A 121,896-nucleotide genomic window follows, 5' to 3' on the forward strand; every position below is an offset into this window, starting at 1 on the left:
CACCATCCTGGGTTCTGATCTTTAAATCAGTGGATTTCAACCATCATTCTGCAACACCATCGTACTTGTGATCAATAAGAAAAGAAAAGGTAAATTACTATAGCAACTGTACCCAGAATTAAGAATAACTTACCTTCTACTTTATTTTGTGCCATAGCCTGGAAAGAAACTAAAAATATCCAAGTGAATATTTTGCTCCTATGAATATACATGGTAGATTAGAACCATAGCCGTAAATATACCCCAGTTTGTCCACATTCTTTGAAAAGTATAGTAGCCAGAACTGAATACAAAAACCAAGAGGTGGATTAGCCAGGGCAAGGCAGAACTGTTCATTAAATCAAAATTTTCTCCTTTCCTTACTCCTACCTTCTCTTCAGGACTCAGCTGAAGTCCTGTCTTCTATATGAAATGCTTCAATTAGAAGAGATAAGTTTTGAATTCCCCAAGTGCTTCCTTTGGACGCAAGCCTAAGTTGGACTTTAAGATCCTTCACTTCCAACCATGTGTTCTTAGGCATTCCTGACCCCTACTAAACTCAATTTCATAAGGTAGAAAAGAGGGGTTTTTCTACTTCAGTAAGTAGGGCAGAACTTGGCAAAGTTAATTCACTGTCTTTCTTGTATTCTGCTCTAATCTGTGCTCAGTATATTGAACTGTTAAGCTCAAAATACAAGGTACACCCAAATTATGAGACCAGGAAAGAAGATACTGCTTTAAGAAACTGAAATTAGTAAAAGTCAACATAGGGGCACCTGGGTGGCTCAGTCGGTTAAGCGTCTACTTTCAGCTCAGGTCATGATCTTGGGATCCTGGGATCGAGCCCCAAGTCAGGCTCCCTGTATCTGCTTCTCCCTTTCCCTCTGCTGTTCCCCCTGCTTGTGTGCTCTATCTCTGTCAGACAAAAAAAAAAAAAAATCTTAAACAAATAAATGTCAACATAAATTTCGTGCACTGACCACTGATATAAGTCATCCTAGAATGTAACCCATAGCCAGAGATGACTTGTAACATAAAACTAAAGTGCATCCCCAAAATGTTCTTTGCAATGCATCAGTCCAATAACTATTGTCAGATGATCTACAAACTACAACATATGATCTAGGAGAGCATATCCTAAAAGCTCTCATCACAAGAAAAACAAAATTTATAATTATGTGTAGTGACAGATGTTAACTAGGCATATTGTGATCTTTTTGCAATATATACAAATATCGAATCATTATGTTGTACACCTAAACTAATACAAAGTTACCTCAATTATATCTCAATGAAAAGAAGAAGTAAAATAATAAAAGCTTCTAGTTTACAGTAAAATTACTGTCCACAAGACTGTCCTCTATGTCTAGATAACCAGTATTGACTCCTATGACAGACATATCCTTAGACTGGAGAAGGACAATTCATCAAGTTATTGCGCAAGATGATTCAATTCTTCTTCTCAAACTTGGGACTCATCTAGCAACTTTGTAACCATAATATAATCTCCTGAGTGTACAAACATAATGGAGAGTGTGCCTGGTGTGGAAAGCTAACGCCAGTCACACTCTCCCACTGTCAATTATTACCTTATCACTCCAGTTTGAGCATCAATCTCCTGTGGGATTTGTGCATGTGAACTGATTTCTCAGCTTCATCCTCTCTAAGAAAACGAATTGAATTCTGTTCTTGAAAAGCTGAGCAACACAATCTGCACTATGAAGAATCTCACACTGGTGCTAACTCTAACATACCTTCGATCCTATAATGACAACATACATGTTGGTGCCTCCTCAAACCCATCAGAGGCAGGGACTCTGCAGCCCTTTTTTCCCACCAGACCCTCCTCTGCCCAACTTACCAGCCCTGATCCCTCTAAGGGAGGAGGAGTTGCTGCTCTGGTTAGATTCAGAAACATTTGTCAGGCCCATAAAAAGAAAGGACAGCATGACTGTCCTTAGTAGCCCAACTGATGCTCTCTTTACTTTTTTCCCCCATGACCTGAGTCCCAGCTATCGCCTTCTTCTCTTTACCTCTTTTGAGATAAGAATGTAGCTGGGACTACAGACCCAATCACCTTCCACTCTACTCCCACATGCTCAACAGACATACTGGTATCAACATTCAATTTGGTCATGAGGTAGGTAGTGGGTTTTGAATGGAATAGAATGTATCATGTGTCCTCAAGACTAAGCCATTTTTTTTCTTTCTAAAGAAACTGTTTAAATTCTTTCATTCTAAATCTCTGCTGGTGGGGTAAGATATCTTTCTTCTTGCCCTACCTCCCTTAAATAATTCTGTTCATTTTTGTTTCCTGTGTACTCCAGCATTGGATATGGTCATGGGAAAGGAATGTGTTCACTAAGGCACACTTAACAAGAAAGCATATGAACTTTTTTCTTTTTGCATTCACAACAGCTAGAGCTTTAATGGGTATTTAGTAAATACTTCTCAGCGGAAGACAGTTTTCTATCTTTTTCCAAGGGGTTCAAGCTAATAGCATTTGCCAACCCACTGGATAATGAGAGGCAAGAATGAACAGGGTAAGGAATGGTTGTAGTGCCTTGACTCTCCAGCTCCCCAATATGGGCAAGGAATCAACACTGTTGTGTGGTGATAATGGGCCATTCGTGCTGAGGCAGAACATTCTGTTTGAGAAAATTAGACTAAAAAAAGAATTTTTTTCTTCATATTTTTGCCACATTTTTACCTCACCCACTTTAGCCCTAAATACATATCAAATGTTTTCATTTATGATAGTCTAATTTTCTCAAATAGAATATAATCTCCCTGAAAGCATGACTGATATTCTAGATTCTTCCTGTATCTGTTTTCTCCATAGCACCAAGTACAAAATATTTGCTAAGTGAGGCCATTTGCCTTTCACTTGATATGTCTATATTATTTACATCTTAAGTTTCTGATCTTTCCCCATGAGCCCAAATCAATAAACATACTTGGATTCTTGGTGCCAACACAAATATAAATACAAATGCAATATGGGTTCTGAAGTTGTAGGACAAGAGCTAATTACAAAATGATCACCTCAGCGACTAAAAGTATAGTTATGTCAATATTTTCTTTTCTTAAAAACAAAGTATAAATTCCTATAGAAAAAGCACAGAACCCCTAAAATTTATATGAAAATTCTAGTTGGAAAAACACTGACTACTACACAACATCACTCTGAGATGATGAATATAGACAGTGGATGAAAAGAGGTCAAATATTGACACCTTCAAAATATAGACATTATTTGACCTCTAAGGACCATAGTGAATTTTCATTGAGTAGAAAGAGATAAGACAGCTTGGGGAGGGACAAACCAGGGCAACAAAGGAAACCCAAGTCAGACCTACTGACACCACTTCCTGAAGCTTGCTTTTTTTTTGCTTCCTAATTTTTGCCTGAGTCACTAGCCCTGCCTCCTTGTATAGCATAACATGTAGTCAGAGGGCAGGCTCTGGAGCTATACTGCCTGTAAATCCCAGGTGTGTATACCAGCTATGGCTTTGGGACACTAAATGGACTTCTTTGAGCCTCTATTCCCCACCTATAGAATGGGGATTACAACAGTTCCTTTATGTATATGAATGGCACAGTGCTGGCACATGGTTAGCACTCAGAAAAATTATCCTGGGTCTTGATTCCTTCTATCCACCGTAGTCTTGAGCCATTCTTCAGTCCTTCCTGTGAAAAGGGAAGAGGATTCCTTCTCTTGCTTAGGCTAATCCATTTCCACCCTGGACTCCACCACCCTTCCCCGACCTTGGAGACTTGCTCAACTGGTTGCCTCCTCCTTAATGCCTAACACACAAAATCAGCATCCTAATGCCCTCTTCAACCTTAAAATCTCCTCCCTCAACACTGCATCCCTCTCCAGCTACTCTCCTAATCTTCAGAGAAACCAGTAGAAAAATTACTCTACCACTGTTCAAAGGCCAACTCATAAAAGGTGATCTCCAATCCTACCCTTCTATTCACTCCTCTACTCCTACAGTTGAGAGTCTGACACACACACACACACACACACACACACACACCACTGAAACTGCTCTCAGAAAGGCTAACAGTGCTTCTCTGATGCCAAATCCAATGGAATGTGTCATCGAAAACAATATGCCTGCCACCAATGTTAGACTGTATTAAACCCTCCCTCTTCTTGAAATGCTCTGTTGTTCCCTAGGGTTTTGTGACACCACACTCCCTTTATTTTCTTCCTTCCTCTTTGGGGAGTCCTTCTTAGTCTCCTTTGAGGGAATTTCTCTCTGCTTATCCTTTAACCACTGATATTTTTCAGGATTCATATTTTGGCCTTCTCACCTGTCTGCCTGCATCTTCCGGAAGGTTGACAATTCCTAAGTTTACATCCCAATCTGGTTTCTTTCTTGAACTGAGATGACCACTCCTCAGCCAAATGCTTGTGTACCTTCACCTGAACTTCCAAAAACATCTCTATTCAACACATCCAAAAACTAAACTCAAGAATTTCCTCTCCAAACCTGCTATTCCTGCTGTCTTCCCTATATCCACATCTTACAAAACAAGACTGCATTTTTACATTTGGGAATGTGGCTTTTTGAATCCCAATAACATATGTACATACATACATCAAACTTTCTGGGGGGCTTACTCGAAAGTATTTGAAGTGTTTTAACAGGGCCTAGAAAAGAAAGGTATATCTTCCCCCTCCCCTCTAGCTAAAAGCAGCTCTCACCTTTTTTTGTTTGTTTGTTTCCCCTTGGGCAGACCTGAGGACAGGGGTGCTCTGCATCTAAAAGAAGTTGTTGGGTCTCTTGGTGGTGAAGCGTAGCTTGTACTGGTGAGGTAAGACCTGGTAGAGCAGTGGGAACTTAATCTTGGAATCATCAAACTGTTAGACTGCCAGTCAGCAGCACTGACTGGCTGAAATCTCCTCCACCTTCATGATCTGGATCAAGTGGGCCTGGGCATGGTGCCAGCTGCCCATGTCTTGGTAACACCAGGTGACAGCACCTGGAGTTGTCAGGTCCAGGTACTTCTGGTATGTGCGGTGGGTGCTGCTGGGGCGGGGAGGGGGGGGTGTCATAGTGCAGTTAGGTGTCAAAGTTATTCACCTGCAAGGAGGATTTCTTGAACATCTGTCCACAGTAGATAATTTCCCCCGAAGACTTCTTTAGCTTATTCAGCTAAGACACAAAGTACCAGCAATGGGACTTGGCATGAACATGATTAGGTGCAAAGATTTGCATAAAATAGAGGGGAGGACTATGGCATTTGAGGATGGGCAGGAAGGGCCCCACCACCTTGTATTCTCACAGTGTGCCCAAGGGCTTCACGGCACACTCTCTGTTCTCACCACCACCCAATAAAGGTCAGCTCTTTTTTATGAGACCTGCCTTTTTACCTCACACTCATTCCCACTTCCTCCAAGAAGGCTTCCCTGAGGCCCTGAGAACAAGCTGAAACAGCTCTCCTCCATGCCCTCAGAGTTCCCTATTTCAACCACTGCACTGTTAAATATCTCAGTAATTTAGTATCCCTTACTACCAGTTAACTGAGCTTTCTCCCTCACCAGAATTTGAGCTCCTAAGAACTCTGCTTTAGTTATCTTAGTAATCCCTAGTGCCTGACATAAACAAATGTTCAACAATGTTGGCAGAATGAATGAATGGCAAATATTACCAATAAACATGAAGCAGGCAGAAGAGTAGAGGGTTTGAAGTAGAGGCCCTGCACTTTAGTTCTGCTTCTAACCATGCCTATCATGTAGCTTTGAGCAAGTCCCTGCACTCCTAAGGCAAGGTGTCTGAATCTTTCAAGGAAATCAGAACAGCAATATCACCTTCCTCACAAGGCTATTGAGACATGAAGGGAGTCCATATCATTTCTTAGTATGTAATAGGTTCTATAAACACTCTTTGGTGAATCTACTGGGGGTGGATAGAAGGTAATGGAGCTGGGGAGGAAATTTATAAAGTTTTACTCGTGTGATATAAATTCAAGTTCACCCATCTCCATTTCGAAAATGAAAACACTGTCAAGACAACATGAATAATCTAAAACATGGCTGGCTAATTATATTATGTATGTACACATATATATTATTAATATATACATATAATAACAGGGATTAGTGGGGCACCACTGGGAGAGGGAACCTTAGTTGAGATATGGATTGAATACTGTGTCTCTTCAGACATTTGTGGAGCCTAATCTTTCTCAGCAAGTAGGGAGAAGGGTCAGAGACCTTGGGCACTATAATCTGTTCTCCTCCTGAAAAAGATCATGATGCTATAATAATCCAAATGGAACTAAAATAGTTAATGTCACAAAGCATCTCAGCATTCATTAGGGATTCAGGCTAAGGCAATGCACAAGCACTAATATTAACTATGGTCCTTAGCCTTTGGAGTTGGTGAGATGAACCCAGCCAGCTTCCTGCAGACCAAACATTTATGCTAAATGAAGAGAAACTTTCTGGGGGGAAAAAAAAAAAGACAGCCAAATGTAAGAGACCTGTCAACTCCAGGGTCATCAGTGAAGTGATAACCAGAAAAGAGCTGAAATCAAAGGCTGTCTCTGCCTCCCCCTGCACATTCTGTTCAGTGGGAGCCCATGGTGGTCACAGCTCCTTTAACAATATTTATAATGAAGGAATAACGTTGGAGATGTCAACCTTGATTATTCATAAAGCTTCCTCCTGCTCAGATCCACCCTGAGGCTAACAGTAAAAGTACCTGATTCCCAATTCTCAAACACAAAAGCATACAGAGCTTGAAAGAGGAGCTGACTAATAAAGTTTGCATATCCCTAAGAAAAAGAGCATACAAGGAAGAAGAAAAGGAATGGCAAGATTAAACAAAAACAGTAAGCTTGGATGGGAAATGATAAAAATTTTAAAAGGCAAGAACTTAAATCTATTTTCTTTCTCTTTTTTTTTTGTAATGTCCTTGTTCATTTACATTTCAGTATAAGCCATTTGGAGAGAACAGCTGTTTCATCTCTGGACTAGAAAGCTGAGGTGCTTTGAATGCTTACTATGGGAGAGTAATGTTGCTAAACTCTGCTCTGGAGAGTAGTCTAGTAGCTTTAAACTGAGAGGAAAGGCAGAGGCAGGCCTTCATTGCTGGTTCTATTAGACAAGGAGGTGACCAAAGCAGAGGCTTTAAGGACTCACTCAGGTAGACTATGTAGGGGGAAGAGTCCAAGACAGATCTGGAGTTTACAACCAGCTCTCCAGCACCCTAGCTCTATGACCTAGTTATTCATTTGAGCATTCTTTCTCATTTATTTAGCAGTTTCCTCATTTGCAAAGTAGGAAGAATACTACTACCTTCCTCCTAGGGTTGCTGAGAACATGAATAGGGAAAATAAAGCCCAGAGTTGGGATTATAGCAGGTACTTAATAAATGTCACTTATTTGCTATTATTATCAATCCTGACAAGATATGTCAAATAGAAATTAAACAAATAGAAATGTGCTTTTGGATTTGGTGGTTTTAATAGAGATATGGTTTGGGCTTACAGTAATGATTAATGTTGATTACCAAATATCCTCTCTCTCCTCTCCTGGGCACATGCTAGAATAGGATTATACTTCCTGGCCCTTTGTGGTTGAGTGAGGTCATGTGACTAGGTCTAGCCAATAGTTCTGAGAGGAAGTGCCGTGTATTACTTTTTTTTTTAAAGATTTTTATTTATTTATTAAGAGAGAGAGAATGATAGAGAGCATGAGAGGGTGGAGGGTCAGAGGGAGAAGCAGACTCCCTGCTGAGCAGGGAGCCCGATGCAGGACTTAATCCTGGGACTCCAGGATCATGACCTGAGCCAAAGGCAGTCGCTTAACCAACTGAGCCACCCAGGCGCCCAGTGCCATGTATTACTTTTAGGTCAGAGCATTCAACTGTGCAAAACCTTCCAGAGCTCTTATCCTATGGCCATGATACTAAAAATGTTCCAAATAATAACTACTTTATCAACTTGGGCTCTAAAGTCCATAAACCTCTTGAATTTTAGCTGATTTTAAATCTTTTCTCAGTTCTGGAAATCACTGGTTAATAAATCTTCAAATATTAGTTCTGCCCCATTAGCTCTCTTGCATGTGACCACAAAAGACCTGTATAAGGGTATTCTAGAAGCAACTGTTCATTATACTTAAAAATCAGAAAAAATCCTCAAGATTCATCAATAAGAGTATCACTAAATTGAATAATATTCATTCAGTGAAATATTACATAGTAATTAAAATATGAGATATTACATAGTAGTTAAAATACTGAACCAACCATATATAAATCAACATATACAAGCCACAAAACCTAATATTGATTAGGAAAACGGTATGCATTTCTGTAAATGCTTTCATGTAAATGTATACAAAAATGCTAAAGACATTTAGAGGCACATAAACACGTAGTTAAAAGTATAAAAGTATGCATAAGATTGGTAAATATAAAACCAAAATAGAGGTTGCTTTTGAGTGAAAAAGAGGAATTGGGCTCAGTGAGGAGTATTAACTCTAAATATAACATCATATTACTTTTTTTAAAATGCCAAGAAATATGGAAAACTTATCATAAAAAGATTATAATTGTGTATGTTTAAAATTTTTCATAATTTTTTAACAAATGTGATATAATGAGCATATAAAGGCAGATGACAAGGCATGTTTCTGCTAAATAACAAAGTTCATGAACACAACTTCTTTAAAAAGATATTATTTAGGACCAGTCTCTACAGAGATCCAAAACTACAGTAGGTTAGACAAGACAGAAGTTTCTCTTTTGCCATCACAGATGGATCCTCTAACCCCCTCCATTAAATCTACAGAACAGCCAATGGGAGAGCAAGAAAATGTCATGGAAAACGTGCTTCATTCTTTTAATGGCACAACATGAAATTGCCATACATTTTTTTCTTCCTACATCTAAGTGGCCAGAACTTTGCTTCATGACTATATCTTGTAAGGAAATGTGAGAAATGTAGTCCCTGGCTGGGAAACCATGTGTCCACTACCCTTTGCAGTTCTATTATTAAAGGAAGAAGAGAAGAATGATGGATGTAGCTGACCACTAGCTACCTGTGCCACAAGATGGATTACACCCAGCCACAACAGAGGTGCAGCAGGAGCATTTACAAATGGGAAATTTGTCCTTCTGTCTTTCTATCAGGATCCAACCCCACAAATAGTCCCTGTTAATCTTTTTTTCCATAGCTTCCTAGCTCTAGTCTTACTCAGCTGTCCTTCATTCCCCAAGCACAGTCTGTGAGGTGGAGATTTAAAGATGGAACGACATGGATCCTGCCTTCAAGAGAAAGATAAAATTTTGATATCTATGGTCAGCATTGAAATGGCAGTAGGCATGGTTTAATCTGAACATTGGGGAGGATGCCTGAGCCAATCACGGGAGTCTACAAAAACTTCCCTGTAAAGTCTCCCCAGGCTTCACAGAGAATGTGGCTCTGGAATTGAGGCTTGGAGGTTGAATAAGAAGTTGTTACGGAGACAAATGGGGTTCTGACCAGGGGGAAATAAAATATGCAAAGGTAAGAGAATGAGAAACTTAATACATTCAGGAAAACAAAGACATTCTATGTGGTTGTAAATTAACAAGGCAGTAAGCCAAAGATGAAGCTGAATGTTAGGTCAGATGAGATCGTGGTCAATCTTTCATTTGTAAGAAGTTCAGATTTTATCTTGCATATACAGAGGGAGTCACTAACAAATTTTGAACAAGGAAGGAAAAGGGGCAATATTAGATTTGTTAGAAAGATGACTCTGAAACCAATGCGGAGGATGGATCAGGATAGAGAAGAAAACTATTGATAGATAGTAAAGGCAAAGGAGACAGTTCTGGGGAAGAGTCCAAGTCATGATGTATTTGAAGTCCCTATAAGACACCCAATTAAAATGGCTAGTAAATATGGTATTGGACACACCGGAAGCTTGGGAAAGAAGTTCTGGTTTCCATGACGTGACACCCCTTTAGTTTGCAGCTTCTGGAATAGATAAAACACTTTTAAGACCCAATAGTCAATTCTGCTCATTTCATGGTGGCTGATCTACCACACCATGACAGTCAAAAATCCTAGTATCTCCCAGCCTGTGCTCCCCCTCACCCTAGTTAACTGGTCCTCTCATTAATACAGCATTGATGATGGCACAGTGCTGGGAATTCAAATCTAGTTGAATACCTTACTAATGGAGCAATGTCAGCCTGAAGGGAGACCTCTGGTGTGTGCACCCAGCTCTGCATTTGATCCTGTCATGTTTAGCAGTTTTATCAGACAAGATGAAGGCAGGCAAGACACCTTTAACCAATTTCCAGATGACATAAAGATAGCAGAGGTAAGTCTGTGGATGTCAGGATGAGAACTGAGAGAGAACTAAATATGCTAAAATCAACAAAATAAAATATAATGGGGACACATGGAAAAGGCTGTGAAATAACGTTGTTCAAATAAATAAATTGCAAAAGTAAACTCATGGGTTGGGGCGCCTGGGTGGCTCAGTCGTTAAGCGTCTGCCTTCGGCTCAGGTCATGATCCCAGGGTCCTGGGATCGAGCCCCACATCGGGCTCCTTGCTCAGCGGGAAACCTGCTTCTCCCTCTCCCACTCTCCCTGCTTGTGTTCCTTCTCTCACTGTCTCTGTCAAATAAATAAATAAAATCTTTAAAAAAAAAAAAAAAGTAAACTCATGGGGAAATCCTGATGAAGGTGTCTGCTACCCAGAATACTTAATTCTCATAAAACACCCTGGAAAACATTATTGAGAACACAAGACCACCATTTCCTAGTGCTCAATCAGCAAAAAAATGTGAATCCCCTTTCCAGGGAGATGGCTACACTTTAAATAAAATGGATGCTCAATAATCTTCTTATTGTTCTATTCTATAGGGACTACCACATTTGCTTACCATTTATTCGCAGGACACACAGGTACATTTCACTACAAATGTCTTTCTAGAAATGCTATTTCATTATACCTGTTAATCTATGTATTTTTTAACTATTAATCAAGACTAAATGCAGTTTCTAGACTATAATCTTTTTCTTAAAAGATTTTATTTGAGAGAGAGATCACGTGTGAGCATACGAGCAAGCATGAAGCAGGGAGAGGGGCAGAGGGAAAGAGAGAAGCAGGCTCCCTGCTTCTCTGCAGGGAGCCCAACACGGAGCTCCACCCCAGGACCCTGGGATCATGACATGAGCCGAAGGCAGATGCTTAACTAAGCTACCCACGTGCCCCTCTAGACTATAATATGATCATCCTTATTTGTAACAGATAAGAAGTACAGCACCCTGTACTTCTCCCCCAAAATTTCATCAACATTATAACTCATTATTAAAGTAATTTTCAGTATCTGTAAGCTCTATGTCTGACTGATTCATTACTCTATCTCCAGTGCCATATACAGAGCTGGCCCTTAGTAGGGACAAAATATTTATAGAATGAATAAATGAATGAAAAAATAAATGATAAACATCCAGCAAGAATGAGAATGTGTTTTAGTAACACAAGATAATGTCAAAGATCTTTGTTATCTAACTTTTTCGTGGTGGGAAAATGAATTCTTTTGGTCACTAATTGTCATAATCATTCGTGTCCATATTATCAGCTGTTTCTAGTCAAATAACCTATATACCTCTAGTCACCTGCAGCAAATGACTTGCCTGTCAGAGAAAAGTAGCAAAAAACATGTAATATTGTCATATTCCCTCCTACACTGTAAATTCTCCTTGTATAAAACAGATATTCCAGGGGAGAAAAACATTTAGTTCCTAATGTCTTTCTCTTTTTCTCATATCCACATTCTTTTTTTTTAAGCAGGAAAAAAAAAAATACTGTTAAAATTCCAACCAAAAGTCCTTATACATAAAGGCATGAATAAATGACTATTTGTTATGCAAGGGCTATGAACAGGAGAAAGGTGAAGAGAGAGAGGGTCAGGAGGTAATTCAGAGAGTGCCAACAGAATATAGGTGAAGCTAATCGCATCAATTCTCTTTGAAGCAGCTCCTGCCTGTTTTATTACAGATTCCATAGGCAGTTGGTGATATGGCTCTGCTGTTACACTCAACTACAGCAATCAAAATTTCTCTCTACTGAACTTTCATTGAGGATTCCACATAGTTTAAGCATGGGCCATTTTATTTCACAAAGGCCTAATTAAGGTATTTCCTAAACTGTACCATAAAAAGCTACCATTTAAAAATTCTGCAATCAATTCTACTGCCCTAATAGAAGCAAAATGTCATTTAGAAATTACTGTCATGCAGGAGTAATGAACAAACTGTCAAACCTATTTCAAAATTCATTTTATAGAAACAATATGAGTGATTGCCCACCTGGATATTAAAAAGAGAATTTCTCCACCAATTAGCTAAATTTCATAATTTTAAAAGGCCAACATTTTAGCTCTCCCCCACCCCTATTCAATAGATCAAACAAATGGTTTCAGAAGATAACCAGTTCTTCCCTTACCAACTAACACAGGCAGTAAGAGAAGAACTGTTCTACCCTCAGGAGGATTAACCCACTAATTGAGCATCCGAAGCTTCCTGTAACATCCAACCTCAAACCAGTATCTCAGCTATTGCCACTCTTAGTGACATACAGGGAGGGCAATTTTACTTCTACTATACAATTAGTTTGGCATACCTGTAATGTTTTGTTCTGTTACACATCTGGAAGTTAGGATCACTCTGTAACACGGTTTTTATTTTTTTATTTCATTGCACATTTGGGTTATTTTAATTCTTAATTTGTGGGAAAACAAAATTTTCAATATAGTTGCAATAAAGAACTGATTTTTGGTTTCAAAATCTCTCCCTCTCTTTCCTCCTTTTTTTTTCCCCTCTTAAAACATCATCTTCCAAAAATGTTTTTTTTAAACTTGTTTTATGTTATCAAGTAGAAACCATATTCCTTATGCAGATAAGCAACAAGTAAAGTAGATAAGTCTTCCTCCATTATATGAGTGCTGTAGAGCAGAGTTATCAACTGCTTCATTGTTGGGGCAGGTTTGAATATCCATACCACTTTGAGATAGAAAAAGGATTTGAGTCTGATTTTTCTATAAGAACATGTCAGAGAGTAATCCAAGATTAGGAAACTGTATGAGGTTCTCAGGAACCACTCAAAAAAAAGTACCACCCACAACCTAAAGTGGTAGACTTTTTTTTTCTTAAAGAAACACATTATGTGACCATTTTAAATATCCTAACAAGTACTCCAGGTGGCCTTGCCAGAATTCTGACCTGTTCATTAAAAGGTATGCACAGTCACATATAAGTTTCATGGCCACTCTGTAGAAAGAGTGGAAGACAAAAAAAAAAAAAAAAAAAGAGGAAAACACTGACCAAATTATTTGGTTGCCAGATTTAAAACTTGGTTTTTCCTTCTTGTAAAAGGCATACATACACTTAAGGGATTCTCTCCATGTCCCCACCTTTTCCCAGCACCTCAATAGCAACAACCCAGGAAATAAAATGTCTAAGGCAACACATATTAAAATCCTCCAAATTCCTTCTTCAACCATTTATTGATCATGCAATATTTACCACTATTAAAGATGTAACACATGTCATACTATGGTTTCCAATCTATAACTGTATCTAAATTAAAGATAAAGTGGGGCACTGAATTGGCTCAGTTGGGAGAATATACGACTCCTGATTGAAAGGCCCATGTTGGGCATAGAGCCTACTTAAAAAAAAATAAAAAACAAAGTGAAGATAAGTTATATTGGGTTGGAAGAGGAAAGTAAGAATTGAGATTCCTTTTTACATCCATGATGACCAAGACACCTGAAGAATGTCCTTTGACATTTTTAATCCCAGTTCCCTAGAAGAAAAATGTATGAGTATTCATAGCAGAAAACAAAGAAAGGGAATAAAAACAATCATTTCATCCCACAACTATTATCATAAGCCATAAAATGGCTAGTCAGGAGGCAATCCATATTTTAACCAGTTTTGGAAACAGATGGTTCTAAATGTAACTAATTTTCCTCAACATTTAACAGCAACATCAGAAATTAAACATGTTAAAGAAACCATTAGGTTCAGTCCCACCCCTGTTACTATCAGTGTTGTCTATTAGCGAAATAGTATTCCATTAACATATTTATACTAATTGAAGGAGGAAGCTTGAAGGAAAGAAAAGAATTAGCTATCACTTAATATTCTAAAGCAAAGGCTAGGCTCTTCCTTTCCCAATTCAAACCAAACACCTGCTTGCTGACCACACTTCCTTTCTGACCAAGGAAGTTGGTGGATCAAGTTGAGGTTTTAAAGTAAGTTTTCTTAGCTAGAATCCTGATCCATTCCCAGAAGCTATATTTCCACCTCAGATGAATAAAATATCGTACTTATAAATTTCTTGGTCTATTGAATAATATGAAGGCTTGAAGCAGCAGTTCCATCTCCAAACCTGGTTTTGTCTGAACCTACAGCAAACAGTGGAAGAAGAATTCAGATTTACACATGCAAAGAACTCCTCCTAGTGGCTTGTTCAGCCACATTTCAAAGTAAAGGCTAGACAAATACTGACTTTGTCGACCCTTCTCAACTAGACAGCCTGGGTGAAAATCATTTCCCCAAAGCCCTTTGTTCTGGACTTTGGATGCAACAAGAATGTGAAGCATTTCTAAAGGCTTTTTCTGAAAATCTTTTTGCCAAAGATATGATGACCATTAATACCTCCTGGCCTTCCTTCTTGAGGAAGCATCTTAAAGATGCTTTATGAATAAGGAAAGATATGAATGTCATGTTAGCACCTCAAAACAACAATCTCAAAATGAGCAGAGGAACTATGGTGTCACTAACCAATCCCAACAAGAATTTCTTCAAGAAAGGCAGAGAGCTCAGACTTATAAAGAAAAAAAAAAAAGACAAAGGACTCAAATAAATAAAAATCACAAATAAGAGAGGAGAAATAACAACCAACACCACAGAAATACAATCGTAAGAGAATATTATGAAAAAACTATATGCCAACAAATTGGACAACGTAGAAGAAATGGATAAATTCCAAGAAACATATAAACTACCAAAACTGAATCAGGAAGAAATAGAAAATTTGAACAGACCAATAGCCAAGCAAAGAAGTTGAATCAGTAATCAAAAAACTCCCAACAAACAAAAGTCCAGGACCAGATGGCTTTACGGGCAAATTCTACCAAACATTTAAAGAACAGTTAATACCTATTCTTCTTAAACTATTCCAGAAAATAGAAAAGGAAGGGAAATGAGGTCAGCATTACCCTGAAACCAAAACCAGATAAACACACCACTAAAAAAGAGAACTACAGACCAATATCTCTGATGAACATAGATGCAAAAATTCTCAACAAAACACTAGCAAACTGAATCCAACAAAACATTAAGAAAAATCACTCACCACAATCAAATGGGATTTATTCCTGGGATGCAAGGGTGGTTCAATATTCACAAAATCAATGTGATATACCACATCAATAAGCAAAAGGTTAAGAACCATATGGCCATGTCAATAGACAGAAAAAGCATGTGACAAAGTATAACATTCATTCATGATAAAAACTCTCAACAAAGTAGGTTTAAAGAGAATATACCTCAACATAATAAAGGCCATATATGAAAAACCCAGAGCAAATATCACCTTTAATAGGGAAAAACTGAGAGCTCTTCTCCTAAGGTCAGGAACAAGGCAAGGATGTCCACTCTCACCACTTTTATGCAACACAGTACTGAAAGTCCTAGCCACAGCAATCAGACAATGAAAAGAAATAAAAGGCATCCACATTGGTAAAGAAGAAGTAAAATTTTCACTATTTGCAGATGACATGATACTCTATATAGAAAACCCAAAAGAATCCACCAAAAAACTGCTAGAACGGATCAACAAATTCAGCAAAGTTGCAGGATCCAAAATCCATGTACAGAAATCTGCTGCATTTCTATATACCAATAATGAAGCAGCAGAAAGAGAAATTAAGAAGACAATCCCATTTACAATTGTGCCCAAAATAATAAGATACCTAGGAATAAACTTAACCAAAGAGGTGAAAGACTTGTATCCTGAAAACTATAAAACATTGATGAATGGAATAGAAGACAACACAAAGAAATGGAAAGACACTCCATGCTCATGGGATAGAAGAACGAATATTCTTAAAATGTCTATACAATCCAAGGCAATCTACAAATTTAATGCGATCCCTATCAAAATACCAATAGCATTTTTCACAGCACTAGAACAAACAATACTAAAATTTGTGTGGAACCACAAAAGACCTTGAATAGCCAAAGCAATCTTGAAAAAGAAAAGCAAAGCTGGAGGCATCACAATTCTGGGACTTCAAGTTATATTACAAAGCTGTAGCAATCAAAACAGTATGATATTGGGTCAAAAAAGACACATAGATCACTGAAACACAATAGAAAATCCAGAAATAAATCCACAATTATATGATTTAATCTTTGACAAAGCAGGAAAGAATATCCAGCGGGAAAAAGTCTCTTCAACAAATGGTGTTGGGAAAACTGGACAGCAACATGCAAAAGAATGAAACTTGACCACTTTCTTACACCACACACAAAAATAAATTCAAAAGGGATTAAAAACCTAAATGTGAGACCTGAAACCATAAAAATCCTAAAAGAGAACATAGGCAGGAACTTCTTTGACATCAGCCATAGCAACTTCTTTCTAGATACGTCTTCTGAAGCAAGATGTTTTCCTAACAAAAGCAAAAATAAACTATTAAAGACTACATCAAAATAAAAAGCTTCTGCACAGCAAAGGAAACAATCAACATGACTAAAGGACAGCCTTCAAAATGGGAGAAGATATTTGCAAATGACATATCTAATAAAGGGATAGTATCCAAAATATATAAAGAATTTATAAAACTCAACACCCAAAAGAAACAAATAATCCACTTAGAAAATGGGCAGAAGACATGAACAGACATTTCTCTAAAGAAGACATTCAAACAGCCAACAGACACATGAAAAGATGCTCAACATCACTCATCATCAGGGAAGTGCAAATCAAAACTACAATGAGCTATCACCTCACACATGTCAGAATGGCTAAAATCAAAAACACAAGAAATAACAGTGTTACCTGTTGGCAAGGATATGGAGAAAAAGGAACACTTGTGCACTGTTGGTGGGAATGCAAACTGGTACAGCCACTATGGAAAACAGTATGGAGGGTCCTAAAAAAAGTTAAAAATACAACAACTTATGATCCAGCAATTGCACTACTGGGTATTTACCCAAAGACAAGAACACTAATTCAAAGGGATACACGCATCCCTGTTTATAGCAGCATTATTTACAATAACTAAGATATGGAAACAGACCAAGTGTCCATTGAATGATGAATGGATAAAGAAGATGCAGTATATATATACAATAGAATATCATTCAGCCAGAAAAAAGAATGAAATCTTGCCATTTGCAATGACATGGATGGAGCTAGAGAGTATAATGCTAAGTGAAGTATGTCAGTCAGAGAAAGAGAAACACCATATGATTTCACTCCTGTGTGGAATTTAAGAAGCAAAATAAATAAGCAAAGGGGAAAAAATAAGAGAGAGAGAGGCAAACTAAGAAAGAGACTCTTAACTATAGAAAACAAATTGAGGGTTACCAGAGGGGAGGTAGGTGAGGGGAAGGGTTAAATAAGTGATGGGAATTAAGAAGGGCACTTGTCGTGATGAGCACCGGGTGATGTATTGGAAGTGCTGAATCACTACATTGTATACCTGAAACTAATATAACACTGTATGTTAACTACCTGGAATTAAAATAAAAACATACATACATACATCCATACATACACACACACATATGAAAGCAGAGAGCTGGAGACAGTCCTGAGAAGGGAGTCTGGGGTGTGGGAGAGGACAGGGAGCCTGGTGAACTAAAGATCTTGAGAACTATAGTCTGAGAAGATGGAAAATGAAAGTCATAAAGAACAGAGATAGCATAAACATGAGCTTGTTCACAAAATACTAGGATAGAACTGGTGAAGGTGTGATAAGAGGGGCAATTTTAACATTGCAAACACATACATTTAGGATAAAACACTGCTTTCCATAGTAAATTGATGGGATTAATTTGCTCAACCCCACCCCCAATTTTTGTAATGATTAAATGGACAAATACCTGTGAAGTTCTAATGGTATAGTAAGCAATCAGTAAGTACTTATTGTCATCATCCTCAATTCCTTCTAACAAATTATAAGATCCTTAAGGACTGGGATGTTATCTCACTCACATTTTAAATCCCCTATAGTGCTTAGCCCAATGCCATGCACAAGGGATGTGCGTATGCTGGAAAACATTTAACAACCGGCTCTTCAGGGGTGGGGAAAATCTGATTATAGTGATTGCCAGTTTCCATCGTGTAAATACTCCCAATGTGGTGAATTTCAAGCAACCAAGATGATGTCACTGAAAGCAGTGTTGGGAAGAGATGCATATAATCAGTTCTTGGAGGTTGTAAAAGCCACTCCAACCCATCGCTGGATGCCCTCAGTAAATAATTATGGAATTGAAAATGGAGCCAAACCTTAAGAGATTTCATACCATCATCAGCAAAAAGCCAGTAGCACCCATTCACCATCACCTGTACTATCAATAAAATAATAAGGTTTTTCTCCCAGCTAAGAGTTTTACCTCACTATCTCTCAGCGTTCACTATTACCAAGCAATTCTAAGTGAATGTAACTTTAGCAGAAAACCTTATTACTACAGGATAAATGCGAACTTTATCACCAATAAAAAAAAAAGAGTCACAGTATTTACTGTTGCCAATAAAATGTAAACATACCATGGGTTAATAACACTAAGTAACTAATAAATAATATGAATCACTGAAAGGAAGAAACCACAAAGCATTAGAACACTTACTGAATTCTCAAGTAATGTAATCCATTATCTTGAATATGTCTTTCTTTTATACAGGCTCATGGCCTTGTCAGCCTTGGCAAGTCCAGCATCGATAACCTCCCTGCCCACACACACATTCCTAGTCAAGTCCTGCTTTGGCCCTTCCCAAGGCAAGCTGCCTCCACCACTTGGGCCACCCATGGAAGGTCACCCACTGGTGGTTCTGTCACCTGCCCATCTCTCACTGAGCTCCTCCTACCTTCTTCTGACGGCAATCAGAAGCAGAACTACTCCTCTAACTGCTTTTTCAGCTTAGCAAAATTAGTCTCTGAACCAAGTGAAATATGTTTTATTTTCCTTTTCTTTTAAAATCAGCCTCAGCTTTGGTTGCTTTCATCTGAGAGAAAGCACTCTATTTTTTTTTTTCCTCAAATCCATTTCAAACTGCTCAGTCTTTCAGGGTATACCTCTCTCAGCCTCCACTAACTTAACCTCTCTCAATCTGTGAATGAGTGTGTGTGTATGTCCTTTATCAGAATGCCCCCTTTGGCATGAACTGTACTTTCAATAAAAAGCTTCTCTCAGTTAATGCCTTATTAACTGAACTCTTTCCTCCAAGAAAAGTCCACATACTTTGGGAAGAAATAGTCATGTTCTGCTTGCATACTATGTCTCTCTTACTTTTACCCACAACCTCTGGACATCTCTGTCAGAACATTTTTCCCTTTCATCCCAGTTAGAATGGTCCATACCTCTCTTATCCTTAAGGATGACACATAGCTTTCTAAGTCCAACAGAGAGACAGCCATGACTTCAAAAAATAAACTTACCAACTTAAGCAAATACAATAAAATGTTCATGAACCGAGGTTCTGATCAGAGGCATTCAAAAAGGACTATGTATCTTATTTCAGGTTTATTGTTCTAATACCAAGTGACAGTCATCAGTAGATCAGTCTGCAAATCAGTAAATCTCACCAGGAAAGTTTCTACACCCTTGCATTCCTTAGCAGAAATAAATCCATTGTTTAATATATGTGAGACAAATTAATTCTTCTCCCTCTGGATAAGTCCTACCTGAGAGACCTCTATCGTAACACATATCATGCAAATACTTTAAAAAAAAACAGTGTCTTGTTTTTCGTCATTCAAAGCATTTTTTTAATTAATGAATTCTGGAGTCTGCACCCAAGCAGAAGGAATAATGGACCAAACTTATGTAGAAGGCTTGACAAGGGAGAATCCAGGCTTCATGGAATCATGTAATTTGGGAGGCTTTGTTTAAGAAAACATAACAATAATAAATACAAAATTAGGTACAAAAGAAAATGTTTATTTAAAAGTGTGTGTGCAAGTGAGGAGTCCTAACATTTAAGTTCCATAAGCTTCATAGTAATCCACTTCCCAACAAGGTTTTCCTAAGAGCGAGTCCCAACCAGTGCTTTCTGCATGTTAACCCATTACATAGGGAAGCCCACTTAATCATCATACCAGCGTTCTGAGAAAGGCACTATTTTCCAGCTTCTTTGTATAATTGAGGAAACCGAAACCAAAAAGTGTTGAACAACGTGCCCAAGGTCATACTGCCATGGAGGACAGAGCCAGGACTCAGCTCAGCACACTATGGTTGTCCAGTATACAATGTGACCTCCTAAGACCAAAAGAATACTTGTAAGTCTACTTCTACCATTTCTCTACATTAGTTTACTTTTATTCCATTCTAAATTTCCTAAGAAAAAGAGGCACAATAGTGTTTATTTTAAAGTGAACACAAATTTGGATCTTGAAGTTGCACAGCAGATACTCCATCATTAGGTCTTATGTTTTCATCCCCAATTGCTCCAATTCAATCCTCCCAAACAAAATGAGCTCCTTTATCAGTCATGGCCAAATGGGTTTTGAGTGGATGAAAGTTATAGCTGCTGGTTGTGGGGTTCTCCAAATCATGAAGTTCAGATCATTTCAAATGTCAAACTGGCACTTAACAGGCAACAGCTGAGAATCTGACTTGATTTTATTTTGGAGTAAAATCCTCTCCAAGCTAAGGTATTATTCTATAATTCCTCACATTACCTAGAAGTGTCATCAAATAGAAAATAAAGATATTTTTCACATCCTTAAGTAATTCAGAAACATTGGGGATGATCCTTCTAATGTGGAAGGCTTACGAATAAAGTTGCTCACTTTTAACTTCCTTAGGACCCAAAGGCCTTCAGGTGTAGTAAAATAGGTAATATAACAAATGGATACTAAGAGGCAGAGTTAATGTATCTGCCACCAAATGTCATTTAAAACTGAAATTAAAGCCACAAAGAACTATGCAAGCATCAATTAAGCTAATCAAGAATGTTTACCAAATATACTGCACTTCATGTACAACACACACACACACACACACACGCATGCACACACACAGCGTGACTACAGCAGTAGTACTGGTATTCCAACAAAGAAGAAAGACCTTTGTCAATGACAACCATGTTTTCAAAGCAATTTAAAAACAGTTTAATTTGTTTAACAATTAAGATCTATTTATTAAAAGCCAATAACTGGGGGAAGAAAGAAACTAAAGGATAAAAGCAGGGTCTTTCTAAGTTCTGGCTGGCACTTACAGTTAAGAAAAATTATCCAGAGGACCTAAAAGCCCTACTGCCTCAGCTATCTTTTTTCTGTAACACACTTTGCCAGCTTTGGTCTAGAGATATGCTCCGTGGAACAGTGTGGGCCACCAAGAAGTCTGAAGGGACTAATGAGGAAGGAACCCAGTCAGGCTCATGTAGGCTTCTTTGAACTGAATAGACCCCAAATGCAATAGAATCTCAAGAGTCACATCCCTCTCATAGGAGCTAAATTTGGTATGGAGGTGAATTTTCAGCCTCACAGAAAGGTATTATTTTTTCAAGAATCCAAAAGACCTTGTTGAAGGTTAATTAAACTCTCTGAGCATCACTTATTCTTTTCCTTCAAATATTTATTGAAAATCTACCACGTCTCAGTTAATTAGGGTAGGAGTTCTATGTAGACTATCTCTAATCTATAACTGTCTTATTTATCTTTTTGACACCAGGACCTAGTACAGTACCTGGCACATAGTAAGTGATTCAAAAATGGAATTTATCATCATCACTCTTGTTAATGGTAGAGTCAGAAGTGACATAAAGGTCAACATGTTTTAGAGGTATGCTCCCATACAGCTCATGGAATCCATAAGTCCTGCTCCCAGCTGTCAACTTCCAAAGTAATGGTTTCATGGTTTAGAGTAGGACAGAGTGAATGACTTCATCAGGGCTTTTTCCCTCACAGTTTTCCACACAAGCAACAAAAGCATGTTACCATGAGGCTAAACTGAGTCAACCTGTTAACAGAAAAATTATTCTTGTGTTCCTCAATGGAAATTGAGTGTGAGTTTAAGGGAAGCCTACATATATCATACTAATTGCTTCTAAGTCAAATTTTAAAAGGAAATTTAATTAAGAATGTGATGGCTTCAACCATGACATCTCTGAGTGACTCCTCCATGCCTCACTCTGCATTAGGCAATTTGTATTCATCAATTCACTCAGATATTACCACCTTCTCTTGTGATATTATTGGCTTCATTTCCCGCTATACAGATGAAGAAACGAAGTCTCAGACTACTAGGAAGCCAGGGAAGACGCACAGGTGCACTAGGGAAACATGTGCCAAACCCAACAAGAAGTCCTTCTTCAAGTAAAGCAGAGAGCTAGAGTAAATCCTAGGAGGGGCACTGGAGTGAGGAACAGGATAGGGTATTTGGTGGACTAAAAATTGGAGGGTCAACCTGGAAAGATGGAGAAGGAATGGGGGAATAATCAAAGACTATAAAATCATGAAGAGTAAGGAGAGCATAAACAAGGGTTAATTCACAAAATAACAGACTAGAGATGGGGGTGGTGAGTGAAAAAAAAAGGAAAAGAAATGATAGACTAGAGATGGAAAATGTGAGGAGTAAAAAGAGCTAATGGGGGTTGGATGAAATCACCTACGAGAAAATTACCAAAGAGAAAAAACACAAAAGCCAAAGTTAAGATGCAGAAGTACCCAAGGAGGACACATGTCCACTAGACACACTTTTATGGATTCCCTACTAAGTTTCTAGCTTTGTGCTAAGCCCTTTCCCATATGATCCCATTTGATTCCAATAACAACCCCTCCAGGGAGAATGATGAGTATTTTCATAACTGCTAGATGGCCATTTAAACTCCATGCTGTGGGGTACCTGAGTGGATCAGTCAGTTAAGTATCCAACTCAATTTCAGTTCAGGTCATGATATCAGGGTCATAGGATCAAGCCCTGCATTGGGCTCTGCACCCAGCAGGGAGTCTGTTTAGGCTTCTCTCTCTCCCTCTTCCTCTCCCTCTGCCTCTGACCCTCCCCACTCCCCATCCCCCACACACACACTTGCTCGTGCACACACGTTCTCAAATACATACATACATACCATGCTTATGACTGCATTCCATAAGAGTAGCTAGGTTATTTTCAAATTTTCATGATGTCTCCAAATTTGTGCTCATGGTCGCTGAGTCTGTTGTTTACCTATTTCTCTGTTCCCATTTCACTCTAATTGAATCTGGAATATAACTCTGCCACTATGAACAACTCTGCTCACTCAGACTTTTTTTTTTTTTTTTTTTTTTTTTTTTTTTTTTTTTTTTTAGAGAGGGAGTAGGGAGGGGCAGAGGGAGAGGGAAAGAGAAAATCTTAAGCAGGTTTCACAGCTAGCGCAGAGCCTGACATGGGGCTCTATCTCATGACCCCGGGATCACAATCTGAGCAGAAAACCAAGTCTCACACTTAACCAACTGAACCACCCAGATACCCTGCTCACCCAGACTCTTCCTTCTCCTTTCTAGTAAATGCTCTATCAGTCTCATCTGTTGTGAACTGAATGTCTGTGTCTCCCAAAATTCATATGTTAAAAGCCTACTCTCCCACATGTATGGTATTAGGATGCGGGGCCTTTGGTAAGTAACTAGGATTAGATGAGGTCATGAGAGTAAAGTCTTTATGAATGGTATTAGTGCCCTTGTAAGAGTCATGAGAGGGCTTGCTTCCCTCTCTGTTTTCCATCATGTGAGAATAGAATGACAAGTCAGCAAACTGCAACCCAGAAGAGGGCTTCGCCAAAACCTAACCATGCTGGCACCTAGATCTTGGGACTTCCAGCCTCGAGAACTGTGAGAAATAAATTTCTATTGTTTATAAGCCACCTAGTCTAAGGTATTTTTGTTATAGCAGCCCAAGTTAAGACATCATCTTGCAGCAATCCAGGGTTTCCCTAAATAAACTCAAACTATAAGCAAAGAAAGCTATTTCTGTGGATCCAATAGCAAAGCGCAATGTGGATGAAGCCAAACAAGGTCTTTGAGAGCTAGAATAATGAGCTGCAGTGATTTAATAAGATGGTACTTAGCTATGATAAACAGAAGGGTCTTTACTTTTAGTTCAGAAAAAAATCCAGATGTAAAAAATAATTATAGATGTATAGGTTTATCCTGTCAAAAAAGAAAAACTTAAGACATGTGGTTAACAATAAATCCAATCATCAACTTAATATAACTGCCAGAAAAGATAATGTGACTTAGGGCTCATTTACACCTATTATACTCTGCAGAACCCACCCCCAACAACCACCCTTTACATGAATATTGCTTTCACTTCTAGAAGCTATGCCTAGAACAAGAAGCTATAACTTGCTCAAGGCAGTGGCAAGAAACTCAAGCCCAGTCATGTGAGGAATGATTCAATTTAATGGGAATATTTAGCTTAAAATATGGGAAAGGGAGCTGGAGTTGGGGGGGGGGGGTCAAGAAGTGACAACAGCTGTTTTCAATTATGCAAAGGGATACCATGTGGAGGAATTGGTTTGTGTTAAAAACTCCAAGGAGCAGAACAAGAACCAATAGTAGCAAGAATAAAACCAGTTATCTTTTATTGTGTTTTTTCTCTGTGCAAATACTATGCTAAGTACATTATATTCATTACCTCATTTATTTGTCACAACAATCCTGATATTGAGTTGTGGTTACCAAGAAACAATTTAAAGCTAACACTAAAAAGTGTATTTTAAAAATTAGAATAACCTAGAGGTGAAATATGCTGGATTGGAAGAATTCAAGTGTCCTACCACTGGATATGACCAATCATGTGCTAGAAAACCCTAGATGAGAGGATGTTGTTGAGAGAATTCAAGTATAAGATGGGTAATTGAGTTAGATTCTACTTCAAGGCCCTGCTAGGACTTGCTGGAATAAAAAAGAAGATATAAACAAGAAAGGCTAACAGGCACTCTTGAATGAGTGAAATAGAGGAACATGAACAAACTAGGAGGAAAAATCTAAATTATTTCAGGGAAAATGAGATAGCATTAATAGAAATCAAGACATCTTTAATAACAAATTCTCATCTCTATGGGGTGACTTCTGGTCCCTTATAATGGCAAAGTTTATGGGGCAAATGAGCCCTTGGGGAACGTGCATCTTCCCGATTTTGTGGAAAAATTTCAGGTGAGGTACTGCCTTCTCTGGATTCCCTTAGGACTTGACAGCACCCAGATTCTAGAATCCAACAAAAGGGAAGCCTCCAAAGTCCCAAGGTTTCTAATCACTTCAAGCTGATATTCCTTTCATTGTTGTAATGACTAAAAATGTGTGCATGTCAAAATGGTTTCAGTTAATCTACAGGAAACAGCTTTGTGTACTCCGAACAGACTTGGGACAATCCAAAAACCTACCCACAGCAAAGAAAACTTAGGGAAAATGAATAAATCAGACCTCAAAAATAGTAGTGGCAGTGTCTTGAATATTTAGGACAAAACATATGAGGTCATTAAATTTTAGAAAACTTTTCCAATGCCCATCTTTGTGCTTCTTCCTGTTTTTTGTTGTGCTCTTCACAAGATATATTCCCTAAGATGTGTTTCCTACAAGAAAGGGAGAAAGAAGGGAAGGAAGGAAACATGAAAAAGTGGAGTCGAATATGGAAGGGAGGGAGGAAGAAGAGAGAAGAGGAAAGAAAGGTATATTCACAGAGCAAAGGGAGTGGGGTTGCATCCCTTTAAAGATAAGAAGGGGCTAATGGAATGATTTATACCTGAACAATAGGAATGTGGGAGTCAGTTGCACATAATGTGCCTCAAAAGCAAGTGCAAGACACATATGTCAAGCACCATCAAACACTGCTTCCTGACTCTAACCTCAGAAACAACAGAAAGAGGGAGTTAATATCAAAAGTTAACTACAAAAACCCTCTGAGACCAAATTTTTTCCAAACTACTACTGCAGCACGTCAGTTACCACCTCTTCACCAGGAAATGCACTGTCCTGGTCTGTAGTTTGTCCTAGGAGGGCAGAATTCCTATTTGCGAGGTGATGTTTCTAAAATAAACCTTTGCTCTTGAGCAGCAACAAGAGGGGTATGGAAATTCAACAAAATCAAGAATCCTCTCAAAGCAGTTTTTTTGAATTCCCTTGCATAAAGCAGGTTCTCCCCTCCACTTAAACAACAACAATTTGTTTTACTTTGATAGGCCTTCCTAAATAATGGTTTCATCATTAAACATCTGGCTTCTTCCTAGCAGATTACGCCTCCAATGAGGAAAGTGTGTTTATAATTTTAATTTGAAACACAACACATTAATATGCTGATTCTCATAATGTTTGCCTTAACCTGTTTGGAGAAATTATGACTACAAATATCTTGTACACAACACCTCTAACTACCAGCTTGTACAAACAACATAAGAGCCGGAGTGCCTCGTACAGACGACTGGAACCACTTCAGAGGCGATCATGATTAGTGCTTTGGCTGGAAGCCATATTTTACACATAAACTCAGCATCTGTCTCAGAGATGCTGTCCCAGGCTAATAAACCCACCTCCACTGTTACTAATAAGCACATTCAAGAAAGCCATATGGTCTGACGGGCAGAGCTCTGCCTTTTCCTGAGCTAGGCACAGTGGAGGGAGGGAGCCCAAGCAAGCTCCAAGTCATATTTCCTCAGGCTCCAGGTTCCTGCAATGCTGTGTGCAAACAGGCACCACTAAAAAAGAATGTAAATGAGGGTGCTATTCATTATTTACAGCTGGCACCTTGCCATCTCCTTCTCCTCTGGGTGATGCCTGCCTGTAGGAACAGGGGAAGCATCTGATGAGAACAGGGAAACCCTGGAGGCATGGAGCCATTGCGAAGCAGTTTCTTTCCTTCTGCTAAGGAACCTGCCGGCTCAGCATTTCTGGCCCACAGAACAGCTGAGCTTTTCACTTCCTTCCTAACAAAGCAAAGGAGTTCTTCGGCTTCCACGTTTATACTGAGGGTGTTTATTTACAACCTAACCTAAAAAAGCAGAATTGCTGCTTTATTCTCATTCATAGCAAACATCCTTTGCCCCATGCCCGGGTTCAAGGAAAGAGGGGAAAAGATGACCAGTCTATATAATGGAGAGATTTACAAGCAAGTTCTAGACTAAACTGGCTAGAAGTTGCATCAAGAGAATGGCTCCTTTCTTTGGGTGAGTGCCTACAATTCTTATGATGTAATACGTAAGTATTTCATAAATCTACATCTTTCACTGATTTGAAGCAACATGAGAGCATGGATCATACATTATACTTATTCTGAATTTCTCCAAAGTGCCAACCTAACACAGTGTCCAGAAGATTATTAAGCTCTAAAATATGGTTTTTAACTTTTTTTAAAAGATTTTATTTATTTATTTGACAGAGAGAGAGACAGAGAGAGAGGGAGCACAAGCAGGGGGAGCAGGAGAGGGAGAAGCAGGCTTCCCGCTGAGCAGGGAGCCCGATGTGGGGCTTGATCCCAGGACCGTGGAATCATGACCTGAGCCAAAGGCAGATGCTTAACGACTGAGCCACCCAGACGCCCCAGATTTTTAACTTTTTAAGTAATCTTTCTGATTCAACATAAAATGTGCAACATAGCATTTTGAAATGAATCAAATTTATCTCTGCACAAACTGCAAAAACTAAAGATTTCTTATTGTTGGGGTTGAAACAAAGCAGTTCTGTATGTCAAATGTCAAACCATCAGATACCTCTCAATCCCACTGGAGAGTCTTTCCCTTTCAATGATATAATCCCAATTGTTAAAAAAAAATTAAGCAGAGGGTAATGGGCACATTGTATGCTCTCTTTCTTGAACATGGAGAACCTTTTGGTGCCTAATGATATAAAACATGCTGGCTACTCATAATGGTCTGGACCCTTTGGTTGCCAAGAGAGAGATTTGTCGGCTTCTGAACTCCAACAATGAAAAGGACAGGGATGGAACTAGACTTAGGGTCAGCTAGATGCAAAGACTCAGAGGTCTTCCCTACCTCCTCCTCATTTTCCCACTTCTCTCTCCCCACACCCCAACAGTCTTCATCTCTCTATCTGCCCATATACCTGCTTCAATTTATTTGAATAACTAACTCCACACATTAGAAATATAGCTACAGGCGGTTCAAGCTTACATCCCCATAACCACATGGGCAAGACTGAGGAAAAAAACAAACAACTAAAAAAACCAACCACTCTTCTCTATCTTCTCTATCTTCCAGTTAGTAAAGGAAAGGATCCTGTTTGACCTAACATGAGTTATATTCCCATTCCTGGGCCAGTGGTGTGACCAGAGGGAGAATGAACAATGATTAGCACAGGCTTGGTCATCTGCTCAAGAAAGAGAACCATTAGGCACCCAGCAGCAGTGGCTGAGGTGGAAATAAAGCTATTTCGCAAAGATAAGGTGTGATGTTACCAGGAGAAGGCAGGAAAAAGGCCTTGGCCAACTCATCCTTTAAGTTGCTTTGGCTAGGGAAAAAAAAAAAAAAAAAAAAAAGCTATGCAAAGGGATATCAATTTTTATCATTTCAGATATTTGCAGCATCAAGCAAGTTGACTTCTACAGCCTTGGAAAAAGAAAGACAAGAATATGACTCCGGAAAGTATTTTTACTCTTCCTCCAAACAACTTGTCAGATGTTGAAAAAGTCTGCCATCTCAGCTAAGGACACCTCATCCGTCTTTACCCAAGGAAAATGAAAACACTAATTTGAAAAGATATATGCATCCCATGTTTATTGCAGCATTACTTAAATAGTCCTGATATGGAAGCAACCCAAGTGTCCATCCACAGATGAAGGGATAAAGAAGATGTGATATATATATGCAATGGAATATGAGTAAGTCATAAAAATGAAATTTTACGATTTGCAACAACATGGATGGACCTAGAGGGTATCATGCTAAATAAGTCAGACAGAGAAAGGCAAATACCATGTGATTTCACTTATATGTGGAATCTAAAATACAAAATGAACAAAAAAATAATAATAAAAAAGAGAAACACACTCATAAATATAGAGAACTAGTGGTTGCCAAAAGGAAGAGGGTGGGTGGATGTGTGAAATAGGCAAAGGAGATTAAACAGTACAAACTTTCAGTTATAAATAAGTCACAGAGATGAAAAGTATAGCAAAGGGAACACGGTCAATAATATTGCAATAACTTTGTATGGTGATAGATGGCAACTACCCCTATTATGCATAGTGAAAATTTTGTAATGTATATGACTGTCAAATCACGATGTTGTATACCTGAAACTAATAGGTTAACTACACTTCAATCAAAAATAAAATAAAAAAGAATATAGGTGGGGCACCTGGGTGGCTCAGTTGGTTAAGTGGCTGCCTTTGGCTCAGGTCATGATCCCAGGGTCCTGGAATCAAGTCCCGCATTGGGCTCTCTGCTTAGCAGGGAGCCTGCTTCTCCCTCTTCCTCTGCCCCTCCTCCAGCTGGTGCGCTCTCTCTCAAATAAATAAAATCTTAAAAAAATATATTAAGAAGAATATAGATATTTTACTCTCTACCCCACTCATACATACCATGAGTCCATGCTTTCCCATCCTCTATGCACCCAACATATTAATATCATAATTTTGGTCTGTTATTCAATTTTACATTATGATGATTATGTGAATACCTATTACCACTATGCCATGAAGTATACCACAATTTTCTTCTTTCTTGTATGACCCTTTTCCCTAGAGTAAATACTTACCTGTTTTCCTTTGTTTTGCTTAGTTTTCTTAGTTTTTTAATGAGCTCTCACTACTTTATCTTCAGACTCTCCCAATTACCTAGCTTTCCTTCCAATACAGACACTATGGATTTTATCTTTTAGAATTATCTCTTCCTGGGGGCGCCTGGGTGGCTCAGATGGTTAAGCGTCTGCCTTCCGCTCAGGTCATGATTCCAGGGTTCTGGGATCGAGCCCCGCATCAGGTTCCCTGCTCGGCGGGAAGCCTACTTCTCCCTCTCCCTCTCCCACTCCCCCTGCTTGTGTTCCCTCTCTTGCTGTGTCTCTCTCTGTCAAATAAATAAAATCTTAAAAAAAAAAAAAAGAATTATCTCTTCCTGAACTTTCTGAGTTGCTCCAATCTTCTGGCTGTTCTCTTGGTCTGTTGCATAGATTCATCCAGGAATCTCCCTTCACCATCATCCTGAAAATTGTCTTCATCTCTCTCTTAAATTTAATTCTCCTTTTCTTAAAATCTGTATCTTCATCATCAGGTGTTTGCTTTCTCATTCTGATGCAACACTTCTAGTTGCTTTATGAGAAAAAGCTGCAGGGGTGGGGGTAAAATGTTTCAGGCCTTACATGTTTGAAAAATGTCATTTGTTCAACCCTTATACTTCACAGCTATTTTGGCTAGGTACAGAATGCTAGGTCAGGAGCACATGCAAAGTCCCAAGCGATTTGGATCCTTGATTGTATATAACTGTTGCCCTGCTCTCTGGAAGTTTTAGGCCCTTCTTTTTGTCCCCAGTGCTCAGAAATATTATCATGATATACCTTGGTATAGTTCTATTTTCATCCATTTTGGTGGGCACTTGGTTCTTTTCACTATGAAAACACATGTCCTTCAAGTCTAGGAAACATTCTTGAACTTTTATCTGGTAATTTCCTCGTTTTCATTTACTCAGTTCTCAAATTCAGGAATTTCTTTTTTTTTTTTTTTAAGATTTTATTTATTTGAGAGTGAGTGTGTGAGCACAAGCAGGTAGAGGAGCAGAGGGAGGGGGAGAAGCAGACTCCCTGCTGAGCAGGGAACGTGATGTGGGGCTCAATCCCAGGCCTCTGGGATCATGACCTGAGCCAAAGGCAGCTGCTTAACCAACTGAGCATCCAGACACCCCCAACTATTTCAGAAATTTCTATTATTCACATGTTAGACTTGCTAGTCTGATCTAATTTTCTTACCTCTTTGCCCCCTATTTCACATATCTTTGCCTTCTTATTCTAGTGCCTAGAAGATTTCTACAACTTGTTCTCTAAACCTTGTAATTTTGAGCTTGTAGTGTCATTTTTTCCGGGACATCTCTAGTTTTTATTCCTCTGATTGTTATTATAATCTATTATTCTATTCTTGTCCTGTGAATAAAAAAATCATCTCATCTGACCTTTTTATTGTTCTCCCTGAATTGTCTCAATTTCTTCAAAAAAAATTTTTTTTGGTTTAAGTACCTGTCTTCCATTTTAGAGGGAAGTCATCCTCAGATGTCTGGCAATCCTTAACCATCTGCTCCCGGTTAGAGAACGAAAAAGCTGACAGAAACTCTGAGTATATGGGTTGAGCTGTCAATTCTGAGTCTTACCCTCAATGACCTGACTGGGCTATTTCACTGGGAAGCCCCCAATGTTAACATATTTAGATCTCTTCTCTTAGACTAATCAGATTGAACACTGAGTTCCTAATCTCATGCCTGAAACTAGGAGATGGATGCCAGCTTTTGGAAAGTCAAGTTGGAGAAGAAAACCAAGGTCTCAAATTCAGGTAATCCCGCCTCTTTTCAGTATGGTATCCCCACCCTCTATGTTCATAATGTCCCTTAGTTCAGAAAGTAAACTTCAACTTTCTGTTGCATTGGAGGAAAACAACTTGCTGTTCCAACCTGGAGAGGAAACAAAGGACTTAACCCTGTACTGTCCACTACAGTAGCCACTAGCTACTGAAGTTATGCAAACTTAAAATAATCTAAATTTAAGTAAAATTTGAAATTCAGTTCCTCAGTTGTACTAGCCACATTTTAAGTACTCAATAACCACATGTGGCTAATGGCTATTGTATGGGACAATAGAGATACAAAATATCTTTACCACTGCAGAAAAGTTTTTGAACAATGCCAGTCTAACTGCTTGCTTAGACTTCTGACCAATCCTCATGTTTCACCACACATCCACTGCCACTCAAGAAATATGTGGTATCCCCAATTCCTGCCCACTGGAGGTCTTAAGGTACAAAGCTGGATGATTTATTGGCTTCTTCTGCCAGAATGGTAACTTCACAAGAAAAGTGATCTTGGTTTTGTTCACTGATTAATCCCAAGGACCTAGAAGAGTGCCTGGCACATAGTATGTACTCCATAAATGTTTGCAGGATGTTAAATGTTTTCACCACTGTTGACTTAGGATTGAGATTTCTCAGATCTGCTAAGTCTGCTAAGGAAAAAGGAAAAATAAATTTAGAATGCCAAATTCTTAAAGGAAAAGATCATCCAGTTTTTCTGGAAAAAAAAAATCTGAAACAGGCAGACCGTCTCCACTTCACTCTCCTGCCTGCCACTCCCTTACATTGTATTCAATAAACTTATATTTCCTTTGTTCTGCCTTGGGTGAATTCTTTCACAGCCTGTGTGCCAGCTTGCACCCAATCAGGTCACCCCACATTGGGTAACCCATATCTGATCAGGAGGCACCACATTTGGTGGCCTGTACTGGGAGCCTTTGCCAGTCTGGGGCTCTCCCCAGATTCTCCAGGAATTTCTTTCTTGGGACTTTTCCTCAGTGGACAGACGTTAGTACTTTCTGGGGAACTGACACCCTCCACTGAAGCTACTCCTCCATGAGCTTCTGAAGCCCCAGGGGAGCAGACAGACCACCTTTGCCCAAAGGGGTGAGGGATTTCCCCTTCTGCCCTTCAGAGGGATCCTCCCCTCCCTCTCCTTTCTTTTTCTGGACCTTTGGCAGCCTGATCCTAGTACTTCCCAGATAACTAAAGATCTCTGACCAGGGAAGCTCATGGTGTAGTCTGAAGGTCTGGGAGTGAACAAGTTGGACTGTCCACACTTGTGAGGGTAAAGGACCCCTTTCTTCTGCGTTCTCACTCCGTCCCCCAAGGGCTGTTCCCAGTGTGTGGTGTGACGGGCAGCAGCAGCCTGTCTAGGGTGAATATGCATGTTAGACTCAATTGGGACCCTTTCCTGACACTGGCTGACTCTCAGCCACCTTATTTCTTTTGGCTCCTTTCCCTTTTCCTTTGTTCCCATGGATCCAGCCACCTTGATCTATAAGCAAACATGTTCCTAGGATTCTGACTGGAACCCAGGACGCCAGTTAAACGTACTTTCTTACTCCTGTGAATCTGTGAAAGACCTCAAACTTCTCTTCAAGTAATGATGGTTGTACCTTTGTTTTTCAGTTTTCCCCAATTTACACTGATAATTCCTTCTTACAATGGGCATAGCATTAGGTTGAACTTCAAAATCAAACAGCATGTTGGATATGTGGAATTCTGCCTGTATCAGCATATCTGGTCTGCCTTGGTGGGTCTCCCCATTTCAGGGCACAGACTGGCATTTCTTTATATAAGACTGATCTATGACCCAAATAGTGCTATATTTTGTGACAGGTCTATAAAAATGAAATGTTACTCTCTGGCCTATGGTCAATGCCACCTGGAATCTCCCAGGCCACAATGAGACTATTTCATACTTTCAAACCATTAAGGTTCTGACTGAATTCACTCACCCACAAATAAATGGAAACCAAAAGATGCCTAAGTTATAAAACCCAACTTCTCAGTATACACTGGATGGAATATATCAAATCTGGGATGACTATTTATGGCTTACCCCCACAATCAGACAGTTAAGTCAAAAGGCAATTCTATGCTGGGAACAAAGAAACCATGCTTACAAAACATGGGCAAAGAGCATATGGCAGTTAGGATGGCTATCTTCAGAAAAATGTTCACAAATCATTGTTCTTCAGGCCACTGATTTGCTACTGACTGGACAAGGAGGCTCAGAATTAGATGGCTGGCTCCTAACATGACCTGATGGCTATGTGGGACCCAATGGCTATATGGCTATGTGTCCATGGCTTCCCCTAGGATAGATAGGCCACTGAGTTTTGCCTGGATGCATGAATACATTATTAAAATCATCACCAACCTAGCCAAACTTCCAAATTTAAAACAACGGTGGGAACAATCCATGTTTCATTGGTATGACACGTAGCATCCATCTTTATTCCCTTTTTAGGACTGGAGGATGTCGCTTGGCACATGGAAGCTCTTAATAAGTACACAAAGCCCTAAATGACACTCAAAATAGCATTTCCCTATTAAATACTGAAGTAACACAAATGTGTAAGTAAGTTTTACAAAATAGAATGACATTAGATGTTTTAACTGCTCTACAAGGTGGAACATGTGCTATCATGAAAACGGAATGCTGGGTATACTTTCCAGATTACCACAAAAATATTTCTGGGTTTCTAACTGACATGAACACTCAAGCTTCTGCTCTGAAACACCACTCCCTTTCGGTTAAACCCCTGGGCAGGAGGAGGATTTGTAACTATTAAAGGACTCTTAGGTTGCCTTCTTTTTCTTCTTGTTATTCTAATCATGTTTTGCTGTTTTCTCCTATGCTTCTCCGCCTGGAGTAGAGACTCCTTCACTGCCGTAAGTTCAAGCCAACAGATGATCCTCTCTGCTCAAGGAGACTCCCATATATTATCAACTCTAGACACAGCTGCCTTAGCTTTCCATAACTCTTATTAAATTTCCAACCGACCAATGTTGATCTACAGGTAGGGACATCTTTATACCCCTCATTTAGCATGAAGCAGTTACAGAAGATAAGACCTTCCACCATCAGCAACCTTAAAGATTTTAAAAAATTTTTTCAGGGGGCAATGCAGAGGCCACTTTGAGGCAACCTACTTGAACAGTGGAAACCTGAGTAAGGCAGAAAGGCTCACAGTGACCCCCAACCCCCTGGGTGAATACAAACATGCCCATTAGGTGATCCACCTCAAAATATCCATAAGCCCTAGCTGACCAATGGGTTCCTTGTAACAGGTACCAAAAAAGGAAAATTCCATGTTCCCACACCTCCACAGCTCCCCATCACTGCCTTGTGGCAAATGCTCTCTTCTTTGAGGTCCTGCCCACTGCTCTCTTGTGGTATATTCAATAAACTTCTGTCTCCTTTAAAAAAAAAATCTGAAGCAAATACCAGAAAAGCCAAAAAGATATTCAGACTATACTTTAAAGAAGAAAAAAATTGAGATAGCATTAACAGTAATCATATGAAAAAAGTCAGCATGTAGTTTAGGAAAATAATAAGTTTTTTATGGTTTTCTTACATTATGATGTAATACACATTTATTATAGAGCATTTAAGACAGTGGTTCTTTAAAAAAAAAAATTACAGACTTATTTGAGAATCAGAGGAAATTCATCACTTAAGGGACCCCATCCATGAGGGTCTATAGTAAACACTGGTAATTTATTTTGGCTGCCAATATCTGAGTCTTCTCACTATGCTTGGGAAACTTCATACCTGGTGAGTCAGAGCATACTCCACCACAGGAGACAGTCACCTTTCCGGATTTCTTTGCAGCTACGGTACAGAAATAGGTCAAACTTTGCTAATAAGATACATCTGACCTAGACCCAGAATTAGAAGCTTAGTGACCCAAAGAACTAGGGATGGCCCAGGATCCATATGGTCAGAGTGTCAGCAGCAGTGTTCTCATTGATCAGCTCTGCAGCCTCTCTGGAGATATAGTTTCTGGCTGCAGAGCCACCTCTAAACCTCTTCTTGGTCCTTATCCAATATCCTTTTAATAGATTCCTTTCTGGTTTAAAAGAAGCAGAGTTAGTTTCTGAAGCCAGCAAATAAGAACCTAAACTGATAAAGAGTTCAGACAACACATGCTAGAAACCTCTGGCTTAGACACAAAATATATAACCCAAAAATTTTTTTAAAAGTAATTTTCTATGGCTTCCCAGGGGAATTCTACCAAATATTTAAAGAAGAAATTAGGGTGCCTGAGTGGCTCAGTTGGTTAAACGACTGCCTTTGGCTCAGGTTATGATCCTGGGGTCCAGGGATCAAGTCCCACATCGGGTTCCCCCTTCTCTGTGGGGAGCCTGCTTCTCCCTCTGCCTGCCACTCCCCCTGCTTGTGCTCACTCTCTTTCTCTCTGTGTGTCAAATAAATAAATCTTTAAAAAATAATAAAAATAAAAAAGAAAGAAATTTTAAAGAAGAAATTACACCTATTCTACTGAAACTGTTCCAAAAAATATAAACAGAAGGAAAACTTCCAAACTCCTTCTATGAGGCCAGCATTACCCTGCTCCCAAAACCAGGCAAAGACCGCATTGAAAAAGGAGAATTACAGACCAATATCCCTAATGAACATGGATGCCAAAAAACTCAACAAGATCCTAGCTAATAGGATCCAACAGTACATTAAGAGGATTATTCACCACAACCAAGTGGGTTTTATGCCTGGGATGCAACGGTGGTTCAACATTCACAAATCCATCAACGTGACAGAGCACATCAATAAAAGACAAGAACCATATGATTCTCTCAATTGATGCATAAAAAGCATTTGACAAAATACAACATCCGTTCCTGATTAAAACTCTTCAGAGTATAGGGATAGAGGGAACATTCCTCAATATCATAAAAACCATCTATGAAAATCCTACAGCGAATATCATTATCAAATGGGGAAAAGCTGAGAGATTTTCCCTTAAGGTCAAGAACACTACAGGGATGTCCACTCTCACCACTAATGTTCAACATAATGCTAGAAGTCCTAGCCTCAGCAATCAGACAACAAAAAGAAATAAAAGGCATCCAAATTGGCAAAGAAGTCGTCAAACCCTAGTTCTTCACAGATGACAGGATACTTTATGTGGAAAATCCAAAAGATTCCACTCCCAAATTACTAGAACTCATACAGCAATTCAACAATGTGGCAGGATACAAAATCAATGCACAGAAATCAGTTGCTTTTCTGTACACTAACAATGCAACTGGAGAAAGAGAAATTAAGGAATCGATTCCATTCACAATAGCAACAAAAACCGTAAGATACCTAGAAATAAACCTAACCAAAGAGGTAAAGGATCTATACTCTAGAAACTACAGAACACTTATGAAAGAAATTGAGGAAGACACAAAAAGATGGAAAAACATTCCATGCTCATGGACTGGAAGAATAAACATTGTTAAAATGTCTATCCTGCCCAGTGCAATTTACACTTTCAATGCCATCCTTATTAAAATAACATTGGCATTTTTCAAAGAGTTGGAACAAATAATCCTAAAATTTGTATGGAACCATAAAAGACCCCAAATCGCCAAGGGAATGATGAAAAAGAAAAACAAAGCTGGGGACATCACACTGCCTGACTTCAAGCTCTACTACAAAGCTGTGATCACCAAGACAACCTGGTATTACCACAAAAACAGACACATAGACCAACGGAACAGAACAGAGTCCAGAAATGGGCCCTCAACTCTATGGTCAACTAATCTTTAACAAATCAGGAAAAAAATATCCAAAGGAAAAAAAGACAGTCTCTTCAGTAAGTGGTGTTGGGAAAATTGGACAGCTATATATAGAAGAATGAAACTGGACCATTCCCTTACACCATACACAAAGATAAATTCAAAATGGATGAAAGACCTCCATGTGAGACAGGAATCCATCAAAATCCTAGAGGAGAACATAGGCAGTAACCTCTTCGACATTGGCCATAGTAACTTCTTTCAGTACACATCTCCAAAGGCAGGGGAAACAAAAGCAAAAATGAACTTTTGGGACTTCATCAAGATAAAAAGCTTCTGCACAGCAAAGGAAACAGTCAACAAAACTAAGAGGCAGTCCATGGAATGGGAGAAGATATTTGAAAATAACATTACAGATAAAGGGCTGATATCCAAGATCTATAAAGAACTTCTCAAACTCAACACTCAAAAAACAAATAACCCCGGGTCACCTGGGTGGCTCAGTTGTTAAGTGTCTGCCTTCGGCTCAGGTCATGATCCCAGGGTCCTTGGATCCAGCCCCGCATCGGGCTCCCTGCTCGGCAGGAAGTCTGCTTCTATCTCCCCAACTCCCCCTGCTTGTGCTCCTGCTCTTGCTATTTCTCTCTCTGTCAAATAAATAAATAAAATCTTTAAAAACCAAAAACAAATAACCCAGTCAAAAAATGGGCAGAAGACATAAACAAACACTTCTCCAAAGAAGACATACAAATGGCTAACAGACACATGAAAAAATGCTCAACATCACTAGCCATCAGGGAAATACAAATCAAAACCACAACAAGATACCACTTTATACCAATTAGAATGGCAAAAATTAACAAAACAGGAAACAACAAATGTTGGAGAGGATGTGGAGAAAGGGGAACCCTCTTACACTGTTGGTGGGAATGCAAGCTGGTACAGCCACTCTGGAAAACAGTATGGATGTTCCTCAAGATGTTAAAAATAGAGCTACCCTATGACCCAGCAATTGAACTACTATTTACCCCAAAGATACAGATATAGTGAAAAGAGGGGGCACATGCACCCCAATATTCATAGCAGCAATGTCAAAAATAGCCAAACTGTGGAAGAAGCTGAGATGCCCTTCAACAGATGAATGGATAAAGAAGATGTAGTCCATATATACATACAATGGAATATTATTCAGCCATCAGAAAGGATGAATACCCACCATTTGCATCGACATGGATGGAACTGGAGGGGATTATGCTAAGTGAAGTAAGTCAAGCAGAGAAAGATAATTATCATATAGTTTCACTCATATGTGGAACACAAGCAATAGTACGGAGCACCATAGGGGAAGGGAGAGAAATCTGAAGGGGGAGAAATCAGAGAGGGAGACGAACCATGAGAGACTATGGACCCCAGGAAACAAACTGAGGGTTTCAGAGGGGAGGGAGCAGGGGGAGGGGGTAATAGGGTGATGGGTATTAAGGAGGGCACGTATTGTGATGAGCACTGGGTGTTATACAAAACTAAGGTACGTGTACCCCAATGTTTATAGCAGCAATGTCCACCATAGCCAAACTGTGGAAAGAGCCAAGATGCCCATCGACAGATGAATGGATAAAGAAGATGTGGTATATATACACAATGGAATATTATGCAGCCATCAAAAGGAATGAGATCTTGCCATTTGCAACGACGTGGATGGAACTGGAGGGTGTTATGCTGAGTGAAATAAGTCAATCAGAGAAAGACATGTATCACATGACCTCACTGATATGAGGAATTCTTAATCTCAGGAAAGAAACTGAGTGTTACTGGAGTGGTTGGGGGTGGGAGGGATGGGGTGGCTGGGTGATAGATATTGGGGAGGGTATGTGCTACGGTGAGCGCTGTGAATTGTGCAAGACTGTTGAATCACAGATCTGTACTTCTGAAACAAATAATGCAACATATTTTAAGAAAAAAGAAAAAGAAGAAGATAACAGGAGAGGAAGAAAAGGGGAGTATGTCAGAGGGGGAGACGAACCATGAGAGATGATGGACTCTGAAAAACAAACTGAGGGTTCTAGAGGGGAGGGGGGTAGGGGGATGGGTTAGCCTGGTGATGGGTATTGAGGAGGGCACGTTCTGCATGGAGCACTGGGTGTTATGAACAAACAATGAATCATGGAACACTGCACCAAAAACTAATGATGTAATATATGGTGATTAACATAACAATAAAAAATTAAAAAAAAAAAAAACTAATGAATCATTGAACACTACATCAAAAACTAATGATGTACTATACAGTGGCTAACTGAACATGTAAAAAAAAGTAATTTTCTAAAATTTACATAATGATTTTCTAGGAAATTTAGGCAAAAATTTAAGAGATTATTTTAGTAGAACTTTTCCTCAGCATTAAAATGAAGAGTTGGTCTAGACTCACAAGCTAATAATATGAAGTTTCCCTTTGTGCCAGGAAACCCCTGGGAAAGTTGTAATTGTATGTTGGGGGTATTCTTGGCCATTTTCTTCACTTAGAAAAAATACATAGGCTTAATTAATTGTCACCAGTGTTCCTAAAGCCTGGCACCACAAGGCCTGGAGAATCTTATCCAAAATGGTAATTTATACAAGTTGCAACAAGAGACAAACACAGGAAAATGAAATGCTTACCTCTTGCTCTGTCTCAAGAAATTATGCATGCTTGCTACTTAATATTTTTTTAAAAAATAAAGTCCAACTCTCAATACCTCAAAATAGACAAAGTTGGGAATGGATGCCATCAATGCCAATTAAATAAGAGGAGGTATAAGTCTCTAGACGTAATCCACAGAATCTGGATATAAAGGAGTCTTTCTTTGGACCACTCCTCCTATGACATGGATTTCAACTGCTCAACTTTCTTTTTTGTTTTTAGTGTTCTTTTTATATATTTTTTTAAATTACGTTATGTTAATCACCATACATTACATCAACTGCTCAGCTTTTAAGCCAAGAGAAACATTTTCAGCACAGGCTTGAAAAAACAGGAGTCAGCTGGTTACTACCCACTGAACAAAAACAAAAAAACAGTAAGGGAACTTTTGGGGTACCTGGGTGGTTCAGTCAGTTAAGCATCCAACTCTTGATTTCAGCTCAGGTCATGATCTCAGAGTCTTGAGATCAAGCCCCGTATCAGGCTCCATGCTCAAGGGGAGTCTGCTTAAGATTCTCTCTCTCCCTCTCTCTCTCTGCCCCCTTCTTCCCCCATCACCTGCTCACACGCATTCTCTCTCTCGCTCTCTCAAAATAAATAAATAAATAAGGGCACTTTTATTGTCAAACTTTTCTTTTATTTCTGTTCTTAAGGTTTTGAATGTTCTATTTTCTGCCTTAGATAAATGAACCAATTTGGAGAAAAGGGATATTTGCATAGCCTCAAAGTAGCCTCCAAAATATTTATTAATCATTGTGGTGGTGTTAATGTATATCCACAAATTCTTTGATACTCCTCACTCCAGGAGGTAGAGGTCTTTTTTTAAAGATTTTATTTATTTAACAGAGAGAGAGAGAGAAAGATCACAAGCGGGGGCGGGGGGGGCGGGGGCAGAGGGAGAGGGAGAAGCATGCTCCCTGCTGAGCAGGGAGCCTGATGCTGGGCTCCATCCCAGGACCCTGAAATCATGACCTGAGCTGAAGGCAGATGCTTATTAACCAAATGAGCCACTCAGGTGCCCCAGGAAGTAGAGTTTAATTCTCCTCTCCTTGAGTGTGGGCTGGACTTAGTGACTTGCATTTCCTGATTAGAATATGGAAAGGGAAAGTTATAATTTTACAGGGGAGAAACCTGGCAGACACCACCTTAAATAAATGATCAAGGTAGCATCACCAATGTAAGTCATGTTAATAGCATCTACGCCTCACTTGATGTGGTAAGGATACCTTCACTTCTGTGTTCTTCCCAAAAATCCATAATCCAGTCTAATCATGAGAAAATATCAGACAAACCCAACCTGAGGGACATTCTACAAAAAAACCTAACTAGTACTCTTCAAAGGGACCAACATCATGAAAAACAAGGAAAGACTGAGAAACTGCCACAGATTGGAAGGGACAGGACAACTATATACAAATGGTATCCTAGATTGTGTGCTGGACAGGAAAAGAACATTAGTGGAAAAACCAGTGATATCAGAAGAAAGTCTGTAATTTAGTTACTAGTATTGCATCAGTGTTAATTTTTTAGTTTTGGTAAGTGTACCATGGTTATATAAGATGTTGTTAATATCAACAGAAACTGAGTGAAGGGTATACAAGAACTCCCCATCTTGGCAACTTTTTTAAACCTGAAATTATTTTTAAATAACAAGATTTTTTTTTCAAAAGAACCGATTTTTTTTTTTTTAAGAGAAGGTGGGAGGCGCCTGGGTGGCTCAGTTGGTTGGGCATCTGCCTTCGGCTCAGGTCATGATCTCAGGGTCCTGGGATTGAGTCCTGAGTCAGGCACCTTGCTCAGCAGGGAGTCTGCTTCTCCCACTCCCTTTGCCCCTCCCCCTGTTTGTGCTCTCTCTGACTCTCTCTCTCTCTCAAATAAATAAATAAAATCTTTAAAAATAAGAAGAGGAGGAGGAAGAGAAAGGGGGAGCAGGGGAGAGGGAGAGAGAAAATCTTAAGCAGGCTTCCCATCCAGCGTGGAACTGGACACAGGGCTCAATCTCACGACCCTGAGATTATGACCTGAGCTGATACCAAGACCCTTAACCAACTGAACCACCCAGGTGCCCCAAAAAGAACCAATTTATTGAATAAGGTTTGGATAAGAGAAGGGATCCCTAAAATATTGTTTTATGGAGAGGTATTCCAAGGAACACAATTAAATTCACGCTTTATCCCAATTTATGACCTGCTTGTTAATTGCTTAGCAGTGCCTGGCTACACAGAAAGTCCATCTGTGTCTTTCTCTTTGTAGCATTATAAATATGTGATCTCTACACCGGGGCACTGATCTCCTCTGTCAAAGATCTATATGCTCCAAGCTCCAGAAGATGCACTGGAGAAAGACCCACATTCCAAGACAGGTTAATTTCCAAGATCCAGCTTATTAATTAAGATTATTAACTGTAGTTGGGACCCATTCTGTTCTGAAGTTCCTGCCTGCTACAGTCATAATTTCACCTGCATCTTCTAAGAATCCTTTTAAATAAAAAACCAATGATGTACTATACAGTGGCTAACTGAACATAATAAAAAAAAAAGGAAAGCAAAAAAAAATTTTTTTAAAGTGGTATGAGACCTTACAATTATATCACTATCTATATCATTATTAAAAGGTATCATTCTATACCAAACTAACAGGCCTACTCTATCAGGTAGGTACTTTCCTATCAGGAAAAGGTGCTTTGACTTTATTTTCCAGAGCTATTCATACATAAGGGCTATGACATAACACCTACTTTATCATTCTGTTTTCATTCAGTGAATATGTATTGAGCAACCATGTTTGGCCATTAACTATCCTAGGTACTAGGAAAAACAATATAAAAAAGAGTCCCTGATACAACTACTTTGGCAATGTTTGGAAATATCTGGTAAAGGTGAGTCTGCATATATATTCTACCCAGATGTCCTGCTTCTAGCCACACACACACACACACACACACACACACACACACACACACACAGCTGGAATATATATATCTCCTAATGTCAGTCTTACATCTGTGCCAAAAAACTGGGCAAAAACCTTCACAGGAGCCTTGTTCCTAATTGCAAAACCTAGAAACAAGTCATCAACAATAGATTCAATAAATAAAATAGGACGTATTTGTAAAATGGAATTTATACAACCATAAAAAAATGAATGAATCATGACAACACATAATCAAATAAATCTCATAAACATAATAATGAAAGCAAGTCATAAATGGATACAAATAGAATAATTCCATTTATATAAAGTTCAAAAACAGACCCAATTAAATAATATGTTGCCCAGGAATGAATACACACACACACACACACACACACACACACACACACACACACACACACACTCTTAGGTGTTACTATTTTAACTACAAAGAAAAACAAGTTAATAATTAACATGAAATTCACAATAATAATGCTAAAGGGGGTGGGAAAAGCAGATGAGACCAGAGAGGGAAACAAAGAGGATTTCTGGGGGTTGTCAAAGTCCTATATCTAAGGCCTGGGTGATAGACATGTAAGTGTTTGATTTTGTAGTGGTTATTCTTTAAACTACACATATATATTTAACACATTCTTGTATATATGCCACAGTTCATAAAAATATGTTTAAAAGGTACTCTGATGAAAGTTAAAAAAAAACCTGTTAAAAACTATGTACAATATAGTTTTACCAGCGCTTTAACATTTTTATACAAAGTCGAAAGGAGAAAAGAGTCAACTCTGCCTGAGCAGTCAAGTAAGACTTCAAGGAGGAGCTGACCTTTTAGCCGAGAATAGTTATCCAGACAGAGCACAGTGAAAGAATTCACAAAAAAGGCCCATAAAGTTAAGGGAATATGCCCCATTTGGGAAAATAAAGTAATGCCTTCCAGCTGCTTTTGAGAGACCAACGGATGTAGCTAGAGTCGTAGGCAAAGGAGGATCAATAAAAATATTTTATTCCTTGCTACAAGAGGAGTTTGGACTCAATTCTGAGAAGCGATGAAGTTTATGCATCACAGCACTGCTCTGCTCATTCTAGGAGTTTAGGGCAGGACTGACAGTCCCTCGTGAGACTGGAGAGGGACAGCAGCCAGGACACTCCATAAAGGCAAGGAAGTGGGGACAAGGGAGAGAGGGAGTCTGGAGAGGTGTGCGGTACAACCAACAATATTTAGTGAATTGTTGGATGTTGAGGTGAGGAAGAGGGAGGGGATCTAGGATGATCCTCTAGAATCTGGTTTAGATCACGAATTAAGAAGGAAGGTATTCACAAGGAAGAGCAGGGGTACTGGTAGGGAGGGGTTTTCTTCCACTGAGGGGAAATAAAAGGAGAGAGATGATGAGTCCAACTTAGTATCTAATGGCTCACTTGGCACTGAAGTTCTGTGAAAGCAGCCATCTGATGCTCATTAGCCTACACCCAAGTAGAGAGAAGGAAAATTCACTGAGAAACCACTGGCTGGTCTGTCTCTTTACATACAGTGAGGGAAGAGACAGAATTTCATATCAATACAGAGTTCTTAGATTACCTCTGGTTTTAGGTGTCTATGTCACCTTTGATCACCTGGGTCAATCAGAGAGTGGGGCAGCAAATCATAGAGGGATGGCATACATCTCAACACCAAAAGAGAAGTGGGTCTCTCACTGGGTACTAACAACGTGGTTTTTTTCCATAAAGTTGTAAAATTATATAGACCAGATTATGGTCCTGATTTCATGTGCATTTAATAAATGCAAAATTGTAAAGAATTCTCTAGGCACTTGGAATGAGTAAATCCTTCAGTTAAGCTTTGATGGGCAGTATCAACTTAGTGTTTACAATGCAGCTGTTATCCATTCACTCAACGCCATCCTCCAAAAAACTGCTCTGTGAAAATCTAAAGCATCTCATCTCTATTACTGGAATGGCTGCCCAGGCCCTGGGTTTTTTGGTGGGAGAACGGATGGAAAAAAGAAGGGCTGTACCACTGGCTGCTGCATAGGCACAGGAAGGTCAAAAGGGATGAAGCAAGCGGGTGCTGAAACAGTATATAAGGTTCAAAGATACAGAGCCTCCATTCCCCCCCACTGTCATCAGGACAGCGCAGCTGGAATTAGATCTATCTTCATCTCATTCCTTGATGTTTACTTTAACATTTTAGCTAAATAGTTTTGGGTGTAGAAAAACATATCAAGATCTTGGTAAACATCTGCATAACATGGTAAACATTCTAAACACTGGCAACTGATAAAAAGAACGATGAGGATGAGCAGCTATAGTGAGTGCGCTGGAGTAAGATGATTTTCCCTGAGCCCCATAAGTTTCAATTTATCCAAAATGCATTCCAAAAGTAGAGTACAGAAAGACTGAGAAACTTGGAGGGAGGAAGGGAAATTCTAATAATGAAGTTCTTGAGTGCTTTACATACTTGCTTACACATATTCATATACATACTCATTTCCTCACACTGTTGAAATACGTGGGCACCTACAAGGTGTAATTATTTTTAACATGGCATTCCCCACACAACCCCTGCCCCCCCCAAAAAAAAGTCTACTTCAAAACATTTACTGCTCTGCAAACTGTGACAGCACTATCCCCTCCATTGTTTTTATCTGTTTGGTTTTGGTTTGAAATCTTCAATGTTCTACGGTACAGAGGTACCATGAGGCAACATTCCAACAGTCCCCTTCTAGGGGGTATGGAAAGTGTGAAACAAACATCAGAAAATAAACCAAAATAAATTTGATCCACTGCCTAGGTATGTGTGGCGGGTCATCCCTCAACATAGTACTGCTATTACCAAAGCATTAAGTTATGCCTTTTAATCATCACAACAAACCTCTTTTATTGTATTATTCCTGTTTTACAGATCAAGAAATAAGCTCAAAGGTGGTTAAATCAAAAACATGGCCAGGGCACCTGGGTGGCTCAGTCGGTTAAGCATCTGCCTTCGGCTCAGGTCATGATCCCAGGGTCCTGGGATCAAGCCCCGCATCGGGCTCCTTGCTCAGCTGGGAGCCTGCTTTTCCCTCTCCCTCTGCACCACCCCCCCCGCCGCCCCCAGCTTGTGATATCTGTCAAATAAATGAATAAAATCTTAAAAAAAACAAAAAAAAACATGGCCAACATCACACAGCAAGTAAGAAGTATAACTCAAACTCAAACAGATAGTCCATGGGCATGGTAGCCATAACCACTAGGTTTCATACGCTGGGAGATAGTTTCACACCCATGGAGAACAGGGAAATGAGCATCAGGTGCACAGAAGTGAATCAGGACAGTGGGGGCAGAGGAGAATTACAGTGTACCAGGAAATATTTTTATTTAATCTAAACAATGGGTAGCAATGCAGAAGAAAATTGGGAGTTGGAGGACTAACTCAGATGAAGTCTTCCAAGCCAGCAGCAGCAACTTAAAGAGCCAGACTCTTCTGATAATAGGGTGTTACCCAAGGAGCCATTTGTTCTCAGAACTAAAGAGCACATGGTGACAGACCAGGAGTCAACTAGTTTCTTGACTCAATACTAAACCTTCAGAGCTCAAAGATATCAATAAATAGAATCAATGAACTTTCAAAAACTTGCTTTCTTCAGGGTAAGTAGTAGAATGCTCAACCAGGATTTAGAAGATTGGGTTCAAATTCCTGTTCAACTGTCATTGGCTGTGTGTTTTCAAGCCAAATAGCTCAATGTCTCTGAGAGGCAAATTTTTTAGAAGAAAAAAATTTTTTAAAATCACCAGACTTCAGAAAACTGGTCAAAATCAGTCACAGCTGAGCCTTTTTAATGGGAATAATGCTTACCTTACAGAGCAGCTATCAAAGGGGGTAACAGATGCAAAGGCACTAGGATAACTACAAAGGCTACATAAAATGATAGCACATGCCTCCACCAGAAAAGGGGGTAGGGGAGGAATCAAACCAGGAAATCCTTCAAAATCCCTTCTTGGTCAATCTGGTCGAGACTCTTTGGTGAGGACCCTTTGCTTGCTCCTGTGGAGTATCTACCAGGTGACAAGCAGGACCAGCTTCATGGGTGTTCAATCTGTGCAGCCACACAGGGCCCTGCACTTAGAAGGGATTAATGGGATTCACAATTAAAGGGAATCGGGATTAATGTCCTGTTGTCACTGTCTTCAAATTCTTAACTTTTGAACAAAGAGCCCTACATTTTCATTTTGCACTGAGTCCTACAAATTATATAGCAGTTCTGGTGCATGGCACTGTGCTTGGCATACAGAACACAGCAATAAAACAGACCAGCACCCTCAAGAAGCTCCAAGCAATTATACTACTTTAGAAGCAAATCCTCCAAAACAAAACCAAAAAGAAAAACACTTAAGAAAAGATATTAACTTGCATTTTTTATTCCTCACCCCAATATCAGATTAATTAGCTAATTAATTAGTCTAAAAATTAAAGCAGTTATTTATCCTCAGGACAGGCCCTGGCTTGCCTGCAGATGAAACACACACCTACCCCTATAGACTCACCTGGCCACCCTCTTCTGAGGTGAGAAGGTATCTTCCTTGGATTCTTACAGCTTCTTGAAGCACATACACCCAGCTATGCCATGGACAACTGAATGCCTAAATTAGTGGTTCTTAAAGTGTGTCCCTAGCCCAGCAGTATCAGCATCACATAGGAGCTTGTTAGAGATGCAAATTCTCAAGCCCCACTCAGAAACTCAAGGTGGCACCCAGAAATCTGGGTTTTAACAAGTTCTTCAGGTGATTCTGATGTGCGGGCTAAAGTCTGGTAATGACTGGCTTAGATAACCAAATAGAATCACTTTGAAATCTGTTTGATATCTTTTGTTTCATTTTGCTTTGTTTTGGCAAGGGAAAGTTTGTTAGGAAATTGATGGGGTTGGGCTCTCCCAGCATCCACTCCTCTACCACAATCAATAGCAATCCCCAAAGATCTGGATCTCTTTGTGTACAGTTTCCTGCAAAATTCAATTTAATTCACACACTTTGTTTTTGCCTGTTCATTCAAGACACAATGCAACCTAGAGACCCTTGTGAACAAACATCCCATTTGCACATGTCAAGTATCTGGTTCATTTAGACTTATCCCAATTGCTTAAGGTCTGCAACAGAAACCTCCGTGATATTCTTCACCTAAACAGCTGAGTTAATGCCCTTAGACAAAGGGGGCCTGGTGTTTGGGTGAGCTCCCAAGAGCCTGACAGACACAAAGAGAAGCTTGTTGAATGCACACATAAAAAGAGGAGATAGGAGGCAGAGACTCTGAACTTTATGGCCCTCTGATTATTCTATCAGTTAGTTAAAGCATAAATCCATCCACCAACATAACAAAATACTATTTTACTTCCTTTTACTCCATATTTTATCTTTTATAGCCAATAAAACATAAAAACCTTACAAAGGTTATGTTCTCATCAATTTTTTGCAGTAAATGACAATAAATTAAGTGGAGGTTACTGCAGGAGCAACATAGGCATCAGCTTGAAACTTTCTGGAAAGACAATCCTCTCCTCCCACCACTGGCATTCACAGCTGCTAGTCAAAGACTTCATTAAAATTAAAGCCCAATTTTAATGGTATTGCCATTCTATTTCTTTAAGTAGTCTGAGTCTAGCCTTTTCTCTTGTTTCTTGAAAATCTGCTATGGGCATAGTAAAACAGCAAATAAAAAGGAATGTAAAAACATGAAAACTTAAATATTTGTCAGGTATGAGAAAGAAAAGCTACATTCTGCTGAATCACCTCGAGTCCAATGTCCTGCAGTTCTCTCTGTGATAAAATCTCCCAAACCTCCACAACACTAAATAGTTCCCAGATATATAAACTCAAATTTCTTTTTTGTTTACATAAAAGTCAATCAACCAATATTTGTCAATATTTGTAAAGTTGCATTACATGAGTTAGTATTAAACATTTACAACACTACCTGAACCACAGTAAGGGCTCAACAAGGATTCGCTATTACTCTTGTTCATTTATATGTTTCATATATAACGCGCTATCATGTGCTAGGCACATACAATGACAAACAAAACAGATGTGGCTCTCCTGCTCCCATGAAGCTCACAGGCTAGTGGCAGAGACAATAAATCAATCAGATAATCACACAAATAAACATAAGTTACAAACTGTTACAATTAAGATATATCCCCATTTGGGGTGGGGTACTAAGAAAAGTCCAGAGTACTTTTATATCATTTTATGATTTTGAAACCTCTTGGATATATAATTTGGACCAAATCATGACCCTTCCCCAGATGTTTTTCAAGATCCTTCTGTATTATTATGCAAATTCCAAATGTAAAGCAGCCAAAGATTTCTAAAACAAATATTCGTATTTCATTACTATACTACTCAATACTAGAAATGTTTCCCCAATTTTACAGTAAGAACTTATTTTTTTAATACTACTAACATTTCCAAATACAGAAACTGGAATATCTCAAGAAACAAGCCACATACATTCAATGAATCTTCCATGAATTTTCTCAGGACTTCATGAATTAAAATTAATCCATAATTAAATTATAAGCCAAATTAAAGCTAGGGTTTACCTTTAAGTATGCAAACTACCGTCTTGAACTTTGACTATTTCTAACATGAATTACTTTATTAAAAATATTTTTTATTCTCCTTCTTTTAAAGCTATAAGATAGGTTTTCTGGTGACTTCACTGAGAACCAAGAGCAAGAAAGAAAATACATAACTACAAAATGTGGAGACCCATTCACAAATAGAATCTGTTTCAACAGAGAGAACTGGGGAAATTCAAAAAATCCCACGGACATCTCCACGGGCAGAGTCACAGTGAAGTGTGTTAGAGCAGGAGAAAATCCCATTCCTCCAGCTTCTTTATAACACAGCAGGAGCGCCTGGGGCTCTGGGTTCAGGGTCCCATGTGCGGATTCCAGCTCTACCTCTTCGTGTCTGAAGTTGGGGCAAGTAGCTCAACCTTTTTCAGTTTCAGTCCCTTGCTCTATAGAATTATGGAACCATAATCTTATGCTTCCCTCATAAGGAAGCATAGGATTAGATCAAAGAATGTTTGCAAATGCTTCTTAGCATAATGCTGAAACAAAGTAAGCACTAGTTAGCAAGAGTTCAAACCTCTCAAAACTCTGCTGCCTAATGAGATAAGACCTGAAGTTATAACTAGTATAACGAAACAAACTAGGACCAGGAAACCCAGTTTCCACTACCTGTGAACTTCCCCTTGGGCACAATAGCTGTCTCCTAGGATTCCCCACTGAAGCAGAGTGTGGTTCCTCCTGGACATTTCTTCTGAGCCTTTAGAGGCCTCTATAGCCTGACCGCCTTACACATTCAGCCCTAGCCCACACCATACAGAACATTTTATTACCAGAGTAGAAATTGCAGCTAAACCAACAGGTCAGGCAGAACTTTGCCCTCCATAGCTGTCTCATCAGGCACATTACCTATATGCAGTAGCAATCAATCCCAGTGTGCTAAGAACTTTAAGCCACTCATGAAGAAAAAAATCTTTAGACAGTCATCCATTCATTCATCCATTTAAAACATTTGTTAACTGCATGCTGAGTCCCAAGCTCCATGCTAGGCCCAAGATACAAGGATGCTAGAGACTCAGTCTCTGTCATCAAGGTGTTCACAGTCTTGGAGGAGAAAGATGTTTAATAGAAATTTTCAATATAGGGGCGCCTGGGTGGCTCAGTCGTTAAGCATCTGCCTTCGGCTCAGGTCATGATCCCAGGATCCTGGGATCGAGCCCCACATCGGGCTCTCTGCTCAGCAGGAAGCCTGTTTCTCCCTCTCCCTCTCCCCCTGCTTGTGTTCCCTCTCTTACTGTGTCTCTCTCTGTCAAATAAATAAAAAAAAAATTTTTTTTCAATATAATGTAGTCAGTATAGTGAAAAAGTTACACACAAGATCTTAAAACGTTTTCCTTTTAGGACTGTAGCTTGGGAAGGGAAATATTCAACATTTTTAAAAGAGATTTTATTTATTTGAGAGAGAGAGAGAGAGAGAGAGAGAGAGAGAGAACATGTGCAAGAGTGGGGAGAGGGGCAGAAGGAGAGGGAGAGAATCTCCAGCAGACTCTGCACTGAGTACAGAGTCCAATGTTGGGCTCAATCTCACGACCCCAAGATCATGACCTGAGCCGACACCAAGAGTCAGATGCCTGACTGAGCAATCCAGGCACCCCACAATATTCAACATTTATTTTACTTTTTTTAATATTCAACATTTAAAGAAAAAAATGTTCTTCCAAAATAATAACTATATTACTACCTTTAATTAGCTAACACACATTAATCGTAAAAAAACCCCATAAAATGAAGATAAGCAAAAAGAAACATATAACCTATAATAATACCATCTGAAGTAACTACTGTTAACACTTAAGCTTCGCGGCCTTCTGGATTTTAAATTAATATATCTATTTCTAAACAAGATATGAGGCCATTTTATACAGGGTATGGTAACTTGAGTTTTTTACTTATCAATAAATATATATAAATGTATTTCTGGAGTATTAAATGCAACTCTAACTTATCATTTTAAGTGGCTGTATAGTATTTCACTATAGGTTTCATAATTTCCTTAACTATTCTCTATTATTAGATATTAAGCTGCTTACAATTTTTTTGAGTTATCATAAACATTATGACATTCTTATTCACCTATCTTTTCAAACTAGTCCAATTATTTCTCCAGAATAACTTCCTAGAAAGTAGAATTGCTGGATCAAATGGGTATGCACATTTTTTAAAAGACTTATTTATTTATTTGAGAGAGAGAGCATGTGAGCAATGGGGAGGGGCAGAGGGAGAGAAATCCTCAAACAGATTCCTGGCTGAGTGCAGAGCCTGACATGGGGCTCAGTTCCAGGACCCTGAGATTATGACCTGAGCAGAAATCAACAGTCGGACGCTTAACCAACTGAGCCACACAGGTATGCACATCTTTAAAAGACCTTGATACCTATTACCAAATTGCCCACCAGAAAAAAGTTGTACCATTTAATACAACCATTTCCCCCCATCTTGAGCTTCCTCCTCAAAAGTGCCCTGCAGGAGTAAAATTATTCTACCACTAACTCCTTACATTGTCTTGAACAATTCATTGAGCTTCAAAGGGTCTCAATTTACCCATCTGAGAAATGAAAAGCTTGGAGTAGCTGGCCTTTAATTTCCTTCCCATCTTCATTATCAAAGGAAGTTCTCCTCTGCCCAAATATAACTAGGTGCATCCTATATTCCTTCTCACTAGGATAATTTTGAATATCACTAGGATAATTTTGAATATCTTCTTCCTTTGATGACGAAGGATTGCACTTAAAAGTGAGGCCAAGCAAAGAGGTGATATTCAAGCAGCTGGTTACATTCAATGCTGCACCCCAAGGAAAAAAAGCATCCCTGCAAAGAGGACATTCTTCTCCAACTGACCTTTCTCCTGGTAGTGCCTGGTCATAACCACATACATATATTCTCTTCCATAAGAAAACATAAGTTTTCTTATGAAAGTTTTAACAGGAACCTAAGGCTAATTTGCCCATTAAAGGAGCAAAGAATGGAATAAGGGAGGAGATTGACAGAAATACTGCATTTGTAAATACCTTGCCAAAGAGCCTCCAGAAGTCAGCTCTTGAGGAGTTCCACTGCCCTCGATAACATCTCACTTGTAATGGCTACTCCCTTCTGTTGTGTTTTTCCCTCCTGTATTTTTGCAACACTGAAAGGTGGGCCGAAGCAGAACATGATCCCTGATGCCTGAGCTGACTGAAGTGGTTATCTAAAATAAGGTAGAATCTATAGACATAGTTTCTTCTTTGCCAATAATATGAAAACACTGTGCTTCTAGTCCTATAGGAACATCAACTATGCATTATCTACCCTAAGACAGGAGACAGATTTTAATGCCCTCTAGTTCAATTAAGCTACCGAGTAAGACCACAAAAATGGGTGCTTAACTCAGTTCTCTATTTCTGAAAGATTGGATCAAAATGATTTTTTAATAACAGTCCCTTCTCCCCCAAACAACATTTTTCTCCTGCTTCTTTCCATTTGGTAGCAGAGAGTTTAGTTTGTTCACTAAATTTTTTTTTTGCTCACTTTAATTTCCTTTAGCTTCCTTTAAATAACTCCTTAGTTTGTTTTTGTGTCTTTTTGACTCCTAAGTGAACTTTATTAAAAAGATACCAAACTCCTTTGCTTTTTTCTTACATGAATTGTATCCTGTCCTGCTTCCCAGTGTCTCCCACAAAGTTGGGAGGCTTTTGTTTCTTAAATTAGGCCTGAATTAGGTATGTTGATCGACTCTAATCAAGGACATCAGCCAACTTCCCAGAACCTAAAACACAATAAACAAAAATAAATCAGCTAGCATCTTCCGCTTTTAATATTTATGCTGCTGGACATAGCCCTGGACCCACTTCCATTCTGCAAGCCATGAGCCCCTTGTTTTAAGTCTCTTGCTCTCCTAGTTCAAGGTGGCGCTCTGGCCAGAACACATTTCTCGGAAGAGCTGCTGCCCTAATACCTCCCCATCACTTTGCAGCTTGTCAGCAGGACCCAACCAACAAAAAGATCAATAAGAAAACAAATCCCACCTTATTAGGTCTTGTTTGATCTTAAACCCACACCATTCAAGATTTCAGCTACTTAATGCTGGCTCCAGACAAGAGGAGCAGAGTTTTCTTATGAAAATAAATTAGACAAGCACACAGAAGAAAGAGAAAATGGACGTGCAACTACTAAAATGTACGTCAGCAAGCTAAGCAAAGGGCAATGGTTCCTTTCCTCTTCTGTTCTCTATTCTCCGTGACATGCAACAAGACAAGTATCTTCTTTCAAGGAGTATTTTTAAGGTACTACTTTTCAATTAGAGATGGCTTTCTTTTATATGCTGGGGTTTTGTTTTTCACAGTGAAATTAAACGTATACTAAAAATGGCAAACACAAGTCCTAGGAATCGCGCTGCTACAATCCATCAGCCACAATAACAGCAAGATGAATATACTGTCAGGAAACTGTACGCGGCATTTCATTGATCCTGCTCCCTTCCCTAAGAGAGGCTCCACCAGGGATTACATTATTATTCAAGCTTCCTGGACTCACTCCAAATGCAGATTGCAACTACAACTAAAAGGGAAACTTACAAAAAGTGATAGCAAATAGACCTTCTAAAGAACTTAAAAAAAAAATTAACCTTCTCAGACTTTAATTCCATCCTACATACCCATAAATAGGCCAGCTTTCGGGAAATAAAGACTAATCCTACAGTAATAACACAAAGCTCAATTTCTTATTCCATAGATCATTAATATCACTTTAAAAATCACGAGAAAACTCTTGGACTTCTTAAGCTTTGTAATGCATTTCTATACACCAATTCAAGAAACCTCATTAATTTAGGTGGCCTTTTTGCAGTACCTCTGAGGCACACAAATATTTGGATTTTTTTTACCTTAGGTCAGAGTTTAAGAAAAAATTAACTTATTTTCAGAAAGGATTTATGAATGTGGAAAAATCATTTGACAGCAGTATGGCTTAGTTATCTAATTTGCAAATAAAATAGGCTACACAAAATATAAAAAGTAAAAATTCAAAGAAAAATAGAGAAAGGATTTATATAAATGGTGAGGGATTTTTTAAGAAATGCTTATTATATCCTTAACATTTATTCCTATAACCTAGTTTCAATAACCCAATCAAATGTAAGATGGAAGAGCTTTGATTTGGGAGGGAAAAAAAAACCCTTTGAACATTGATCGATGTGCGATTTGTGCAATCATTTTACCTAGACTTCACTCCTTATGCTCTACTCTCCAATCACTGGATTGACTGAGATGCTGTTTCCATTGAGCTGGGTTTACAATTATCCTTAAACAAGTGGAACTTCAAAGGCTGCTCAATAGGTATTTTCTGTTCTTCATTAGAACTCGTAAATGTATAACCTGAACATAAACAAGTCACTCTACCTAATTAAATGGAATCTCTTCATCTCTATTAAAAATTTAGAAGTGTGCTTAAGTATAAACATGTCATCTGAAAAGGGGGGGAGGGAGAATCTTGTAATATCGGTGAATAAACATCTGAATCTCCTTTAGGCAAAGCCATGTTAGTAATAGCACACATGCCCATAAATTTTTCTAATTATTTTATTATCAGTAAAGATTGTTTAAGTGTAAAGGATATTCATTGTTGGCAATAATGCCCTCAAGTATTATCTGTCCACTAGGGAAATGCAGTCCAGGTGTTTTAATTTATTTCAAAGACTATCACATAGCCTTTCCCCTACTTTCTTCCTCTACTGTCTGTATTCTGGGAGAGGTAACACAGCACTTTCTCTGACAGTTCTATCTAGATTGGAGAATGGATTTGTTTGGTTGTTTTCTTTTGTTGTTGTTTTTTTCAATCATATATCTAGACTCCAAATTCTTGGGAAGATAATCCATAAAAGACCTAGTTTGGAAATGGAAATGGAAATGTTCCTAAAGTGTTTCTGAATTTGTGTTGTTTGGTCTGTCATTAAAGACAGTAAAGGTTTTTAAACTCTTTTGCCCCCTTCTTGGAAATTGATGGAGGAATTGTAAAGCCTCTCCAGGTAAACAAAGTAGTTTAACTTACGCTCAGGGTTCACTTCCCAAGCTCTCAACACTCTTAAAAAAATCTCTTTTCATAAAGTTTGAAACAATATTTGTGACATTGAGCTTTATGCCACAAGACTAGCTAGAAATTGTAGCATGTAAATGTTTGAGGAGGCCGATGTAGATTTTTGAGCTGTGAGGTGTTTTGTTAGAGCGCTCTCTTGTGGTAAAATGCCATCAGCACGATTTCTGTTCCACACTTTTTTTTTAAAGGGCACATTTAGCAATCCACAGCAGCATAATTTTTTTTAAAGATTCTATTTATTTCTTTGACAGAGAGATAGAAAGAGGGCATAGGTAGGCAGAGAGGCAGGCAGAGGGAGAGGGAGAAGCAGGCTCCCCGCTAAGCAGGGAGCCCGATGTGGGGCTCAATCCCAGGAGCCTGGGATCATGACCTGAGCCGAAGGCAGACGCTTAACCAACTGAGCCACCCAGGCGCCCCCCCCCCCCCCACAGCAGCATAATTTTGACAAAGATAAGATGCAATGTAGGGTTGAACTTTCTACTACCTTGTTGGATTCTGGACCCTCCTCTTCCCCCAGAAAATTTTAAAGTGCATTCACTTAAGAAAACAGGAATGTATGAGAGTTCTTAAATTATGAGAACTCTTAAAATATACACACACAGTTAAACAGAAATGCAAAGCAATGTTCCTTAGTAACTGGTAAACAGAGAAGTCTTCATGAAATGACACCCATCCCAAATGTCCTTCAGCTGGCCATGGAAGGGATGGTTTCTTTCCCTAGAATCAACACTACTGTCAGATACTGACAGCATGAGGTTGATATAGTAGCTGCAGGCTAGATGGATAATGTCACCCATCACTGCCTGAGATGTCTTAAAATGCTGCAATGTCAAATGCATGCATCTACAAGGAGAATATATCTCCAATGCAGCAAGGGCCCAGCAGCCTCAGTACTTGAAGTGAGTGTGCCTTTTCTCTGATACCTCATCATATAAGGGTTATAGGAACAAAGTGAGGAGAACAATAATGAAGGAGTAATTATATTCAAGTATTGATGTAATTTGTTACAATGTAAAATATAAACTATTTCCATGGCTTCGGAATATCTCCTTAAAAGCTTCAGTAAAAGTAAGTATCTTGGGGCGCCTGAGTGGCTCAGTCGTTAAGCATCTGTCTTCAGCTCAGGTCATGATCCCAGGGTCCTGGGATTGAGCCCTGCATCAGGCTCCCTGCTTAGCGGGAAGCCTGCTTCTCCCTCTCCCACTCCCCCTGCTTGTGTTCCCTCTCTCGCCGTGTCTCTCTCTGTCAAATAAATAAATAAAACATTAAAAAAAAATAAGTATCTTTGTGATAAATCCCATCCTTAATCAGGAAACCTGGGTTTGAATGAAATGTGGCCCTCTTTGATACATCAAATTTCAGACCTTGAAGAGACACTGGGGAATATACATTTCAAAGTTGTCATTTCACAGATTGAAAAGAAAAAAATCCCAGTGAGATGAAGGGATCTGCCCAAGGTCTCACGGTAAAAAAAAAAAAAACAGTAAACCTGGAATTAGGAGGGGGTCTCTCAGCAATAAGTAACATGATCTGTCTTCCCTGGCTCCATCTTGCCAAAGAGCTTCCCAGCATCCAATTCCCTATCTTGGTCTGGAGTCCACCATCTGACTCAGTGGTCCTGAATTGCTACTAAAACTTCTGTCTTATTACTGAGTGGTCTGTCCTGGTTCTTTTCCCATACTGACAAATAAATAACAACCATACTCTTTAAGACAAGACTAGTACCAACTGAAAACCACAACCAAACTCAATATAATGCTGAATACAAAACATCCTCCCTGGAAATTTCTGAAATTCCCATTCCATGTGGGTTCATGTACTAGGAGGCTTGTCAGCCAAACTGCTTATACAAAATGGAATGAGAGTATGTAAAGGAACTGATAATATGCCACTTTTTATTATAAATGCCAATGTCAGTACCCCTCCATGACTGACTTTATAGGTTATTAGGAAGTACCTTTTAGTAATTTATGAAAATAAAAGTCCATAGAATGATTCAATAGAGGTAAAAGAACTAAGAGAGGTCTTTAATCAGTTGCCCTCAGCTGATACATTAGACAGAGATGCGTTCCTATACAGACCGGTTCTCTAGGTTTGATGGACTTCCACCAAGATCTGATGAGATGTGATAGTAACAGAGATGCCCACAAGATGGCATTCTTCTTCATTTTTCAATTCATCACAAGCAAAATAATAAATGTACGTCTGATTTTCACACCATCTCTAAATAAACGGGATTGTGAAGTATGTAGCTAATTTCACACGCTATCATATTTAATGTTGTAACATACATCACAGTTATGAAAATCTGCTCCTCACTTCCCTGAGGATGGGGCATGTGATGATGGAGAGCGTCTGTCTGGCTCTCTCCAAGACCTGGAAAAGGGTATTGATGGTGCTCTTAAAGAATGCCAAGCTTTAGAAAAAAGGCTGTATGTGTGCGTGCGTGCGTGTGTGTGTGCACTCACACACATGCAGGTGTAGGTATGTACTGCATAATTCTGTATTTTTCCTAAGAGATGTTTGCTTCAAAAGTATGTTAATTAAATCCTATCCATCTTAAGAGTTTTCTATCTTCAAGGATAAAATAGAGGCTCTCCAACCACTGCCTCTTCCTCTACAAACTCCCCTCCCAAAGGGACTTTACTGTCTCTGACACACGCAGACAGCAATTCCTCTCTTGTGCATTGAAATAACAGTCTTTGTAGTTATCTTCAGTAGGCAGCAGGCAGCATTTGATTTGACAGGAAGATGGGTGAAAAGAAAACGGCATATGGAGGTTACAGGAAGACTTCAGTGACTAGGCCAGAGTTTTCAAAGCCTGCCTCCACAGCACTCTAGTTCCCCAAACTGGACAGAAATGTTTTTCTAATAAAATATATGTTGGCTTTCCAACAAATGGTCCTAGGACAACTGAATGTCCATATACAAAAAAGATGAACCTGGACACAGACATTACATCTTACATAAAAACTGACTCAGAATGGATCATAGGCCTAAATGTGAAATGGAAAAAATATAAAAACTTCTTGAAGAAAACATAAGAGAAAATCTACATGACCTTGGGTTTGGTAATGAGTTTTTAAATACAACATCAATAGCACCGTCTACGAAAGAAAAAATTGGTAAGTTGGACTTCATTAAAATTAAAACTTCTGCTCTGTGAAAGACACTGTTAAGAAAATGAAAAGACAAGCCTGGAAGACTGGAAAGAAAATGAGAAGATGGACTGAAAGAAAATATTTGCAGTATATATATAAACACTGTAATATATCCAAAATATGAAAGAACCCTAAAAGCCAACAATTAAAAAAAAGGCAGAATAAAAAGCAGGCAAAGATCTGGACACCTCACCAAAGAAGATATACAGACGTCAAACACAGAAAATGTGCTCAATATCATTTGTCATTAGGGAACCGCAAATAAAAACAAGATACTACTACACAACTATTACAATGACTATATCCAAAAAACTGACACCACCAAATGCTGGCAAAGATACAGAGCAACAGAAACACTCACTCACTGCTGATGGGAATACAAAATGGTGCACCATCTTAAAAGACAGTTTGGCTGTTTCCTACAAAATTAAACAAAGTCTCACCATATGACTCAGCAATTGTACTCCTAGGTATTTATCTAAATGAGCTGAAACTTATATTCCCACAAATATCTGCATGGATTGGAAGCAATCAACACGTCCTTTTTAACAGGTAAATGGATAAACCGTGGTTCATCCAGACAATGGAATACTACCCAGTGATAAAAAGAAATAGCCATCAAGACATGAAAAGACATGGGTAATTCTTAAATGCATACTGCTAAAGGAAAGAAGTCAGCCTGAAAAAGCTACCTACTTGTATGATTTCAATTATATGAAATTCTGGAAAGGCAAAACTATAAAACTAGTAAACAGATCAGTGGTTGCCAGGAGCTAGGAAGGTGAAGTTGAGTAGATGAAGTGCAGTGAATTCTGGGGGTGTTGAAACTCTTCTCTGTGTTACTGTAAACAAGATGAAAATTAGAAAAAAATTACTTAGGAGGACAGAGGATCCCAGAATGGAATACAAAATGTGACAAACCAACTATATTAACTATATTACAAATGTGTGAACCTCATTGAAGGGGGTGGGGGTAAATGGTACTGACTCAAGCAACTTTGGAAATAAGTAGAATCTATAACACCAAAGTAAAAAGGAACTGTACACAGCACTGTACTCCAGTTGGTAATGCTGTTTTCCTTGGAGATTTGGATCAAAAATTCTCATATTGCTATAACTATACTAGAATTGAACAATTAAGTAAATGAATGGTAAATGGCAGGAACCAGATTTCTCACTGTTAGAGTGAGCATTTACAGATGAACAAGGGAAGGAAGTTAGAATGATCCATGTAATAATAGAGCTGGAGATACTAATATGAACTCATGTTTAGTTTAATGTACATACAGATGGTTACATATAGAAAAATGTATAGATGTGTACATACACAAGTTAGTATACACACATATATTTCCTTGCTCTTCCAGCTGAGAGGACCTAGAAGCAATGACATTCCAACAGCAATGAGCACACTTATGCGCATATCTTGGTTTCTAATACTAATTCTCCAGGGAAGGAAACCAGGGCTGCTTGGAGAAATGGCAGATTCAAGGACTGGAGCAGGAAATACACCAGATGATCCTGAAGCATCTTGTAGTGCCAGAGAGTAAGAAAGTGCTCCAAAAAAATTCTGATGTATTGCAGGGACACAGGAGCCAGCTGAAAGACCTCCCAGTAGCCACAGCTAAAACAATTTGAGCAATAAAATAAAGCTGTATTGGATTATAACCCAAAGTATGAAATAAATATCCATGAATCCAGACTGACATAAATTAATGACTATATAATAATAAGAATAAATAAATAAGGAAACGAGACAAATCCACTGTGACAAATTCCAAATTACTTGTGTAGATACTCTATCCTCAAAGAGGTGGCACATAACTCCCAGCTCTTTAAGAGACAGCATGGAAACAGAAGAAAAGAATAACTTTACAGGGAGAAACCTGACAAACCCTACCTTAGCAAGATGATCAACATTAACATCAACCGTGATAAGTCATGTTGACAGGATGACCCTTGATATAAGATGATGAAAATAGCATTTTAGGGTGCCTGGGTGGCTCAGTCGGTTAAGCATCTGCCTTCAGCTCAGGTCATGATCCCAGGGTCCTGGGGTCGAGCCCCGCATCGGGCTCCCTGCTCAGCGGGAAGCCTGCTTCTCCCTCTGCCACTCCCCCTGCTTGTGTTCCTGCTCTCGCTCTCTCTCTGTCAAATAAATAAATAAAACCTTTAAAAAAAAAAAAAAAAGAAAGAAAAAAATAGCATTTTACCTCTGCAGTCTTCCTCCAAAAATATATTACCCAACCTAATCATGAGAAAAACATCAGACAAGTTCCAACTGAGTGACATTCTACAAAATTTCTGACAAGTAATCCTCAAAACTGTCAAGGTAACCAAAAACAAAAAAGTCTGAGAAACTGCCACAGGACTACTAAATGTCGTGTGATATCCTAGTTGGGAACCTGGAACAGAAGAAAGATGTAAGAGGAAATCTGAATAAGCTATGGACTTTAGTTAATAATAATATATCAATGTTGGTTTATTTATTATGACAAACACATCATTCTAATGTAAGTTGTTAATAAAAAGAGAAACTGGGTATAGAGAATACAGGTACTCTGTATTATTTCACAATAATTTTGTAAATCTAAAACTATCCTAAAATCAAAAGTTTAAGTTTAAAAAAGGTTGAGTCTTTTCCCAATTCACACACACACACACAATTAATGGATGGACTTTTCTTCCATTTTTATTAAAATTCTACTGCAGAGGCAGCAGAGTGCACTGATTACCAACAAAGGTATTAGAATAAGATATTTGGGCTCTGTCTCTCACTAGCTGTACAACTTTGAGAAAGTTGCTTAACCTCTCTGAACCTCAGCTCTCTAAGTCAAATGGACTCATGATAGCCTACTTCTTAGGCATACCATAAAATTAAATGTCATAAGCTGTATCAAACACTTAACACAGTGCCTGGCACAAAATAAGTTCAAGAAAATACTGCTCTTATTAGCTAGCTACTGTGGATTAATTGACAAAACAAAGGTGCTGGTAGTAAACTGATTTACATTAAAAAACAAAAAACAAACCTCAGAATGTACAAAATCTCTACATCAAGTCCCTTATTGTGGATTAGAGAATAAATTCTTAATCTTAACCTATCAAATACCAACATAAATTCCAGAAAAAACATTCAAACAGCTACTTACTCCATGTTCAAGCAATATATTCTAACTGATAGAAAGCCTTTCTGGTGAGAGAGATTTGGGGGTTTCTTCTCTAATTTCCTCAATTTGGCTCATGGGCTCACACAAATGGTTTTTAGTCCCCAGCTCTGTGCAGACACCCTGAAAAAGATGTCCTCTCTCCCTTTTCTTCACCTTGCCCTATTGCCTTCTTTTGCTCTTCCTTGTCTTTTACTCCTTCACTCCCTTCTCTCTCCCCAAAACCCCTCCATAGCTCTCCTTCGATATACATGGAGCAAGTATCCTCTTGTCTATGTACAAGTCCAGAGAATGGAGAAAATGGAGAGGACTAAAAGGCAATCAAACCCTATATTCGGAAAAGGTTAACTTCCACTAGCAAACCTTCTTATATGTTACTGAGCGAACAGGGAAGTCCTCCACAGGCCTCCTTCTACAACCTAGCCTCAGTAAGAGCCAGCTCCAGGAAAGGAGGTGAGGACAGGTACAAGAAGGACCATCACTGTAGATATCATTTCCTATAAATAATTTATGTATACATTTTTGAGGCACGGAACCTGTACACATACGATTATAGAAGTTTCAATCAAGAAAACTGCTCCTGGATTATATATAACACATGTGATGTCCCCAGTAGTGACTCAAAGGGACTTGGTCACAAGAACAAGCCTGAGAGGTACCTCTGAAAATTAAGATTCACCATGCTGGTTTAACATGTCCATGCAGAATAGAAAACACGCTCTGATGGCTTCCTGGCCTTTTCCATGTTTTCTGATCTTGTGGTACCAAACTCCCCAGAATCTGGGCAGCTTGATATTTCCTACAGCTGTTACTACCATTATTTAATTGCAGTCATTGTCACATGTTTCCAGAAAGTAAGCCCTTAACTCCTCTCCCTAAAGGAACTGGTTTGATCTTTGACAAAGGAGGCAAGAATACGCAATGGGAAAAAGAGAGTCTCTTCAACAAATGGTGTTGGGAAAACAGGATGGCAACATGCAAAAGAATGAAACTGGACCACTTTCTTACACCATACACAAAAATAAACTTAAAATGGATTAAAGACCTAAATGTGAGACCTGAAAGCATAAAAATCCTAAGAGAGAGCACAGGCAGTACTTTCTCTGATAATAGCCTTAGCAACATTTTTCTAGATGTCTCCTGAGGAAAGGGAAACAAAAGCAAATATACACTACTGGGACTACATCAAAATTAAAAGCTCCTGCACAGCAAAAGAATAATCCACAAAACAAAAAGACTACTAAATGAGAGAAGGTATTTGCAAATTACATATCTGATAAAGGTTATTACCCAAAATATATAAAAAACTGCTACAATTCAACAAACACACACACACTCCAATCAAAAATGGGCAGAAGACATGAACAGACATTTTTCCAAAGAAGACATTCAGATGGCCAACAGACACATGAAAAAATGCTCACCATCACTCATTATCAGGGAAATACAAATTCAAACCAAAATGAGATATCATCTCACACCTGTCAGAATGGCTAAAATGAAAAACACAAGAAACAAGTGTTGGCAAGGATGTGGAGAGAGAGGAACCAAACTGCACTGTTCATAGGAATGCAAATTGTTACAGCCACTACGGAAGACAGCATGGAGGTTCCTCAAAAATTTAAAAATAGCATTACTATATGATCCAGTAATTCCACTACTGGGTATTTACCCAAAGAATACAAAACACTAATTCAAAAAGATAAATGTATCCCTATGTTTACTGCAGCATTATTTACAATAGCCAAGATATGGAAGCAACCTAACCATCCCTCCACACATGAATGGATAAAGAAGATGTGGTATATAAATACAATGGAATAGTATTCAGCCATAAAAAAAAAATGCAATCTTGCCATTTGGAACAACACAGATGGATCCAGAGGGTATAATGGTATGTGAAATAAGTTAGTCAGAGGAAAGACAACTACCATATGATTTCACTCGTATTTTACTCAATTTAAGAAACAAAATAAATGGACAAAGAAAAAAGAGACAAGCCAAAAAACAGACTTAACTCTCGAGAACAAACTGGTAGTTGCCAGAGTGGAGGTGGATGTGAAATGGATAATATAGGTGAAGGAGATTAAGAGTACACTTATCTTGATGAGCAATGAGTAATGTATGGGATTGCTGAATCACTATATTGTACACCTGATACTAACGTAATACTGTACACTAACTCTACTGGAATTAAAATTAAAGAAAGAAAAACCAATCTGTGTTAGGTCATCAAGTTAAATGATTTTCACAACAGGAGCGACTGGCCATCACAAACATTTCCTACTCAACATCAGCTAACATATATTCACCAACTTGATAGGGTCCAAAGTTGATGGAAGCATGAAGGAAAGAAAAAAGTGGGGGAGGGATCCTGTCTCACTGCCAAGAATGTGAATGATGTTAGCTATAAAATAAATTCATCTATACTAAGATCCAAACACTGTACACTTCCTAGATGGGCTTGTATAGTCAGGTCTTGTGATGTGTTTTCAGACAGGAAGGAATGAAGTAGGAGGCACGTTCCAAGCTAACTATATGACAAGAGAAAAAGCCAAGAGAACCATGGAGGCGAAATTCCCAAATGGAAACAGGCCACAGAAGGGGAACAAGCCACTTGGGACCCCTGAAACTACAGTCCACTGCCCTGTGCAAATACCATACAGTGGAAAGCCTCTCCTGGGTCTCTGAGAGACAACTCTCTAATAATATTGTATGGTATTATTTATATATCGTCTACCTGATTATATTTGAAATTGATTTATTTGATTAAATACTTCCACTATACCAAGGACTATGCTAGGGACATCACCTGAATTATGTCATTTAATCATCACAATCCTATGAGGTAAATAGTATTATTCCCGGGGGGGGGGGGGTGGGTGGGCAGACCCATCGAGCAGTGGGGAGACTCCCGGGAAAGAATTCAGCTTACGTGAACTCCCAGGCTCACAATGGGGTTCAAGGGAAACAGAACCGTGCTGCGGATGAGCCAATCATCCTAAGTGCCCCATGGCCTCCTCACCAGGGACTTGCTGCCTCCAGACACTGCGCAACCGCTGGGCACCCTCACACCTGGATTCTTAAAGGCGGGGGGGGGGGGGGAGGGTGCTGGTGATATACTTAACTCATCTCTGAGGAGGAGTCCTCGAAACCTGTGGTATCTAAGCCAGAGTTCCATTATAAAATACACCAGAAGTATATTAACGACCCATCTTAACTGGCCCTTCCAGTCAAATGTCTTACTTCGACTTAGTTTGCAGTTATGCTGCACGTTTTGTTACGCTCATACCTCATTCAAGACTCCCGGCCCGGCTTCCGACGCGCGGCAACGCAAGGGGCGGGAAGGACCCCGTGGGTGGCTGCAGCCCCGCAGCTCGCCCTCCTGGGCCTCCCAGCCGGCACCCCGGCCGCGGGCACCCGCGCGCCTCGCAGCGCTCGACAGCGGCCCAGCTGGCTTCAACTGACCTGAACGCGTGCCTCTCGCTGCCAGCCAACCTCCTCTCGGAACGATGGCGGCCGGCGGCACGGAGTCTGCGCACTCCGTGCTGCCCAACAGGGCGTCTGGAGGACAGCGGCTGCGTGGCGGCTGCGTGGCGGCTTGACGCTGCGTGAGGACAGCCCTGCGGGCACCCTAGTCGGCACTCCGTCGGCCGCTGGCTCGCAGGCGTACTTCCCCAAAGCGACGCGTGAGACTTCCTACTCGGAATGTCTTGATTGTTGCGTGGGTGTAAAACCCACTTCACGAGAGAACGCTCAGCAGTGTGCAAAACCTGTGCTGGACATCAGCTGTGGCCGAAAAGCTTACTGTCCTCTACCTTGGAAGTGCCCACGGTGTGTCCAAGTGCCAGTTGCTCGCCCACCTGCACGTCACAGCCCTGCTGAACGTCTCGCGGTGAACATCCAAGGCCTGCATGACCCACGTGCACAATAAATGGATCCCGGTAGGAGACAGCCACGTGGCTGACTTAGCTCCCACTTTTAGGAAGCACTGGACTTCACTGACCATGTCGGTGAAACGGGAAGCAGGATCCTGGTCCCCTGTGAGGCTGGGATCTCCCGTTCAACTACCATCTGTGTGGCTTACCTCGTGAAGATCTAGCCCAACTTTGGCTTCATGGGCCAGCAGCTCTTGCAGTTTGAATCTGAGATCCATGCCCACCCCACAGGATCCCTCCAGCCAAGAGGAGGCAGCCAGCTCTTCATTTACAGCCCACTGGCAGACGCTGACAGCCCTAATGTGCAGGGTTCCTACTGCACATTCCCTACTTAAGTGCTGGTGACAGTGCCCACCAACCAGATGGTCTCAGAGCTCCTAGGAGCCGCATGGCCATAGCCATATCCTACTAAAACTGGGATGGGGGAAATAGCCCAACATAACAGTGATTGTGTTTTTTAAATTCATGGACATTTCGTATCTGTGCAGTACTGAAGAGCTCACACTCTCTTATGCTGCTCCAGTGGGATAGTGAGTGGTTACCAGGCTTGCAAAGGACTTCAGACAGCTCAGAAATAGGTTCTTGGGGGTACAAGGGGAGCACAGCCTGTGCTGACTACTGCACTTTCAGACCCCCTGTCCTCTCAGGACTGCCCAGTCCTCATACCTCAAATTTTTTTGAGGTTTTTTATTTCAAGTGTAAGGCAATAAAACCTGCAGCAATGTGGGAGAAAGGGCTTGCTAGACCAGGAGAACAGGCAGTTTCAAAGCCAATTCATTTCTGAGGAAACACAATTTCCACCTTTTTTTTTTTTTTAACTTTGGCAGTCTTGGTACCCATCTCTGTTGCTTCAGGGCATAAGCTGATCACCATCGAGTCAGCAAAGTAACCCTCTAGGGTTTGTAGGGACATGAGATATATGCTGATTTGAACTCTCAGATGTTTTTCAGACTCCCTCTTGGGTCCAATGGAAGCAGTTGGTTCAAGTAGCAAAATGCTGACATTTCTGGGTTTCCTTTTCACTGTGTGTTCTTCCCTGAGTTTGGATTTTGATTATTATCCGTACTTTCTCATTGCACCTCTCCTCAAAGCAACTCCTGTGTCAGTTGAAAAGGGTTCTGCAGACCGTAGACCAAAAATGACCCCTTCAAGGTGGTGACAGAGGGTGCCAGGAGAAAAAGAGTACCTATTGTCTGGGTGAGTGGTGTTGAAACAGTCACTCCCCTAGCATGCTTTCCCTATGTATGCTTGTCTCATCTCTCATGACACTTGTTTTCTTCCCTCCCCTGGGGATTGTCTTCAAGCTGTTGACTTCTGGGATTTACAGATTTTACAATGTGGTACTACTTCTTTTTTTGTCTATAGGTTAGTTCTCCAGGGGAGAAAAAAGCAATAATTTCCTAAAATCCATACTAATATGAAGAAAATCAGTATATTACGGTTGTCGTTGTTTCTAGTGCAAAACAAAAACAGTAAAAGGAAAAAAAAACCCTCACATCCCACATCCCCATTCTTTAAGAGCCACATTCTCTTTCAAAGAAATGATAAATGGCTATAAAGTACGCTAAGAGATTAATTAGAACCACCCCTCCCAATTAATATGTTTGCATGGAGGCAATGTCTTAATGCAAAGACTAATGTTAAGGGAGGAGTTCCTGGTAGAGCAGTAGGTGGAGGATGAGAGAAGAGAGGAAAAAGTAATTCTTTCATCTCTGAACTTGTGTAACATGTTTTTGTGCCAAATAAACAAATTGTGTTACCATCTCTGAATTTATCATTGCTTGGCTGGTTATTTATAGTAAGGCAAAGCAAGCAAGGGACCATGGAATGTGTTCTAAATAGAGGCAAATAGTTAACTGTGACAATGGAAGCAGACAGTAGTGCTCAGATAAAGGGAATATTCCAATCCTGGGCAGAGCTCATCCTTCAAAGATGGCTGCCCCTGTTACGTGGACATTCATTAAGGAACTGAGCAAAGTCGGACTGGGATTGGAAGGAATGTTTCCAGGATGTAGGGAGAAGGATCACGTAAACCCAGGGCTTAGGGTAGCTGGGAGATGAGGTCAGTTGACCGGGGCAGAAGACGAGTTATAACGATCTCAGCTCCTACCAGGCCAGGGTTATCAGAGCCAGGTACAGTGCTGGGGACAGAGCCTGAGCCCCAGGAATAGCTTACTCCTTCCCAGAGCAGTACAGAGGCCACCAGGTTCCCAGGACCTGCAGGAGACACATCCGGGTAAATATACCATGCTCAGGCCAGCATAGGTCTGAAACCAGGGATTAGCCAGGTCTGAATTTCCATGTGAGGTTTGGAGGCTGGGAACAAGACGGACACACCTTATCTGACTCTGTATTTATTAATATTAGAGGCCGGATAGTAACTACATAGAGACTTCATATTAAAAGAACTGGCAGTTATCTCACCGATAAGCTGAAAAGTTTTTTTTTTTAAGATTTTATTTATTTATTTATTTGAGACAGAGAAAGAATGAGAGGGGGTGAGGGTCAGAGGGAGAAGCAGACTCCCTGCTGAGCAGGGAGCCCAATGCGGGACTCGATCCCAGGACTCCAGGATCATGAACTGAGCCGAAGGCAGTCGCCTAACCAACTGAGCCACCCAGGCGCCCAGCTGAAAAGTTTTGATTCTACATCTTCCTTTTTTTAAATCTATGCTCTGAAATCACTTTCTGTTATTTTTTTTTCTAGCAACCTGGAATATGATATCCAGAGCACATCCTTCATTTTTCTTCTCTTGTTTTATGACTCTAATAGGATCCTGTTTTCCTTACTGATTTACAAAATTAAACTAATTTAGCCTCTTCAAAGCATAAAGTTAGAACTAAATTATAGAGCTCCGAGGGGTTAGGAATACCTCCTATGATTTATCTGGGATATATTATGTAGATCACAAAATGCCAGGAAGGAAAGAAGGAAGGGAGGGAGGGAGAAAGAGGGAGAGAGAGAAAAAGAAGTCAGAAATTAAACATGAAAAAGATTCCCTTCCAGCAATTCACCATGGGGCCTGAGCTTTTCTGGTAATTGAGGAAAGACGTGGATAAAATCAGGTGAAGACTGGAAAAAAGATTTTAACATTGGGTGGGGCCTCATTCACTATGCACCGCACGCAGTCACCGAGACATTCCCAGAGATAACCAATACTGTTGTGGGCAGTTTTTGACCCCCCCCTCAGAGCTTCAGACACTCTCATGCACTGTGTGGGAGCCAGACACCATCCCTATCACCTGAACACTGTCCCGCTCAGTCTCTGGAGAGCCAGCTGGCCCAGGGATAGGATACTTGCTTCTTCCCTTCACCCAGAACTATCACCCAGAACAATCCAGGCCTACATCTGCTTGAACTAGACTTTGAAAAATCAAAAGCCACTTAACTCTTTCAGTAAGGAAAGCCTGACTTTCACTGCTTAAAGCCCAGCCCTCCCTCTTGAGGAGGAGGAAAAATTGCCTTTCTTTCTTGATGTGCTTACTGCCAAGGAAGGAAGAGCTAATTCTCAAATAGGTCATCCTGCCAAAATGTTAACAATAATTGGTTGTGGTTGAAGTTGATTTTCTTCTTTATGCTTTTCTTTATTTTCCAGCTTTCTACAATTATTGTACATCAAAAAAACAAAAAACAAAACAAAACAAAAAGAACAAGAAAACACTACCACCACCACGACCCCCCCTAATAAATCCTGCTTTGAGGATTGCCTCTCCCAGAAATCTTCCAGATGTTTCATCCTGGGGAGGATCAGCTACTATGGGCCCCCAAGCACATCACCTTGCCTTCCTCAATCTCAGCCCTTTCATTCTACATGGCCAGTGTTGCCTTGTTCTTTAATCTCCAGTGTTTAGTTCAATCACCAGAACATGGTAGGTATATCTGTTCACTAAATTAATAAGTCAATGAATGAGTCAGTGACAGAAGTACCATATTACCTGCTCAACTCTAGACTTTAAAAGTCTTTCTAGTCAAGGGCCATCTGGGTGGCTCTGTTGGTTAAGCATCCAACTCTTCGTTTCAGCTCAGTGCATGATCTCGGGGTCATGCGATTGAGCCCTGGGTCGGGCTGCACACTCAGCGTGGCGTCTACTTGGGATTCTCTCCCTCTCCCTCTCCCTTTGCCCCTCCCCTGTTTGCTCATGCTTGCACGTGCTCTCTCTCTCTCTAAAATAATGATAATAACAATAATAATAAATCTTCTTTAAAACCTGTCTTGTCATATATGAGTTCATATCTACTAGAACCAAGGTGATCGGGGTGCCTGGGTGGCTCAGTCGGTTAATTGTCTGCCTTCAGCTCAGATCATGATCGCAGGATCCTGGGATCTAGTCCTGCACTGGGCTCCCTACTCAGCAGGGACTCTCCTTCTCCCTCTCCTGCTCCTCCTGCTTGAGCTCGCTCTCTCTCTCTGTCAAATAAATAAATAAAACCTTAAAAAAAAAAAAAAGAACCAAGGTGATCCATTAAGACCAAGTTGGTTCTCCCAAACTCAAGAATCCATGGTAAAATTTGAAATCTGGCAAACTCTCTGACATAAAAACCTAAAACTTATTAGAAACATTTCTCAATTCCTGATCCAAACTCCTTCCTAATTCTTAATTAATATTTAGAAATGTGCTTGCAAGTATAATAGCCTTGGGCTATAATGGATTATAGCTAGGAAAGTTCCATTTGTCATCACCTATTGTTTAAAAATAACAGCCACCCCCACAGCCAGGTTCCGTTGACATACTATGCCTTTTCTGGTTTATTTCTTCTTTTTTTTTAATTTTTAAAAAAAATATTTTATTTATTTATTTGACAGAGAGAGACACAGCGAGAGAGGGAACACAAGCAGGGGGAGTGGGAGAGGGAAAAGCAGGCTTCCCGCCGAGCAGGGAGCCGATGCGGGGCTCGATCCCAGGACCGTGGGATCATGACCTGAGCCAAAGGCAGACGCTTAATGACTGAGCCACCCAGGCGGCCCTTCCTTTTTTTTTTTTTTTTTTTTTTAACATCTATTTACTTGAGAGAGAGAGTGAGCGAGAGAAAGCACAGCGGGGTGGTGGGTGAGAGGAGCAGAGGGAGAGGGAGAAGCAGACTCCCTGCTGAGCAGGGAGCCCAATGTGGGGCTCCATTCGGGGCTCTATCCCAGGACTCCAGGATCATGACCTGAGCCAAAGGCAGATATTTAACTGACTAAGCCACCAAGGCACCCCTGGTTTATTTCTTCTTAATGGAAAGCAGGTTGTTCAACGGCAACAAGGAGGAGAAGGGGGAGGGCTGGTGATCATTCTAAATAGCTCGTTTCTTCACTGTGATTTTAGGAGTCTAAGAAAGCCCTCTTGTACTCAACCGCCTCTCATTCCTGTAGTAGGCAAACAAAACTTTCATTCCAAGATAAGGCTGACCCTATAAACTCACATCCAGGAAAGGGACATGGGTTAGCAGCCATACCAAAGCTTAAACAGCATCCCACTGACCCTGAAGGAGGGAGAGGCCCTGCAGAGACTAGGAAGAAAGTTTGGAGAACTTGAGTCCATCTTGACCGTCCCATTTTTGCCCAGAGCTTGCCAAGCTCGTAGACCGGGTACAGGCTATTTGAGGTTGGAATTGTTGGCTTTGGATTTCACCTAAATAAAGTGGCTTCCGGTTTACTCTCCCCTTGTGCTCTACTGTGGAGAACAAGACTGAGCAGCCTGATTAGGGACGCATAGCTGGGAACAGCACAAATGCAAAAGAAGACTTGCAAAGGGGGAAAGTGTGCTTTTCTGTTTTAGGAAACCTGCTGACGTAGGGAATGCTTCTGTTTTTCTGCAGAAATGCTGCCTTCAGTGGACAAAATTCAGCCACAATCAAGCTAATTGAATGCACAAATGTAATATTTTTCCAGGGCACCTCCAATTTAATGCTTGATGAAATCGTGTCTTTCGCATATATTTACAAAAGCTTTTCTTCATCCAGAAATGTCTGTTAAAATTGCTTATAGATGCTGAGATAGCAAATCACTCTTCTAATGTAATGAGATAAGTCATCTCTATAAACTTTGCTTGCTCAAATGTACTCGCATAAAAGAAATCAGGCTACAGGCTTTTTTCAATAAATAGAATGAACAACTAGAACTTGATGGCTATAACATGTTCTGCCTCATTGCTAAGGGATGTTTAAAATTGCTCCCTCACTCTCGAAGCCGAGTTTTCATTTTGGTAGTTGATGGAAAAAGGAGGTCAAATAAACTGATGTGGATAAGAAGCCAGAGCCGTTTGTCAAAACGTGGGGAGAGGCCGGAGATTGGAGTCATTTAAAGACTAAAAATTGATTTAAAAGCGTTCTGTCCTCAAATCATTTTTCTTGCCTAATGGAGCCACTTTGTGAGCCAGGTTTTCCCTGCTTTAGCTATCTTTACTAATAATTTACACTAGAGGAACTTCACATGCTGGGAAGATTTATATGCATAGCTCTTTGTGTATAGCCAAGTAAAACAGACCCAAAGATCAAGAGTCTATGGAAAAATCGAGGCCTTCAGAGGCTTAGCCAACTGTTTCCAAGTAAAATGTGTCTTTAATCTGGCAGCAAACTTTGTGACAAAAGATCTAATAGGCCATCTTATACATGCCTAGGGTTACCATATAGGGCTGTCATACACATATGGCCACTCAGGCTGTGCACTGCACAATTGAAAGGGAGATACCTTCACATAGGCTACAATGTGTAGGGTACCATCTGGAGTTCTACAGTATGTCAGCCCTGCCCAGTCCCACCACACAGGTCGGGGGGAATAAAATCATCCTCTTGTTCAGTCATAGTTCAGTAAGTTTCCATGGCTACACTCCATGCATTGCCTTTAATTGCTGAAAGAATAAAATCAAAGTTCTTATTATCAGCTGACAAAATGTTAAAGTCTGCCTGGTGCCCTTTTCCCTTCTCTTTACAAAGTAAAATTGTTTGGGAGACTATTCAAATCTCCAGATGGTGAGAGCGGACACCCGGGACTCCAAGATGGCGTCAGTCGTACCACTGAAGGAGAAGAAGCTCATGGATGTGAAACTAGGAGAGCTGCCCAGCTGGATACTGATGCGGGATTTCACCCCTAAGGGCATTGCTGGAGCATTTCGAAGAGGTTACTACCGGGGTATTACAACAAGTATATCAATGTGAAGAAAGGGGGCGTTGCTGGGATTTCTATGGTGCTGGCAGCTTATGTGCTTTTCAACGACTGTCGTTGTTACAAGGAACCCAAACACGAGCGGCTCCGCAAGGACCACTGAAGAGGGCCCAGTGTGGAGGCACTTTCGGCATTCCTGACCATGACCTTTGCCTGGCACCCTTGAATCCTCTCATATTCTGATTCAGAATTAACATCCAATAAAAGATGACTGGTACTTGGTAAAAAAAAAAAAAATCTCCAGATGGTTATTTATTTCAAAGAAATGGTTTGGACAGCTTCACTGAGGGCAGACTGGAACCCAGAAGAACAGACCAAAGTCTAAGCGCCGTCTCTTGTCAGTTTTGGATAACGTGAGATCCAAATCACTGCTCCCTGCAGGGGAGAGACAGCAGGCAGCATTTGGAACAGTTCTCCCAGAGACTTTCTGGGGCCAGTCTGCCTTTTGGATTTTCCCTCATGCCTGCTGGAGGGTCCAACCAGCCAGACCAGTGGCCAGGGCGCCCTAGGCACAGTGGGAGCAGAAGCCTCCCCACACTCCGGCTGTACAGCCTTGCCTTCTTCTACCACCTTCCCCTTTGCAGCCCGAAACACACTTTATGATGGGAAGCATCAAAGCCCAAACACTTCCTGATATGAAACATTACTCCGGACAGCCCCTGCCCAGCCCTATCAATTTTGAGTTCAATACCATAATTTGGGGTTTTAACCCCGTAAAGATCCTGCTTCTTATGCAGTTCCTTGAACTCTGCCCCAAGCTCATTTCTTGGGATTTGAGCGTCAGTTCGAATATGCATAGGAGGATACATTTGAGAAAATACTATTTTCACCTAACATACTTTTTAAACAATAGCTTAGTTGACTTACAGGCCCTTCACGGGCCACTCAAGAGCCATGCTCCATCTCAGTTTCTATCCAAAGTTTGCCAAAGATCAAAATGGAAAATCATTCAGCCCACAGATACACTTTGGTCAACATAGTGTCACTTTAATTGAGTTTGAATGCTTCAAGTGGGGCAGGTGGTCTTCATTTCTCCAGCCCCACACCCCCGGCCCCCCATTCTGTTCAACTAGCCATTTTACACATTTATTCCCATTACCTGCTTACTCCCTGCAGACAGTACTGAGTGTGCCCTACATCAGCCAGGTTCAGGAATGAGCAGTTAACACAGCATCCTCTGACCAGGAGGAAATACAGTGGAAGGGTTTGGGGAGAGTCATCGACTCCGCCTCTGGCCCTACACCCTGCTTAGCGGAAGGACATGTATAATCCAGCCGTCCCGTATCCTGGACTAGCAGCCTATGGACAGCATCTTTACATTACGAACAGTGATAGAGTAATACACATCATGTCTATTACAGTCTATCCACAAAAGGATGGACCAGAAACCAGGTAGTCCTAGAAACAGCCCCTGGCTGGCTAGGAGGGGTGGGAGACGTAATTCTTTCTGTATAGAGTCTTGGTGCCTATAGCGCCAGTAATGTGAATCACCTATTCCATTATCAGAACCATAAAAATCTGGTGGAGAGCTTCCTCCCTGCTGTAAAAACCTCACCTTAGATTTTCAGACACAGCAAAAATGCTTCCTTCTCCTCTGGGTCATCTGCCTCAATCCTCCCAAAAACAATCACTTTCTTCTCTGTGCCCCCAATCCACTTTTGTTACACCTCCCTACAAGAATACTGTAGCCTGACTCACTGACCGGTGTGTCCTTGAGGTTGGGGCAGAACGTTGTTTATTTCTCTAAGTCTAATGGCTTATAGATGTATCTGCAGTATTTGCTAGCGCCTACGAGGCCACCCCACTCCTCTTCCCAATTGGAGGCCACCACGGACGCTGGTTTTCACCTATTTTACCTGTAAAAAGATGAGCAGATGGGAGTTTCCCCCAGAGGTACTATCATCCCCTGGGCATGAAGAGCTGTGCAAGAGAACTTTCTAGTATAATGGACATGTTCTGTGCCTTTGCTGTCCAATACACTGTCTGCTAACCACATGAGGATATCAAGCATTTGAAATGTGGAGAGTGTGACTGAGGAACTGAATTTTTAATTTTATTCATTTATATCAATTTAAATGTAAATAGCCACATCCTGAGAGTGGCTATCATATCAGTCAGCTGAGTTCCAGAGCTTTACTCTTCCACAGCCCTTATGCATGCATGTTTGATTTTTATTTTTTATTTTATTTTTTTGACGCATTTGATTTTTAAACAATTAAGTCAAAAGCAAGGTCGACAAAGTACTTGTGTATAAAGTAAAAATTCAGTTTATTCATCTGTTTATGACACAGTACACAAGAGGCAAAGTGTTTCACATCATAGATTTCACTTCCAACTCCTTGGAATGTTCATTTCTTTGGCTAAAAGGAGAGACTAGACGTGAGAGGCAGGCAATGCTTAGGCAACTGACATAAGGATGGGGAGGGGGTGATGCTAACACCATCCTCGCGGGGACAGGCACAAGGGGTCTGTTAGTCACAAGCTATTTTCGGGAACTGTTAGCTGGAAACAAAGGAGCACCACTGCTGGGCGCTCATCCGCCGTGGGCCTCAGTCATCCCCGCCACACAGGTACAGCAGCGCCTTCTGGTAGTCGCCCTTCGTGTCTTGCTACAAATGGCCAAGGAGAAAAAAAGAAATTCAGCACCCGAAGAAAAGACCCCCAACTCTGCAATAGCGTAGAAGCAGGCTCAACGCACACAGAGAGCCTCCCCTGGCAGTAGCGAAGAGAAGGCTCCGCGGGACCCGCCCAGACACAAAGACCCAAGCCATCAGCAGCAGGCCCTCAGGGAGTCTGGCCCAGGGGAGACCTTCGAGTGACATGACCACAGGGCAGAGAGAAGGTGAGGTACTGGGGATCCACACAGCGAGGAATCAGACCCACACAGGCCGGCCTGCTCTTCCCGCAGTGAGGTCCTGCAAGCACCACCACTTTTCTCACCGGCCCTCACGCTTCCAGAGAAGGCGAGGGCCTTTCCTGCCTCTCGATGCTGTTTCCGGGATTCTTAAGGTCATGCGGGAATAAGCTAGTGAAGTGTGGAAACATGTGCCCTAATAAACCCGGGCATACCAAACCCACCTCAAAGTTCATCCTTGGTTAACCACGGACATGCTTTTGAAAATGTCAGGGTCTTTTAGAAGGGGTGGGGGTGCAATGCCTGTCTGACATACCCAGCCGGGGGCCACTGTGAGCAGCACCCCCTTGCATACGAAGGCTGCATCTCTCCAAAACAGAGACTAAACTGACGGGAGAGATGGAAGTGCTGAGTAACTAAACATTGCCAGGCCTATCGTAGAGGACTTTCAAAAAATGGAAACAGTCGATCCTGAAAGAGTGCAGGGCTGAGGGGTGCCAACCCCTGCCACCTCTGTTCCACCCTGACAAAAATCCACATATAACTTCTGACGCCCCAAAAACTTAACTATTGATAGCCTACTGTTGACCGGGAGCTATACCAGTAACATGGACAGTCGATTAACACATATGTTGTCTGTTAGGTGTATTACATGCTATATTCTTACAATAAAGTAAGCAGGCTAAAAAAATAGTAAGAAAATCGGAAGGAAAATACATTTACAGCACTATACTGTATTTATCAAAAAAAATCGATAAATCAATCAGTGCTGTTCAAGCCTGTGTTGTTCAAGGGTCAACCGCTTAATAAAAGATAAATTGATCTCAGGCTCTTCAGGATGTCAGCAAGTCTTGCAGGATCACTGTCATGAACACCAATTACCACTATAGACTAGCATATGTGGGAAGGTATAAAAGCTTTGCCAGTCCCTCTAAGATTCTAGGACAAATCAAAATAGACCCATGGTACCTGATGACTAGCATCTCTTCCCCAAGGAATTAGAAAACCACCACTCTTGCCATCATTCTGACAGGCCCCTGGCCCAGGGACCCAGGGCCTTCTGGATGGCCAGGTAGGGCCAACATCACCACAGGGCTTACCTGGATGTAGTAGTACAGGGACTTGCTGTACTTTCTCTTGAATTCAGACCTAATTTTCAGCATGTCCACTTCACTGCGAGAGACCATGATTCTAATCAGGACTTTATCACGAGTCCCCTTGCCCTGAAAGCCAAGTTGATGTTCCAAGTTACAATTCACTTGACAGTGTTAATCCAGTAAGTTTTCTTACACATGGAACTCATCTGAGTTCTTGACGCTGCCCTCTAAGAAACCGCAAAGGTAATGGTGAACCACTCCTTTAAGAAAAACGATCACATTGGGGCACCTGAGTGGCTCAGCTGGTTGAACATCTGAATCTTGATTTAGGCTGAGGTCACGATCTCAGGGTCATGAGACGGAGCCCCACGTCAGGTTCCATACTGGGCATGGAGCCTGCTTGAGATTCTCCTTCCCTTCCCTCACCCTCTGCCCCTCCCTCACTCCCTCTCTAAAAAAATTAAAAAGAAAAAATAAATTAAAAAAAGAAAAATGAGCATCTTGGAATTCCAAACATGCCGGGATGAAATCAACACAAAGCCCCACTACGCTCACTCAATAAACTTGCACAAGCACCAAGTACGGCATGGCTCAGTTTAAGAAGTGTGCGGGTTTACACATGTAACAAACAGCTCTTGGCTCTCAGGGCTTAAAGAACACATGCCACCACGTGGTCACGGTGGCTCTGTGCCATTTTGAATGGTATGAACAGTAAAGACCACTGAGTTTACTTCCAGAGTCTTAGACCAGAGGCACCGAGGAACAGGTCCTATCTGTCACAGAACCCGAGGGAGATGGGAGTGGACAAGGGGTGATCCAGGAAGAAGGGCCAGGGAGCCAGAAAGCACAAGGGACATTTGAGGCATAGAAAATGGGACAGGATTGTGGGAAGAGACAGTCCATTCAAGAGACAGCTGCAGGGCTGCCTTTGGAGTCAGACAGACCCAAGTTCAAAGGTGGCTATGTAACGTCAGACTAGTTGAAACTTTCTGAGCTCCAGTCTCCCGAGCTATAAAGAAAACAACACAGGCCACATGGGCTTTTTGGTAATGATTTCAGATGAAGTAAGTTGCACCACGTCTACTGCACAGTGGTTGCTTGGTAATCTCTCCCTTCCTTGCCTGCCTTTACTTTCGGGTAAGGGAAGGCAATCCCTGAGAAATCTAAGCAGGAATCAGACACGATTACCATCTGGTACTTTATTTTCTACCTGCACATAAACACATGTTCAAGTAGTTGGGGAGAGAGAGAGAAGACCGACTTGTGGTCTTCTGACCTGTCAAACACAACCACGGCTGACCAGTACACTCCTGCACCTGGAGAGGGGGGCCCTTCCACCATCCACTAGTCAAGGAGACTTGGTTTGGGGCACGAGAGATGAAAAGCCTAGTGTGCAAACATGGACCTCTCAGCTGAGTGCTCTTACCTTCATGGAGTCGTACAGCCGGTCAGCAAAATACAGGGGCTTGTTCTGAATGCACTGGACTGTGGAGGAAAGAAAAGGGGTCAGCTGCTCCTCTCCTCTCCTCTCCAGGGAGGGGTGAGACCCCGACAAACAAGATGACCTAACGTAACAGGAATGGGCTGCAAAATGGGAAAAACTAAGGGAAAACTGGGGATCCTCTGAAAGTCAGCTCCACTGTCATTTTAAACCAGGGGACACTAAGGGCTGCAGAAACCCAAGTGGATATATGAGATTCCCCAACAGAGCCCTTTTTCTCGTCATCTTATTCTTTCTGGGCAATTCCTCACTCTACCAGCTTCAAGCCCTCCTCAGTTTCATATCTTAAATTTATACAGTGAAGATTATACAACTACCCAAATCAGGTAAATGAGCCACACATCCCAAACACACTTGAATGAACAGGATGGCCACTTGTCGCTTCTGCTATGGCACAGTTTCCTGAAAGCTGAAAGGGATGGGCTGGGGGCCGGGGGGGGGGGGGTGGTGCCCACACTTGCTCACCCAGGTTCAGGAAAGCATTTTCCAGGTCTCCTTTGACCTCCTTCTTGATGCTCTCCAGCATGTCATAAGGGCTGTAGCTCTTGTACCTTTCAAATACTAAGGAAAAGCAAAAAGTAATTACTGTAACAGAGTCGCTAATCAAAGCAGTCAATGATCGCTCACATGGTATGTACCATGGTAAAAATAACTAAACAACTGGGATGATCACAGCATCTTAGAGGATTAGGGGTTGTCATGGCGGACCAGAGCTGACATGGCACCGGTTGGCCTGGGACAGCTGTAGCAGGCACCTGTCCTGAACGGCACAGCCTGGGCCACATACTTTGACCATCTTTAACTCTGAGTGGAACCTATTCTACTTGGAAGCACTGAGAAACAGTATATAGTGTCCAGGAAACTCCATTACTTCAACAAATATGGTAAGATAAAATGATCCTGGACAAGAAGGAGCAGCAAGCTAAAGCATCAAACGTGGAGAACATTTAGGAGAAAGAAGGATCCAAAACGGGAGAGAAGGGCAAATGGATCTGGTGATGGAAAATGGATGAGATTATGGGGTGCAAAGTAGAGAGTGAACTTTCTTCTGGCAGACCCATGCCCCAACATAGGTAACCAAGAAGCTGGGCTGAGAGGACCATCCCTAGGCTCGAAGACCTCTTCAGTATAGAACACACCTTTCTGGAGGTGACACACACTCCGCTCAGTCATGATGCTGATCCACTTGGGTACATCAGTTCCCTTCCTCTTCACTCCAGCATCATAGAGATCCTACAAGTACAATCAACCAAGAAAGTTGACTACACGATCCAAGGTAAGGTCATAAAAAAAAAGTCATGCAAAAAAACTCAAAACCCATACACTGAAAATGCCAAATGAGAAAGGATGATTGCGCTAAAGACATGGGCAAAAATGTCGTATTTGAGTCAAAAGTCTTAAATAAGAGCAGTCTTCCTCAGGCACAAACACAGCATGAGGCTAGACTGTGAGGTGTGTGCTGTACACATCTACTTCCTTGAATGCCAAAGGAAGAACCGAGAGCTTCTATTCCTATACAGAAGGACAAGTAAATGTTCATTAGCACATCCAGCCCTCCTTCCTTTGGTACTGTTGTTTGCAAGCAAGCTAGTGGTTGTCTGCTGAAGACAGCTCAGACCAGGTGCCACACACACATTTCTTAGAGACTCAGGAAGTCTCCCTTTTAGTGTCTGGAAAATGTAGGGGCCACAGGTAATGCTAAGAATGGCAGGGAGGGAGGGAGGAAGACTTACACAAGGGTAAGATACTCACTCAATGACCACCCACTGTCTAGGAGTTGTAAAACCTAACTTCTCTTACTTTATTTAAAACCCTCCTTTACCTCCTGCTAAAGGTGCTGTGTGAAACATTGAATTTTCTTTTATTTGTTAAAGAAATTTACTTATTTACTGAGGGAAAGTGGGAAAGGGGGAAGGAGCAGAAGGAGAGGGAGAGAGAGAATCTTAAGCAGATTCCATGCCAAGTGTGGAGCCTGATGTGCGGCTCGACCTCACGACCTCAGATCATGACCTGACCTGAAACCAAGAGTTGGACGCTTAACCAACTGAGCCCCCCAGGTTCCCCGAAACCTATTGAATTTTAAAACTAAAATGAATTTAAATTAATTTTGTTCTAAAGCTCTCATAAAATGCTTTGAGATAGTTGTTGACCGTCTGGGAAAGGCACACAGTTCATAGTGATCTGAATTAGCTTAACCAACAGTTCTTAGTGGTTATGGGACTAGAACCAGCAAAAGTGCTGTTCAACCAGAAAAGAAGGGTCTCTGCTACTCTCCCCCTTTTCCCTCACAACGAAGGGCAAAAAGCCTTCCTATCCCTGGCTGTGCCTCCACCATCTTTTTCCACTCTACCTTGTTGTTTACTGGTGTTTATTTGTAGCAAATGCACAGCAGTGCACACAGCCTTAGCACACCCTGCAGAATCTGGTACTTTCACACAAGCAAAGCCTACAGCGGAGAGTCTGCTTCTCCCTCTCCCTCTGCCACTCCCCCTGCTGGTGCTCTCTCTCCCTCCCTCTCTCTCTGTCAAATAAATAATAAAATCTTTAAAAAAAAAAAAAATGACACTGTGACTCCTGAGATTAGGTGATAACAAGCATTTGGCTTCCTCTCTTGGATCACTCACTCTAGGGAAAGGCAGGTGTGAGGATGCTCAAGCAGGCCCTGAGAGAGGCCCAGGCGGAGAAATACAAGGCCTCCTGCCAACAGTCACGTGGATGGGTGATCTTGAAAGTGGATCCACCTGATGCTATCAGGCTCCAGACGATGCAGCCCTGGTCAATATTTTGGCCCCAGCCTCATGGGAGTCCTGAGCTAGAAAAACCCAGCTAAGCCATCCTCACAGAAACTGAGAGATGTAAGTGTTGTTGTTCTAAGCCACTAAGTTTGGAGGTAAATTGTTAATACAGGATCGATAACCACTGTATAGAGACTATCTAGAGACTTGCTAGAAAACAGAAACTCAAGCAAGAAGCTGGGCACTTACCCGGGCATCTTGGTCAATCAGTTCATAATCAATGACAGAGCCATCCTCTGCTCTTCTACCCTACAGAAGAAAACAAAAGTAAGAACATCAAACAGGTCTGTGTGTTTTAACGTTGAAAATTTTATTTTCTCTCCAACTCATGTAAACCATTATTTAGTTTATGGAACACACATAGACTTAAAATTTTTCTTCACTTTGAAGTCTAGACCAGACCAAGATTGGTAAAATAATTGAGGCAGTGAAGTGGGAGGGGTGTGCCTCACCATCATCAACCCCCTCCTGGGACAAGCACTTTCTAGAATTCCCTCTACCTCCAAAAAAATCACTAATGACACTTAGTTCCTTCCCTCAGAGAGCTTACCATCCAGACGGAAAAATAAGCATGGAACAAAAGGGAAAACAGCACAGTGATCCATGGCTTACACAGACATAATATGCAGAAGGGAGAGATCTGTCAGTAGGGTCAGCAAAGTCTGCAAGGTAGGGCCGAGGTGAACACTGAGGCCTGAGTCAGTGAGGCTAGTAAAGGGGTGGAGGAGAAAGCCATTCCCCACGGGAGGAACAGCACAGGGAGGGGCTGAGCACACCACAGGATCAGTGAGGTGCCGCACAGCTAGAGCAGAAGGAAGCAGGGAGGAGTCCTCGAAGGAAGAAGTAAGGGAAGGGCAGGGTTTAGGAAACTTTTATAGGCAGTTAGAGTTTGGATTTGATGTAGGAGAGATGGGTTTTGATCAAGGGAGTGAATCAGTGGATGTGGACTCCAGAAAGATGGGTGGCTGGTGGGACACAGGGCGAGGAGCTGGCGGGGAGGGCTGTATGGAGTTGTTACAGTAACAGAGATATGAGTGGGCAGGAGGGAGCATACCGATCAACCATTTGTCACTGAGGTTCCTGGAGAAAATAATTTCTCTTCCCTCCCCCGGCACATAGGCCTTATCTGGCACACTGGTCAGAACTCAGACTCAGAAGGGAAATGCCTTTCGCCCACATTTCTGTGTTAACATTAGCAAACAAAGACCCCCTCTGCAGGCAAAGGACTACCTGGGCAAACCCTCTCCTAAGAAGTGAGAGCAGAGAGAAGGAAAGAAAAACAAGAGGGTCACTTCCCACCGGGCCTTATGTGGCCACAGACAGAGGCAAAGTGACCTTCCCGACGTCATGCGGTGAGGGCTGGCACATAATCCAGGCCAGGACTTGAGAGCTGCCTGTTCCTCCTCCGGCCCCAAAGTCCACTTGACCATGCGGTTTCCCAGGATAAGAAATTCTCTTATACAAAAATGACAACTGTGCAGTGACAGTGCACTCCCCCTGTCAGAAATGCAGCTGGAATTTCTGATGCAGGCACAGAGGACTGAGTTAATTCGTTCCCAGGTATAAAATGAGGTATGGGACTTGCCTCTGGAGGAAACAAGGACAAAGACATAAACCGGAAACCAACCTTTGCAAGGGCAACCATCAGCTTGCGGAAGTCACCAGATGTGTCAGAAACGATGTCCTTCTCCAGATCAGTCTTGTACACTTGGAAAACAACACATCTGGTTTTATGCTTCCTGCCTGTGCAGCCAGCCACCCACCCACCCCAACTGCCCCCACCCCACTAAGCCTCTGAGAAGCAGAAACAGCTGTGGCAGCATGGATGTATCCACCCACAGGAGGGCAGATGGTCCGTGATTTATTTATGATTTTTAGCCTCATAAAATCAGAGCCAAGTGTTATTATCAGCGACAAGAGATAGAAAGGGCAGGTTCAAATCAGGTATCCTCAAGCTCATCTTGGATCAGTGACCTCTTTTATAGCTAAAATACTGTTTCTCAAACTTCTTGACTATGAAAACTCACTTTGAACGTGAAAAGAATTTGGAAGGCTGCATACACAAACACACACACACCCCAATTGTGCTTTGTTATCCACCAAATGAGAAAATGCACAGTGGCAAAAGCTAGTAAGAATTAAAGAGTACTTTTGAATGAATCTGTATTTTATTATTCAAAATAGCTGCTACATTGAAACCTAGGAAGAAATACACATGTAAGCTACGGCACTGATTCTACCCACAGCCCCTGTAGTACTGGGTGCACACATAACCACATGCCTCTTGCAATAATTATCCACCATCCAGAGTTGGGAACTTTCTTAAGCAGAGACCAGAAAGCACCCAATACATTAAATCCATGTACAATGCTTTCCATTCCTCCCATCAGACCCTTAAGAAAAAGAAAAATTTTGCTTTCTCTCCTTTCCCTCCTGCTTATCCTTTTATAGACATTCTAGTGGAATGCAATTACCAAAACGGGCCACAAGAAGACAGAGAAGAGGGACTTGGACCATGGCAAACCACCGGACAGTCCAGAGAACATTTCTGCATAGGTGATCTGGGCATCCTGTGCCCAACACATGGCCCAGGGAGCCATGATGAGGTTATAGAAATTGGGCTGGGAATTGCACTACTGGGTATTTACCCCAAAGATACAAATGTAGGGATCTGAAGGGGTACGTGCACCCCGATGTTTATAGCAGCAATGTCCACAATAGCCAAACTGTGGAAAGAGCCAAGATGTCCATCGACAGATGAATGGATAAAGAAGATGTGGTATATATACACAATGGCATATTATGCAGCCATCAAAAGGGATGAGATCTTGCCATTTGCAACGACGTGGATGGAACTGGAGGGTGTTATGCTGAGCCAAATAAGTCAATCAGAGAAAGACATGTATCCTATGACCTCACTGATAATGAGGAATTCTTAATCTCAGGAAACAAACTGAGGGTTGCTGGAGTGGTGGGGGGGTGGGAGGGATGGGGTGGCTGGGTGATAGACACTGGGGAGGGTATGTGCTACGGTGAGCGCTGTGAATTGTGCAAGACTGTTGAATCACAGATCTGTACCTCTGAAACAAATAATGCAACATATGTTAAGGAAAAAGAAAAGGAAGAAGAAGATAGCAGGAGGGGAAGAATGAAGGGGAGTAAGTCGGAGGGGGAGACGAACCATGAGAGACGATGGACTCTGAAAAACAAACTGAGGGTTCTAGAGGGGAGGGGGGTGGGGGGATGGGTTAGCCTGGTGATGGGTATTAAAGAGGGCACGTTCTGCGTGGAGCACTGGGTGTTATGCACAAACAATGAATCATGGAACCCTACATCCAAAACTAATGATGGAATGTATGGTGATGAACGTAACAATAAAAAATTAAAGAGAGAAAAAAAAAGAAATTGGGCTGAGAAGCTGCATCAAAGAACTTGGGCTACTCACTTTCTTTGTAGACTCTGTTAATTTCCTGAAGCTCTTGGTTGGTCCTTGAGCAGATGATCTCAATGAGGGAGTCCTCATCAGTCCCCAGCCCCTGTGAACCAGGCAAGAGACATCAGTAGGGAAAGTCCTCCTGGCCATTAGCCTACTTCTCTGATCCCAATCAGGTAAACTACAAACCCAGATTGCGTCAGTTAGCGTGCCCCTTTCTAGATTCCTACTGAGGGGATCTGTCCCGTATTCCTCAGCACAACATAATGTTATTTTCTACTTTTTTAAAAAAAGCCTTCACTAGAGGCGCCTGGGTGGCTCCGTCGTTAAGCCTCTGCCTTCGGCTCAGGTCATGATCCCGGGGTCCTGGGATCGAGCCCCGCATCGGGCTCCCTGCTCGGCGGGAAGCCTGCTTCTCCCTCTCCCACTCCCCCTGCTTGTGTTCCTGCTCTCGCTGTGTCTCTCTCTGTCAAATAAATAAAATCTTAAAAAAAAATAAAAAATAAAAAATGCTTCACTAGAATAGGGGCGCCTGGGTGGCTCAGTCGTTAAGCGTCTGCCTTCGGCTCAGGTCATGCTCCCAGGGTCCTGGGATCGAGCCCCGCGTCGGGCTCCCTGCTCGGCGGGAAGCCTGCTTCTCCCTCTCCCACTCCCCCTGCTTGTGTTCCCTCTCTCGCTGTGTCTCTCTCTGTCAAATAAATAAATAAATAAAATCTTTTAAAAAATTGCTTCACTAGAATAAAAGATGGTGTAAGTGATACATCTGAGCTCAACTACATCACTATAGTTGCCTTTGGGTGATGGCTTTACAAAATGAGTAACTTTTTCTTCTTCCTATTTTTCTTTATTTTTTAAATTATTTTAATAGATTGGGAAATTTTCTTTATTAAATAATTCTGCTCAGTAATTTAAAATACAGGAATAGAGACAGTTTGTTGTCATTTGCAGCCAGCATCACTGGAATGGAATAAGTCTTTTGCCAGGGAAAGGTACAGATAAGACAAAATTTTTAGCTTCACCTCTTTGAAATGTAAAATTGGGTTAATGTTAAAAATTTCATTCTTGTACTTCCATTTTTGCTTGATTACTATGCACTCTTCAGGCATTTTAGGGAAGCAAGAGGAAATGATGAAGTGCCAAATAAACCTAGACACCAACACTTATTAAGGAATAAGAATTTGATGGGTGATGTATTCAAATTTAATACATACACTTTTGAACGTGCCAGATAGCTTGAAAGGACTCAATGAAACATGTATTTCAAAGCTGGCTTCATGATCAAAGTCAAGATTTAATAATCAGGATTCTCTAATAGTTGTCTTTCCGAATATGGAAATATCACTTTGAACTAAGCAGAATTACAACTGTTTAAAATGTAAATCAATTATAAGGTGTTAACACAATAAGAAACTTACTTATCCACATGAAAAGTGTGTCAGCTATTAATTAAACTTATTAGAGTTTCTATGCCCCTGAAAAGTGGTTTGTATAATAAGCTAAAACTCAGGTTAACGGTTAATTTTCAATTTTATTCTTAATCTAAATCCCTGAGCCAACGCCTCCTCTTCCAGAGTTTTTAATCATGATATGTAGACGTTCTAGCACAGCCAAGCTTTCTTCCCACCTGAGCAAAAGGTCTACACAACATTCTATACACATGTTACAGAGTGACTACTGAGTGTCTTCAAATATGTTAGGGGCAGGTTTTCAATCTTGAGATGATAGAAAGATAGTCTAGAAATGACTCATGCCTTGGAAGAAATGCTATGTCCTGACATAGTTACAGTGTAAACACGTGTGACACTAGAAGATGTTTTCTTCCACTGCTGATCTAGCAGTGTTAACATCCGAGGATTCGAACAGCATTTTTATCTCGGGATTCAGAGGTGACCTTGGCAATTTCCAAAACGTGGCCCACGCTTCCCCCAGACCGTCCACAATTCCTATCACAAGGGCAACTTCTACCATAACATATGGCCAATCCTGCCACTGGTATTGCCAGAAGTCAAAACAGATTTTTTTTTTTTTTTTTTTTTAAAGCATAGCTCAGTTAATGTCACTTCAAGCTTTATGGATTTCAGAAGCGTGCTCGGCTGTGAGGGCTAATGGGAGAGCCAGCACAAGGTCAAAGATTTAGTAGTCAAAGCACCTTTCATTGGGCCCAGTTATGGAGATTCCAGCGGTGAGTGACAGCTTGAGCAGGTCCATTTCAAGTCACTAATACCTAGTAACAGATACTAGTAAAATTGCACACATCATAACTAAATAGATTTTTGACGAAAGTAAGATAGACTGATCTGAAGTGATGATGGCCAGGGACACGCTGGCTCACCCATGGCTCCAGAAAACCCCAGATTTGGTTTTCAGGAGTGTCCTTTTTATCAAGCAGGATCATTAAATGTTGCTGCCATTTTGTCCTTCGTCATCATACCTTCTCTGCAACACAGCCTACTCAGGAAACTCAGAGCCAGTCCGCTCAAATACGCTGAGCGCAGCTCGGGCTAGGCTGGAGAACTGAAGGAAGAAAGAGATTCCCCAACAAATCTTGCGGCAGCCCTGAGCTATCAAGTCCTGGATGGTGGAAATGCCTGGTGTGCGAAGCTGCCTCACGCTCGAGGTGCTCTCTGGGGAAAGAGATGCCATGAACCGTGACATGAGCTCTGGTGACAGGCTTATAGCTTGGTCTCTTCACAATTCAGAAACAGGAGCATCACAGAAAACATACTTGGCCTTCGAATAAAAAAAATGAGAACCGTAGCTCTCCCCCATCCTCACTCTGGAGGCTTTACCCAGTTTTATCAGCAGAGGGCAGTATAAGATTAGTCAAAGTGTTCCAGGCCCATACTCCAAAAGGGGTTATGTTTTGCTGCAAAATGCATTTATGCTTATGCATCTACCACATTTATGTAATACTTAATGTTTTAGGTACACACAGAATTCAGGGAGTTTCTAACCTGGAATTTCTACTATCTAACGTAACCTAAAATTCCAAATAACTTTGCAAAAACAAAAGAGTTAATCTGTGCTAGAATACTTTGAACAAAACATAGGTACCAATTACAACCTGAAACCACCCTTTATATGTACTGTAATGTCCTGATTTGCCTGAATTTAAATCAAAAAATGGGACTGACAGGAGGTCAGAAGAAGAAACACCCAAGAGAACATGGGCAGAATTTGCAAGCTTCACTTGACAAAAGCTATGAGTTTTACTTTTGCCTTAATGTCACAACAGATCTTTTTTTAAGGAGGAAGTGTAATCAAGGAAGTAGTTTTTCCAAATGGTATTCCAATTGCCCAGGTGCCAAGCAGTAGCAGCTGGATAACCGACTTCCCAGCATCATGAAATTTCTTTACAGTCTTAAAAAGAGTAATTGAAATATTTTTGGTACAAATCCTGAGACTTATAGCTTCAGTTCATTAGGAAAAAAAAAAAAAAAAATGGTTCCAAATGAGAATTCAACAAAACTGAAAATCACCTAATTACACCCAGAGAGCTGTAATTCACAAATATTAATGGCGGATTTGACAGAGATTGCATCTCACACATGTTTACCTTCATGGAGGCTTTCAGCTCAGAAGCATCATACTGAGCAGGTGTTTTCAATAGGCCCAAAATCACGGTCTCCAGGTGGCCGGACAAGGCTGACTTGAGTGCTGATGCAAGTTCCTTCAGAAAAACAGGCAAGAACATGGAAAACGTGGCTGGTAACCAACATTCCCTTTAAAACTGGTGAATAAAACAAAAGCAAGCAGGATGTGTTTGTAAAACGGACTGTGATTCCTTGACCGCTCTGGGATCTCAGACCCAACTGTCTCAACTGCATTCCCTTCAACAGACTCCAATGTCAGAAACCACAGGATCAGACTTTGTTCTGACAAAATCCCTTGACATCCAGGCTGACTGAGGCATCTTCTTCCAGTCGTTACAAAGAATCCAGGGCAGTATGCAACTCCTCAGAAAGCTAGGAGTGTGAGGGCACTTTATAGCACACTTGCAAGTGATAACCACTCATGGAAGATAGGGCACTTTCTAAGGTCAAGGCCTCTGCTAAGAAGGAGGTGGTTAGAGTAAAAGATGTTGGTGCAGCTGCGCCAGAGGTGGCTCCTAAAAGTCCCTAGAGGAACCAGAAGCCCCACCATGGGTGGAAGTTGGATTACGAAGTTTCCTATGCAAGATGCTTCATCTAAGAGAGAACATCTATTTATCCACACCAAATCGGGACAGAGTTGACAGAGACGATGGGAGAATGAAGTCCCTGCTCTGCACTATTTTTTAAGGTTTCCACTGTCACAACGTAGATTGTTAAGTCAGAGGTCTGAGTCAGCCCCCATGTATGCAGACAAATCCCCGAACTCAATGTGTCTCTTTACAGCCACTTAAGCTGGCAATTAAACTTCCTACACATCCTGAGCACTGCGTGATGCCTGAACTCTCCCACTGCAATTATTTTCCTTTCTTTTCACTTTTTCCCTCCATTCTCTCCCTTCCTTCTTTCTCTCTTGCTTGCCAGCAGCACCCCATGGCACCTATAACGGTTAGCCTCTAGAAGTATTTGCAGGTGCCAGGAGGTGATGTGTAGTCTGTTTCAGGGAGCATCTTCTCAAATCATTCCTAGGTGGTGAGAACTGAGATGGGTCTCTGGCCCACACCTTCCACCACCTACTCTCTTCTGATTCCCGATGTCCTAGTAACACATCTCTAACCACACTTAGAAAGGGACTTGAACAGCAACACCTTCCAATTATAGCACCAATTTTCCAATTTGGAAATCTGAGGTTAGGTCATTCCAAACTTAACCTACCGTTGACACCCCTCTACCCATTCTCTGTTCAAACCTCAACTTTGGGTACCTACTGACATCTTCCACTTCTATTATAAACTCCTATTGGCATTCAACTTCTTGCTTCTCATAATGTCTAGCACAGGGCTTTGCACGTAACAGAAACCCCAGAAATTTTTGATAAATAAAACACTGCCATTCCTTATATGGAGAAATTTGGCATCTGCTTGAATGTGAAAAAAACAGAAGACCAATCCTCTTCCTCAGCTGCTCTCCACTTCCATCAGCTTTGCCTGTGCTGTTCAAGGCCACGACAGAGGCAGCTTCAGTCCATACCCCAATGTACTCTCTAATACAGGGCTTTCTCCGTGATTATGCAAACAACTCATTCAAAACACTGATGTTCTGCTTCCAAAATCTCCTTCAGAAATGATCGCAAGCAATTATGTATCTTTCTATACATGATGACAACTTTCCTTAGCCCAAGATTGAGTGACATAAAGATCAGTAGGACTGGGGCACCTGGGGGGCTCAGGTGGTGAAGCATCCAACTCTTGACTTCGGCTCAGGTCATGATCTCAGGGTTGTGAGACTGTGCCCCGTGTCAGGCTCTGTGCTAGGTGTGGAGCCTGCTTAAGAGTCTCTCTTTCCCTCACCCTCTCCCTCTGCCCCTCCCCCCCCCCCCCCCCCCCCGCTCTCTCCCTCTCTTTAAAAAAAATAAATAAATAAATAAGGAGCGCCTGGGTGGCTCAGTCGTTGGGCGTCTGCCTTCGGCTCAGGTCAGGATCCCGGGATCCTGGGATCGAGCCCCGCACCGGGCTCCCTGCTCGGCGGAAGGCCTGCTTCTCCCTCCCCCACTCCCCCTGCTTGTGTTCCCTCTCTCGCTGTGTCTCTCTCTGTCAAAAAATAAATAAAAAATTAAAATAAAACTAAAATAAAAAGAAGAACAATCAGTAGGACAGTAAGCTGTCCCCAACACACACAAAGCCTGTGTGGTCAATGAACCCTATCATGGTTCTGGTAATATCTTCCACCCAACAGAGTATGTGAGGGCTTTGTTCTTCATCTATCTAATTTGAAATCAAGATCCAGGCCTCTGTGTTTCTGTGTACACTTATGTGTACACACTCAAGTGTGTTCGAACACCCCACTCTAAGTGACAAATGAAGGAGCAACTACAGGCACACTATCCAAAGAGGTGAGCCTTCTGCTCCAACTGGAACTCGGCCCTACCAGGTCCCAGATCCTTTCAGCAAATGGAGAAATAAAATATTCCCCTCTATGCCTCACTACAAAAGATTATATAAGTCTAGTTGGAAAAAGAATTGTAATGCACGTAAGATGATAGAAGCTGGATTCTTCCCTATTTATGTCCTTTCCAACTGTTTGAGTAGGTGGGGGGGTGGGAGCCATAGCAGGGCTTGACCTGCAACTTTCAGAACCCTGGTGGTCATGTCAACCCCAAGAAAAGAAATGTCTTTTCCAGAATCCTTCCAGCTCACCTCCACTGTGGCTATGAGTGAAAGCCGTTAAGTCAAACAGAAGCTGCAGGAAGCCACGCTTACTGCACTGTCCAAGAATAAATCAAAAGCTTTTAATAGCAAGAAGTTAAAAATAAAGCATCCCGTCCTTAAAAATAAAATTTCCTAACACTGCAACAAAATAAAGGATGAACAAATGCTGGGTTGTTCCTGAACCACTAGTGCACAAGCAAGGGGAAAGCGCACAAAGACTCTTTAAATAGTGGGAGCACGGCGTGTTGAAGATGGCCCAGTAGACCCAATGAGCTACTAACTAAGCCTATTTGCAGCAAAGCTCTTAAGAATTCAAGTATATTTTTTTGAGAGTGAGGAGAGCCTATTAGGATCAATACTAACTAAAGGCTAGGGTCCTAAGATTAAATCAGAAATATCTTATCAAGAGCTAGCAGAAGTCATAAAGATGAAATGAGTTGCTACATGTAGAGAACTACATGCCTGGCACAAAGCAAGCATTCTAGAAATGATACCTGCTGTTGCTGATGTTCCCTAGTCCCTTCGAACTTTCTGTTCTCAGCAGTGCTCCCTCCACACCCTCTGGTTGGAGGAGGGCACAGTCTTTATGGATGAGCTCCAAGCACTCCAGTGATCATGTGTGTATGAGTGATGACTCTTAACAAGGATGTAAAAGGAAAACCTTGGATACCCAAGAGTTCTAGAAGGCTCTTGCCAGGATGAGCCAGAATCCATAAAAGCAAAAAGCAATGGCTGAGGAAATGGAATTCAACAAGGAATGCCCTCCACCCCTGAAACTGCTTGTACCTTTTTGGTCCTTCTCTGGTAGGCGAAGGCAATATCCTGTCTCTGTTCATTGCTGCGGTTAGTCAAAATGTTGACAATGGTGACCTCATCCACACCTACGGAAATACAAGTTGGGAATAGTTATCACCCATGTGCTCTAGTCCTTTGGGCTTACACTGAGGGTTTTAAGCAGTATATACTGTTTTCCAAACCAAAATGCCAGGACATCAAGGGTTGTCCTTGTCAGTACACTCCACCAAATGTGTTTACTCAATTTTTATCCTGACAGCCACAAACCTCAAGCCTAAATGGACCTTTTGAATATCCGCATTTTAAAAAAACGATTTTAGGGGCGCCTGGGTGGCTCAGTCGTTAAGCGTCTGCCTTCGGCTCAGGTCATGATCCCAGGACCCTGGGATTGAGCCCCGCATTGGGCTCCCTGCTCAGTGGGAAGCCCGCTTCTCCCTCTCCCACTCCCCCTGCTTGTGTTCCCTCTCTCGCTGTCTCTCTCTGTGAAATAAATAAAATTTTAAAAAAATTTAAAAAAAAAATAAATAAATGAACGATTTTATTCATAAATTGGTTTCTGGAATCAACTGTAGGAGGTGTGTTTGTGGGGCTTTGGCAGTCAGATGAACAACAAAGATTTAGGAGGATTTTAAATGAAGGTCCCCAAATTGCCATTTAACTGGGGATTTAATAGACAGTAACTGTGAACTGAATAGAGACAATTATTTATATTTATTGCAGGATTACGGCTATATATGCAGCTAGGTATAATTTCTATAATTATAGAAACTGTCATGACAAATGAGTCAGATTTAATATGGCAGTTGTATTTTAATAGCATAATTGATTAATACAATCATACTTACTGAAGACTAAATTGTTTTTTAAGGAAAATAAATGTTCCACTGCTTTTAATCTTCAATAGGCAATTTTAATAATCAATTTTATAACTTTATTAAAAAGAGTAAGTGTTTTAATCTAAATTAAATCTAAATTGGGAGTTCTGAAGTGCCACCAAAATATTTTAGTACCTATTTTAATTGGAACATGTGTATTTACAAAGATAAGCAATGCCTTCTTGCATCTGAAAGTTTCCAATTTTATATCAGAAACACTCCTAAAATGCCATTTAACTGAAGAAAGCCTGATTTTAAGAATTCAGAGAGTCCTGATTTCAAGAATTCAGAGAGTGAAAGGTCTCCCTCCTGACCGATTATAAACTTTGTTTAATAAAAGGAAGACTCTTTGCCATAACTGGATAGGTAATTCCTGGGCGAGAGAGAGAGGAGCTAAGCCCACAACGTCACATACAAATGGCAAACAGCCTGGCCTACAGGAAATCAGGGGAGTCCCCAAGCAACAGAAATGTCAGAACTGTAATGTTTTGAGGCAGAGGCAATGAGCAAACTGACAGGGGAAGTACCCTCAACTCTCAAGCATGTTAGATCAAAATGCATGAAGTTAGATTTTCTCGGTATAAAAATAAGTAACATTTATTTTTGTATTTGTATACTACCAGTACGTTAATCATTTAAGTGCAGCATCTGTAACTTTAGCTCCCATTTTTAGAGTACCAATGTCAACAGAGAAAAACAATTGCTATATAGGAGATTCGGTTGCAAAGATGTTATTTCAGCATTATATATAGTATCAAAAAATAAAGGGGAAAAAAAGCCCTTATGTCCAATAGGAGTCTGATTAAATAAATGGTCTTCTGTCCAGATAATAGGATACTACAGTCATTTAAAATGATGGCATAAAATATTAACTGACATGGAAAAAATGTTCATGATATACTGTTAAGTAAAAACCAAAACAAGTGGCAAAGCAGTCTATACAGTATAACCCAATTTTTGTAAAATACACGTGCATGTACAAGAAAATAACTAGAGGCCTTTACACTAAAATTTTAATAGTGATCGTGTGAGTGGTAGTATTATGGACACTGTAGTTTTCTTTCGTTTGATTATATATACTTTCCAAGTTCACCATAAGGCCATAAAAAGGGTTCTTTACATACACTGTGAATGACATGTAAGTCATTGATCTAGAATCGACTAGTGACTTCACCTCGAGAGAATCCTGGCATGGTTCTAAATGCTTTAACTAAAATAAAACACAATATGCATAACAATTACAACATCTATATAATTCTCTTTGGTTTCTGAAACATCCTAACACAGATTACTTTATTATTCTTCACAACTACCCAGTAAGGATAGGTGTTCTTCTTCCCAGTTTATAGATAGAGGAGCTGAAGCTCGAGAGACTGCAACTATTACAACTCTTACATGTGTAAACAGCTGGCCTGTTTGGGTCTCAGTTTCTACATTTGCACCTGAACAATGACCTCCAGTTCTGCTTCCACGAAACACTAACAGACACAGTCCTGCAAGTCTACACCCACACACGTGTTCTCTCTCTCTCTCTAAATCTTCTATGGATCTAACTTCACGTTAGGAAAACCATTGCTTATAAATGTGTTTCTGCTTTACACTTAACTTTCTTCCTCAAGGGGCACCTGGGTGGCTAAGTAGGTTAAGCATCTGCCTTTAGCTCAGGTCATGATCTCAGGGTCCTGGGACAGAGCCCTGCACTCAGGCTCCCTGCTCAGCGGGGAGTGTGCGGGTGCCTCTCCCTCTCCCTCGGCCCCTCCCCACTGCTCATGTTCTCTCTCTCTCTCCCTCAAATCAATAAATAACATCTTTAGGGAAAAAGAAAAAAGACAACTTTCTTCCTCAAATCTGAAAATGCTGAAAACAACAAAATCAATGACATCCTCAAACCTCAATTCTAGTATTTTCTGAAAGCAATTTACCCATAAAAATTATTCTCCCTTGGAAACAAATGCAAAGTTTATGTTTGTGTCAAAATGTGGTTGTAAGCCCACCTGAATTAGAATCACATGGAGCACTTATTAAACACACAGTGCCCTGCGCCATACCTGAGATCTACAGACTAAAAGCCTCCTTAGAACTTTGGACCAAGGAAGCAGCATTTCAACCAGCTCCCTGGTCATTCTGTATTTGAGAATCACCAATAGAGATGGATAAGCAAAAGGAATGCTTAGAAATCTGCTTACGTAGAAGACTTTTAAGTCACTTATACCAACTGCTTCTGTGAGGGACAGGGTCGACTACAATTTCAGGAACAGAAAGTGCTTACCTTTGTCCAAATAAACCACGTAAGAAAAAACACCTGACAGAGTTCACTGCACTAACTGCAGTGTAGTCCCACGCTCCTAGTCAGTGAGTCAGCCTTTTGCCTTTCTGTTCACAGCAGCCAACAGAGTCAGAATTCAATCCAATTATTGGAAATCCCCGTAAAGAGCCCGAGTGGTTAACCTGAGTCTCAAGTAGATGGCAGCAACTATGATAGTCTGAGGGAATCTAAACATATTTTACCTAAAGTATTTACCAAGCAAACAGCCTGCTGAGATGCAGCAGCCACCATGCTGGGACCCCTTACACGTGAACAATCGGATCCATTACCAGCAACTACAAAGAAAGGGGAGCTATCTCTGCAAGTGGACGCCCCCTCCCCCTTCTAAGAACCTCACCTAATTAGCTATTTCTCCCATACCATTGTCTGCAAGTTCCAAATGGAACTCGAAGGAGGGGGGGCAAAAATCACGGCGCCCTGGATCAGTTGCCTCATCAAAGCCACTGATGGCATGTCCTGTGTCGGAACACCAGAATACACATTTCTGCCAGTGGGATTTAACCATCTTATCTTCAGAACACTGCCGCTTCCTCTCAATCTGCTATCATAATTGGTGAGGCAGTTTATTCCCGTGGAAAATCGCTCAGTACAGGTTGAAGCTGCAAGGGTCGTCCGGTTACTCACCACTTCTGCCCAGGATGAGGACTGGGCACTCAGCCACCTATGTCAGCACAGTTGTCATCAACAATGCACAGTGAGCGCCAGGACACCGGGAAAGCTTTAAATTTAATGAATTTAACATAGGTGCAGATGCCGAGGAGATGAGGCTCTGCCCCTCTGGATTTACACGTTCAGATCTCTTACGTTCAGTGCATAAGGAAGCGTCTGCTGGGCAGAAGGGGCCCAGGGGCTAAAAGAAACTGTGCGGGCAGGGCAAGAGCATAAAGAAAAAAAGCAACGAACCTGAATAAGGTTCCTTTTCCCATACCATTCCTCTTGTGCTTCATGTGGAAAGTCAAAGTAATCTAAGCAAAGGCTCACAATGGGACACAGCGATGTGGGTAGGGGATCCTACGCAATGTAGGTGAGAACACAGTAAGGTCTGTGTTCCAGGCAGATTTTTTTTTTTTAAAGATTTTATTTATTTATTTAACAGAGAGAGACAGCGAGAGAGGGAACACAAGCAGGGGGTAGTGGGAGAGGGAGAAGCAGACTTCCCACCGAGCAGGGAGCCCGATGCGGGGCTCGATCCCAGGACCCTGTGATCATGACCTGAGCCGAAGGCAGACGCTTAACGACTGAACCACCCAGGCGCACGGCAGGCAGATTTTTTTTTTTAATTTCTTTTCAAAACTGACAGAAGTTAAAAATTTCAAGATTGGTAAGGAACGAAGACACAGATTTACTTGGCTCCTGATGGGAAACAACACAGTAAATTTCGTAAGGATTCATTCCTTTTATGAAAATGGCCAGCAAATCTCACCAGCTAACTACGAAAGTGTTTCCAACAACACTCTTTAGCTGGGGCCTCCGAAAGGTCAGTCACTGTTCTGAATGCCAGTCAACATGAAGCAGTCGGCATACTGCTTAGCTAGAAGACTTTTAAGTCACTTCTACCAGCTGCTCCTGTGAGGTGCAGGGTCGACTACAATTTCAGGGAAAGAAATGCTTACCTTTGTCCAAACAACCCAGGTAAGAAATAACACCTGAAGAGCTCACTGAACACTGACACCTCTGCCAAGTGATACCACAGGGAGGCGCCGCTGACAGCACGGCTCAAGCAGAAAACTCTGGGTTCTCTGGTCCCTTAAACCATCCACCATATTTTTCAAACATAAAAAACACTTGTGGTCTAAAATAATGGTCAACTCCAAAATCATAAAATCAGCCTCCTGGAGTTTCCTCCTCCTCTCTGCGGGTGGAAACCCCAAGTCAGCTCCGCATCTGGCATTCCTCGGAAAATGTGTCTTTATTGTCCATGGCAAGGAACCAAGAGACCATTCTGGACAGGATGCTGACTCACATCTGCCAAGACACACTGACTGCACAAAGAAAATGGATTTCATTTTGTTTGATGAGACTCAGGAGGCCCTCAGGGCATGGCTGACTGGTCAAAAAAAAGAAAAAAGATTCCTTATCTAGATGATGGGAAAAACCATGCCTCAGCTTAGGTTACTGGGGATATGGGTATCAAACCTCAGAAGAAATCATCTGTGCAACACGAAGGTCAGCGGCAGGCCACCGAGAGAGGAGATCCATGGGTGTGGACATGTGGACATATTTTGTTTATTATAATAGCATAGGCTACTCACTTGAATACTTACTATGTGCCAGGCACTTACCAAGTGCTTCACACAACTCTCCCATGTAATTTCCACCACACCTGTAAGAGGTGGGTGTTACTCATCTTCACCCACGAGGAAACAAATACAGATGCTCACAGAAGGCAGGGACATGCCCAAGGTCACACAGCAGTTCACCTGCAGAGCTGGGACGCAAACCAGGATTCAAGACCCAGGTTCACTGCACTGGGCTAGCCAGCCTCCTGGTATAGAAAAGTATCCAAAATTTTAAAATAAGGCAAAAGGAAGCCAGAGTGGCTAACAGGGCCATCCCAGACTGCCTCTCTGGGTTGTGCTCTCACTCAATGAGCTACTTACTACTGTTGGGCACAAGCTCTGTGTGGTTACATGTTAACTTGGAGATTATGGTCCAAAGGTTATGGCTTCAGTGCCCTGTAGGACATTAATGGTCACACTCTTCTCTCAGTGCCTATTAATACCCAGTCTTTCAAATGTCCCTTTGAACTAGTCTTATCTCCTTTGAGTTAAATAAATGTTTGACATGTGTTCATCCCATATCTCTATGTCATGTTGGTACCATTCTGAAATTATACTTTGATACCTCTTCATACCACACTCTTCCAAATTGTTCCTAAAAAGGATTTGGGACAGTAACGTGTCCATATGTCTATAGAACTGGACTTACTATTTAGTGCATACAAACATACACACATTTAATAATCTGTAGATAATGATTTGCCACCCACTAATACTGCATGGCCACTGAAGAGATATCCCAACTGAGGTTTTTTTCAACAGAAAGAGCTAGAAACTCTCTTCCAGGGTTAGCCATTAATAACATGGTGAGACAGGGGCAGCTCCTCCCAACAAGGCTAATGTGCCAACAAGCCATCTGTCTACTGGAAGTGACTTCAGGGACAGAGTGCGTGCACGCGTGCGCACGCACGCACACACACACACACACACACACACACACACAGTTGCCCAATGTATCCTTCCCACCATCAGCCACAGTGCTGCCTGGCCTGGAATTCCTGCTCTCGGAGTCACTCCTCGGGATCACTCAGCAGCCATGAGCACTCTGTGTCCAGAGGGTCCCACCAGGAGATGGACATTCACATGGGGGACAGGTGAAAAGGGGGGCATCTAGATTAGTGGCGGCAACAGATGCTTCAGAAATTATGTGGGGCTCAGAACTGTACTATCCAGGCACATTAGTTACCTCCCTGTGCCTTGGTTTCTCACTCTGTAAAACAGATCATGAGAACATTTAGGGGGATGCAGAAAGGATGGATGGATGGAGTAAATGACTTGGAACATGTCTACTACCTTCTCCACACTCAGCTTCTCTGTCGCGGGCCTGGCTCTTGGTTGTATTCAGTTTGGGGTCAATGAAAATAGAGGGCAATGGGGGCTTGGGGAACACTTCTGCCATTAGCACATATTAGATCACTAGTCTGGTTTCAAGATAACCTGTGGCAGCTGCCTGAGAGATGAGAAAGAAAACAAGCACTGCATGGGGTGGGAGGTGGGCTGGTGAGCCCAGCACCTCCCAAGACGGGCACAGCGCGGCTGTGGTCCTGACTTGCGCAAAGTGTGGTTTTAGCTAAGTGCCTAAGAAGAACACTTGGCCCTAAAATCAAATTTCTTCTATTTCCATTCTGCTCTGATCTCATCTCTGCTGAGTCCCTTAGAAAGGATTTCAGTGCCCTCTATTTGGCACCCCGATTGTATACTTCAGTCATCTAGAACCCTGTCTGCCTTCCATGCATAATTATAGTTCTGAAATATTCCATAGGACCAGCAGGAAAACACAAAGTAGGCCAGCATCCAAAATTCAAACCAAATCAAGTTGTAAATGAAGGCTGACATGCAAAATGTAAGCACCATTTTGTGCCCTGCTACTCTATTAGCTTCATGAGACAGAAAATTTTAAAATCTGAACAGAGGCAAGAGGAACCAGCATCCCACCCTTAACTCAATTGATAGTGAAGAAGTTAATATTTACTGCTTTAGCACTGCTGACACCAGAAAAGAATCTGGTTACTACACCCAGTGTCCCTGGGTGGCAGCGACTGTTGGATTTCCTCAGGGGAAAGAGGTAACAGTTTAAAAAAAAAAAAAAAAAAAAAAGGAGGAGGAGGAGGGAGAGGCAGGCAGTATACGCTAATGCCTACCATTAGAAAGGCACCAGGGACTCTCTCACCCATGTTTTATAGACTTCCTGGCTCAGGTTTGGCATCTATACACCCATGTAGACAAAGATCATTTTGAAGAAAATCTGAAAATCTGTGCTCAGAGTAAAAGTGGCCGTGACTCAGCACCGGTCCCTCTTTGTTCCCAGCAGGGCTGTAAGACGAGAGCTCAGTCAAAAGTAAACTTGATCACAAAGGGAAAGGCCTCAGTGAAGAGAAGGTTCCCTTCCTCCTGTTCCTGTAGAGGAAGGCCTGAGCTGCACGAGCCGCAGGGACCTTTCTCACAAGTACAGTGTTTCTCAGACTTAAGGGTTCTTGTAGGTTTGGGCCCTCTCCCCCCGCCCCTCTTAGAGAGAAGCCACCTTTCAGAGCCAACCTGCCTCCTGGCATCCTCAAGAGAATACACTCCTAATTGCCGTCTCAGCTGAATGAATATTCCTCCAGGTGTACAGGTGAAACCAAAAATACACGTCCTGGCCTGCTTTCCACTGGCGTGGGATGTTTGTATTTTTGGCCATGCTGGAAAACATGGTTCCATTTTAAAAGTATAAGAAAAAAATAAATGCATAAACTTGCTGCAGTTATGCTTCTCTCTCCTTGTGCCTGTAAGAAGGGGGGAAAAAAAATCACCCGCTTCTGCATCCCTTCCGGAGAACACAAATACTGCTAAAATCAAAACTGGCAATAATAATAGGGCAACTCATTTCCCTCCCCTTCTAGAGAGAGAGAGAGAGACCAAAGCTGTATCAGTCTATTGGCACTTACACTAACTCTGGGGTTGTGCTGCTTCTAATTACAATCTATTTTATGTAGTCTGGATTCATCCTTTTCTAATTTAGCTGACTTTCCTTTCTAGTTATTTGGACCCATATGGTAAACCATTCACAGCTGTGTTGTACACTCCACAGTGTATATTTAACCCAAGGCCAATCTAGACCAAGAGACTCCTACAGATTTAAGTCTCAGAAACCTCTTGTCAATTAAGCAATATTACTACTTTTGCATGGCTTTATTTAGTTTATACCTAGACATAAATTAAGGTAAGTAATTGTATGGTCCACCTCAAGCCAGAGTATACACAAAACCACCATGCGTTCGGTTTAGGCAACATACTCAAGAAATACTGAGATCCCTTCAAACTAAAAACAAAGCAGACTTCTGAGCTAAATTCACTTTGTGAAAACAGATCAAAGCTCACTAGGGAACTGTTATCCTTTCTGGCTACTGTCCAGATTCTGGAACTGTCTCTCTGCTGCCTCATCTCAGCAGCCATGTGTCCCCCTTCTCTGTCCTCACCTTGTGTGGTCTAGGATCTGTATGCAATTTGACTGCTATTTACATATAGGTTAAATATTTACTTTTTCACACAGTCTCAGGGGCTGCGTAAATAAGATTAAGTAAGTTTAATGAAATAAAATCCTTGCCCTCAAGGAACTCACATTCTGGTGGGAGAAACAAATCCATACATAAATAACTACAACACAATATGACAAGAGCTGTAAATTACTTACATGAAGCATCTGAGACAGAGACCAAGGAATAATTGATTCTGCCTCCTTCTCAGAGAAAGCGTGAAGAGGCTGTGTATGGGCTCACTCTGAGAGGTGAGTGGGAACCACGTGGGTGTTAGAAGTGGGCTAGCACTCCCACGAGATGGGGACTGCACACCCCTGTCAGAGTAAAAGCTCCAAATAGCCTGGAGATGAAAGTTAGAGAGAGAATCTGCAATGGATGAAGCAAGGAGACCCATGAAGAGGACAGAAGCCATGACAGCCCAGGTGACAGAGGATGTGGCTGAGGGGAAGGAGGAATAATAACTGTTTCCGGTCCTCATGACCAGTCCAGATCTCACCCAGTTCTGCTCCTCCTTCTAATCCCCCCCCCGCCCCCCGCCAGGCCTGCTCCAGTTTACCACCCTGTTTCAAAGGAACAGAAGGACCCTCCAGACTTGCTCCCGGCTGTCCTTCCTGAGAGCACTCAGACCAACAGGAAGTCCGTGGTCAGTCAGACTGAGCAGGTAACGCCCAGAGAGCTCTGTGCTTGGCATGCGTGGGCACGCTCCTGGGCTACCCTACCTGGGAGGGGGAGGCCCACATGGTCATCTTTTCATGGTCCTTTGGTCTTTGTTTATTATCAGCATTCAAGGTTTACCCTTTGTTTTCTTTGATGTCAAGGAAACAGCAATCACGGAGTATTGTGTTCTTCTATACAGGGCTTGAGACTGGAGTGGAGTGAAGGTGTGGCACAAGCTTCTTAATTACACAATAGAAGGGCTTTCAAACAGGAGGCTAAAATATTAATTAGCTCATTTTTAAAAGTGGTATGAGTTACCTCCAAATATCAAGAGGAAGAGGAAAGGGACAAAGGGATGTTACTTTCCCAACTACTGATTTCATTTTTATTTGTAATTACATTTATTGCTTTCCATTTGTGAAGTTGATACGTCATCACAGAAAATTTGGAAAACACAGAATACGCTGAAAGCACAAGAAAGGAAAAGAATCAGTTTCACAACTGACAACTTTTTAAGGTGAATGCATTGTTAAAATGAACATTCTAAAACTGCGATAGTTGCACAACTCGGTGAACACACTAAAAAATTTAATTGCACATTTTATATAGGTAAATTGTACGAATGTGAACTATATCTCAATAAAAATTGTTCATAAATTTTATTTTTCACATTTCACATTCTACAGATACTCTATGTAACACAGAGGGAGTTACCATAACCTATTAAGTCATTCCCCAACTAGCTGGGTTTTTCACTACCATAACCAATTGCTGATATAAACATCTTTGGTACACTGAGCTCTATATGAGTATCATTTTCTTTCTCCTCAATAGTTTCCTAGAAGGATTTAAGGTTCCCAAACATACTAACAACCCAGAAATTATTTTATAAGACTAAGAGAATTAACTCCAGAAAACTCAGTTACTCTCTACAATTACTAGGCACCAAAAATAAGTAAGTGGTCCTAAGTGAAAGTCACTAGGCATTAAGTCTGAAGAGAAGATAGGGCACCTAAAGCTGGGCCACAAATATGACATGTATTTGATATCAACAGCATCACAACTGCAAAATGTTTTACATGTCTGAAAATAACTTATGGCAACGGAAAGAAGTCCAATCCTCAACAGGTGGGTGGCACAACATCGGGGTGTTTAAGAACACAGGCCTGGGGTTGGACAAAGTTGTTCAAATCCCAATTTGAACCAAGGCCAAGAAACCTGGACCATGTTAATCCTAAACTGTGTCACCCACAAATTGGAGAGGATATAACACTACATCAGGATGAAGCTGAAATTCACCTAAGAAGAACATTCCTAAAGCGCTTGGTGCAATGCCTTCCCATAATGAGCACTCAATAAATAGTGGCAACCAGGATCATGGTGATGTCAGCTGCTTTTGACCAAACTGGAATGCGGGAATCCAAATCTAAGCCCTCCAGACGTCTCTGTTTAGAAACTACAGTATTTTCCGATTAACTCAGAAAGGGCCTGAAGGTATTTTTATTACCATGGGAGTTTCAGCTGTGACTAGAACTCATTTGCGCAATCTTTACATTCCAGGGCGCTTAAAAGCTTTCTCATGCAAGGATGAAAGCAGCCTTTGTCGAACTTGTGAAAGGCACCTTCTTCGTCAGATAACTGTGAGGTGAGTTAAGCGTGTTTCTGCAGTGGCGTGTTCGGAAACCCCAGGAATGTAGACACACCCAAATAGTGAGGTAGGGTGAGTTGTAGGAAAGTGGGTCGTGCGCATGTGTATGCGCACGCTCGTGAGTGTGAGTGTGAGTGTGTGTGTGTGTGTGTGTGTGTGTGTGTGCGCGCGCGCGCGCGCGCGCGCCTGCGTCTGAGTGTGTGTTGAGATAACACATTTTGAGCACCGTCTACATGGCAGGCACCACTTCATACTTCCCAACTGTGTGAGGTGGAACTTTGATTAGCCCTACTTTGTACGTGGAAGCTGAAGCTTAAGGAAGTGAAGTGTTTTTCCGGAGTCGGCTAGCTGGGAAACGAGCGGCAGAGCCAAGACGCGAAGAGCCGTGATTGCGCAATCTCTCATCCACTACACCCCGGCTCCACCAAAGAGAACGGTCTGTGGTGAGATAAGCCTGCACGGTTTAGTCTCATTTTCTGATTAGTGACTTCCTGACTTCTCAGCCTGGCCTTTGACAAGTATAGTCATTTGAAAGCCTCAATAAAAGAAGACTTTTGAAAGGTCTGATTGGGATGCTTCCTTATTCTCCCTCCAGCTGTCCGGGCAGTCATTCTGGGAGGTACCCAGTGTCCCCGGGGAGCGTGAGGCTGCTTTAATTTGATGCAAATCTTTGTGTCCTGTCAGAGCCACAGGACGTAAAAGGTCTTTCTCCTTTCCGTCCTATCTCTGGAAACAAAGTCACCAGTTTCTCCAAGCGTTTTGGGAAAGATGGCGATGTAATTTATCCCGCAAAACAAAACAATTCTGAGAGTGAAAAGGGGCACAATCAGTAAATAACGCAGACATAAATAAGCCAGGAATATGATCACCCCTGTTTTAGGTTCCTAGGGCATCCCGGTTCAGGTTCCCAGTCTGTCGGTGACCTGCATGTGAACTGTACAAGTGTGTTTGTCAGTAAGTTAAAACACTGTACTTCCAAGGGAAGACTGTCCGTGGCTCTTCAGCAGAGGTATGAACCAGCATCTGCTCTGGTTGCTGGGGCAGGTCTGCATCTCAATCTAGCCTCACGGTGAAAGAAGGGCTTTGTCCAAAAGGGGAAAAAGTACGGTGAATCACAAGCCTCACCACAATAATCACAATGTCCCAGGGACTCGGGGGATGGGGCAAGCCCAAAGACACACTCTTCATTAACATAAGCCAAAGAGTCTGAACATTAACTTTTACAGACACAGAAAACAGCACAACGATGGCCCGGACAAGTTCTTACTCACCCCCACCCAATTAAATGCTTTATCCGCTTTATTTCCAAGGGAAGTTCTTATGCCTTCCGGCCCTCTCTTACTCATCCTGGAACTCGAGGAAATACACTCATTCTGACACCTCTTCTAATTCAAGGTCCAGGTCTAAGGAGTGGTGTAACTAATAGGGTTAAAAAAAATAGTCTGAGTTTTTTGTTCATTAGATCTAAAAGCAAATTAGTACAATTTTTCCAACAAATGTGTTGAAATACAGGGGGATACAGGACCGAAAAAAGCCAGTTTGGGATCACCCTGACCAACCTCTTCCTTATAAAAAGAGGCACAGAGGCTTCCAAGTGAAGAGCAGAGCCCAAACACACATCCAGGGAATCAGGCCTCCTGCTCTCAGCTGAGGCCCGTTCCCCTGTTACTACGCTCCTTGGTTAAAATACTTTCTCATGTTTTAAGTCTTCCCTCCAAAGAGAGGAAGGAAGAGGAAGAGAGAAAGGAAAGGATGAAGGGAGGGAGGGAGGGTGGGGTGAGATGCGGAAGGTTTAGACCCACTCCATTAAAGCTCGAGCACAATTTCAAATGACTAGTAAATGGAGATTTGAGGGAGAATGAAGAGACAACTAAAAATGCCTCAGTCATTGTCAGCCTGACAAGAGGACAAATGTCACCTACCTTTGGTCTTGATGGCCGTTTCAATGTTCAGAGCATCACGCTCAGCATCAAAATTGGTGTATGCTTTGACCGACCCGTACGCACTTGGGGGTGTGGAGTGCTGAGGTTAAAACACAAACATACTCAAGTCATACACATTTAAAAGCCTCCTGCTGAAATATCCCCGAAATAGATTTTTTTCTATTGTTTCTTTACACAATTCAAATCATTCATAGACTAGGTAACTAGGTAAGTATTAATGTGCCATGACACAGAGAATAAGAAACTTCATTGTCTCTAATGAGAATTCATCTTCAAAAGCTCAGCTAGTTTAGAAAATGCTGTTTGTATTTTCACTTATCCTACCTCTAGTGCAAGCTCCAAAGCAGACAGCCCAAAGCTGGGCACTGGAAACCACCATTTATCCGGGAAGGCTTTGAAGAGCATTAAACTGGGCCGGCAACAATTTGAAACAAGCCGAAAACGTGGAAATGCCTGAATGCCAAGTGTGTTTAGCCAAGTTTTTGCTACAGGCATCTGAATTTCCACTGGGCCTGTATCACTGAGCGCACAATTCTTTAAAATGCAAATGTATAACGCTGGCCTGCTTGTTTCAGACTATCAGGTAAGTGAGGGAAGCCCGGGCACCAAGGCAGTCAGGCCTCCTGGCCCACATCCTCTTTGTGTTCGCCAAGTTCCTGCTTCCCGCTCTCTCCTCGGTCCTCTCCTCTGCTGTCTGTAACATTATGCTTTTAACCCTATGGCTACCACCCTTCCTATTTCTTTTAAAAAAAAAAACTTTTTTGTGGGGCACCTGGGTGGCTCAGTTGTTAAGCCTCTTACCTTTGGCTCAGGTCATGATGCCAGGGTCCTGGGATCGAGCCCCACATCGGGCTCCCTGCTCCGCGGGAAGCCTGCTTCTCCCTCTCCCACTCCCCCCTGCATGTATTCCCTCTCTTGCTGTCTCTCTCTCTCTCAAATAAATAATCTTTAAAAAAAATTTTTTTTCCCTTATTGCCTTTTAAACCATACTCTCTTCCTTTTCCAATGCTTTTCAAAACCCATTACCTTGCCTGATCTGATGGACCCATTTCCATCCCACCCCACCACCCCAGATTGATGTAAGGACAGTAGTATGTGTCTACATAAGTTCTTCTATCCAAAGTGTTAATTAATTACTCTTCTTCCTTGAGAGCTCTTACAGCTTCCCTCCTCCCTGCTACCCGGTCCCAAAGCATAGGGCAGGCAAAAGAAGATGGACAATGTGGTTTAGGTTGTCAGTGGAACCATCCACCTCCAACACCAAGATTCGTCCATCCACGACCTCCCCCGAGTACATAATGCCCATCGTAATGTGATGATTTTTGCCTTAGCTCAGTTTCTGGGGAGAGTCAGAGTCTGAGGTGCCCTGACTTACCTCTCCACCCACAGGCAACACATTATGAGACATCCCAGCACCCATTTCATTTGGTTTTATTAGGAGTGCGATTATATGTAAGTAACTAAGATGACATCCTCTCAAATGTTTCCCAGGGCAAACCAGAAATCTAAGTTCAGGACTAGACAGAGTATTTCAAAATGCACTTGGGACCATCTTGGCCAAATAGTGAATCCAGTTAACATTTATAACTCTGAAGCACAGTGGATTACTAAAGTATTTTCCATCTAATTTTACTGAACTTTCCAGTAAGATTACACCAATGGAAATGGAACATACATTTAGGCAAAGGTAAGGACAAAGGGTTATTCTGAAATGCTGTATTTGTTATGGTGGCTACAAAATTGTGGATGGAAATCTAAGAAAAACACTTCCCTATTTATTAACAATGCCATCAATTATTTACAAAGGCAGGCAGTCTGGTCATTGAGCCATATCACATATACGGCTTCATTTCCTAGACGCTATGTCGTTTTATTCCAAAAACAACAGTGAGTAGGGAAAGTTTTGCATACCTTTTATAAAACTTCTAGAAACAAAACTGAATGGATAATTTAACCTATTATCTATAGAATCCACTTGTCTGAAAATCAAATTATTGTGGAAAAGTGTTTTTTTTCTTCCTCCAAAATATGGGGGAAAGTATGACATTTTCTATTGCAGTCCCATCTCTCCAAACAGAGAGATGCATTATACTAAAGTAACTTCAAAGGCTACACGAAAAGCCCTTTTCTGAAATCTGATACTAAAAACAATCTAATCATCAGATCCATTAAGAAAAAAAAATTATTGGGGCGCCTGGGTGGCTCAGTCGTTAAGCGTCTGCCTTCACCTCAGGTCATGATCCCAGGGTCCTGGGATCGAGCCCTGCACCGGGCTCCCTGCTCGGCGGGAAGCCTGCTTCTCCCTCTCCCACTCCCCCTGCTTGTGTTCCCTCTCTCGCTGTCTGTCAAATGAATGGATAAAAATCTTAAAAAAAAAAAAAAAAAAAAAAGAATTATTTAGCTCTTGGACTTGTCTGGACCTCAACATGCAGCTCCTAAGTGTTGCCAACAACAGTGTGCACAAGTTCCATGAGGAAAGATTAAAAATATACAGTCTCTATAGTCCATACAACCTGTGTTCGCATATACGCAATCTACCTGAACATTTGATGGCAAGCACCAGAGATAACAGAGGGTTCTGTACCACCTAATCCAAACTGCTGTCAAGTGACTTTTGAGTGCTTCTGTGTATTTCAGTTTCCCCCGTAAGAGCATATTTTGCAGTATCTGCAAGATATGCCTATCACAAACCAGTGCTACTGCTGAGTTTTTGTAAAAGCCATTTTTGCCAAGATGACCGGAAAGATGTATGGTACTATTAGATATTTTTACATATTCATAATTTATATTCTACTTGATTTTAGAAGTATTTGCAACAACTTATAATTTCACATACAGTTTAAAAAAATTTTAACTGTAAAACAAAACAGATGCATCAGAATTTCCAGGTTCACTTATTTCCTGTGAAAGACAATTAGATACAATTCTGAGCTCCCTGATAGCCAAAGCAAAAAAAGGAAACATGATGAATTAGAATATTTTCTTATTTAGCTAAAAACAAAACAAAACAAAAACACACAACACACACACACACAAATATTCTAGTTCTTCTGGAGAAAAGAAATTAAAACAACAACAACAAACATGTAAGTCCTTGTCTAGGACACTGTAAGAAGTCCAAAATGCAAGGATCATTTTTGAAAGGGCTGTAGCTTATGCCAATCATTAATAAAATGCCAGGGTATGACATTAAAACTCAAGTATCATCATGACAATTACTACCACTGACACACTAAGTATATAACAGAATAAAACTCCAGCCACCCCAGTGTCACTAATGCCTGTCCAATTTTAATGTGATGCTAAAGAAGTTTCTAGTGCCATAACATTTCTGTCAAATTGAACTACTACTGGGAACAGTACAAGTAATGGGGAAGAAAAGTGGAACAAAGAGTGGGGAATGATCGTCCAAATTTGTCCGTGTTGTCCTTAGACGTACAAGGAAAGAGAGTAGCACAGTTATCCAAAGATGTCTAATTTGCAAAAATTACACAAAGTGAAAATGATATACTCACATCACCCTCCAAGCTGAGCTTGCAGAGAATTTCGTGAACAGTAGACATTTTGAAGGAAGCTGGGGGGAAAAAGTACAACAAAAAGTATTTATGAAGAGGCTTTCCTTTCCCCTGAAGCGCAGTGATCCATTATACTAATCTCTATTTCTTGGACCATTTCATCTAAGGATAGTAGAGTAATTTTTGCAAATAGATGCAATTCCTATCTTATGATTGGGCAAATTAAAGCTGGGAGATGGTTTTTAGGTTTCGGATGGACTACAGAAGGAGCCAGTCGGGGCGCGCCTGGGTGACTCAGTTGGTTAAGCATCTGGCCTTCGGCTCAGGTCATGATCCTGGGGGTCCTGGGATCAAGTCCTGCACTGAGCTCCCTGCTCAGCAGGGAGTCTGCTCCTGCCTCTCCCTCTGCCTGCCCCCTCATGCTCTCGCTCTCTCTCAAATAAATAAATAAAATCTTAAAAAAAAAAAAAAAAAAGACGAAGAAGTAGCTAGTCTTTTCATGCTCTGTGTAAAGAGAATGCTGGGAGACTGATTTGTGAATACAAAAACAAAATGCTCCCCCAGGCTCATGCAACTTGTTCGAACAGGATAAGACTGAATCTTCCATTTCTCATGAAAAGTGATAAGCTTGTCCAACAGAAGCCACTGCTTCTGTGTTTCTCACCAGTAATTTACCCCATTGAAAAGGACCTGAAATCAATAGCATTTGCACACTGGCCCATTCCTAAACAGAACCTTTATTACTATCCATGATTTTCTTAGCTCACCAATGCTTACAAGATATGCAACTGTTTATGAAAAAGACCATGAACAGATTTTCTGACATTAACTCATTCCAGAAAAGACTGATCCCTTGTATTTAAGATTCAAAAGGGATGAGATGAAGTCGTCTTCCAGTTAATACACTTAATCGGGCAATGACACTAGGCTGATGAATTGGCTTTCCAGCTTTGCAATCACAAGTTCTTGGAATTGATATACCAATCTCGGCCAATGAAGAGTGCCCAAGTAGCAGGAAATTCATTTCAACTGAGACAAGATGGGTCATTCAGCAGCATCATCCCCAAAAGAAGGAAAATAGAGCAGAGCTGTAATCTGAAACAGCGGGATCGACATCTGATTTGAAGTAACTCCTGCTTTGGTCTCTTTGCTTAATATTCTTTGATCAAAGAAATTATGCCCATGCAAATCCAGCTTTCCATTTTCCCAACAGTTTGCATGGTCTAAATATTTTCATAAAACTGGCTTGGAGGAAGTATTTAACACAGACATTTGCTAACTTATCAGAACACTGTGGACTAAGCAGATTCTAGGCTCTGTGTCGGGTGGTGTGGGAATGTAAGAAGATTCGCCTTTATTTGTGTTTATGGAGATCCTTCTGCAAGATTTTCATCCTGAGCTCTCTCCTAGACCACCCCTCGCTCTTCGTGATTACAGTATAGTTTTAAGCATGGCAAAAAGAAAATCAAAGCTATTCCAATTACCCCACACTCCCACAGCTCTCAGACACCCCCACCCCCGAATATGTCCCGTGGCTGGGATGTAATCCTGACTGTAAAAGGTCTTGCTCTATAAATACAACTGTGCTACATCCAGACAATGGAATATCATTCAGAACTGAAAAGAAATGAGCTATCAAGCCATGAACGGACATGGAGGAATCTTACAGGCATATTACTAAGTGAAAGAAGCCAGTCTGAAGGGTTACATACCACATACATAGTATGATTCCAACTATATGACATTCTGGGTAAGGCTAGACCATGGAGACAGTAGAAGGATCAGTGGTTGCCAGGAATTAGAGGGAAAGGAGGAAGGGATGAAGAGGTGGAGCACAGAGGAGTTTTAGGGCTGTGAAACTACTCTGCATGATACTATAACGGTGGATACATGCCATTATACATTGGCCAAAACCCATAGAATGTACCGCACTAAGAGTGAACCCTAATGTGAGCTATGGGCTCTGAATGACAGCAATCTATCAATACAGGTTCCTCGGTTGTAGCCAATATACCACTCTGGTGTGGGAGGCCATGCATCTCTGTAACTGGGCTGTCCAATACAGCAGCTACCAGCCACACGTGGCTATCAAGCATTTGGAAAGTGTCTTGTCCAAACCGAGATGTGCTGTACGTGGAAACTACACACTGGATTCTGAAGATTTAGCATGAGCAAAAGACTATAGAATTTCTCTGTTTTTTATATTGATTATATATTGTATTTATGACATGTTGGGTTAAACAAAATAAATTATTTAAATTTAATTTCACCTGTTTCTTTTCCCTTTTTTAATGTGGCTGCTAGAAAATTTACAATTGCATATGCAGCTCACATTCTATTTCTGTTGGGCAGTGCTGGTCGAGAGGGTCCCAGGGTGCCACGGTCCAATCCTAGACCAAAAACGTCTGCAGTAGCCGGGTCATGTATTTCTCGTCAGGACAGACAAGTTTGAGTCTGTCTTGATCGAGCAAGAAATATCCTACTTCTGGGGCGCCTGGGTGGCTCAGATGGTCGGGCGTCTGCCTTCGGCTCAGGTCGTGATCCCAGGGTCCTGGGATCGAGCCCCACGTCGGGCTCCTGGCTCGGCGGGGAGCCTGCTTCGCCCTCTCCCTCTTTCTCGCCCTGCTCGTGCTCTCTCTCTCTCTGTGTCTCAAATGAATAAATAAAATCTTAAAAAAAAATATATATATATATACATATCTCCTACTTGGGCCAAGAAATATTCCAGAGGGTCTCATCAGTATCCATCAGCCTGAGAATCACCAAAGCGGAGATGAATTCCATAGCACACCACCCACCCAATCCTGACCTTGACCATCACCCCTGAGCCTCGTCAGAACTGCAGCAGGTCTGCAGTGAGGGGTAAACTGTTGTCATCTGCCTTACAGAATTCTAGTCCCCACTGTAAATGGCTAAGAAATAAAAATGCCACAAAAAAGCAAAACCCCAAAGAGAGGATCGGTAAGTCAGACTTGCAAACAGAATTGTTTCTGCTCACAAAGAAATGTGGATTAAAAGTCCACTTCATTCTTCAATCAGGTGCCTCAACACGGGTTCTGCTGTTTAGGGAATCTCGACCACAGAGGCACAGTAAGTTTTTGTTGTACAGTTCTTCCAAGCTGCCTTTCCAGCCCTGAGCACTGGTTTTGCAGACAGCTGCCGAAGCTTGTCTCACACGGGACCCTCGTCACTGTACAAGCAAAGACAATCTGATATATACTCTCCATTCCTGTTAATTCTTCTCCCACAGCTGCAACACACTGAGGAGAGACAGAAAATCGGGGTTTTTAAAGGCCCCACAAATCTTTCTTTCCGTCTTATTGTCCACAGTTGTCCTGTTCTTTCATCACTCAACCCCACATGCTACTATCAATTAAATTCCTACACATCATCTCGTCAAAATAGTTCAAAACCCATCCTTCAGTAGCCTTCTTTTATTCCAGCTAAGGCCAGCCCTCAAAGATTGGCACAGAAACCCAGCCTCAGCGCCTTCTATCTACTCCCCCAGCAAAAGTGGACTTGAGCCTAACAGTTACTTCCTTCTCCCCAAACGCTGTACTCCTTTCATCCACAGCGCCCTGACCCCTGCCTCCCCCCCCATCTCCTTACCTTCACCTCTCCTTTTCCTTATGGAGGCCGTGCCCATTCCTGAAATCACCACTGCTCTGGCCTCTGCTCATGGGCTGGCTGTAGCTGCCATCCCATAGGCTCTCTCCCACCTTCCAATGCCAAAAGCACTTTCTGGCGGCAGCAGACTTCTTTGCTGAGCACACCGTACTGAGTTCCCCCATGTACCCAGTATCCAAATGGCAAGTGCCTAAGTACAATTCAAAGCAGCAAGGGATATCTTTTACCTCATCTCCCTCACAGCGTCCTGGTCCCCCACAAATTTAAGAGGGCCTCTGCACACTCCAGGGGCTAAGTAAACTTTCAGAATCAAGTTGGTATTTGGCATAATTAACATTTACACTTGTATTATTTATAACCATTCTGCAGAAAAAGCAAAAATGTCACAATAACCACAAAAGAATCTCCATGAAGCTTACTATAACTCTGTGCAAGCTGTTTTGTATCCAGTAAATATTTCCTATTTTATGCAAGCTTAATGGCAAACAACTTTCACCTTCCAAATAAAATACGGCCCTCGTGTCTTCACTACATCTGATCCCCAAACAACTTTCACCTTCCAAATAAAACATGGCCCTCGTGTCTTCACTACATCTGATCCCCTGGCAATGCAGTCATTTTGTGGAGGACTGGTTAGCCTCTAGAAGAAACAGTCGGCTTTGCCACTCATAACATTTGTTAAAACATCAGCTTAACTTAGTACGTTTGACTAATGAGAACACGTCAGTGCAGTGCTACCCTTGAAGGCAGGAAAAGAAAGTCTTGGTAGGGCTACTGCAGGTTATAAACACTGGTAACCTTCGAATAATCAATCAACAAACCCCTGACAAGCACACACTCTTGGCTTGCAGGCACACCCTCCCACAGGGCTCTCCAGCTCTCTTCTCGTCTTGCCCCAGTGAGACACTTGAGGCGATAGCCCAGATTACTCAGCTAATGAGAATCCAGGCAGGGCCAGAATCTGGGTCATCTTGACTCTTTGGTCTTCACCCTGGCGGCTTTCACAATGGTTCTCCATTCCAAAAGATGAAGACTCAGAGAGAAAGATAAAAGTAATAGGAGTGAGATCAGCTAAGAGATTAACGGTGAGGCACTGACAGGTTTGAGAAGGGCCATTACCCTGGAAGCTTCCAGCCAGACAAACACGGGGGAAAGGCTGGGGAGAAAGAATGGAGGAGAATGTCCGTCCCTGGGTGTTGGGAGAACCAAGAGGACAAGTTTAAAACAAGCCGTGTCTACTATAGTGCCCTGTGGGGGGCCTAAAATACTGGTTTCTGAGTGGTGCAAATTTAAGCGTGGCTGTGGAAATAGAAGCGAGCCTGAAAGTCAAAGTGATTTGTTCCCCGATACTCATCTCATCTGTTCACCACATTTGCTCTGGAGGCTGAATTTTCTTACTGAAAGCAGGAGCTCTGCCTTAATTTACCCAGTGCTTTGAGAATAAAATGAGGTCTATGAGCCATGTGACAATTCCACCCCCACTGATTCCTCATCACAGTGTAAAATTCTTAAGTGTGTTAAGAACAGAACAACCACTCCTTTCCTGGCAGACTTCTTACAGAACACGAAAATGGCAGTCTGCATCACTCTTTCCAGCACTTCGACCTCACCCAGATCTCCAACTGGTTTCAACTTGTAAAAAAAAAAGAAGGGGAAAAAGTCAGCAAATTCAATCTGTTGATGAGTAGTATCTGCACACACCAGTACCTTCCATTCCCAGGGAAGGGCTGGCTGACTAGACAAGATCATTAAAACGGCCCTTTATTGGGCATTTTTTTTTCCTTTATGAAAATAACTAGCGGGGCACCTGGGTGGCTCAGTCAGTTAAGCATCTGCCTTCCACTTAAGTCATGATCTCGGGGTCTTGGGATCAAGCCCCACATCTGGCTCCCAGCTCAGTGGGGAGATTCCTTCCCCTCTCTCTCTCTCTCAAAAAATACATAAACCTAAAAAAAAACAACTAGAGAGGTACAGAGACACTTAGTAAAAGAATCATACCCACTTCAAACTGGTTTGAAATAATTCACCACTGGGGTGAGAATGGACTCACTCGTTCCTCGAAGCCACCCACCCCCCCGCCCCGCTGCCGCCGCCATGAAGGCAACAGTTTTCTCCTCTGGCCTTGAAAATATTAATGAATGAAGACTGTTAGCCACCTGACTGGAAAAGCCCTTGGAGTACAAAGCTAGACATTAATGAAATCTGTGCAGCCGTTGAAAAACATTTACATTTAACGTAGGACTGTCTTTAAAAGATACTTAAAAGTTTGTCCTTTTTTTAAACTCTACCTATTTTTTTTTGTCTTTTATTGTTTCACTTCAAACACACGGTAATAAAAACAGTACAAGTGAAACAGATTTAACTTCTTCCCGAAAAAGGAAAGTAAAACAAAATTTGCTAAAGAGTTGAGACAAAGCAAACCCACAAGTCAACACTTTGCAAACAGCAAAAAACAAGCTTCTACTGAAATGAATTAAGAACCAGCTCCAGAGAACCCAAATACTAATTCGCACAAACAAACAAACAAAAACATGTTGAGACAGGGCTGGTCTGCACAGCCCAATCTGAAATCTGGGCACAATCCAGCAGTTTCGTGGACACACCCACTTTACAGTTTAAACGCGGTGTTGGTATGTTACCACAAAACACAGCCCTAGCAACCATGCTGAATCAATCAGGAACCGGATGATACAAACAAGGATTTTTAAAGTGAAAATGTGTGGGGGTGGCAGTGCAGAGGGTTGGGTTTCCCCACCAAAACCTTCCCTGTGCAGAGTTCCTGGTCTAAAGGACCAGTCTGGAATTTTAAACCAAAAGGGGGCGGGGGGGAGGTTGCAGGAGTGGGATTGGTAGTTGAATCCATATTGTGCTCCGTCTACTCCTCACCCCCCAAAGCATTTTTTATTCAACAGAACTTTCCTGAAAACACATCCTTTTCTCCTTGACTTTATGGTCTTGATCAATGCCTGAGTCACAAGGCCAAGTCATCCTGCAGAAAGCCTGGAATTGTGCCCAGTGGCCTCGATCGAACTGAACAGGACTGACAAAATAGCACTTGCCCTGGCTTATACCTTTTGCTACCTGATCTGAATCAATGTGTATTTGTTTGCTGCCTACAGACTTACATGGCAGCCTCTTGTTCTCAGAGTTTCTCTTGTCAGTTCCTGGTCATGGGTTTGGAGTGGGTGGAGAGACTGGCAGGAAGAATGAAGTCAGCTGGCATGGGACACTTTTAGGGTTGGGAAATCAAGGTCTTTTACAGCTACAGCGCAATGTCAACGTTTTATGGCCCACTTACTGTGTTTCTAATGGAGACCTGGTGCCTACAGAAAAAGCCTGAACAGGGAGCCTGGGTGGCTCAGTCAGTTAAGCCTCTGCCTTCGGCTCAGGTCATGATCTTGGGGTCCTGGGATCGAGCCCCATGTCAAGGCTCCCTGCTTGGCTGGGAGCCTGCTTCTCCCTCTCTCTCTGCCTGCCACTCCCCATGCTTATGCTCTCTCCATCAAATAAATAAAATCTTTAAAAAAATAAAATTTAAAAAAAAAGAAGAAAAGAAAAAGCCTAAACTTAGCCTTCAAGATCTCCCACTTTGGACTTTACCTCCCTTTCCATAAATATCTCCTACACAGCCGCGCGTGCGCGTGTACACACACACACACACACACACACACACACTGCAGTGACACTGGGCGGTCATTCCTCTCTAAATACACTCAGCACAGTTCTACCGCCTCTAGGCCCAGGTTCCCTGGAAACACGCAATCTTGATCAGCTGACGTCCCTCATGAGACTTCAGGATACAAAAAATACTGTACTTTTTCTCCTGCACCTCTCCCTGCTCTGTGCTCCTGTCTCGGTGTGTCTGTGAAATAGCAAAAATGAGTATATAGAGGTGGTCTTCCATTTTATCTGCCCATAGGGTTTCTGTCACATTCACTTCTGTTTCCTTATAGGTCTGAGCGCGGTGCCTACCAAACAGTAGGCGCTCAATCGCATATATGGACGGTTTACACACACGTGGTCTTTCCATATCATTATGGCTTCTTTTTCAATGCACTCTTGCTCCATTTTCTTTCTCTCCCTCAGACTGAACATCCTAAATGCAGTTCCAGTTCCATACAATCTGGGCTGGATGCTTAAGCTGCCAGCTTCCTTGCACATCTTCACAAAGCCTGGCAGGTCACTTCACGGGCAGCCTCTTCCTCATCGTGATAGACAGCCCACTCCCACCCCAGCACCCCACCTCTGTACTGCCAGGGCTGCCTGGGTCCTAGCTCTGTGCCCTGGATAACATGCAAATGTAACCTACATCTCCTAGGGCACTTGGAATGCAAGGAAGGAGCAGAAAGGAGGAAGAACTTGCAAGTGACCTTGGGACTCCGATTTCCTCTGAGCTATGAGTGTGTACACTGGGTGTGGCAGGGAGACAAAGAGCAAGGACCCCAGGTCACAGCCACTCCCCTGATTCAGAACTTTACACACCGAACCTGGGATTAGAACTCAGACTACTTGGATGTACTGACTTCTCTCTGACAAGACTGAGCGCAGACGTCTTCAAGCTTCAGGGTGTACCCTAGAAAGGAGACTCAGAGGTACTCTCGGTTTGGATCCACCCAAAACAAGCCTGGGCATCTCCTGACCCCTACTGCTGACCTGCTTCCCAACAAAGTAGACAGAGCCTGCCTCTGGCAACAGAAAGAAAAGGGGAGGAAAGAATTTTTTTTAAAAGAACTGGAATTTCCTGATGTAGCCTCTGACTAAAATAGGGTGTGGCACCAGGGAAAATGAGGGAGGTAGATTCCCATGTGCAAAAAAAAAAAAAAAAAAAAAAGGAGCATTCCATTTCTATTTAATTCTCACAATAAAATCCGGAAGGCAGGTTAAGTCACAGTAACTTTAAAAAACCCTACCACAAGGCAGGCTAAATACGACATTCAGATTTGTGGAACAGCTAGGTTAAAGGGGAAATGAGCCCCTGCCAAGTTTGGAAACTAAAATATTAATTTGGGAAAATGTAAGGTTCAGAATCCAATTACTGTCTATACGATTCACTTATTTGCTCTATTTTTTTCTCTCCTCACCAGACTTCAAGTCTAAAGAGCAGGTTTTTGGTTTTGTTTTGTTTTGTTTTTTTTTTTTCAGTCTGTTTTGTTCACTTTTGCATACCCAGTACCTCTATCTGCGAGTAGAACAGGATAGATGCTTAATAAATATTGTGGAATGAATAGATGTTCAAAGCAGCCCAGTAGAGACGGACTCCTCGAGACAGGGCCACTCTCCATTAACAAAAAAATGCCTCAGCAGGCCACACAGCCCTGCACGAGGCTCATGAGTGTGTCAGTGCAAGATCCCAGGCCCAACGATGCAGGATGAGCCTAGAGCCCCCAAAATCAATAGCAATTATAGAAGGATACCTACCTGGCCAGGAAAACTACTTAAGTCAGACATTAGTCAGGACACTAATGGCCGTGACATCCAGCCTAATGTCAATCAATACAGTACTTTAATAGCTCAGAGACACAAGATGTTAAAATACTGAGACACAATCCAAGAACAAGCACCTAATCAAAGCCAGTGAGTAAGCAGGATTTCCTGGGCATTTGCCATAGGCAGTCCACTTGGCACTGCAGGAAATTACAAAATCCAGGTCTCCAAATCGGGAACTCTTAACTAAAGAAATGCACATCGATGGTCACACCCTTGCACTACAGATGTGACAAGACACTTTCGGAGAAACCCTTGAAGTTTTTAGATAATCGACGGACTTGGAAGAAGGGAGGGAAGTGCTAAGCAGGAATGTCTTAACAACACTGGCCAGCGGACTCCTCCCCGGAGTTTGCCTCTGAAGCTGGCCTCATCGGAGATCCTTCACAATGCCTGAATGTTATAATTATGTGGCTCCTTAATTCCATGGCCTCTAATTTCATAAAGCACAGATCTGTTTAGGTTAACAAGGTTTTCTTGGTTTTTAAATAATACAACTCTTCTGTGCTGCTGAGGATTTCAGGACCACCAACCGTACCTAACTTAATGGATATTGATTTGATTTCCTAGTCTCCAGCTGGGAGTAAGTACACTGAAATAGGAAGGAGGGACAGCAGCAGAAATGGATAAGCCTAATGGCTTTTATAATATGTCAGAGAAGAGCGATGCTTAGGACACAGGAGGAAGGTGGAAAAAACAAAGTGGGGGGAGGAACAAAGATACAATTTTCCAATTAAAATAATCAGGGTCATTCTTAAAACCAAGGAAAGTTCCAGAATAATATTTCAATGATTTATTCTTCCTACCCACATACCCTCATCCTTTATCCTCCCACCTTTCCTCCTCACTTTTACCCACCCCCCACCACGAAATTAAGCACGTACTATCCATACAGTACTTAGATACAGTGCACGTTAAGTAGGGGGCACGTTAAGCAGGGGTTTCTGGGCTAACCTGGGAACCTAAACAGCTTTATAACATTGTTTCAGTGAGAAAGTACGTTCTGCATTCCAAACCACCAAGCTCCAGACCAGCACAGTAGCACATATTTCTGGACAGAATCCATCAGTAGAGTTAGTCTGAGCTCAGGGAACAGGCTCCTGGACTCTAGGATCTTAAGGCTCTAGGTAAAGACCCAGTGTGCACCCATGAGGCCCCCGCTCTTTTACAGATTCAGAACACCCACAGCTTAAAAAGGGCAAATCTTAACATAAAAGTGACCATCTGCATTGGTACGGCACCTAGTGTTTTCAGTGTGCTTTACATACTCATTTTTGAATGAACATGTTTTTTGAAGTCTTCCATAATAACTGTGTAGGTGGAGGTAAGAATTGGCATTCTTAAGCCACTTTCGCAGATAAGGAAATTGATTTTCTCCTCCCACCTTCTCAACAGCCAGTTGACGGAATCCAGCCCTCCACACCAGAGGGTGAGACCGCCACAGAGCTCTAGGAGCAACGGGGGGGGGGGGGGGGGGGGGGGGGCACGCCCTTTTCTGTACCCTCGTCCCTGACTCACTGCTGCATCACCACCGGGAGTAAAGTCAATGACAATTCTCTTCCTCCCCTTCCCCCCAAACTTGGGGGACACTTCCTTCCTGACGCAAAAATGGTCAACCAAGTGGCAAACTCCCCAGATAACCCTGAAATCAGAGGTTGTTCTCCTAGAAGATAATCTAGACAAAGGAGAATGAGCTGAGGGTTTTTTTCCCCTTTTTTGTTTTGTTTTATTGGGGAGAGAGGTTGCTACTACAAACTCCCACCTCTCATCCCTCCCCCCCCCACCGCTTCCTTCCAGATGGTCGGTACAAGTTCCACAAACGCGCGGTTCCCCCCCCCCCAAATAATTTAAAACTGAGGGAGATTACTTTCTAGATGGCCGTTAAGCTTTTGTTAAACGTGGAGGGAAATGCCCCCAAGACTGCTCCGCCCGGGACCCAAGGCTACCCGAGCAGCCACACCCTGCCCACCGCGGCAGCCGACACGTCTGGAATGTGGGGCCTCCCTCCGTCCCCCCCCCCCCCGCCCCCCGTCTCGGAGCTTCCTGGAAGCACTTCGGGGGGGATGCCCGACCCCCTTCCTCTGCCTTGCAACCCCAACGCCGGGATACAACCAGTCCCCCTCACTCCTACCCAGACCACCCTACTACTACGCTGCTCTCCGCAGAACCCCTTGGGTGGACCGCCCTTCCAGCCCCCTTCCCTGGACGGCCTCCCGGGTTCCTGTGGCCCAAGGCTCTTTGCAAGGCCGTCTTCCTCTTTTCCCGCTGCTCCCCGCCCCGCTAGCGCGGCGGCCCCGGGGCCATAGCGGGAGGGCGGGGCGCACCCCCGCTTACCTGGGCCCGGCACAGAGAGCTGCGAGCGTCCCCAGTTGTAGAGCAGAGCTGGCTGCCCTGGGTGGGGCTTTTATAGCCGCCACATCCTCACTGTGCAAGGGAGGCCCGCCCCGCCCCGCCTCCCCCTGCCCGCTCCCACCCCGAGTCAGGGTGACTCACCCCGGCCGCCCGCCTACTGGGGGCGGCCTCGCCCTGGAACGTTCCCGAGCCGCGCCATGAGGGAGCGGCCCCCGCGCCCACTGCCCTGCCTTCCATTAAAGCACTGCCAAGGTTCCTTGAGGCCCATCGGCGGCCTCGTTTCTTCCACCCTTGCTCCTTTTACTTTTTTAGCGCCATGTCAAGTTCTCAGCCCTGACTTAGGTTGATAAATTAGCAACACTTTAATAGACGCAGAGCTTGGTTAAGTTACTTTTTTTTTTTTTTAGGGGTCAATGAAATGGAAGAACTAATTGTTCCAAGAAACATAAATCGAGATTCCCCTGAGCGGGGGCCGTTGGCATCCAGCTCCAGCTGCCAGTTACCGTCTGCAAACATATTAGCTTAACCTCTAACCAACAGTTCCTGCGAGGAGAGTGGGGCGGGCGATCCGCCGGGTCCTGCCCTTCAAAGAGTGGCTCACGTGGGCCTCGCAGCGCGCAGCCAGGCCCGGAGCCAGGGTTGGGATGAGGAACAGGTGGGGAGGCCAAAGCCAGGCTCCAAGATCCCACCCCCCCTCCCGCCCCGGGAGGAGCCCATTCTTCCGGAGCGCGGTCCTCTCAGCTTCTCTCCACACCTCCCACAACCGGGCTCAGCACCCTGTGCGCCTGGCAGCGCTGCGCGTCCTCGTGGCAGGCCATCCGGGCTGGGTGGGGCCGGTGGCTTCGAGCCTCGAGTTCCAACAGCGAAGTTAACCTCCCTTCCTTCTTTCATAACTCCCGATCTTTTGCTGCCTCTTTGCTGGCTCCCTCTGCTCGGTTTTGCTCAGTTTCTCGCTTTTCTCCCCTTCTCTATTTCTACGAACCACAGTGGCAACATGTAAGCAAACATGTTTTTGTGTATGGCTGCTCAAATACTGTACTCACACTTCAAACTAGCAAGAATGTTTGACTAAGAATCCTGAAGACCTCTCCCTGCACCTTTGAATTCTTTCACACATTTCACGGAGCTCTTCTTCTACTCCTGTTGCTTGTGTGTTTTATTCTTCCACCTATCTGGAGGTCTATTTTTACTTTCTAGTTGATCATCATTTCACTTCAGGGAACCATAAAATTAAAGGAAAGCCAAAAGACGTTGGTAGCCATGCTCATGGTCACCTAGCCAGCTAGCCACAAAGGCGGCGGGGGGGGGGGCGCGGGGGGCCTCTGGACACTCAGCCCTGAGCTCATGGTTACCCAGTTCATTCACTTGTAATGATACTTAATAGGCCCTATCAGAAGTACACATAGAAAATAAACCAACAGTTTCTGATTTACATTTTTAAAAAAGATTTTATTTTTAAGTAATATCTACACCCAACATGGGTTCAAAGTCACAACCCTGAGATCAAGGGTTGCTGGTTCCACTGACTGAGCCAGCCAGGAGCCCCCTCGTTTACATTTATAGCTCAATTTAGGCTGAAAGACTTACAGGCAGAAATCGTGTTTATCTGCCTGCTCCTCTGAACATTTTGGAACAGAAGGGAACACAGGCTGACTATTAATGGTGGACAGGCTTCTGCCTCCCTTCTATTCCTTTCAGGACAGGGTGCACAGCCCCTTACTCCTACTTGTGTGTGGTGGGC

At 41.8% G+C, this 121,896-nt stretch overlaps 1 protein-coding gene and 2 pseudogenes across 2 annotated transcripts; 1 reads left to right on the forward strand and 2 right to left on the reverse strand.

The window, feature by feature from the left end:
• Positions 1–4,753: 4,753 nt before the first annotated feature.
• Positions 4,754–5,440, reverse strand: LOC113909179 (annotated as a pseudogene).
• A 60,040-nt stretch (positions 5,441–65,480) lies between these two features.
• On the forward strand, positions 65,481–73,377 carry LOC113909903 (annotated as a pseudogene).
• A 2,028-nt stretch (positions 73,378–75,405) lies between these two features.
• ANXA2 (annexin A2) lies at positions 75,406–120,237 on the reverse strand. Of its 2 annotated transcripts, none has more exons than XM_027570411.1 (13): positions 120,138–120,237; positions 108,693–108,751; positions 105,157–105,256; positions 91,926–92,020; positions 88,398–88,511; positions 84,854–84,944; positions 83,036–83,115; positions 81,598–81,657; positions 79,753–79,846; positions 79,079–79,174; positions 78,539–78,597; positions 77,116–77,238; positions 75,406–75,770 (listed from the first exon to the last, which is right to left on the reverse strand). In XM_027570411.1, exons 2-13 carry the CDS (start codon positions 108,738–108,740, stop codon positions 75,711–75,713), a joined length of 1,020 nt encoding a protein of 339 aa, XP_027426212.1. In that variant the 5' UTR covers positions 108,741–108,751; positions 120,138–120,237; the 3' UTR covers positions 75,406–75,710. The 2 variants fall into 2 exon arrangements, with proteins under 2 accessions (XP_027426212.1, XP_027426211.1); XM_027570410.1 differs by lacking the exon at positions 120,138–120,237 and adding an exon at positions 113,879–113,946.
• Positions 120,238–121,896: the final 1,659 nt, after the last annotated feature.

The sequence above is a fragment of the Zalophus californianus genome, chromosome 6 (genome assembly GCF_009762305.2).
Source record: "Zalophus californianus isolate mZalCal1 chromosome 6, mZalCal1.pri.v2, whole genome shotgun sequence".
NCBI lineage: Eukaryota > Metazoa > Chordata > Mammalia > Carnivora > Otariidae > Zalophus > Zalophus californianus.

What these genes read in the sequence shown, in the direction of transcription:
- ANXA2 (XM_027570410.1), bottom strand. Translation starts at nt 113,903, where the DNA reads ATGCAGACTGCCATTTTCGTGTTCT. An exon ending in AACGGCCATCAAGACCAAAG is followed by an intron (nt 92,021 to 105,156) that starts GTAGGTGACATT and finishes GTATTTCCGTAG; the next exon opens with GTGTGGATGAGGTCACCATT. An exon ending in TGATTGACCAAGATGCCCGG is followed by an intron (nt 79,847 to 81,597) that starts GTAAGTGCCCAG and finishes TTGTACTTGTAG; the next exon opens with GATCTCTATGATGCTGGAGT.